Raw genomic sequence first — 137201 nt, 5'->3', positions numbered from 1 at the left:
CCACTCTTCCACCAAGGCACCTGCAAGATCCCAGACATTTCTAGGGGGGAATGGCCCTGTCCTCTCCATCCGATCCAACAGGTCCTAGACATGCTCAATGGGATTGAGATCCGGGCTCTTTGCTGGCCATGGCAAAACACTGACATTCCTGTCTTGTAGGAAATCAGCCATACTGCTCATTCTGTGCGTGGTGGCATTGTTATGCTGCAGGGTCATGTCAGGATGAGCCTGCAGGAAGGGTACCACATGAGGGAGAAGGATGTCTTCCTTGTAACGCACAGCATTGAGATTGCCTGCAATGACAACAAGCTCAGTCCAATGATGCTGTGACACACCGCCCCAGCCCATGACGGACCCTCCAACTCCAAATCGATCCCCCTGCAGAGTACAGGCCTCTGTAACGCTCATTCTTTCGACGATAAACGCAAATCCGACTATCACCCCTGGTGAGACAAAACCGCGATTCGTCAGTGAAGAACACTTTTTGCCAGTCATGTCTGGTCCAGCGACGGTGGGTTTGTGCCCATGGGTGACGTTGTTGCCGGTGATGTCTGGTGAGGACCTGCCTTACAACAGGCCTACAAGCCCCCCGTCCAGCCTCTCTCAGCCTATTATTCAGTCTATTCAGACTGAGCACTGATGGAGGGATTGTGCTTTCCTGGTGTAACTCGGGCAGTTGTTGTTGCCATCCTGTACCTGTCCCGCAGGTGTGATGTTCGCATGTACCGATGCGGGTGTTGTTACACATGGTCTGTGCAGGTGTTACATGTGGTCTGCCACTGTGAGGACCATCAGCTGTCCGTCATGTCTCCCTGTAGCGCTGTCTTCGGTGTCTCACACTACTACGAACATTGCAATTTATTGCCCTGGCCACATCTTCAGTCCTCATGCCTCCTTGCAGCATGCCTAAGGCATGTTCACGCAGATGAGCAGGGACCCTGGGCATCTTTCTTTTGGTGATTTTCAGAGTCAGTAGAAAGGCCTCTTTAGTGTCCTAAGTTTTCATAACTGTGACCTGAATTGCCTACCATCTGTAAGCTGTTAGTGTCTTAATGACCATTCTACAGGTGCATGTTCATTGTTTGGCGCCCCGGATAAACCTCTGGTAGTAGTTGTCAAACTCTAAAAATCACTGCACCTCCTTTACCGTGGTGGGAGTCGGCTAATTACGCACGGCTGCAACCCATACGGCATAACGAGGTACTCATAATGCCCTGAGGTGGTACTAAATGCCGTCTTACGCTCGTCACCCTTCCGAATACGCACCAGATTGTACGCACTCCTGAGATCCAGTTTATTGAAGAAGCGAGCCCTGTGCATTGACTCAATCGCCATAGCAATAAGAGGTAGCGGGTAAGTATACCTCACCGTGATTTTATTGAGACCTCCATAATCAATGCACGGGCACAAACCTCCATCCTTCTTCACAAAAAAGAAACTCGAGGAGACAGGTGAAATGGAGGGCTGAATGTACCCCTGACGCAGGGATTCTGAGATATATGTCTCCATAGCCACCATCTCCGCTTGCGACAGGGGATACACGTGACTCCTGGGAAGTGCAGCGTCTACCAGGAGATCTATCGCACAATCCCCCCGTCGATGGGGTGGTAATTGAGTCGCCTTCTTTTTACAGAAGGCGAGAGCCAAATCGGCATATTCTGGGGGAATGCGCACGGTGGAGACCTGGTCTGGACTTTCCACCGTAGTAGCACCAACGGAAACCCCTAAACACCTACCTGAGCACTCTCTTGACCACCCCGTGAGAGCCCTCTGTGGCCAAGAAACAGTGGGGTTATGACAAGCTAACCAGGGTAGGCCAAGCACGACGGAATACGCAGGAGAATATATAAGAAAAATACTATTTTCCCTGTGACCCTCCTGCGTTACCATACTCAAAGGAGCGGTTGCCTCCCTGATAAACCCTGACCCTAATGGTCGACTATCTAATGCATGAACGGGGAAAGGCATACGCACTAGCACCTTATGCTGGGAACGCAGGGAAAATTCAGAAAAAGTAACAGAGACAAACATATGTGCAACAGAGGGCTCTGGATGAGAATGGTGCCTACTCACCTGGGGTGACGCCAGATTGCCCTGCCTGCTACCTCGATTCCCAGAGGAACCAACCCGGCACCGACCAGCAGTGTGACCTCTGCGGCCACATATGGTGCACGAGAGGGAACCCCCTCCGGTCTCCCTGCACTCCGCACCTCCCAGCTCCATGGGTATCGGAGAGGGTGTGCGGGAGGATGGAAAAACCAGACCCCGATCTGGACGTCCGCGAGTAGCCAGCAGGTTGTCCAGCCGGATGGACAGGTCCACCAGCTGGTCGAAGGTGAGGGTGGTGTCTCTGCAGACCAGCTCCCGACGGAGGTCCTCACGTAGACTACAGCGGTAATGGTCGATCAGGGCCCTGTTGCTCCATCCAGCGCCGGCAGCCAGGGTCCTAAACTCCAGCGCAAACTTCTGTGCGCTCCTCATCTCCTGCCTCAGATGGTAGAGGCGCTCACCCGCCGCTCTGCCCTCGGGTGGGTGGTCGAATACTGTCCGGAAACAGCGGGTGAACTCCTCAAAATCATCCAACGCAGCATCTCCCCCTCCACACACAGCGCTGGCCCACTCCAGGGCTTTCCCGGTGAGGCACGAGACGGGGGCGAAACTCTTCTCACGGTCCGATGGAGCTGGGTGGACCGTGGCCAGGTACATGCTTAGTTTTAGGAGGAAACCCTGGCATCCGGCAGCATCTCCGTCGTATCCCTGTGGTATGGATAGATGGATCCTGCTAGGTTCAGGTGGGAAAGGGGTGTTCAGGGTAGACCCCGGTTGTCCTGGTAGAGGCGCTGGAAAAACTCCCTGTGTCTCCCAGCGGTCCATATTCTGGACAACGCGATCCATGGCTGCGCTCAGTTTGGAAATCATTGCCATATGTTCCATGACGCGCTCCTCCACCTCCACGGCTGGGGTACCTTCTCCTGCTGACTTCATTTTGGTCAGAGATTCTATCACAGTCATGTGTATAGGTGGCAGGGAAGTCAGGCACAGGATAATTAAAACTTGGTGGAATGGAGTAGTTTAATAACTTAAAACACATAACTCCAAAACCATGAAATATAATGAAACAAAGTGGGTACGAGGACCCGTCGGGCACCAAATACAAAACATGAATACTGAACATAAAACAATCTCTGACAAAGACATGAAGGAAAACAGACGGTTAAATACACAACAGGTAATGAATGGGATTGAAACCAGGTGTGTAGTAAGACAAGATAAAACCAATGGATCAATGATGGCTAGAAGACCGGTGACGTCGACCGTCGAGCACCACCCGAACAAGGAGAGGCTTCGACTTCCGCAGACGTTGTGACACCCACAGGGTGGGCTTTTTCATACATGCAGGATTTTCTTTCCCAATGTACCTCTAAATGTATTCTGCTCAACCAGTATCTCAGTCTCAGACAGATGACAACAAATCCCCAGCCGTGATGCTACTGAAGCAGTAGGGTATGTGTCAACACAAATATTGATAGTATCTCTCTGACTGGAATAAGGTTCTCATTGGCAAGGCTTTTCTTCGTCATCCATACAACGGTAAAAGAACACCCGGATCCCACTTTCTCTCACATTTGACACCGTTCAGAGGTAAATCAGGCACTCCTGAGATAAACAGTTCATAGGATGCCTGCCCTGTGCCTGAGCAGAAAGATGAAACTGACTCTGAAAGCCCCACCAGCTCTACCCAGTACTGCTTTATCTGCTCTGTCGGAATGCGGGAGACACTGTCAAAGGAGATGAGGATATCAAAACACAATGCTACACTCCAAAGTGCTGCCGTGGGGCTTTCCTGAGCTGAACAAACTAGCTGTAAAACCTCTGGCTTTCACTGGCTTCTAGATCAGAGCGCTTGCATCATTGCTATTTTACAAGAGAATGAGAAATCGACTGAAGGGAAACAGTCAACCATGTTTCTTGTTTGAGAAATTTGACTTCATCTTGCCTCATTCTTAAAAAGTTAGGGATGAAAATGATCTATTACAATAATAAAAAGCTACAACAAACGAACGCACAATTCTGTATTTCATCACTTTCTACCTCTGTCAGACACACACACACACACACACACACACACACACACACACACACACACACACACAGGGAACAAGAGCAAAAAAGTGTGGTGATTCATCTACTGTCCTTAACACCATGACAGCTCCTGTCCTCTGAGGTCTGCTCAAACTCCTCCTCCCCCAGGTTTAATGGGACCAGCCATTATGACCCTCAGAGGTTTCCTCTGTGCTGTGGTTTCTGGTTTTATGTCATGCCACAAAAATCCTTCATGCTTAGCTCTGCATTGACCCACAGTGAAATTCTCCAATCCCTCACACTCATAACTACAATGACCTGTTACTCTGTTCATGTCTGTGATGAGCCTGATCTCATAGACTAGACGTAACATAGTAAATGTAAATCCGGGACACTCAAATTAGTATAATATGTTATGTTTGGTATGGTTATATAAGACAAATGGTTATTTAAGGCAAAAACGAAAGTAGGGTGGTTGGTCAGGGTGGAGGGGTGGGCATACAGTATAATACGGATGTCTAACGATCCAAAGGTTATGATTTTGAATCTCATCACAGACAACTTTAGCTAATTAGCAAACTTTCAACTACTTACTACTGTTTAGCTACTTTGTAACTACTTAGCATGTTAGCTAACCCTTCCCCTAACCCTTATAGCTAACCCTTCCCCTAACTCTAACCTTAACCCTTTAACCTAACTCCTAAACTTAACTCTAACCTTAACCCTAACCCCTAGCCTAACTAACTTTAACCAGGTAATTTGTTTTTGATGGAAGAGGGAGGTGCAGACATGGGATAGATGGTAGAAGAGCAATGATAGACGCTGCCATCGGTTTTCTGAAAAAAAGTGCCTGATTTTTATTCTTATTTTATTTCACCTTTATTTAACCAGGTAGGCTAGTTGAGAACAAGTTCTCATTTACAACTGCGACCTGGCCAAGATAAAGCATAGCAGTGTGAACAGACAACAACACAGAGTTACACATGGAGTAAACAATAAACAAGTCAATAACACAGTAGGAAAAAAAAGAAAAAAGAGTCTATATACATTGTGTGCAAAAGGCATGAGGGGGTAGGCAAATAATTACAATTTAGCAGATTAACACTGGTGTGATAAATTATCAGATGGTCATGTGCAGGTAGAGATACTGGTGTGCAAAAGAGCAGAAAAGTAAATAAATAAAAAGAGTATGAGGATAAGGTAGGTAAATTGGGTGGGCTATATACCGATTGACTATGTACAGCTGCAGCGATCGGTTAGCTGCTCAGATAGCAGATGTTTAAAGTTGGTGAGGGAGATAAAAGTCTCCAACTTCATCGATTTTTGCAATTCGTTCCAGTCACAGGCAGCAGAGAACTGGAAGGAAAGGCGGCCAAATGAGGTGTTGGCTTTAGGGATGATCAGTGAGATACACCTGCTGGAATGCATGCTTCGGGTGGGTGTTGCCATCGTGACCAGTGAACTGAGATAAGGCGGAGCTTTACCTAGCATGGACTTGTAGATGACCTGGAGCCAGTGGGTCTGGCGACGAATATGTAGCGAGGGCCAGCCGACTAGAGCATACAGGTCGCAGTGGTGGGTGGTATAAGGTGCTTTAGTAACAAAACGGATGGCACTGTGATAAACTGCATCCAGTTTGATGAGTAGAGTATTGGAAGCTATTTTGTAGATGACATAGCCGAAGTCGAGGATCGGTAGGATAGTCAGTTTTACTAGGGTAAGTTTGGCGGCGTGAGTGAAGGAGGCTTTGTTGTGGACCAGAAAGCCGACTCTAGATTTGATTTTAGATTGGAGATGTTTGATATGAGTCTGGAAGGAGAGTTTACAGTCTAGCCAGACACCTAGGTACTCATAGATGTCCACATATTCTAGGTCGGAACCATCCAGGGTGGTGATGCTAGTCGGGCGTGCGGGTGCAGGCAGCGAACGGTTGAAAAGCATGCATTTGGTTTTACTAGCGTTTAAGAGCAGTTGGAGGCCACGGAAGGAGTATTGTATGGCATTGAAGCTCGTTTGGAGGTTAGATAGCACAGTGTCCAAGGAAGGGCCAGAAGTATACAGAATGGTGTCGTCTGCATAGAGGTGGATCAGGGAATCGCCCGCAGCAAGAGCAACATCATTGATATATACAGAGAAAAGAGTCGGCCCGAGAATTGAACGCTGTGGCACCCCCATAGAGACTGCCAGAGGACCGGACAACATGCCTTCCAATTTGACACACTGAACTATGTCTGCAAAGTAGTTGGTGAACCAGGCAAGGCAGTCATTAGAAAAACCGAGGCTACTGGGTCTGCCGATAAGAATATGGTGACTGAAGGAGTCGAAAGCCTTGGCCAGGTCGATGAAGAAGGCTGCACAGTACTGTCTTTTATCGATGGCGGTTATGATATCGTTTAGTACCTTGAGCGTGGCTGAGGTGCACCCGTGACCGGCTCGGAAACCAGATTGCACAGCGGAGAAGGTACGGTGGGATTTGAGATGGTCAGTGATCTGTTTGTTGACTTGGCTTTCAAAGACCTTAGATAAATCAAATCAAATCAAATTTTATTTGTCACATACACATGCTTAGCAGATGTTAATGCGAGTGTAGCGAAATGCTTGTGCTTCTAGTTCCGACAATGCAGTAATAACCAACAAGTAATCTAACTAACAATTCCAAAACTACTGTCTTATACACACAAGTGTAAGGGGATAAAGAATATGTACATAAAGATATATGAATGAGTGATGGTACAGAGCGGCATAGGCAAGATACAGTAGATGGTATCGAGTACAGTATATACATATGAGATGAGTATGTAAACAAAGTGGCATAGTTAAAGTGGCTAGTGATACATGTATTACATAAAGATGCAGTAGATGATATAGAGTACAGTATATACGTATACATATGAGATGAATAATGTAGGGTATGTAAACATTATATTAGGTAGCATTGTTTAAAGTGGCTAGTGATGTATTTTACATCATTTCCCATCAATTCCCGTCATTAAAGTGGCTGGAGTTGAGTCAGTGTGTTGGCAGCAGCCACTCAATGTTAGTGGTGCCTGTTTAACAGTCTGATGGCCTTGAGATAGAAGCTGTTTTTCAGTCTCTCGGTCCCAGCTTTGATGCACCTGTACTGACCTCGCCTTCTGGATGATAGCGGGGTGAACAGGCAGTGGCTCGGGTGGTTGTTGTCCTTGATGATCTTTATGGCCTTCCTGTAACATCGGGTGGTGTAGGTGTCCTGGAGGGCAGGTAGTTTGCCCCCGGTGATGCATTGTGCAGACCTCACTACCCTCTGGAGAGCCTTACGGTTGTGGGCGGAGCAGTTGCCGTACCAGGCGGTGATACAGCCCGCCAGGATGCTCTCGATTGTGCATCTGTAGAAGTTTGTGAGTGCTTTTGGTGACAAGACGAATTTCTTCATCCTCCTGAGGTTGAAGAGGCGCTGCTGCGCCTTCTTCACGATGCTGTCTGTGTGGGTGGACCAATTCAGTTTGGCAGGGCAGGATGGATATAGGTCTGTAACAGTTTGGGTCCAGGGTGTCTCCCCCTTTGAAGAGGGGGATGACAGCGGCAGCTTTCCAATCCTTGGGGATCTCAGACGATATGAAAGAGAGGTTGAACAGGCTGGTAATAGGGGTTGCGACAGTGGAGGCGGATAGTTTCAAAAATAGAGGGTCCAGATTGTCAAGACCAGCTGATTTGTACAGGTCCAGGTTTTGCAACTCTTTCAGAACATCTGCTATCTGGATTTGGGTGAGTAAAGGAGGAGCTGGGGAGGCTTGGGCGAGTAGCTGTGCGGGGGGGGGGGGGGGGGGGGGGGCTGTTGGCCGAGGTTGGATTAGCCAGGAGGAAGGCATGGACCGCCGTTGAGAAATGCTTGTTGAAGTTTTCGATTATCATGGATTTATCGGTGGTGACCGTGTTACCTAGCCTCAGTGCAGTGGGCAGCTGGGAGGAGGTGCTCTTGTTCTCCATGGACTTTACAGTGTCCCAGAACTTTTTGGAGTTAGAGCTACAGGATGCAAATTTCTGCTTGAAAAAGCTAGCCTTTGCTTTCCTGACTGACTGCGTGTATTGGTTCCTGACTTCCTTGAACAGTTGCATATCGCGGGGACTATTCAATGCTATTGCAGTCCGCCACAGGATGTTTTTGTGCAGGTCGAGGGCAGTCAGGTCTGGAGTGAACCAAGGGCTATATCTGTTCTTAGTTCTGCATTTTTTGAAAGGAGCATGCTTATCTAAGATGGTGAGGAAGTTACTTTTAAAGAATGACCAGGCATCCTCAACTGATGGGATGAGGTCAATATCCTTCCAGGATACCCGGGCCAGGTCGATTAGAAAGGCCTGCTCGCAGAAGTGTTTTAGGGAGCGTGTGACAGTGATGAGGGGTGGTCGTTTGACTGCGGACCCGTAGCGGATACAGGCAATGAGGCAGTGATCACTGGAGGGCCAGTTGGTCAGGATAACGTCTTTGAGGGTGCCCTTGTTTACAGACGTAGGGTTGTACCTGGTGGGTTCCTTGATGATTTGTGTGAGATTGAGGGCATCTAGCTTAGATTGTAGGACTGCCGGGGTGTTAAGCATATCCCAGTTTAGGTCACCTAACAGAACAAACTCTGAAGCTATATGGGGGGGGGGGGGGGGCGATCAATTCACAAATGGTGTCCAGGGCACAGCTGGGAGCTGAGTAGAGAGAATGATTTATTTCAGTTTTTATTTATTTAATCACATTCCCAGTGGGTTAGAAGTTTACCAAACTCAATTAGTATTTGGTAGCATTGCCTTTAAATGGATTGACTTGGGTCAAACGTTTCGGGTAGCCTTCCACAAGCATCCCACAATAAGTTGGGTGAATTTTGACCCATTCCTCCTGACAGAGCTGGTGTAACTGAGTCAGGTTTGTAGGCCTCCTTGCTCACACACACTTTTTCAGTTCTGCCCACAAATTTTCTATAGGATTGAGGTCAGGGCTTTGTGATGGCCACTCCAATACCTTGACTTGTTGTCCTTAATATATTTTGCCACAACTTTGGAAGAATGCTTGGAGTCATTGTCCATTTGGAAGACCCATTTGCGACCAAGCTTTAACTTCCTGACTGATGTCTTGAGATGTTGCTTCAATATAGCCACATAACTTTCCTTCCCCATGATACCATTTATTTTGTGAAATGCACCAGTCCCTCCTGCAGCAAAGCACCCCCACAACATGATGCTGCCACCCCCGTGCTTCACGGTTGGGATGGTGTTCTTCGGCTTGCAAGCCTCCCCCTTTTCCTCCAAACATAACGATGGTCATTATGGCCAAACAGTTCTATTATGGTTTCGTCAGACCAGAGGACATTCCTCCAAAAAGTACGATCTTTGTCCCCATGTGCAGTTGCAAACCGTAGTCTGGAGCAGTGGCTTCTTCCTTGCTGAGCGGCATTTCAGGATAGGTCGATATAGGACTCGTTTTACTGTGGATATAGATACTTTGAACCTGTTTCCTACAGCATCTTCACAAGGTCCTTTGCTGTTGTTCTGGGATTGATTTGCACTTTTCGCACCAAAGTACATTCATCTCTAGGAGACAGAACGCTTCTCCTTCCTGAGCGGTATGACGGCTGCGTGGTCCCATGGTGTTTATACTTGCGTACTATTGTTTGTACAGATGAACGTGGTATATTCAGGTGTTTGGAAATTGTTCACAAGGATGAGCCAGGCGTGTGGAGGTCTACAATTCTTTTTCTGAGGTCTTGGCTGATTTATTTTTATTTTCCCATGATGCCAAGCAAAGAGGCACTGAGTTTGAAGGTTGGCCTTGAAATACATCCACAGGTACACCTCCAATTGACTCAAATTATTTCAATTAGCCTATCAAAAGCTTCTAAAGCCATGACATAATTTTCTGGAATTTTCCGAGCTGTTTAAAGGTACATTCAACTTAGTGTATGTAAACTTATGACCCACTGGAATTGTGATACAGTGAATTATAAGTGAAATAATCCGTCTGTAAACAATTGTTGGAAAAATTAATGTTTCATGCACAAAGTAGATGTCCTAACTGACTTGCCAAAACTATAGTTTGTTAACAAGTTGAAAAACAAGTTTTAATGACTCCAACCTAAGTGTATGTAAACTTCCGACTTCAACTGTATATGTCTATTCTTCATGAAGCCAGATTGGGTCTCTTCTATAATTGAGTCCAATACTGCCTTCATTCTTCTTGCAAATATAGAGGCCAATATTTTGTAGTCATTATTGAGCAGACAGATTGGACGGCAATTATCGAGTAGAAGTAAGTCTTTCTTGGGCTTAGGTATTAATGTAATCAGACCTTGAGTCAAACTGGGAGGGAGAGCATTGTTTGTAATGCTTTCAGAAAATACCTCCAACAGGAATGGGGCTAACTGTTGAGAAAAAGTTTTGTAAAACTCAGCAGATCAGTACCAGGAGAGTTATTATTTTTAAGGTGTTCAATAGAATAAATTATCTCCAACTATAACAGGGTCATCACACTGTTCCCTCTCAGCCTCCCAATTGATTTCACACCTCCCAGGGAGTCAAAAAAAAAGAGTTGCGGAAATCACACAATACTTAGAACTATATAAATTCCTGTAGAAGTTGCAACTAACGTTAGAGATTAATTTGGGATCATCTGTGATGAGACCATTATTTAATTGTTGAATTGTATTGTTTTTAGAGTGGTATTTTTCTAACCTGAAAAAATAAGTTGAATTTTGTTCACCCACCTCTTCCTAGATCTGACCACAGCTCCCTCTGCTTTCAGTTTATACATATCATCCAACTTTTTTTGTAGCTCAAACAGAACAGATTTGTCCTCCTCTGAGATGCTTTTGAACAGCTTTTAAAAAGCTCCCAGTTATTACTGTATGAATTGTAATTTATAGCTTTGTTCCAAAAGTGTGTAATTAAAATGTTTATCTCCATCTTGACCAACTCATGTTTTAATATAGTGTCACGGCTGGCTGAAGGACTGGACCAAGGTGCAGCATGGTAAGCGTACATTTTCTCTTTATTAAAAATGATGCCGACAAAACAAAGAACAAAACCAAACCGTGAAGATTTGGGCTATGTGCCCTGAACAAAGTCAAAGTTAACTTCCCACAAAACAGGTGGGGGAAAAGGGTACCTAAGTATGGTTCTCAATCAGAGACAACGATAGACAGCTGCCTCTGATTGAGAACCACACCCGGCCAAACACATAGAAATAGAAAATCATAGAACATAGACTGCCCACCCAAATCACACTCTAACCAAACCAAAATAGAGACATAAAACGCTCTCTACGGTCAGGGCGTGACAGCACCTCCCCCAAAGGTGCGGACTCCGGCCGCAAAACCTGAACCTATAGGGGAGGGTCTGGGTGGGCATTTCTCCGCGGACCCTCGCCGCCGACCCCGGACTGGGGACCCTTGTAGCGGGCCCCGGACAAGAGGGAGACTCTGGCAGCTCCGGACAGGAGGGAGACTCTGGCAGCTCCGGACAGGAGGGAGACTCTGGCAGCTCCGGACAGGAGGGAGACTCTGGCAGCTCCGGACAGGAGGGAGACTCTGGCAGCTCCGGACAGGAGGGAGACTCTGGCAGCTCTGGACAGGAGGGAGGCACACAGGAGACCGGGCTGGGGAGACACACAGGAGACCTGGCTCTGGGAGCAGGCACAGGACTCATTGGGCTGAGAGGACATCCAGGAGGCCTCTTGGCCGAGGCACCTGATACACTGGGCAGTGTTTGTCATGTTTTAATAAACAAAATCACTGAACACGAAAATACAAAATAACAAATTGAAAGACAGAAACGAAAACCGAAACAGTTCCGTGTGGAACACACAGACACAGAAAACAATCACCCACGAAACACTGGTGGGAAAAGGCTACCTAAGTATGATTCTCAATCAGAGACAACTAACGACACCTTCCTCTGATTGAGAACCATACCAGGCCAAACGCAAAATACAACATAGAAAAACAAAGGCTGCCCACCCAAACTCACGCCCTGACCATACTAAAACAAAGACAAAACAAAGGAACTAAGGTCAGAACGTGACATATAGAGCTATTAAGCTTCCAGTAGGATGCTCTGCCAAGGCCATTATCAGAGATAAAACGTTTAATCTCAATATAAATAGCTCTATTATCAGTAAGGGGAGTGGCAAGGATGTTAACAGAAATACCCTGTTTATCAAAACACCAGCCAAAAATCTATGTGTGATTGTCTGGAGCGTGCCTTATTACTCCATGTGAAAGACTTGTCATAAGGAAACTTTACTCTCCAAATATCTATAATATCAAACCTTTCCATAAACTGCCTCAAACTATCCCGGAGGCCATCTATCAATTAAATTATTCAGAGAAATATTAAAATCCCCACCTACTATAAGTAAAGCATTAAGGAACTTGGTTAGCCAATGGAGAATACACTTTTCTAAAGATTCAAGTAAGTGATCATTTTCAAGTTTGGAATTGTACCCATAAATGTTGGTAATAATAATGATGTTGTTGCAGTTGATAACACAACAAAGAAAGTGACCAAAAGGGTCACAGTCGGAGTGCAAAATACTTCCTTGAAATTATTCTTTAGAGCGATAACTCCAGTAGAGCGTTCAGAACCATGAGAGAGCCATACATCATTACCCCACTGAGACCTCAAAGAAGTTGACGTCGGTAGCAACTGAATGAGACTCTTGAGAAAAACATAAATCTGTTTTATGCTGTTTGGCAAAGAAAAATAAGGCTTTGTGCTTTACATTATTTTTTAACCCCTAGCATTGATTGAAACTATAGACAACGACAAAGTGGAATATAGAACGAAGTACTACGAGCTAAACAACAATCGCAAATCGAATAAGAATGAAAGGAAACCAGCATTGCACACCATATAAATATAAATGATGGAGTGACAATAGTATAGCACAACAAAGCTAACTGCCAGAACAAGAAACAACAAAAGAGCTTACTCACTGCAGGTAAAAAATATCAGAAGTGAGAGAACAAATAAAATAGTAAATATCCATTACTCCAGTAGTCCTGTGCAGTTAGAACGAAGGTTAAATCACCTTAGAGCCAAGAGTGGGATCTGCTCACATCAGAGGTAGCTACAGTGGGGCAAAAAAAGTATTTAGTCAGCCACCAATTGTGCAAGTTCTCCCACTTAAAATATGAGAGAGGCCTGTAATTTTCATCATAGGTACACTTCAACTATGACAGACAATGTATTTATTTTTTTATCCAGAAAATCACATTGTAGGGTTTTTAATGAATTTATTTGCAAATTATGGTGGAAAATAAGTATTTGGTCACCTACAAACAAGCAAGATTTCTGGCTCGCACAGACCTGTAACTTCTTCTTTAAGAGGCTCCTCTGTCCTCCACTCGTTACCTGTATTAATGGCACCTGTTTGAACTTGTTATCAGTATAAAAGACACCTGTCCACAACCTCAAACAGTCACACTCCAAACTCCACTATGGCCAAGACCAAAGAGCTGTCAAAGGACACCAGAAACAAAATTGTAAACCTGCCCCAGGCTGGAAAGACTGAATCTGCAATAGGTAAGCAGCTTGGTTTGAAGAAATCAACTGTGGGAGCAATTATTAGGAAATGGAAGACAGACAAGACCACTGATAATCTCCCTCGATCTGGGGCTCCACGCAAGATCTCACCCGTGGGGTCAAAATAATCACAAGAACGGTGAGCAAAAATCCCAGAACCACACGGGGGGACCTAGTGAATGACCTGCAGAGAGCTGGGACCAAAGTAACAAAGCCTACCATCAGTAACACACTACGCCGCCAGGGACTCAAATCCTGCAGTGCCAGACGTGTCCCCCTGCTTAAGCCAGTACATGTCTAGGCCCGTCTGAAGTTTGCTAGAGAGCATTTGGATGATCCAGAAGAAGACTGTCATATGGTCAGATGAAACCAAAATATACTTTTTGGTAAAAACTCAACTCGTCATGTTTGAAGGACAAAGAATGCTGAGTTGCATCCAAAGAACACCATACCTACTGTGAAGCATGGGGGTGGAAACATCATGCTTTGGGGCTGTTTTTCTGCAAAGGGACCAGGACGACTGATCCGTGTAAAGGAAAGAATGAATGGGGCCATGTATCGTGAGATTTTGAGTGAAAACCTCCTTCCATCAGCAAGGGCATTGAAGATTAAACGTGGCTGGGTCTTTCAGCATGACAATGATCCCAAACACACCGCCCGGGCAACAAAGGAGTGGTTTCGTAAGAAGCATTTCAAGGTCCTGGAGTGGCAAGTCTCCAGATCTCAACCCCATAGAAAATCTTTGGAGGGAGTTGAAAGTCCGTGTTGCCCAGCAACGGCCCCAAAACATCACTGCTCTAGAGGAGATCTGCATGAAGGAATGGGCCAAAATACCAGCAACAGTGTGTGAAAACCTTGTGAAGACTTACAGAAAACGTTTGACCTCTGTCATTGCCAACAAAGGGTATATAACAAAGTATTGAGATAAACTTTTGTCATTGACCAAATACTTATTTTCCACCATAATTTGCAAATAAGTTCATTAAAAATCCTATTTGATTTTCTGGATTTTCTTTCTAATTTTGTCTGTCATAGTTGAAGTGTACCTATGATGAAAATTACAGGCCTCTCTCATCTTTTTAAGTGGGAGAACTTGCACAATTGGTGGCTGACTAAATATTTTTTTTGCCCCACTGTATCTAGGTAGCCTATGTTGACCACCAGGCACAGCCTATGACATTACTCAAGGAGGAGGGTTGATTCAGGATCCGATGAAGTAAGCCGCTTTCTCTTCTTTTCATGCTTTTTCCACAGCTGGCCACAGTTTCTCTCTCCTTTCTCTGTCTGCTTTCAAGAGGTCTTCAGCAAACCGCAGATTGTTATTACGTAGGAAAGTAGATTTCTTGGCTGCTTTCCAAATGGTATCCCTATAGATCCATGATGTGAACTGGAGAATGACATCTCTGGGCTTGGAGTCACCCTGCCTTCTCGTGCCGAGGTGATGTACAGTGTTGACAACATGCTGCTAGCTTAGCCTTCTCCACAGGTAGGATAGCTTGGCAGACTTTGATGGTCTCTTGCTGCACATTCTCCCAATCTGCCTCGGGAACTCCATACAGTCTCAGATTCCACCGTCTGGAGTATCTTTCAAGTTCTATGATTCTTCTTTGGCAAGTCCATCTTTCCCTCCTCCTTTTTTCACATGCTTTTCAATGTGGGCGACCTTCTTCTTAACATCCTTGATTTATATGCATGCAAGTCAACAGTTTTTTTTAAGCCCTCGATTTTCATTGTGTTGTCGCCAAACATTTTCTCTATGGCATCGGACCTTGCATTGATGAGCCTGGAAAGAGTGGCGACAACATCCTTATTGGCAGCGGCATCTGGGCCCAGTTCAAACATGCCTTTCTTGGAAGCTGGAGGTTAGCTTGGGGTTATAAGCAAAGAAGGAAAATCCTTGTCTGACACGGTTAGTGTCATGGAGTCTGTCAGACCAGTATAGTTGGGGCAGTTGTCAATCAAAGCATTTGCCTCCTGTGTAACGACATTGGATAATGCCTGAGCATTGCTAGCTGAGGAGGTAGCCATAAATCAAATCAAAATCAAATGTATTTATAAAGCCCTTTTTACATCAGCTGATATCTCAAAGTGCTGTGCAGAAACCCAGCCTAAAACCCCAAACAGCAAGCAATGCAGGTGTAGAAGCACGGTGGCTAGGAAATACTCCCTAGAAAGGTCAGAACCTAGGAAGAAACCTAGTGAGGAACCAGGCTATGAGGGGTGGCCAGTCCTCCTCTGGCTGTGCCGGGTGGAGATTATAACATAACATGGCCAAGATGTTCAAATGTTGACCAGCAGGGTCAAATAATAATAATCACAGTGGTTGTCGAGGGTGCAACAGGTCAGCACCTCAGGAGTAAATGTCAGTTGGCTTTTCATAGCCGATCATTCAGAGTATCTCTACCGCTCCTGCTGTCGCTAGAGAGTTGAAAACAGCAGGTCTGGGACAGGTAGCACGTCCGGTGAACAGGTCAGGGTTCCATAGCCGCAGGCAGTACAGTTGAAACTGGAGCAGCAGCACAGCCAGGTGGACTGGGGACAGCAAGGGGTCATCAGGCCAGGTAGTCCTGAGGCTCAGGTCCTCCGAGAGAGAGAAACGAAGAATAGAGAGAGCATACTTAAATTCACACAGGACACCTGATAAGGCAGGAGAAATACTCCAGATATAACAGAGTGACCCTAGCCCCACGACACATAAACTACTGCAGCATAAGATCTCTCTTTCTGTCAGCGAGCTGTGGCATTTTGGAAAATGTAATCTTAAATCATCAATAACCTGATGTTTTTAGCAAGCAAAGTATTAAAGAGGCGGCAGGTAGCCTAGTGGTTAGCGCGTTGGACTAGCAACCGAAAGGTTGCAAGATTGAATCCCTGAGCTGACAAGGTAAAAATCTGTTGTTCTGGCAGGTAACCAACTGTTGCTAATAAGAATTTGTTCTTAACTGACTTGCCTAGTTAAATAAAAGGTCAATTACATTTTAAAAAATGGACACGAGCCACATGGACCTGGAGGTGTTATTTTGGTAGTTCAAAATAATACACGTTTCAATATCTTTCAAAAGTTGGTGTATAGAGCTCGGTAGGAAACGTGTGCTCAAGCTGCCATCTTGGAGCCTCCTCCAGGTTGAGGTTTCCAGGGTTAGAGTAGAAGTTGTCATAATGCTGAGGCAGTGAAGAAAGTAGAGGAAGATGGGTCAAGTGGGAGGGATCCTGAGAGGAGTGGTGTGAGTAGTAGATCTGTACCAGTACAGAGGGATAGGCCAACAAGTGATATGTGTTTCAGTAAGATTGGATTTTTTGCATTTATAGCAATGGTTATGAACTGTACTGCAGGGATGGAACGTAAGCCGCAGAAAATGTAGGTTGTGGTGGCAGCTGCAGAGGTATTTTCATGTGAGAGACATAACATCAGAAGAGTTACAGGGTGTGTTAAGTGGTGGTGTCCCACCCTTTCAGGTCGTTGGCTTGAGGTAGGACTAAATATATTTAAATAGTGGAGTAGGGTGGTGTTATTTTGTATTTTTTTGTGAGTGTATTGTTAGATGGTAGGTTATATGTTGATTTTTTTCAAGCAAAGTATAAGGAAGTTGTACTCCAGTCTAGTAGGTGGCGGTAATGGAACATTTATTGGATGCCAACCGCCGTTAAACATCAAAGTAGTAGTATTTGGTCAAGTTGTAAAGTGCTCTGTATCGCTTTGGTTACTATGGAGGCAGTTGGTTAGCTAGCTACGGTAATGTTAGCCGTTAAATTCCCACACACAGGACCGAGGATCACAAACAGTCACAAAATGTGAGTTGGTAGTTAGGGACTATAGCTAAGGTTCTGTCTGTATTTTTGCCAACATTTAGTTGACAACCTTGTTCTGTTCAATGTTCTCTACCTAACGTTATATAGCTACAGTACCGTTCTAGCTAGGAACGTTAACTCGTTACTAAATAACGTTACCCCAATTCATGTTAAGTTCAAAATAATACTAACGTTAGCGTGGAACCCCGTATTATCGGCATATTTAACAGCGTTTAAGAAATGTATTACCTTCAACAGTGTTATCTTGTGATCAAGCCATCAATGTTTTGTGATTATTGGTGTCATAAAAATGTTAGCTAACGGGTCAGCAATTAGCATGTTTGACATTTCAGTGGAAATACTAACGTTATCAGCTTTTTGATAATCGGCTTAGCAAAAAAATACGTCCCGTATTATCCTCATACGGTGCCAAGTTATCGACCACCTTACTATTTTGTTCAAATACAAGATATGTTTCATTTTGTTAAAGAATTAGAAACCAACCCCGTATCCGAAGTGTTTACTAGATAGTTGGCTAGCCTTCTGGTAATTTTTTTCATTTTACTCGCATGTCAACTTTTCATTGCGTAGCCCGTTGCGCCCTCCCGTGGACTCTTAAAAAATGTTTCTTCACCAACATATTCAGTGTTGTAACCAAATAATGTGTCGTCATTTGTTTTACAGATTAATCTTATGTTTTGAGAAAGTAGATAACAACAGTTTAATACTAAGATATAAATTTGTTTAAATAAATACAACTAATTTCAGTCATGTGCATTGATAAACAATGTAAACACTGTTGGCGTTTGTTGCAAAGATGCACTTGGAAAGTAAAGGAAGAAATAAATGCACAAGATGGGTTGAATAAATATATATTATATTTTAGACATTTTTTTTTATTTTTTACAAATTAATAATTTCATATCAAAACAAACAATTAAATCTCAACCTCCACCCCTATATTGTCACAAAAATCCAGTTCCACCTCCAACTATAGATCTCACTCTACACACCTGCAGTGGAACGAATGCTAGCAGAAGTCACAGCACACCCATGGCACCTCGGACCTACACTCTTGCAGGGGAGCTTGCAGGTGGATCACGCTCTCCGCAGTGAGCACAGCAGGTGGTGTCTTCTTTTATTAGGAAAAAAACAAATAAAAAAACACATCAAATTGATTAACATGGTTTTACAAAATGTAGAGGTACTACAGCAACAATACTAATTGGTACAAATGAGAGAGAGAAAAATAAAAATTATGAAGTACCTGAGAGTTCTGCCATGGGTGGCATGACAGAGGTGGCCGGTGGAGCTTTTCTCTTTCTTTTCCGTGCTGCGGTTAGACAGACCATGTTTCATGAAAACCATTCTCAACTGGAGGAAGCTGCAGAAGTTTTGGAGGGGGTGGACATGCCTTGTGGGCTGGTGCCATGGACTGTAAATATGTAAAGAAAGAAACAAAAGTTTAAACATCGCAGTTTTATAAAACACACAAGTAATTGTTTTGTAATTTAACGTGTTTACCTGTGGAGGTGGCTGTATTCAAATTGCAGGGGGCAGGGACACCAGAGGAGGCTGCTGTGGTGGTGACAGACATGGGGGGTGGTGTGGTGGTGGTGGACGAAACCGCCAAAGATGGCTTGGAGGAGCTGGTGTTTGTAATGGTGGGGTTGAGGGGCCGATTATAATGTGGCCGGAAGAGTAGGCACATGGCCTTCTACTGTAGCTGGGGGCTCCGGTGGCTCCTACAGGTGTTGCACACTGGGAGGCACTGGCAGCTGTCAGGAGTGGTTCCAGCGGGAGGTCCAGCGGAGGCGATGGCTTCAATGGTCTCATCCATGGCAGCCCTCTCCTGTGTTCTGAGGGCTGCCCGACCCCTTTCTCCTCTGCCCTCTCCTTCTCACCCCTCACCTGCCTCTGGCGCGTGTATCCTTTCCCGGTGAGGCATGTGGCAACCACAGGTAGTCTTCTGTATTTGTCTACTTCAGGACAGTAATGATGTGCCCCAGGTCCTTTGCTATCTATTAGGGGGTGCTCTTCTAGGGCTGGAGCAGGGACTGGGACTGGAGCAGGGGCTGAGGGTCCTCCTGTGATTGCTGGGGAGGAGGTGCTGATAGACAGTACAGTGCTGGTTCCAGGAGAGGAGGTAGTGGGACCGATACGGCACTAAACGGGACACTTCAATGGCTGAAGGGTCAAAAGGGAAGAGGCCATACTTAAACCCTTCCACCACGTAGCACATGTCCTTGCAGCGCTTGTACGGGTAGCGGAATACTCTGGCAAATTCTGATTTTGTGGTCAAAATGGCTGAGGTCTCCAGCTACCTTGGAGTGTGTGGGAAGACAAACAGGAGGACCCTCAGCCCCCGCCACAACCCCTTCCCTTAGTGCTGCCGCGAGCACCTCCGGGTCCATGTGGCTCTTGTGTCCATTTAAAAAAAATATATTTTACCATTATTTAACTAGGCAAGTAAGTTAAGAACAAATTCTTACTTTCAATGACGGACTAGGAACAGTGGGTAACTGCCTTTTTCAGAGGCAGAGCAACAGATTTTTACCTTTTCAGCTCTGGGATTCGATCTTGCAACCTTTCGGTTACAAGTCGACCGCTCTAACCACTAGGCTACCTGCCGCCCATTAAAGAGTAGGCGCTCCTTCACTGCATGCTGAATGAAGTGCTGAAACCACTTCCTGAACAGGTCTCGGTCAATGTAGCCACTGTTTGACCGTCCATACAAGGCTTGGGGGGGTGCCTCCCAGTGTATAGTGGCAACTGATGATAAATGATACATGGGAGATGATGATAAATGGAGGGACATCCTCCCCAGCTGTGTTGAAGCAGGCCAGCACTGTGATGTGCTCCTTGGTCCCCGGAGCCTGCTGGTACAAGTGTTTTGCGCCCCGGGGAGCCAGCACCTGGTCGCTAAGGAACCCAGACTCATCGCAGTTATAGATTTGTTCTAGGTTTCTCCCTCAATCCACTCTCTCTTCCAAGTGCTTCTCATATGAAGTAAAGAAGGTGTCTATCGTCAGATGTGTGGCACACTCGGCTCTCCCCTATCTAGGTTGTCCGGCCTCCTCATGCTCAGGTTCTTGTGCCTCTTCCTGAACATTTCCCACCACCTTTCCCCAGCGGTGGGATTGTTTCCCCTGGGTGCCGAAACCTAGAATATAAAATTGTCCATCCAGGATGAAAATGTTTGTTTTGGCATCACCATACACATCCACATTTACATCACACACATTGAGAACAGTCAGTCCAGCATTCTACATACATAAACGCATAGAACACCAAATATCTGCGCAGTAGATACATCGCTGGCGCAGTAGATACTGTGCTGCACCAGATCATTTTCATCCTCTGGTTCAAGCGATGTGGGTGGTCCACTGCAACAACCATGGGTTACCCGGCCGGCCACTCTGCCGAGGTGCACCTTGGTAGATAAGAAAATAAAACTGTTACTAGCAGATAAAATTCACATACACGTGGTAATCTCCTAAAAACAAAAGATGCCTAACCTTGGCAGCCTGGCAGATAGCCATCCCTGCCCCGCATTCCTCCATGGCATGTAAAATGTCCACTTCACTCCACTGCTTTCTCTTGACTTTCTCCATGCTGTGGTGGTAAATACATGTCGCTAAATAACTTGGCGCACTATACACGTTTTAGAAAGATAACTTAATCTGAATATGTATAAACATTTACATTTCAGAGCTAAGACATTGAAAGGTGTTGATGAAAGTTATCACAATAACAAAGTGTACCCACGTTTTTTGTTTGATATCTGTAATGAAAATTAGTGTCCCAATTAGTTTAATATTGATGCATACATTGTAACATTTGACTAAATACTGCCTCTACAGTGGGGCAAAAAAGTATTTAGTCAGCCACCAATTGTGCAAGTTCTCCCACTTAAAAAGATGAGAGGCCTGTAATTTTCATCATAGGTACACTCATCATAGGTACACTTCAACTATGACAGACAAAATGAGGAAAAAACATCCAGAAAATCACATTGTAGGATTTTTTTTAATGAATTTATTTGCAAATTATGGTGGAAAATAAGTATTTGGTCACCTACAAACAAGCAAGATTTCTGGCTCTCACAGACCTGTAACTTCTTCTGTAAGAGGCTCCTCTGTCCTCCACTCGTTACCTGTATTAATGGCACCTGTTTGAACTTGTTATCAGTATAAAAGACACCTGTCCACAACCTCAAACAGTCACACTCCAAACTCCACTATGGCCAAGACCAAAGAGCTGTCAAAGGACACCAGAAACAAAATTGTAGACCTGCACCACGCTGGGAAGACTGAATCTGCAATAGGTAAGCAGCTTGGTTTGAAGAAATCAACTGTGGGAGCAATTATTAGGAAATGGAAGACCACTGATAATCTCTCTCGATCTGGGGCTCCACGCAAGATCTCACCCTGTGGGGTCAAAATTATCACAAGAACGGGGAGCAAAAATCCCAGAACTACACGGGGGGACCTAGTAAATGACCTGCAGAGAGCTGGGACCAAAGTAACAAAGCCTACCATCAGTAACACACTACGCCGCCAGGGACTTAAATCCTGCAGTGCCAGACGTGTTCCCCAGCTTAAGCCAGTACATGTCCAGGCTCGTCTGAAGTTTGCTAGAGAGCATTTGGATGATCCAGAAGAAGATTGGGAGAATGTCATATGGTCAGATGAAACCAAAATATAACTTTTTGGTAAAAACTCGTTGTATTTGGAGGACAAAGAATGCTGAGTTGCATCCAAAGAACACCATACCTATTGTGAAGCATGGGGGTGGAAACATCATGCTTTGGGGCTGTTTTTCTGCAAAAGGACCAGGACGACTGATCCGTGTAAAGGAAAGAATGAATGGGGCCATGTATCGTGAGATTTTGAGTGAAAACCTCCTTCCATCAGCAAGGGCATTGAAGATGAAACGTGGCTGGGTCTTTCAGCATGACAATGATCCCAAACACACCGCCCGGGCAACGAAGGAGTGGCTTCGTAAGAAGCATTTCAAGGTCCTGGAGTGGCCTAGCCAGTCTCCAGATCTCAACCCCATAGAAAATCTTTGGAGGGAGTTGAAAGTCCGTGTTGCCCAGCAATGTTTTGACATCACTGCTCTAGAGGAGATCTGCATGGAGGAATGGGCCAAAATACCAGCAACAGTGTGTCAAAACCTTGTGAAGACTTACAGTAAATGTTTGACTTCTGTCATTGCCAACAAAGGGTATATAACAAAGTATTGATTTAAACTTTTGTTATTGACCAAATATTTATTTTCCACCATAAATTGCAAATAAATTCATAAAAAATCCTACAATGTGATTTTCTGTATTCTTTTTTTCTCATTTTGTCTGTCATAGCTGAAGTGTACCTATGATGAAAATTACAGGCCTCTCTCATATTTTAAGTGGGAGAACTTGCACAATTCGTGGCTGACTAAATACTTTTTTGCCCCACTCTGTATGTACTGTAGCTGTTGTAAACACAGCCTACAGTGATAGGTGTCAAAAAGTTCATGGTTCAAATGTAACTTTTGCAGATTGTGCAAAACGCCCCCGTCAGAGGATACGGTAAAAGCTTGACTTTCAGTTGTTTTCATGATATATATTATCTAACGCTTACAATTTATTTCCTTTTTGCTTAATTGGCAGTTATATCAACATTTAGCAACCAAGCTAGCAACATTAGCAAATCCGTTAACTATATTTGAGGTAAAAAGTTGGATATTTAATGTTGTTTGGTCTGTCGCGCAGTCGAAGTTTATGTTATATCGTAAAATAACAAACTTTTTTTTGTACATCGCGCTGGTCCGTACAATTGACCTTATTTTAGCGCCCAAAAAACGTAATACTTCGAGATCAACTGTAATATCAATGCCATTGTAAAGCACAATTTCTCCCATTTCCAACTAAATCAATGATGAGCCCTTCATGATGCCCATCTCTGCATGATTCAAGAAGGCAATGAGCTCCGTCGGGTCTTTTTAAAAATGGGGGGGGGGGGCGAAACCTATTGCGTGATAGTGAGGAGAGATGTTGTGTGGGGAAACAGCTTTTTTCACTCACTGTCCAACTTATCACCTTATCACCTCTAAAATGTAATGTTTATGTTTATATAATGTGTCATTACATACATATTTGAAGGTCTGTGTCAAATTTAAATCGGGTTTTTAGGGAGGTGTTAAAGTGATCTTCAGAAGTAAACGGCGGCTTTTGAGAGTCATGATAGTTTGCAGTGATGACGCAAAAAATGACTAGGTATCTCCCTTACCCTGTCCATTTCTTGTTTTTAAACAGTGAGAGAAGTGCTACACTTGGTGGAGAGAGGCTGTAAGACAGAATTAGTTGCTTTATGCGTGCTGTACGTTACGCCATGACATGTCACGATGAAACGTACAGCGTCGGAGGGGTACATTTTTTAAAAACATTTTCTCCAATACTATAGACCCATTACCATGTCTGTCAATGCTTGAATAGAAACGTAGTTCACACCCCAGATTTATGTCAACACAGTCGCTACAGTCCCATTAGTTTTCTTTGCAGCCTCGTTTGAATGTCACAGTTGCACACATTTGTACGGAATGGGGTTAACGTACGTTACAACGTGTATGTATACAAATGTGTATACATGTTACTTTTTTGAAAACCCTCAACCTAACTTAACTTACATAAATTGCAATAAAAATCAATGGTCAGCTAGTTAGAAGGGTGTCTTTAGGTGGCTCAAGGTGGTTTAGTCCTCCAACCGCTAGAAAGTGTCCGAATTTAGGGGGTGGCTGATGTTGGGGAAAAATTAGCTAGCTAACATTAGATAAAAATTGCTGACACCATTCAAATCAATGAGGTTTTGGAACTTTAAAGCCAATTTATCTCAAAATCATATTTTTGATAGAGCCTTACTAGCTAACGTTATCGTCCCAAGTGCTTGATATTGTTAATGTTTGTTGCTAGCTTTAGTTGGTTTGACTTGTGTTGACTTGTGTTAATGCACTGCTACTGTGAATAAAACTAATTTGTAAAGTTAGGGTATGTTACGTTAATCAGCTAGCTAACTAACGACAAAGTTATTTATATCTTGGCTTCTACTAGCCAGATTCATTGGTTTTTGTTTGCTGGAAAGCCCTAATATGACTCAGCTATCTATGGTAGATCTTAAGACTAGCTTCATTCAACAGTCACTAGTTAACTTAGCTAGATATAATAGCTAGCTAATTAATTTTGCTAGCAGCTACCTAATGTTAGCTTCATAAATTGATCAAATCCCCCACTTCACAGCTTCACAATGAAAAAGGGGGTTACCCAGAGGATCTCACCAAGGAGAGGAGCCAAAGTAAGCTTAAGGATGCAGAGTCTGGGCTCACCACTGTTGGACCCTTACAGCCTTACTCCACATCCCACCCGTTTACCTCTCCACCGGACAACCCACTCCAAGATGGACAGTAATCACCAGTTAGACATTACTGATGCGAATGAAGATTGGCTACTCACAGAGACTGTGGCCATTGAAAGTAGAGAAGGACGAGTCTGGTCAAAACATTCAGGTACTAACTAGCTAGCTACAACAATTCCTTTAATGTGCTGCTTTCACCTTTGACCTGTTTGGATGAAACACTCTTTTTGGTCATTTCGGGTTAGATGAAGAGAGTATCCAGGGAATCAGATATATCACAGAGGACCTGATCTCGAGGCTGACCAAGCAGGACAATTTAGCCTTTGTACGGTCCCTAAACCTGGCCGTAACCAAGAGTGGAGACAAGAAATTCAAGGTAAGAATTATGTGATGAAACTGAAATATCCTTTACCATCAGTCGGATTTAACAATCACCAAATCAGCACCACGTAGATCAGTGGAGGCTGATGACTAGAAACATTTAGGAGGATGGGAGACCCACGGTAAAGGCACACAGAGACAACAAAGCTTGTTTTCAAAATCGTCAAAGATAAACTATTTGAACCCAAAACCTTTTAATAAAGACATTTATAGTAAAATATGGGGAAGGGAATGAGAGGGCTACTTTAGAGTTTGGAAGGGATTCTGAGCATAGAGTGATTAACTGAAGTGCAGGACAGGGGTTGAGGTGTTCAGAGTATCGGATTGTCGATCTTGTCATAATTGTATCTTTTTTATCACACTTGATACTCATAATTGGATTTACTCGTGATCGGAAAACCCAGAAGTGCGCTTTAAATGCCAGTAAGTAAAGCCTATTCCTCAAGTGTGCATTACTATACTATCACTTAGAGTGCATCTCACAGTGCATCATTATGTTCCTTCACACACATTGTTCAAAGGTAAATGACCCCGATAGATGAAAATGCACATGATTTACTTACTTAGTCCTATTCAAGCGAACACTTTCTCTCCCGACACTTATGCCACAACATTTGTACAATTAAAATAAACAATCGACATTTGTCATTTTATTTTCGAATGATCTGCCGCTTGATAAACCTACCTGGGCGAGAAAAATAATAGCAAGCAAGCATGGGCTTGGATCGTGATATAACACCGTCAGCAATGGAATAATTATACGGACAGACTAAGTAGACAGAAAAAAACAACCATATGGCTTCAGCAAAGTTGGCAGGATATTATTCGATTGAACAACAATGACTAGCTACGGACTCTGATTCAAACACAATGTTTGGAGAAGGGAGACTTGTGCCATGAGACGAGTGAAACAGAGCTTGTTCTAATCCAATCGTTGCAGCAGGCTCAACAGATACCCGCCCGTTTCTTTACAGACTGAAGAACTAGCCAATAGTTGTTTAGAGCACACAGCACTTCACACTGAGTGAAAGAGTGATGTGTGCTGGCAGCTGAAAGCACATTTTTTAGATCACAGATAATTACAAAAAATGTGTCATAATCGTATTTGGAAAATTCTCCATATGCGTTACGATACTAATTTTGTCTGAAGGTAAAGTGATGTGGAAAATACATTGGATTTGAAAAAAAGTCATCAACATCAATTGTTGTTTTTAGGGAAAAATGTAATCCACAGGTTTCAAATATGCGTGGAACCTTATTGTGAAATGCTTACTTACAAGTCCTTAACCAACAATGCAGTTAAGATTAATAAGAGTTAAGAAAATATTTACTAAATAAACTAAAGTAACAATAACGAGGCTATATATATGGGGGTACCAGTACCGAGTCAATACAGTGGGGCAAAAAAAAGTATTTAGTCAGCCACCAATTGTGCAAGTTCTCCCACTTAAAAATATGAGAGAGGCCTGTAGTTTTCATCAAAGGTACACTTCAACTATGACAGACAAAATGAGAGAGAAAAAAATCCAGAAAATCACATTGTAGGATTTTTAATGAATTTATTTGCAAATTATGATGGAAAATAAGTATTTGGTCAATAACAAAAGTTTAACTCAATACTTTGTCATTGCCAACAAAGGGTATATAAGAGGTCAAACGTTTTCAGTAAGTCTTCACAAGGTTTTCAAACACTGTTGCTGGTATTTTGGCCCATTCCTCCATGCAGATCTCCTCTAGAGCAGTGATGTTTTGGGGCTGTTGCTGGGCAACACGGACTTTCAACTCCCTCCAAAGATTTTCTATGGGGTTGAGATCTGGAGACTGGCTAGGCCACTCCAAGACCTTGAAATCCTTCTTACGAAGCCACTCCTTTGTTGCCCAGGCGGGGTGTTTGGGATCATTGTCATGCTGAAAGACCCAGCCACGTTTCATCTTCAATGCCCTTGCTGATGGAAGGAGGTTTTCACTCAAAATCTCACTATACATGGCCCCATTCATTCTTTCCTTTACACGGATCAGTCGCCCTGGTCCCTTTGCAGAAAAACAGCCCCAAAGCATGATGTTTCCACCCCCATGCTTCACAGTAGGTATGGTGTTCTTTGGATGCAACTCAGCATTCTTTGTCCTCCAAATACGACGAGTTTTTACCAAAAAGTTATATTTTGGTTTCATCTGACCATATGACATTCTCCCAATCTTCTTCTGGATCATCCAAATGCTCTCTAGCAAACTTCAGATGGGCCTGGACATGTACTGGCTTAAGCAGGGGGACACGTCTGGCACTGCAGGATTTGAGTCCCTGGCGGCGTAGTGTGTTACTGATGGTAGGCTTTGTTATTTTGGTCCCAGCTCTCTGCAGGTCATTCACTAGGTCCCCCCGTGTGGTTCTGGGATTTTTGCTCACCGTTCTTGTGATCATTTTGACCCCACGGAGTGAGATCTTGCGTGGAGCCCCAGATCGAGGGAGATTATCAGTGGTCTTGTATGTCTTCCATTTCCTAAATTGCTCCCACAGTTGATTTCTTCAAACCAAGCTGCTTACCTATTGCAGATTCAGTCTTCCCAGCGTGGTGCAGGTCTACAATTTTGTTTCTGGTGTCCTTTGACAGCTCTTTGGTCTTGGCCATAGTGGAGTTTGTAGTGTGACTGTTTGAGGTTGTGGACAGGTGTCTTTTATACCGATAACAAGTTCAAACAGGTGCCATTAATACAGATAACAAGTGGAGGACAGAGGAGCCAGTTAAGCATTAGGGGGCGCTGTTACATTTTTGGGATGAAAAACGTTCCCGTTTTAAACAAGATATTTTGTCACGAAAAGATGCTCGACTATGCATATAATTGACAGCTTTGGATAGAAAACACTCTGACGTTTCCAAAACTGCAAAGATATTGTCTGTGAGTGCCACAGAACTGATGTTACAGGCGAAACCCAGATAAAAATCCATCCAGGAAGTGCCGAAGTGAAGTCTTTTTACGCATTTCCATTGAAGAATAGCCGTAAGGGAGCATATTTAGCAAGTGGTCACATGGTGTCTCCTGCAGAAAATCTTGCGTAAAATACTGAGGTAGCCATTTTTCCAATCGCTTCTTATGAGAAACCAATTGCCTCACCGGATATATTATCGAATATATATGTTAAAAACACCTTGAGGATGGATCCTAAACAACGTTTGCCGTGTTTCTGTCGATATTATGGAGCTAATTTTGAAAAAAGTTTGGCATGGTAATGATGAACAAACGGGAGCTATTTCGCCTACAAAAATAATATTTTTGGAAAAAAGGAACATTTGCTATCTAACTGGGAGTCTCCTGAGTGAAAGCATCTGAAGTTCTTCAAAGGTAAATTATTTAATTTGGTTGCTTTTCTTATTTTCGTGAAAATGTTGCCTGCTGCCAGCAGAGCCTAGCATAGCATTATGCCATGATAAACTTACACAAATGCTTGTCTAGCGTTGGCTGTAACGCATATCGTTAAAAAGGGGAGGGGAGGGGAGGGGAAGGGGAGGGGAGGGGGGGGGGACAATGGAAATAGTCTGGATAGCCATTTGATTTGCTCTTCAGCAGTCTTAGGGCTTGGGGGAGGAAGCTGTTAAGGAATGTTTAGGACCTAGACTTGGTGATCCGGTACCACTTGCCGTGCGATAGCAGAGAGAATAGTCTAGGGTGGTTGGAGTTTTGGGCAATTTTTAGGGCCTTCCTCTGACACGGCCTGGTATAGAGGTCCTGGATGGCTGGTATAGAGGTCCTGGATGGCCACTAAAAACTAAATAGATTCACTGTTGCTATCAGTCCAAAGGGTAGGTTTACAGAGCAAATGAAATGTGACCATACTTTATCATTCATGTATCATCAAAAATGCTATTTAAGCCTATATAGCATTTGCAAAGTCATCAACAGCTATTGTTTCAATTCAACACAGAATTCAACTTACAAATAGACAATACAAAAGGTCTAGGGTTTCAAGCTCTGGTTGATTTTAAATTGTATGATATGTAGTGATATTGAAATGTGCTTGGTTGTCAATACAACCAAATACAGTATCAACATTTGAAGGAGATGTATTTTCTGTTTGGATAGTACCTTCTGTGCACGTCTCCAAAAAAATCAAAGTTAAACCTAAAAAATAAAAGTTAAAGAATAGGACTATAAACTAAACGATATTTAAATTTGATTGATTTAATCCTAACTTAGATTTTTGGTTGAGATGGAGATGTGAATCCAACACAGCAATTATTAATTTGTAGAAAAGCTGGAATTAAAACCAGACTAAGTCAGTGGCAGAAGATGAATCCCCTTTAAATTATATTTGGTTGCGTTGTCAACCAAACACAATTCAATATAACTTTAGGCTATTTACTGTATTACAAAAGTAATATAAAAACAAATGTAACATTCAATCTTAAAATTAGTAACATCCATGGCCACACTGAGGTTACTGTAACTATGCATTTTTTTCCTTCTCTAATCATATAGCGTGCATGTTCAAGATTGCATGCATACTGTATGTTGTTGCAGTTCTGTGGAGATCTTCACAATTGTTGTAATATTCTGCACAGAATCTTGAACAGTATTAGTCAATTGCACCATGTACAGTGCATTCGGAAAATATTCAGACCCCTTGACTTTACACATTTGTTACATATTCTAAAATTGGTGAAATTGTTTTTTTTCCCTCAATCTGCACACAATACCCCATAATGACAAGCAAAAACTGTTTTTGACATTTTTGCAAAGTTATAAAAAAAAGGATAAAACTGATCACATTTACATAAGTATTCAGACCCTCTACTGTACTTTGTTGACGCACCTTTGGCAGCAATTACAGCCTTGAGTCTTCTTGGGTATGATGCTACAAGCTTGGCACACCTGTATTTGGGAAGTTTCACATTCTTCTCTGCAGATCCTCTCTGCAAAGAAGCTCTGTCAGGTTGGATGGGAAGCGTCGCTGCACAACTATTTTCAGGTCTGCATAGATGTTCGATCGGGTTCAAGTCCGGGCTCTGGCTGTGCCACTCAAGGACATTCAAAGACTTGTCCCAAAGCCACTCCTGCGTTGTCTTGGTTGTGTACTTAGGGCTGTTGTCTTGTTGGAAGGTGAATCTTCTCCCCAGTCTGGGATCCTGAGCGCTCTGGAGCAGGTTTTCATCAAGGATCTCTCTGTACTTTGCTCTGTTCATCTTTCCCTCGATCCTGACTAGTCTCCCAGTCCCTGCCACTGAAAAATATCCCCACAGCATGATGCTGCCACCACCATACTTCACCGTAGGGATGGTGCCAGGTTTCCTCCAGATGTGATGCTTGGCATTCAGGCCAAAGAGTTCAATCGTGTTTTCATTAGACCAGAGAATCTTACTTCTCATGGTCTGAGAGTCTTTAGGTGCCTTTTGGCTCCAAGCAGGCTATCATGTGCCTTTCACTGAGGAGTGGCTTCCGCCTGGCCACTACCATAAAGGCCTGATTGGTGGAGTGCTGCAGAGATGGTTGTAATTCTAAAAGGTTCTCCCATCTCCACAGAGCAACTCTGGAGCTCTTTCAGAGTGACCATTAGCTTCTTGGTCACCTCCATGACCAAGGCCCTTCTCCCCCGATTGCTCAGTTTGGCCGGGCGGCCAGCCCTTGCAAGACTCTTGTTGGTTCCAAACTTCTTCCATTTAAGAATAATGGAGGCCACTGTGATCTTGGGGACCTTCAATGCTGCAGACATTTTTTGGTACCCTTCCCCAGATCTGTGCCTCAACGCAAATCATGTCTCTGAGCTCACTGACAATTCCTTTGACATCATGTCTTGATTTTTGCTTTGACATGCACTGTCAACTGTGGGACCTTATAAAGACAGGTGTGTGCCTTTCCAAATCATGTCCAATCAATTTAATTCACCACAGGTGGACTCCAGTCAAGTTGTAGAAATATCTCAAGGATGATCAATGGAAACGGGATGCACCTGAGCTCAATTTCGAGTCTCATAGCAAAGGGTCTGAATGCTTATGTAAATAAGCTAAAATATCTTCTTAGCAAAGAGACATTTCTCAAGCAAGAATTTTGCTGAGACTGACTGGGGGTGGTCTAATTGGGCAGATGAAAACTAGCTGTTATTGACAGAGGTTTGTAACTCTCCTTCTTATTGGTCTATTAACACATTTACTGACGTCACCAGGCAGGCCAAAACTCCACCACACCAAACAGGTGGACATTTTAGGACGGTCTTTTCAAACAGCTCTTACACAAAAAGGGCATTATCATAATTTTCTGAATTTCACAGCATTATTCCAATCTCATAGTGTGGGATTATGTATTAAACACAAGCAGGAAATTCATGATTTTGACTGCACAGGGCCCTTAACCAAAAATCATGGTTGTGCTTTTAGATGGTTGAAATTGTAGTGGTAACACATTGGAAATTAAACTACATTTTTGCTGTCTTTTTGAGTGGTTAAATATAGTTTAATCTCATTGATCAATGTCTCAACCAAATATTACCTGACTTCCACATTGAAATGACGTGGTGTGCCCAGTGGGATCAAATGTAGATCAAATTAAACTTTCCTGAATTAAAGCCCTGATCATCCACATACCTGACAATAACTAACAACTGCAAGCGACAGATGTCTGGTTTCATCCATTTGCCATGCGAAAAAATGTGCTGCGTCAACCTCTTTTTAATCACACTTTTAACTTTCTATCATCTGCCCTTGGTTCGTTGCAGGACGATCAACATGCCCCCTAAAAGCAACTCTTACATGCCCAAAAATGAAGTATCACTGTTTCTTCTCCTTACCTTCTTCTTGTGTTGCGCAATTTAAGCAGAACTTCCTCCATTACATGATTGATACAGCTTTTTCCCAGAAGCTGGAATCTGATGTAGGCAATGAATGGCTTCTTCAATAAAAAAAAAGGCACCATTTGTCGTTAGCGTTAGCTTGCCATTCTGGCGGCGAAAACTGCACTCTGGTAGCTAGCTACTTGCTACTAAATTTTGCAGGACAAATTGAAGAAAATGACACTACATCGACACACAAATAAAGATCTAAAACCAAGGAAAACAATATATAATCTACCTCCGCTGTCTCCTGTAGTTTGAAGAAACTAATTTGAATTAAATAATGTCCTAAAAACTATCTCAATCAACCCAACAATGTCACCAAGCTTCTAAATCACACATGCGTAGTACTAGGCTCTTTCTCTGATCCTTTGATTTTTATGGACATGTCAGTTCATACTGCAAAAGCTTTGATGGGTTGGAGGACGTCCTCCGGAAGTTGTTATAATTACCATGTAGGTCTATGGAAGGGGGTGAGGTGCACGAGCCTCCTAGTTTATTTTTGGATTGAAGTCAATGTAGCCAGAGAAGGTTGGAAAATAGCTGTCCTCTGGCTACACCGTGGTGCGTGATTGGTGACGTGAATATATTATAAAAAAAAAAAAATTCTGAGTAGAATGTTCCTCCTCTGAGGAGCCAACACTGACATAGATACAGATATAATACAGTGCCATATCTCCTGTGTTTCAGTTCATTGAGAATTTGGAGAAGTGTGAGCACCTGCAGATCCTCAACGTCAGCCATAATGTCATTGAAAAAATTGAGAAGCTTGAAAAGCTGCACAACTTGCGGGAACTACATCTCTCTAACAACATAATCCAGTAAGAGCACAGCACACTTAAACAACACCTTTTATTGATGTACTCTGCCATTGGGTTAACAGACTACGTGTATCAAACATTTATTATGATTGCTAATTGTAATATTGTTTTTTGTAATAAAACATTTTAAGAAACGTTGTTTCTTTCTGCAGTAAAATTGAGGGCCTAGAGCACATGGCAAGTCTTCAGCTTTTAAATCTTTCCAGCAATGACATTGAACATGTGCCTCTATGGCTGGCTAAGAAACTGAGATCACTCCAGACTTTAAACCTTCAACGTAACAAGATCTCTTCTGTGAGTATCTCTGTTTTTCTCCTTCATCTTGCACCACATATGCACTTCATTTAGCCTGTTTATATCTTTCCAATTGTAGCTAGTTTATGATTTATAATTTATTCATGTCAGGGGTGTCATTTCAGCTCAACTTAAAGAATGGCAAAGTGATGGAGTAAGAGGATAAAAAAACAATATTTGAAGATAATTTACTGCATTTCTACACAATTTAAAAACTCTAAATGCAATTTGGAGAACAGAAATGATCACTTTGTTGCTGTAGCTTCATTCACCTCAGTCAATAGGGAACGTAACATTCTACAAACACATGACATACAATAATTAGCTGCCTGCTATGCACTAGCTCAGAACCATGATTAAAACTCTAGTTTAGCCAAAGCCATGTACTACAGCCATCTTTACATCTGCAATGTGTTGAGAAAAAGTTACGCTGTTTCCAGTAGCTGCGTCAATGCACTCTCCATAAAGCCAGCCAGCCATACAAACAGCCTTCCCTCCCTCTCCCAGGTGTCCGCATGGTCCTAAAATCATCGGCTACGTTAAAAAAATCCCCATAAAATTTGTCAGTTTAAGCTAGAGATATCTTTTTTTGCATTGGATGCGTCTCAATCCACCGCATCTGCGGTGAGCGGTAACGGAGCTAGAGTGGTGTTTGTCAGGCAATGAGTCATCCCGAAAATCTGTCTTCTCACAAAATCGTCTGAACGGTTTGGCCTACAAACTATTATGACCCCTTTATGGAAAGTTGAGACTCACTCAGTCACTACAAATATACATGCATCCTTCCTAACTCCGTTGCCGGAGAGGAACTGTTGGAACAGTTGCCGGAGAGGAGCTCAGGGATTTCACCATTAAGCCAATGGCGACTTTAAATCAGTTAAGAGTTTAATGATTGTGATAGGAGAAAACAAAGGCATTGTGTTTGTGCGTACGTGCATACATACATACATACATACAGTTGAAGTCGGAAGTTTACATACACTTATGTTGGAGACACAAGTATTATTATTTTTGACTTATAATTCACTGTATCACAATTCCAGGGGGTCAGAAGTTTACATACACTAAGTTGACTGTGCCTTTAAACAGCTTGGAAGATTCCAGAAAATGATGTTATGGCTTTACAAGCTTTTGATAGGCTAATTGACATAATTTGAGTCAATTGGAGGTGTATCTGTGGATGTATTTCAAGACCTACCTTCAAACTCAGTGCCTCTTTGCTTGACATCATGGGAAAATCAAAAGAAATCAGCCAAGACCTCAGAAAAAGAATTGTGGACCTCCACAAGTCTGGTTCATCCTTGGGAGCAATTTCTAAACGCCTGAAGGTACCACGTTCATCTGTACAAACAATAGTACGCAAGTATAAACACCATTGGACCACGCAGCCGTCATACCGATCAGTAAGGAGACGCGTTTTGTCTCCTAGAGATGAATGTACTTTGGTGCGAAAAAGGCAAATCAATCCCAGAATAACAGCAAAGGACCTTGTGAAGATGCTGGAAGAAACAGGTACAAAATGATCTATATCCACAATAAAACAAGTCCTATATCGATATAACCTGAAATGGTGCTCAGCAAGGAAGAAGCCACTGCTCCAAAACCGCAATAAAAAAGCCAGACTACGGTTTGCAACTACACATGGGAACAAAGATTGTACTTTTTGGAGAAATGTCCTCTGGTCTGAAGAAACAAAAATAGAACTGTTTGGCCATAATGACCATTGTTATGTTTGGAGGAAAAAGGGGGATGCTTGCAAGCTGCGGAACACCCTCCCAACTGTGATGCACAGGGGTGGCAGCATCATGTTGTGGGGGTGCTTTGCTTTTGGAGGGACTGGTGCACTTCACAAAATAGATGGCTTCATCAGGAAAGAAAATGATAAGCATATATTAAAGCAACATCTCAAGACATCAGTCAGGAAGTTAAAGCTTGGTTGCAAATGGGTCTTCCAAATTAACAATGACCCCCCCAAGCATACTTCCAAAGTTGTGGCAAAATGGCTTGAGGACAACAAAGTCAATGTATTGGAGTGGCCATCACAAAGCCCTGACCTCAATCCCATAGAAAATGTGTGGGCAGAACTGAAAAGGCGTGTACGAGCAAGGAGGCCTACAAAGCCGTGCAATAGATTATGGTCATTGTTGTTAGATTAGCGCTGAAAACGTGATGTAGAACATTGGCCTGTTGGAAACTACAACTCCCTACTACATCGCACAGTCCGGGCATGATCTGATTTATCTGTACAGGAAGTGCAGCGCAATGTGCACATTGAGCTCACAGAAAAAAAAAACTACGAAATGGAATTCAGATAATTAAACCGACGTTGGTCAGTTAGTTGTTTAAAAACTGAGAAATAACCGCCATTTTGGGTAATCGCTCAGCCCTAGTTGTTTGTAAAGACCTGACATTTCATCCTGTTTTGGTGGGATGGAGTTTTGGTCCAAAATGTGTTAATAGACACATTTTAGGCCAAACAAGTGGTAAATTAGGCCAAATAGGTTGTACATTTAGTTAATAGACCAAATAGAAAGAGTTTCAAACAGGTCTACCAATAACAGTTAGTTTTTCCCTCCCTGCTCAGACCACTCCAAAACAGTTCTAGCAAATGTCTTGCTTGAGAAATTGCTATTTGCTATGAAGCTACTATTTTTGTTTCTTTTTGACAATTTTAATTGAAGACAATTGCAGTCAGGTACTTAATTGTTACATAGTAATAATTTGATATTGAGATGCATTGGACCTTTTTAAGATGGTACTTTACTAATCCTTAAAGGGGAAATTTGATTGCACCAGCCAATACATTCTTGAGATGGCGCCGACAGAGATGGTTGCCTCGCTTTGCGTTCTTAGGAAACTATGCAATATTTAGTTTTTTAATATATTGTTTCTTACATTGTTACTCCAGGAAATCTTAAGTCTTATTACATACAGCCGGGAATAATTATTTGATATAAGAGCAACGTCAACTTACCAACATTACAACCAGGAATACGACTTTCCCGAAGCAGATCCTCTCTTCGGAATACCACCCAGGACAATGGATCTAATACCAGCAGCTGACCGAAAACAACAACGACGCAGAAGGGGCAGAGCAGTCTTCTGGTCAGGCTTCGTAACCGGGCACATCGCTCACCGCTCCAGAGTATACTACTCACCAATGTCCAGTCTCTTGACAACAAGGTAGACGAAATTCAAATAAGGGTTGCCTTCCAGAGAGACATCAGAGATTGTAACATTCTGTTTCACAGAAACATGGCTCTCTCTGATATGTTTTCGGAATCGGTCCAGCCACCGTGCTTCTCCATGCAACGTGCCGACAGAGATGAACACCTCTCTGGGAAGAAGAATGGCGGGGGTGTATGCTTTATGATTAACAACTCATGGTGTGATCATAACAACAGACAGAAACTCCAGTCCTTCTGCTCACCTGACCTAGAATTCATCAAATGCAGGCCATTCCACCTACCAAGAGAATTCTAATCAGATATAGTAACTGTTGTGTACACCGTAAACACCAAGACGGCCCTCAAGGAACTTTACTGGACTCTATGTAAATTGGAAACTATATACCCGGAGGCTGCATTTATTGTAGCTGGGGATTTTAACAAAGCAAATTTGAGATCAATGTTACCTAAATTTTACAAGCATATTGATAGCACAACACGTAGGGCTAATACTCTCGACCACTGCTGCTCTAACTTCCGCGTTGCATACAAAGCCCTCCCCCGCCCTCCCTTCAGCAAATCTGACCACGACTCCATCTTGCTCATCCCGGCTTATAGGCAGAAACTCAAACAGGATGTACCAGTGACGAGAACCATTCATTGCTGGTCTGACCAGTCGGAAGCCACACTCCAAGATTATTTTGATCACGCGGACTGGAATATGTTCCGGTCAGCCTCTCAGAACGACATTGATCTATACGCTGACTCGGTGAGTGCGTTTATAAATAAGTGCATTGGAGATGTCGTACTCGCTGTGACTGTTGAAGTCAACCCTAACCAGAAACCGTGGCTGGATGGCGGCATTCGCGAAAAACTGAAACCTCGATCCACCGCATTTAACCATGGAAAGAGGTCTGGTAATATGGCTGAATATAAACAGTGTAGTTATTCCCTCCGCAAGCCATTCAAACAAGCAAAATGCCGGAATAGGGACAAGGTGGAGTCACAATTCAACGGCTCAGACACGAGACATATGTGGCAGGGTCTACAGGAAATCGGGGATTACAAAAACAGCCACGTTACGGATACAGACGTCGCGCTTCCAGACAAACTAAACACCTCCTTTGCCCACTTTGAGGATAATACAGTGCCACCGTCGCGGCTTGCTAACAAAGACTGCGCCCCACCCCTCTCCTTCTCAGTGGCTGACGTGAGTAAAACATTTAAACATGTTAACCCTCGCAAGGCTGCTGTCCCAGACGGCATCCCTAGCCGCGTCCTCAGAGCATGCGCAGACCAGCTGGCTGGTGTGTTTACAGACATATTTAACTTCTCTGAACCACCCATCACAGATCCGGTATAATTGTCATCAGCAACGCTGAATAGCATAGCGCCACAGTCAAATAATATTTCTAGAAATATTCATTCATGAAATCACAAGTGCAATATTGCAAAACACAGCTTAGCCTTTTGTTAATCCACCTGTCGTCTCAGATTTTGAAATGATGCTTTACAGCGAAAGCAATACAAGCGTTTGTGTAAGTTTATCGATCGCTCGACAAAACAATAAGTACACTTAGCATCAGGTAACTTGGTCACGAAATTCAGAAAAGCAATCAAATTAATCGTTTACCTTTGATCTTCGGATGTTTTCACTCACGAGACTCCCAGTTAGACAACAAATGTTCCTTTTGTTCCATAAAGATATTTTTTATATCCAAATACCTCTGTTAGTTTGGTGCGTTATGCCCAGGAATCCACCGGAAAGAGCGGTCACGACAATGCAGACAAAAATTCCAAATTATATCCATAATGTCCACAGAAAAATGTCAAACGTTTTTTATAATCAATCCTCAGGGTGTTTTTCAAATATCTATTCGATATTATATCAACCGGGACAGTTGGCTTTTCACTAGGACCGGGAGGAACAATGACCACCTTTCTCTGTTGCGCACAACTCACTCTGAGAGCCCCCACCTATCCACTTACGCAATGTGGTCGTTCACGCTCATTCTTCAAAATAAAAGCCTGAAACTATGTCTAAAGGCTGTTGACACCTTAGGGAAGCCATAGAAAAAGGAATCTGGTTGATATCCCTTTAAATGGGCAGTAGGGATGCATAACAACAGAGAGGTTTCAAAAACAGGGGCATTTTCTGATTGGATTTTCCTCAGGTTTTAGCCTGCAATATCAGTTCTGTTTAACTCACAGACAAAATGTTGACAGTTTTGGAAACTTTAGAGTGTTTTCTATCCTAATCTGTCAATTATATGCATATTCTAGCATCTGGTCCTGAGAAATAGGCCGTTTACATTGGGAACGTTATTTTTCCAAACATAAAAATAGTGCCCCCTAGCTTCAAGTGGTTTTAATCGCTCCCTATCCCAGTCTGTTGTCCCCGTATGCTTCAAGATGGCTACCATTGTTCCTGTTCCCAAGAAGGCAAAGATAACTGAATTGAATGACTACCGCCCCGTAGCACTCACTTCTGTCATCATGAAGTGCTTTGAGAGGCTAGTCAAGGATCATTTCACCGCCACCCTAGACCCACTTCAGTTTGCATACTGCCCCAACAGGTCCACAGATGACGCAATCACCATCGCACTGCACACTGCCCTATCCCATCTGGACAAAAGGAATACCTACGCTGTTCATTGACTACAGCTCAGCATTCAACACCATAGTACCCTCCAAGCCAGCTAACGGTCATCAGCTAACCCCTAGCTCGGAAAGCTCTCGCCAGTTTGTACAACGCGATTTAACCAGAGCATACCGGACCTATTTTTCTCTCCATATCCCCAGATTCCTATCGCAAGCTCTGAACCTTCTCACATTCGCAGCGAACGTCCCCTGAATGCTAGCTGTCTAGAGCACAACGGACTGTTGGCTCATCGAATCCATTCCGAAGCCACTAGCTAGCAGTCAGCTATCCTTTGCTAGCGGTCATCAGCTACCTTTATCCTGGCTAACTCTCGCCAGTCTGTACAGCGCCAGTCAAACCAGAGCTAGACGGACTTCTTCTCCATATCTCCGGATTCCTACCGCAAGCTCTGAACCTTTTTTATTTAAATGTTTTATTTATTTTTAAACATTTTTATTATGATGATTTTTTTTCCCCCACCTGCAATTATAGCAGCTAACAACCCCTGAACGCACAGCCGCTAATCCGCGGCCTGCTAGCTATCTAGCTATCTATTGGACTGCTGGCTTAAGAGGCCCTTTGGACATATTTCCTTGGCCACTATACATATTTTGCCAATTGGCCTGGTTTACCACACAGAGTCCTGCTGATCCGTCCGCTGATGTAACTGCACGAGGGGGCCACAACAGACTTTCCTCCATCGCGTCATCCCTCTAAGGCCTTTCTGTTAGCCTGCTAGCCCGCTAGCCCCGTGCCGCTAGCTGCCTGAAGCCACGCACTGGACTTGTATGAACACCCGGCTACGCATGCCTTTCCCTAACATCACCTTGCCGTGTCGATTGCTGTTCTGGTTTGTAACTATTGTTTTATTTCACTGTAGAGCCTCTAGCACTGCTCAACACGCCTCGGCTAACAATTTAGTTCCACCTCCCACACACGCAGTGACATCACCTGGTTTAAATGCTATTTCTAGAGACAGTATCTCTTTCATTATCACTATAGGCACAGGTTTACCCCCACTGTATTCACATCCTACTATACCTTTGTCTGTACATTATGCCTTGAATATATTCTACTGTACCCAGAAATCTGCTCCTTTTACTCTCTGTTCTGAACGCACTAGGTGTCCAGTTCTGTTAGCCTTTAGCCGTACCCTTATCCTACTCCTCCTCCGTTCCTCTGGTGATGTTTTCCGACAAGATAGAACTGCCAAAGGGGGCGGTGTTGCAATTTACTGCAGATAACCTGCAGAGTTCTTACTATCCAGGTCTGTACCCAAACAATTTGAGCTTCTACTTCTAAAAATGGACCTCTCCAGAAACAAGTCTCTCACTGTTGCCGCTTGCTATAGACCACCCTCTGCCCCCAGCTGTGCCCTCGACACCATATGTGATTTGATTGTCCCCCATCTATCTTCTGAGCTCGTGCTGCTAGGTGACCTAAACTGGGACATGATTAACACCCTGGCCATCCTACAATCTAAGCTTGATGCCCTCAATCTCACACAAACGATCAATGAACCTACCAGATATAACCCCAAATCCGTGAACACGGGCACCCTCATAGATATCATCCTAACTAACTCACCCTCCAAATACACCTCTGGTGTTTTCAACCAAGATCTCATCGATCACTGCCTCATTGCCTGCATCCGTAATGGGTCTGCGAGCAAACGACCACCCCTCATCACTGTCAAACGCTCCATAAAACACTTCTGCGAGCGGGCCTTTCTAATCAACCTGGCCGGGGTATCCTGGAATGACATTGACCTCATCCCGACAGTAGAAGATGCCTGGTTGTTCTTTAAAAGTGCCTTCCTCACCATCTTAAATAGGCATGCCCCATTAAAAAAAATGTAGTACCAGGAATAGATAAAGCCCTTGGTTCACTCCAGACCTGTCTGCCCTTGACCAGCACAAAAACATCCTGTGCCGTTCTGCATTAGCATCGAATAGCCCCCGTGATATGCAACTTTTCAGGGAAGTTAGGAACCAATATACACAGGCAGTTAGAAAAGCTAAGGCTAGCTTTTTTAAACAGAAATTTGCATCCTGCAGTACAAACTCAAAAAAGTTCTGGGACACTAAAGTCCATGGAGAATAAGAGCACCTCCTCCCAGCTGCCCACTGCTCTGAGGCTAGGAAACACTGTTACAACTGACAAATCCACTATAATTTAGTTTAGTTTAATTTCAATAAGCATTTTTCTACGGCTGGCCATGCTTTCCACCTAGCTACCCCTACCCCGGTCAACTCCCCGGCACCCTCCACAGCAACCCGCCCAAGCCCCCACCATTTCTCCATCACCTATATCCAGATAGATGATGTTCTGAAAGAGCTGCAAAATCTGTACCCCTACAAATCAGCCGGGCTAGACAATCTGGACCCTCTCTATCTAAAAAATGATCGGCCGAAATTGTTGCAACCCCTATTACTAGCCTGTTCAACCTCTCTTTCGTATCGTCTGAGATTCCCAAAGATTGGAAAGCTGCCGCGGTCATTCCCCTCTTCAAAGGGGGAGACACTCTAGACCCAAACTGCTACAGACCTATATCTATCCTACCCTGCATCTCTAAGGTCTTTGAAAGCCAAGTTAATGAACAGATTACTGACCATTTTGAATCACATCGTACCTTCTCCGCTATGCAATCTGGTTTCCGAGCTGGTCATGGGTGCACCTCAGCCACACTCAAGGTCCTAAACGATATCATAACCGCCATCGATAAGAGACATCATTGTGCAGCTGTATTCATCGACCTGGCCAAGGCTTTCGACTCTGTCAATCACCACATTCTAATTGGCAGACTCCACAGCCTTGGTTTCTCAAATGATTGCCCTGCCTGATTCACCATCTACTTCTCTGATAGAGCTCAGTGTGTCAAATCGGAGGGCCTGTTGTCCGGACCTCTGGCAGTCTCTATGGGGGTGCCACAGGGTTCAATTCTCGGGCCGACTCTCTTCTCTGTATACAGTGGGGCAAAAAAGTATTTAGTCAGCCACCAATTGTGCAAGTTCTCCCACTTAAAAAGATGAGAGGCCTGTAATTTTCATCATAGGTACACTTCAACTATGACAGACAAAATGAGAAGAAAATCCAGAAAATCACATTGTAGGATTTTTAATGAATTTATTTGCAAATTATGGTGGAAAATAAGTATTTGGTCACCTAAAAACAAGCAAGATTTCTGGCTCTCACAGACCTGTAACTTCTTCTTTAAGAGGCTCCTCTGTCCTCCACTCGTTACCTGTATTAATGGCACCTGTTTGAACTTGTTATCAGTATAAAGACCCACTGTACATCAATGATGTCTCTCTTGCTGCTGGTGATTCTCTGATCCACCTCTACGCAGACGACACCATTCTGTATACTTCTGGCCCTTCTTTGGACACTGTGTTAACTAACCTCCAGACGAGCTTAAATTCCATACAACTCTCCTTCCGTGGCCTCCAACTACTCTTAAACGCAAATAAAACTAAATGCATGCTATTCAGCCAATCATTGCCCGCACCTGCCCGCCCATCCAGCATCACCACTCTGGACGGATCTGACTTAGAATACGTGGATAACTACAAATACCTAGGTGTCTGGCTAGACTGTAAACTCTCCTTCCAGACTCGCATTAAGCATCTCCAATCAAAAATTAAATCTAGAATCGGCTTCCTATTTCGCAACAAAGCTTCCTTCACTCATGCTGCCAAACATACCCTCGTAAAACTGACCATCCTACCGATCCTTGACTTCGGCGATGTCATCTATAAAATAGCCTCCAACACTATACTCAGCAAACTGGATGTAGTCTATCACAGTGCCATCCGTTTTGCCACCAAAGCCCCATACACTACTCACCACTGCGACCTGTATGCTCTCGTTGGCTGGCCCTCGCTTCATACTCGTCGCCAAACCCACTGGCTACAGGTTATCTACAAGTCTCTGCTAGGTAAAGCCCTGCCTTATCTCAGCTTGCTGGTCACCATAGCAGCACCCACTCGTAGCATGCGCTCCAGCAGGTATATCTCACTGGTCACCCTCAAAGCCAATTCCTCCTTTGGTCGCCTTTCCTTCCAGTTCTCTGCTGCCACTGACTGGAACGAACTGCAAAAATCACTGAAGCTGGAGATTCCCATCTCCCTCACTTGCTTTAAGAACCAGCTGTCAGAGCAGCTCACAGATCACTGCACCTGTTCATAGCCCATCTTTATACAGCCCATCTATCTACCTCATCCCCATACTGTATGTATTTATTTTGCTCCTTTTGCACCACAGTATCTCTACTTGCACATCCATCTTTTGCACGTCTACCATTCCAGTGTTTAATTGCCATATTGTAATTACTTCGCCACCATGGCCTATTTATTGCCTTAACTCCCTTATTTGACCTAATTTGCACTAATTGTATATAGACATTGTTTTCTTTTTTTTCTACTGTATTATTGACTATGTTTTGTTCATTCCATGTGTAACTCTGTGTTGTTGTATGTGTCGAACTGCTATGCTTTATCTTGGCCAGGTCGCAGTTGTAAATGAGAACTTGTTCTCAACTTGCTTACCTGGTTAAATAAAGGTGAAATAAAATAAATAAAAAATATTTTTTTAAAAGCTCATCATCAAGCTGGAGGCCCTGGGTCTCAGTCCCTCCCTGTGCAACTGGGTCCTAGACTTTCTGATGGGCCAACCCCAGGTGGTGAATTTTGGAAACATCTCCAGTTTGCTGTCCCTCAATCTCCAGTTTGCTGACCCCACAAGGGTGTGTGCTCAGCCTTCTCCTGTACTCTCTGTTCACCCACTACTGCGTGGCCATGCACGCCTCCAACTCAATCATCAAGTTTGCAGATGACACAACAGTAGTGGGCTTGATCACCAACAAAGACAAGACAGCCTACAGGGAGGAGGTGAGGGCACTCGGAGTGTGGTGTCGGGAAAATAACCTCACTCAACGTCAACGAAAACAAAGGAGATGATCTTGGACTTCAGGAAACGGCAGAGGGAGCACCCCCCCATCCCCCCCATCCACACCTGAGGGTCAGCAGTTGAGAAGGTGGAAGTTCCTGGGCGTACACATAGCAGACAAATTGGAATGGTCCACCCACACAGACAGCGTGGTGAATCAAATCACATTTTATTTGTCACATACACATGGTTAGCAGATGTTAATGTGAGTGTAGCAAAATGCTTGTGTAGAGAAATGCTTGTAAAAGTGAAGAAGACGCAACAGAGCCTCCTCAACATCAGGAGGCTGAAGAAATTTGGCTTGTCACCCAAAACCCTGACAAACTTTTACCGATGCACAATGGAGAGCATCCTGTCGGGCTGTATCACAGCCTGGTAAGGCAACTGCCCCGCACACAACCGCAAGGCTCTCCAGAGTGTAGTGCGGTCTGCCCAATGCATCACCAGGGGCAAAGTACCTGCCCTCCATGACACCGACAGCACCCGATGTCACAGGAAGGCCAAAAAGCTCATCAAAGATAACAGCCACCCAAGCCCCTGCCTGTTCACACCTCTATCATCCAGAAGGTGAGGTCAGTACAGGTGCATCAACGCTGGGACCCGAGAGATAGAAGCTGTTTCTCAGTCTCAAGGCCATCAGACTGCTAAACCGCAATCACTAACTCAGAGGCTGCTGCCTTCATTGAGACCCAATCACTGGACACTTTAATAAATGGATCACTAGTCACTTTAAATAATGCCACTTTAATATTGTTTATATATCTTACATTACTCATATCACATGTATATACTGTATTTTATACCATCTACTGCACCTTGCCTATGCCGCTCGGCTAACGCTCTTCCATATACTTCAATGTACATATTCTCATTCACCACTTTAGATTTGTGTGTATTAGGTAGTTGTTGGGGGAATTGTTATATATTACTGCACTGTTGGAACTAGAATAACAAGCATTTCACTACTCGCATCTGCTAACCATGTGTATGTGACCAATAAAATTATATTTTTTGTCTTTCTCTTCATACCCGGGGCTGCTGCAGCTGCATGAGCTGTCCAGACTAAAGCCTCTGAAAAACCTAACAGAGTTGACCTTGGCAGAGAACCCTATAGCCAATCTCCCCCATTACCGTCTCTTCCTGGTTTTCCACCTGAGGTCACTTGAGACACTGGACGGGCAGCCTATAAGCCAGGAAGAGAGAGAGCAGGCCCCCCAGCGCTTTCAAATGGGTACATTGCAGTATTGCACAATCCCTGCTTAAAACCATGAAAGGGTCTCATTACTAGATGAGCCTTTGTATATTTTAGATACTTGGTGTGTATTCATTTAGTGCAAACCTTAAAGTCCCTCTTCATTTTGGCCTGTTTGCTTCTGTTAGTTTCCTAGTGAATATACAGTACCTCAGTACCACACTTAGGTTGTTTCCTAGTTGGTACTGTTAGTGGAAATGGCAACTCTTTTCATGCTGTGGTTGCAGAGGAGATTGAGCGTCTGGAGCAGGACCTAGAGTGTCGTGTGGCAGAGATCGGGAGGCTGCAGAGTGAGCAGGTGGCTGCAGTGGAGGAGCTTGAGCAGCAGGAGGAGCTCATTGACCAACTGCAGCTAAAGAGCCTGCAGCAACAGCACTGCCAGACCCAGCAGGAGCAGGAGCTGGACACTAAGACAGAGCTGGTGGGCATTTATCTCAACATGCATGCACTCACTCAAACACAGACAGAGAGAAAGAGACACACACACACACACCAGGGTTTCCGTTAGGAAAATGTGGTGCCGGACAACGTGACTGGTAAGATTTTAATTTACCGGCCATTTGAGAAATTTACCGAACCGATATGCGTTGGGTGTGTCTCAATAGGGCAGCCACCCACGGTGCTCAGAATGACGGATCGCATTTTGATTATGGCAATTCATCATAACATGCCAAGCAGCTACTGTAATGAGGCATCCGATAAAACATAATTTTCAAACATTTGCAAACAAATACAATTAGCGGGAAAACACCATTCTAAACAATGCACCTGGTGCGAGCAGTATATGACAGAGATGAACATTTTCGGTAGAAACTTGGTGAATCTAAAGATGCAACAACTAGGATGGGTTACTAATATACAGTGGTTCTTCCTGTAAAAGTTGTGTAATACTGCAGCACACCTTACGGGCTGCCGCAGAATTCTATGGCAGGTTATTTAATTGTCAGCCATTGTTACCATTAATGCTAGTTAGTGCTAGTTTGACAACCAAAGGGCATCCTTGAGAAGCATTTGATAGCTTTCAATATTGGCTGTACTAGAGAATTTAAAATATATTTTTTTAAGAACTTAGTATATGGGATTGATTTTAAGAAAATTTTAATTAATTAGATTAATATTGTAGTCTTAAGAAAAACAAAACCAACAGGGTTTCCGTTATGAAAATATGGCGCTGTACAACATGACGATCGGGAGTAGGCTACAGTACTAAGAGCATAACATTTCCACATTTCCAATTTGTTTCATTACAGCCTTATTCTAAAATGGTTTAAATCATTTTTTCCCCTCATCAATTTACATACAATATCCCATAATGACAAAGGGAAACAGGTTTTTAGAAATTTTTGCAAATGTATTAAAAATTAAAAACATACCTTATTTACACAAGTCCGCCTGTGGTAAATTCAATTGTTTGGGCATGATTTGGAAAGGCACACACCTGTCTTTATAAGGTCCCACAGTTGACAGTGCATGTCAGAGCAAAAACCAACACATGAGATCGAAGGAATTGTCCGTAGAGCTCCGAGGCAGGATTTTGTCGAGGCACAGATCTGGGGAAGGGTACCAAAAAAAAAAACTGCAGCATTGAAGATCCCCAAGAACACAGTGGCCATCATTCTTAAATGGAAGAAGTTTGGAACCGCCAAGACTCTTCCTAGAGCTGGCCACGTGGCCAAACTGAGCAATCGGGGGACAAGGGTCTTGGTCAGGGAGGTGACCAAGAACCTGATGGTCACTCTGACAGAGCTCCAGACTTCCTCTGTGGAGATGGGAGAACCTTCCAGAAGGACAACCATCTCTGCAGCACTCCACCAATCAAGCCTTTATGGTAGAGTGGCCAGACGGCAGCCACTTCTCAGTAGAAGGCACATGGCGGCTTACTTGAAGTTTGCCAAAAGGCACCTGACCATGAGAAACAAGATTCTCTGATGAAACCAAGATTGAAATCTTTGGCCTGAATGCCAAGCGTCATGTCAGGAATTAACCTGGCACCATCTCTACGGTGTAGCATGGTGGTGGCAGCATCATGCTGTGGGGATGTTTTTCAGTGGCAGGGACTGGGAGACTAGTCAGGATCGAGGTAAAGATGAACGGAGCAAAGTGCAGAGAGATCCTTGATGAAAATCTTCTCCGACTGGGGCAAAGGTTCACCTTCAAAAAGGACAATGACCCTAAACACACAGCCAAGAAAACACAGAAGTGGCCTCAGGACAGCCAGAGCCCGGACTTGTACCAAATCGAACATCTCTGGAAAGACTTGAAAATGTCTGTGCAGCGACACTCCCTATTCAACTTGACAGAGCTTAAGAGGATTTGCAGATAAGAATTGGAGAAACTCCCCAAATACAGGTGTGCCAAGCTTGTAGCGTCGTACCCAAGCAGACGTGAGGCTGTAATCGCCAAAGGTGCTTCAACAAAGTACTGAGTAAAGGGTTTGAATACTTATGTAAATGTGATATTTCAGTTTTTGTTATTTTTATACATTTTGAAAAATGTATTAACCTGTTTTTTGCATTGTCGTTATGGGGTATTGTGTGTAGATTGATGAGGGGGAAAAAAACGTTTTAAGCAATTTGAGAATTATCCTTTAACGTAGCAAAATGTGGAAAAATAATAATTTCCGAATGCACTATATAGCCGCCAATGATCACGGTGTATCAGTGTTCGTACGGCAGAGGCTGGTGCTCTCACATTAGTTATATTTTTTGTTTTATATTTTTTGCCTTTTAAATAAGATTTTTATGATTAACCACTTGACAAAAAAATAAAATAATTGCATCTGTGGTTGGATTTTCATACAAGGTAAGACATGCCTCATAATATGATGTAAATCATTCAGATTTCAAACAATTAACTAAGTGCGTACTGCCTCCAGCTCTCATTGTAGAGTGGTTGGTGACTTGCTGAAAGCTTGCCTACCTTTATTTTTTCTCCTGGTCAATTTGACCGGCAACAATTTTATTCATGGGCTTTTCATTTTATTAGACAAAACCCGTCAATTACCGGCTAACGGAAATCCTGACATACACACACACAAACACGCAAATTGTCATATAGGATGGAGCTCCTTGAACAACGATGCATTTACGTGTCCTCTAAACTCTTCGTGCCTTCCTCTTCATATTTCTCTCGTCTTTCTGTGCCCATAGCTATTTTCCCGGCCTCTAGTTGATCCTTTCCTGAAGGTAGTATTGCATGGTGTGGTATAGTGTTTGTGTGTATAGAAAGCGAATTCTTTAGTTTTTTTATTGCTCATCGTTCACATGATTTCTTAATGGCCTTTTATGACTTGGTTTCATAAGTCATGCACCCAGGTTGCATCAAACAAAAAAAAACACTAACCTTTTCAAATGCCAGGGCCTCATTCTCTAGTAACTCGTATTCATTATAATATAATAGGCAATACTAATCTTAGATCAGTACATCTACTCTTTATGAATACAGGCCATGATCATGTCTTCATCCATTTTTCTCATTTGCTCTTTGCATGAATTTTCTGTTTGTTTTCCCACTGCATCGTTCTCTTCAGCCTCCTTCATTGCCTGCTCCTCTACTGGATGCTATTTGTCAGGTACTCTGAAGACACACAAATTCATGTGAACCCAATGCCCACTGCTGACCCATGTCCTTGCTTAAATGTCGATGACTCTTCTGTCCATTCAGGTTCTCACTCGCAGAGCACTCTTATGTTTGCTAGCATTTTGTTGTTTTTGTTTGTTTACCTCATGTTTCAGATTAAATATAAAGATGATGATGATAGATGCTGCCTCCTTTTTCTTGGTTTGACTTTATATGGTCATAGCTAGTATAATATACAGGTAATTTTGCACGTTTGTATTTTATTGTGACAAAGTAAATTTAGGTAGATAGTAGCTGCATTTAGATAGGCTATTATACTGAGCAGTGATTTACATGGGATTGACCACCATAAAGATTAGCTATATTTTTCGGAGAGTCCAAAATATTGCCATACATTCCATTCTAACTTGCAGTGAGTGTATGATGCTTTTCTTCAATGTGTTTGTGATATCTCTGTATAATCTCTATACTGCATGGCCGTATTGACAGCTGAAACAGAAAACGGTGGAGCTGACACGAGCATGCCAGAAGCAGTATGAGCTGGAGCAGGAGTTAGCCTTTCAGAAGATCGACGCCAAGTTTGAACCATATCCCTATTACCCAGACCATGTGAGTGCATCCATCCAGACCCATCTCTCCATTCAGTTGTTGCCTTAGGGTCTGCCGACAATGGCACCCTATACCCTATACAGTGCAATACTTCTGGTCAGAAGTAGTGAACTATACACTGAGTGTACAAAACATTAAGGACACCTCTTTCCATGACCTAGACTGACCAGGTGAAAGCTGGATTAACTTTATTGATGTCACTTTTTAAATCCAATTTAATCAGTGTAGATGAAGGGTAGGAGACTGGTTTAAAAAAATATTTTTAAGCCTTGAGACATGGATGTGTGCCTTTCAGAGGGTGAATGGGCAAGACAATGGATTTAAGTGCCTTTGAACAGGGTATGGTAGTAGGTGCCAGGCGCACCGGTTTGTGTCAAGAACTGCAACACTTCTGGGTTTTTCACGCTCAGTAGTTCCCCGTCTGTATGAAGAATGTTCCATTACCCGATGGACATCAGCCAACTTGACACAACTGTGGGAAGCATTGGAGTCAACATGGGTCAGCATCCCTGTGGAACGCTTTTGAGTCCATGCCCAGACAAATTGAGGCCATGGGGGGTGCATTTCAAGATTAGGAAGGTGTACACTCAGGAAATAAAATGCCATTTTGGATGCACCCTTGGAATCTGCATGAATTTGTGATTAATTTCCCCTCTCTCTCACCAGGAGTTGGAGGCAGAAAGCTTGCTGGGGGAAAGCCCTTACATTGGAAAGGCACGGCACAAAAGGAACGCGGTGGCCTCAGATGGCATCCAGAGTCATCAGATGCCAACTGCAGGCCACATAGAGACAGACAACCCCAGGCAAGATGTGGCTAAGATCAGCTCCAGAGACTGCAGCCAAGAACAGACTAAAGGTACAGAAGAGGGAGTATGGTAAAGTTCGTCCTACTAGATGCTGATCTTGGGTCAGTTAAGGTTTTTTTCCTTCTAATGGCTAAGGTTCGAATTGGAGGAGTGGAAGCTGATATGGTAACACAATATTTTCCTATTGTCTGCATCACCCTGCCTATTGGATGTGAAGTGAACTACATGGTTGTTCCTCTGACTGTTGCTGACTGACGTGAGTGTTAGGTGAGGTGTAGTTAGGTGAGTTCTTGTTTGTGTGACTGTGTCCCCAGCCGAGGAGCGTCTGCAGCAGTTGCACAGGGAGATCGAGGAGGCAGAGCAGCAGGTCCTCAGGGCCGGTGGAGAGCTTCGCCAGCTACAGGAGACACTCTCCCAGAAACAGGTGAGACACCGGCGAAGCTCGGCTCTCCTATTGTCTGTGTCCCAAATGGCACCCTATTTCCTATATAGTGCAGTATTTTTGTCAAAATGAATGCACTTGGTCGTTCCATCAAATTTGTCCCTTTTTGGTAGTGTAACTTTGAATTTTATTAAAACATTTTGTACCAATTTTTTTTTTAACCTAATTTGAAGAGCACATGTTCAACTTAATAAAAAATAAAAAAATCATTTTCAAAAAATCACTATAGTAAGTGCCAAATAAAGTGACAGGGTTGATGATTACATCTCAAATCAGCCAAAAATCCCCTTGACAGAGGGTATGGAAGCTTGTTGTGTGCAACAGGAAGGGGAAATTGAATGAGTAGAACCAGCTCACATGTTGCGCTATGATTTGACAATTAGATGTTCAATGTTAATTTTTTTATATTAATGATGTAAAGGCCCCAGTTTAGAGGACCTGCATGATTCTGGTACTCTTCTGACCTTAATCTTCGCTTATAAATTGATCTGTGGTCACTGTAGATCGAAATGGCTTGCATTGCACACAGTAGTATAGTTTTTGTGCCTATGTGAATTACAGTATGATGGGAAATCTGAAATTAATTCGCTCTTCTGACTGTCCATAAACTGAACCTTATGTCACAGCCACTGACAAAGCACGTGCCTGTAATCCTTACATTGCAGCGCAACAGGAGATGATCTCTAAAATAATTCATAGATTTGAAACAAAAAACACCTTGGTTGTTATAGATTAATAGGGTATGAAAAACGAGTTCCTAACGAGTTCAGGAAGCCGAACGTGTGACGTTCACAGTGGTGGGGGCTGATGTTTTGATCAAGAGACCATTAGAAAATATGCACATTTTCTCTTAACACTAAACATACAAATATGTATTTTACAGTTATAAGGAAGGTGAAATCTTAGTTAGTGGTTAGAATTTGATTGTACTATATTGAGAAAGCATATAAGTCATTTCAAGCCTTCTTCATAGTTTTGTTGAATAGGAAATATGTCACAAAATATTTCATATTTTTATCATATTTGTACTGTTTGCTTGAGCTTGTGTCCTCAAAAGTGACTACACCTCAGCAATTTGTAACTATTTACCAGAAAGATGAGTTTGAACCTTTCTTGGAGTATGCAGCATTACTAGTTATTGTTTATAGTCCTCTTGTGATAAATAATTACTTTTGGGGATTACTTAGATTACGTTCAGTTTACGTAACAGGCTTGTCCTTAAAATTAGGGACAAGTGCCTCCCGAGTGCATTGCAGTGCTACTTACCACTAGAGATCCTGGTTCGAGTCCAGGCTCTGTCGCAGCCGGCCAGTGTCGTCCTGGTTAGGGTAGGGTTTGGCCGGCAGGGATATTCTTGTCCCATCGCGCACTAGCGACTCCTGTGGCGGGCAGGGCACAATGCACGCTGACACGGTCGCCAGGTGTACGGGGTTTCCTCCGACACACATTGGTGCAGCTGGCTTCCGGGTTAAGTGGCCATTGTGTCAAGAAGCAGTGCAGCTTGGTTGAGTTGTGTTTCGGTGGACACACTGCTCTCGACCTTCGCCTCTCCCAAGTTTTGCAGCGATGGGACAAGACTAACTACCAATTGGATACCACAAAATTGAGGAGAAAAGGGGGTTAAAAAAATTACTTTTATCTTTAAGCACAACTGAAGGAAATAAACAATTTATCTGATAGGAAACAGCCAGTGTGGCATCGATATTAGTCAGAAACATTTATTGTAGTGTCAAAATTGACTACAAATTATATGTAAATAAATTATATGTAAATCATTTTGGTCATAAAGTCAGTCTGGTCCAAAACTGAGTTTTGTAAGTGAGTTCGTCATGACTTACTTGAGGGTTGGGTTTTGATTTCGACAATGCTCACTTGCCTAGTAACACAGGATACTCAGCTGTGGTGGTTTGCACTCTATCCAATGCTACCGCAGAACACAGAGACAGTGAGACCTTCCCTGCAGCGGATCGGACTTTGTTTACTTAAGACAACAGGTCGCACATTTTTTTAATTTGAGAAATCCTGCAACGAACTCCTTGGCTTGATTTAAAAATTTGCGACTGAAACCTCCTCGGCAAAAATGTCAAGTCAAGAAATCTGTAATGACTTTTATCTTAGATTCATTCAAAATAGTTTAAGGAAGTGATACTAGCATTGTTCCTATGGTGTCTCATGGGGGACAAACATCACTACCTGCCACATCGAACCATACCACCAAGACTGAAATCAAATTTTTCTTCATGAGCAACATTGATTTCATGTAGATAAACTTTACCTAATAGCAGGAGTGTTTACTAATAATTATAGACTAAGTTAGCAAAACAATTACTTGTCTACATGTCCTCCTCTTTCCAACTGTCGTTTGATGCTCGAGCAGCTAATCCGCTAGACGCGTGGGGGTGTAGAAGCTCTAGCCTATAGGCTATGGCACTTCAGTAAAAAAAATCTTTGTGTGGACTTTCTTATACAGTTGTGGCAAAAAGTTTTGAGAATGACACAATATTAATTTCCACAAAGTTTGCTGCTTCAGTGTCTTTAGATATTTTTGTCAGATGTTACTATGGAATACTGAAGTATAATTACAAGCATTTCATAAGTGTTTGCAGTGTTGACCATTCTTTTTCAAAACCTCTGCAATCCGCCCTGGCATGCTGTCAATTAACTTCTGGGACACATCCTGACTGATGGCAGCCCATTCTTGCATAATCAATGCTTGGAGTTTGTCAGAATTTGTGGGTTTTTGTTTGTCCACCTGCCTCTTGAGGATTGACCACAAGTTCTCAATGGGATTAAGGTCTGGGGAGTTTCCTGGCCATGGACCCAAAATATCAATGTTTTGTTCCTCGAGCCACTTAGTTATTACTTTTGCCTTATGGCAAGGTGCTCCATCATGCTGGAAAAGGCATTGTTCGTCACCAAACTGTTCCTGGATGGTTGGGAGAAGTTGCTCTCGGAGGATGTGCTGATACCATTCTTTATTCATGGCTGTGTTCTTAGGCACAATTGTGAGTGAACCCACTCTCTTAGCTGAGAAGCAACCCCACACATGAATGGTCTCAGGATGCTTTACTGTTGGCATGACACAGGACTGATGGTAGCTCCCACCTTGTCTTCTCCGGACAAGCTTTTTTCCTGATGCCCCAAACAATCGGAAAGGGGATTCATCAGAGAAAATGACTTTACCCCAGTCCTCAGCAGTCCAATCCCTGTACCTTTTGCAGAATATCAGTCTGTCCCTGATGTTTTTCCTGGAGATAAGTGGCTTCTTTGCTGCCCTTCTTGACACCTGGCCATCCTACAAAAGTCTTTGCTTCACTGTGCGTGCAGATGCACTCACACCTGCCTGCTGCCCTTCCTGATCAAGCTCTATACTGGTGTTGCCACAATCCCGCAGCTGAATCAACTTTAGGAGATGGTCCTGGCACTTGCTGGACTTTCTTTGGTGCCCTGAAGCCTTCTTCACAACAATTGAACCCTTCTCCTTGAAGTTCTTGATGATCCGATAAATGGTTGATGTAGGTGCAATCTTAATGGCCTGTTGAGCCCTTATTATGCAAAACAATGATGACAGGCACATGTTTCCTTTTAGGTAACCATGGTTGACAGAGGAAGAACAATGATTCCAAGACCACCCTCCTTTTGAAGCTTCCAGTCTGTTATTCGAGCTCAATCAGCATGACAGCTTAATCTCCAGCCTTGTCCTTGTCAACACTCACACCTGTGTTAACGAGAGAATCACTGACATGATGTCAGCTGGTCCTTTTGTGGCAGGGCTGAAATGCAGTGGACATGTTTTTTGGGGATTCATTTCATTTGCATGGCAAAGAGGGACTTTGCAATTAATTGCAATTCATCTGATCACTCCTCATAACATTCTGGAGTATATGCAAATTGCCATCATACAAACTGAGGCAGCAGACTTTGTGAAAATTAATATTTGTCATTCTCAAAACTTTTGGCCACGACTGTAAATAAATAAATCGCTCTTCTTTTAAAACCGATTGGATGTGGCTGACTATTCATTAATTATTCAATAGCAGTCGACAAGTTTGTTCTGGTTGTGAGGTCTATAATAAGCTAATGTTGTGTCAAATGGACAATGCACCAATCCTATCCAACCTGTCATGCTATAATTAGATACAGAATCTTTTCTTAATTTATAGATTAATCAACGCTGATAAATAGACTATGGAAATGTTGCGTATATTTGTTTGTCAATTTCATTTTCATACTATAGCATAGCTGTCTCTCTCCCCTTCATGCTTTCCTTGTCAATTCATTATCTTATAGCTTACATTTGGTAAGCCTAAGGTTAGGCCTAGGTTTTTTAAATACATTTTAAGGAAAGCAATAACATTTGCTCTTGTGTCTGACAATATAGTATGCTGTTGGCTTTGATTGACAGGTCCTTTTATTTGTGTGTGCGAGTTTGCTGATTCTCTTCTCTATAGGCCTATATGTCTATTCAGAAAGTTTCCTAAAGTAGCCATTAATAGGAATCAAATGCTCCTGTCATGATTTAATCTTGTAAAAGGACTATTTTCAGTAAAGGCCCTTTCTCTTCAAGTCCGTTATTTTCATCCGAATAATTAGGAAGAAAAAAATGAATACGAACACATGTTTTGTTTATGACACCAGTCACGCCAATTGCGAAATATCAGCCTGCCACAATCGATCAATTATTTATGCCAAACGGGTTTAATATTTGCGTATTTTCGCATGGGAAAATAATGTTTACCAATAGAAATTCTTATCTGCACTGCCACTGACAGGTCTGTGGGTTTGCTGTGTGAATTAATTAATACATTTCTCTCTGCCTGTTTTTTTTTTACATTTGCAGTGCAGCAAAGTAGGAATTTAGCCATTGTGATCATATCACACCAGAACTAGGCTACATATCGCTCAGGCTATGGTCTCGATATCTTAAAACGTTCCTTGTCAATTTATATGATAGGCTACATTGATTTAGCATTATTCTATGATGTAGACTATTTTTTTGATATCCTACAGAAATAATTTGAACCTAAGGCAAGTTTTTGTTCATACGTTTTTGGGAAAGGACAAATGTGATTTGCTTATGTGTCAAAGTGAGATGCGCTGCAGGTGCCTTTGATTGATGTGTCCTTTTAGGTGGGTGCATGTATGAATTGACAAATGATCTATGTCCATTCAGAAAGTTTCCTCAAATAGGCCTAGCCTATCTGGACTTCATCTCTTTAATCACATCCAGGGTCAGCATGTGCGGAATGATGACAGGTGCCAGTTTTGTGTTACCTCTTTTATTAAATGGGATGCAACTCATTACAGAGTCCTCTCAAGACACTTTGGACAACATATTGCCACAGAGAATGACTCCGCAGCATTGGTGACGTTATGAGAATTATTCGGAAAAGTGGAGGGAAAAACGCATCAGACTAGGTGTGAATGGGTTAGTCCGTCAAAATCTGTATTTATTTTTAGGAATTCCTCTCCAATTTGACATTTCTTAATTTGTATACTAGTCTAATATTCATAGTAATAACTTTAATAATAAAATGCTACTGATAATAAGGAAGTGTAATGGTATCAGTGTAGTTTCAGGGAAAAGCCACGTGTTTCTTTTGAGTCTGATATGCGCTGATATCCCCCCCCCTACCGGTTATGTCGGTGACCGTGTAGATTGGCTTGGCACTATCCAAAACATTTTTTTCTAATAGTGTAATAACAGTATACAGTAGTCCCAGATCTGTTTGTCCTATTATGTCAACTCCTCATCACTCCTTGTCACTTATTGTCATGCCAAAGAGTTGACATGATTGCACAAACAGATCTGCGACCATGCTACAATAACAGCACTGTTCCACATCAACTAGCCTAATCCACCCCGGACACTTCTAAAAGCCTCTTCTCTCCATCCTTCATCTAGGTGTCCGAGGCAGAGAAAGAGCAACTAAGGCAGAAGCTCCACTGGAGGATCCAGCAAGTGAGGCAGCTGAGAGATGAGGCGGAGGCTCTGGAGGGCCAGCTGGAGATACAGAGCGGGGAAATGAACCGAACCCAGGGAGAGCTGGGCCACCTCCAGGACCTACTCCACACACTGGACCCCAGGGATCCCCAGCATGTTAGTACTTTAGATAGCTAGCTACTAGCTCTGGTCCAGGTCGTTAGTGTGCCTTCCTCCACTAACGGCCTGGACCCGAGCTAGCTATCAGCATCACTTTACACATCCCGCACCACTGACACACTGCAGAGCAACTTATTACATATTGAATACACCAAACTTGCAGGATACACCATTTTAGAACTTTCCTAATCTAGTCTCTTCAGTTGCATACATTGTCTTAGGAAAGTGCTAAGCTATTCCCTTCAGTTGGAATTGATGCAGCACTTCAATATACAGGGTCGATGTGCAGGGGTACGAGGTAGTTGAGGTAGATATGTACAGTAGGGAGAACAAGTATTTGATACACTGCTGATTTTGCAGCTTTTCCTACTTACAAAGCATATAGAGGTCAGTAATGACATAAGTATTTGATCACCTACCAACCAGTAAGAATTCCATCTCTCACAGACCTGTTTGTTTTCTTTAAGAATCCCTCCTGTTCTCCACTCATTACCTGTATTAACTGCACCTGTTTGAACTCATTACGTGTATAAAAGACACCTGTCCACACACTCAATCAAACAGACTCCAACCTCTCCACAATGACCAAGACCAGAGAGCTGTGTAAGGACATCAGGGATACAATGTAGACCTGCACAAGGCTGGGATGGGCTACAGGACAATAGGCAAGCATGGTGAGAAGTCAACAACTGTTGGAGCAATTATTAGAAAATGGAAGAAGTTCAAGATGACGTTCAATCACCCTCGGTCTGGGGCTCCATGCAAGATCTCACCTTGTGGGGCATCAATGATCATGAGGAAGGTAGGGATCAGCCCAGAACTACACGGCAGGACCTGGTCAATGACCTGAAGAGAGCTGGGACCACAGTCTCAAAGAAAACCATTAGTAACACACTACGCCGTCATGGATTAAAATCCTGCAGCGCACACAAGGTCCCCCTGCTCAAGCCACCGCATGTCCAGGCCAGTCTGAAGTTTGCCAATGACCATCTAGATGATCCAGAGGAGGAATGGGAGAAGGTCATATGGTCTGATGAGACAAAAATAGAGCTTTTTGGTCTAAACTCCACTCGCCGTGTTTGGAGGGAGAAGAAGGATGAGTACAACCCAAAGAACACCATCCCAACCGTGAAGCATGGAGGTGCAAACATCATTCTTTGGGGATGCTTTTCTGCAAAGGGGACAGGACGACTGCACCGTATTGAGGGGAGGATGGATGGGGCCATGTATCGCGAGACCTTGGCCAACAACCTCCTTCCCTCAGTAAGAGCATTGAAGATGGGTCGTGGTTGGGTCTTCCAGCATGACAACGACCTGAAACACACAGCCAGGGCAACTAAGGAGTGGCTCCGTAAGAAGCATCTCAAGGTCCTGGAGTGGCCTAGCCAGTCTCCAGACCTGAACCCAATAGAACATATTTGGAGGGAGCTGAAAGTCCGTATTGCCCATCGACAGCCTCGAAACCTGAAGGATCTGGAGAAGGTCTGTATGGAGGAGTGGGCCAAAATCCCTGCTGCAATGTGTGCAAACCTGGTCAAGAAGTACAGGAAACGTATGATCTCTGTAATTGCAAACAAAGGTTTCTGTACCAAATATTAAGTTCTGCTTTTCTGATGTATGAAATACTTATGTCATGCAATAAAATGCAAATTAATTACTTAAATCATACAATGTGATTTTCTGGATTTTTGTTTTAGATTCCGTCTCTCACAGTTGAAGTGTACCTATGATAAAAATTACAGACCTATACATGCTTTGTAAGTAGGAAAACATGCAAAATCTGCAGTGTATCAAATACTTGTTCTCCCCACTGTACATATAGGTATGGATGAAGTGACTGGGCAACGGGATAGATAATAAACAGTAACAGCAGCGTATGTGATGAGTCAAAAGAGATTACTGAAAAAAGGGTCAATGCAGATATTCCGGGTAGCTATTGGTTAACTAATTAGCAGTCTTATCGCTAACCAAACTTTGTGCATCGGTACTGCTTGCGGTAGCAGAGAGAACGGTCTATGACTTGGATGGGCCTTCCTCTGACACCGCCTGGGCCGAATGCACTACCCTCTGTAGCGCTTTGTGGTCAGATGGGGATGCAGCCAGTCAAGATGCTCTCACTGGTGTCAACCTGTTCCACAACATCCCTGTCGATGTGAATGGGGGCGTGTTCGGCCCTCTGTCTCCTGTAGTCATTGATCAGCTCCTTTGTCTTGCTGACATTGATTTAAAGTTTGTTGTTCTGGCACCACACTACCAGGTCTCTTACCTCCTCCCTGTAGGCTGAGCTTGGTGATCAGGCCTACCATTCTTTTGTCGCCCGGCCACGCAGTAGTGTGTTAACAGTGAGTACAGTAGGGGACTAAGCACGCACCCCTGGTGGGCCACCGTGTTGAGGGTCAACGTGGCGGATGTGTTGTTGCCTACTCTCACCAGCTGGGCGTGGCCTGTCAGGAAGTCCAGGATCCAGTTGCAGAGGAAGGTGTTTAATCTCAGGGTCCTTAGCTTAGTGATGAGCTTGGAGGGTACAATGGTGTTGAACGCTGAGCTGTTGTCAATGAACAGCATTATCACATAGGTGTTCCTTTTGGAAAGGGCAGTGTGTGTGCGTGCGTGTGCTTGTGTGTGTACATACAGTACCAGTCAAAAGTTTGGACACCTACTCATTCCAGGATTGTTCTTTATTTCTACTATTTTTTTACATTGTAGAATAAAAGGAAATAACACATGAACTAACCAAAAAAGTGTTAAACAAATCTAAATATATTTGAGATTCTTCAAAGTAGCCACCCTTTGCCTTGATGACAGCTTTGCACACTCTTGGCATTCTCTCAACCAGCCTCACCTGGAATGCTTTTCCAGCCGTCTTGAAGGAGTTCTGACATATGCTGGTCACTTTTTGGCTGCTTTTCCTTTACTCTGCAGTCCAACTCATCCCAAACCATCTCAATTGGTTTGAAGTCGGGTGATTGTGGAGGCCAGGTCATCTGATGCAGCACTCCATCACTCTCCTTCTTGGTCAAATAGCCCTTACACAGCCTGGAGGTGTGTTGAGTCATTGTCCTGTTGAAAAACAAATAATATTCCCACTAAGCGCAAAACAGATGGGATGGCGTATCGCTGCATAATGCTGTGGTAGCCATGCTGTTTAAGTGTGCCTAGAATTCTAGATAAATCAGTGACAGCAGCAAAGCACCCCCTTACCATCACACCACCTCCTCCATGCTTTACGGTGGGAACCACAAATGCGGAGATCATCCATTCACCTACTCTGCGTCTCACAAAAACACAGCGGTTGGAACCAAAAATCTGGAATTTGGAAAAAAACAAAGGACAGATTTCCACCGATTTCCGCTGGTTGAGAAAATGCCAAGAGTATGCAAAGCTGTCATCAAGGCAAAGGGTGGATACTTTGAAGAATCTAAAATATATTTCTATTTAACACTTTTTTTTGTTTACTACATGATTCAATATGTGTTATTTCATTGTTTTGATGTCTTCACTATTATTTTACAATGTAAAAAATAAAGAGAAACCCTTGAATGAGTAGGTGTGTCCAAACTTTTGACTGGGACTGTACAGTTGAAGTCTGAAGTTTACATACACTTAGGTTGGAGTCATTAACTCGTTTTTCAACCACAAATTCTTGTTAACAAACTATACTTTTGGCAAGTCGGTTAGGACTTTGCACGTGACAAGTAATTTTTCCAACAATTGTTTACAGACAGATTAATGATCATGTGGTTTATTCAGCTTCTGCCACATCCAACAAGCTTCAGAGCCGGTGTAGTAGGATTCGATCTTGGTCCTGTATTGACACTTTGCCTGTTTGATGGTTTGTCAGAGGGCGTAGCGGAATTTCTTTTAAGTGTCTGGATTAGAGTCCCGCTCATTGAAACCTGCAGCTCTAGCCTTTACCTCGGTGCGGATGTTGCCTGTAATCCGTGGCTTCTGGTTGGGATATGTATGTACGGTCACTGTAGGGGCAACGTTGTCGATGCACTTATTAATGAAGCTGGCAATTGATGTGGGTAACTCCTCAATGCCAGCAGATGAATCCCGGAACATATTCCAGTCTGTGCTAGCAAAACAGTCCTGTAGCTTAGCATCTGCTTCATCGGACCACTTCCGTATTGAGTACTTTCTGTTTATGTTTTTGCTTGTAAGCAGGAATCGGGAGGATAGATTTATGGTCAGATTTGGAGGGCGAGGGAGAGCTTTGTATGCGTCTCGGTGTGTGGAGTAAAGGTGATCTAGAGTTTTTTGCCTCTAGTTGCACAGGTGACATGCTGGTAGAAATGAGGTAAAACGTACTTCAGTTTTCCTGCATATAAGTCACCAGCCACTAGAAACGCTATTGAGCTTATGGCCCTATACAGCTCATTGAGTGCAGACCTAGTGCCAGCATTGGTTTGTGGTGGTACTATAGACCAGTGGTTCCCAAACTGTGGGGTGCGCGCCCAGGGGTCGGCAGGGTGGGCACAACAGTGGTCCTGCTTTAAACTTACTTTTGAAAGTTGTAATAGTACAAGGTGCAATTTCGAAATTGGGTTCCTCATGTTTTTCATTGCATACCTTAGATAGCTATTTTGAACTTGTCAGAAATGTCCAGAACAACTGTCTGCTAACAATTTTCTATTTAGATTTTTTAGCCCATAGATATTTTTGTAATATTTTTGTCACTCACATAGTACAACCTGGAGACTTTCTTAATATTAGAAATGGCGCGCCAGTTGTTAAGAGACACCCACCCTCTCCTCTGAGCTTCCTCAACGCAGCCGTTCTGTCCTGCCGATGTATAAAAAAAAAACATCTTGATTTATATTTACCATGTCGTTGTTCAGCCACGACTCTGAGAAACATAGGATATTACTGTTCTTCAGATCACGCTGATAGGATAGTCTCAAACAGAGTTTATCCAGTTTATTCTCCAGTGATTGCACTTTCGCCAATAGAATGGAGGTTAGAGGCAATCTATCCACTCTCACATAGTCTTCTCAGGTATCTATAGTGCCGTCTCCTCCTTCGAGTATCTGGGATTTGGGCCTGGTCCATGATAATCAATATGTCTTTTACCCCCGACTCATTGAAGTTGAAGTCCTCGTTCAAATTGAGGTTAGTGATAGCTGTTCTGATATCCAAAAGCTGTTTTCGGACATAGAAAACGATGGCGGATACATTATGTACACTTTTATTTTATTACAGCCAAATAATACACAAAATAGCACAATTGGTAAGGAGCCTGTAAACGGCCGCCATTCCCTCTAGCTCCATTATTCATTACTCTGATAATTCATACTCTAATATTTATTAGATTTACATCACATTTTTTATAAATATCCCTATAGTGTTATGCTATTTTAGCAGATGCTCTTAGCATACACACTTATTTCTTGCTTGCAATTGTTTCATTCTTACATGAAACAATTAGCCTTGTTTACACATTACATTGGAAATGCATGTTTTTTAAAAACTTTTAACCATAGACAGCATAACACTATAGGGATATTACATTGCAGAAAAACAACATGTGCAGAATGTTAAAAAGAGGTTTAGAAAACAGGCAGGAAAAGGCATTTTGGGGGGGGGGCAGGATGAACACAGGTTGCGCAGCCACTCTTTTTTTGTTTGTTTTATCTGCCCCTCCTGGTCGTGGACTTTAATCATACATTTCCAGAAGATATTCTCCATATGTGTTCTTATTTCTCTTGTCAAAACGTTTTGAACCGTTTTCAACATGCATGAAGATGCACATGTAATCTAAATCCATAAAAAGTAACCTATTTCATTTGTGCAACCTCGGCCACAATCAAAGAAGTGCACATTGCTATATTTCCATTGCACCTGCATGTGTCAAAGCTTAACTTGATGGACCTCTCAGAATTATTCATTATTTTTAACCTATCGGAATTATGTGGGAATTATTCCATGGAAGCAACAAGTGAAAAAAAGGGTAGCTGTGCCTTTAAAAGAAGTCGGAGAGTTCTCTGGGGAATCACCATAGAGGGCAGGGAAAGAGAACTTGCCTCACTTCCACCACATGCCAGGGGCATTGTCATAGCCTATCCATGCATGTTGATTGGTCAACAGGGTGGCTTCCTGTGTTGATTCGAAGAGAGAGAGTGGAGTAGATGAGGGAAGGGGGTTAGGAGGCGTGCTCAGGGTGTGGGGACTAAAGCTTGAAGTCCTAAAGAAGGGGAAACTTCAGCCCCTGAGCCTGTAGAGCTGGGGGGTTGGACCTAACCGTGAGGGAGGGAGTCAGGAAATGCAACGTCTTCTCCCGGGGGCCTCCTGTAGATTCAGGGGGAGCAGAAGCAGATGAGAGCTGGCTAACTGGATGCATTTGCCGTGATGCAAACCAAAGAGTAATATGACTGCACTGATTTCTAGTGAGTACCGCAACTTGGCCTTGGGAGGGACTCCCGATATTTTTCTTATTTTTCTCCCCCTCTCATATCTTCTTTCTCTACTGTGTTCTAAATTGAAGAGAATGTTTAAACAGAAACATATTTGTTATTGCAACCGTTACTAATATGTAACAGGACTCTGAGTGAAAGGTTATTCTGAAGGTTTTGCATAAATGTTGTTCTTCCCCTGTCTTGATTTCATATTTGCATCACTCTTCTGTAAACAGGAAAACACTGTTTTTCTTGCTATTACCTAAAATTACTGCACTGTACTGTTATCGTTTGACCTACTAAGCATTTTTACAACACTTTTTTGGGGGGCCAGTACACAGGTCAAATATGACCGACTAGTTATTATATTTAGTGAACAATGTGAAGTGAATTATAATTCGGTTTGTGGTGCAATTGTTCTTGTTCTGTGAGTGTAACAGAGCTGAAGTAGTGAATAAGTAAGTTGGCCAGGCCAGGAAGTGTTTTTGTAGGGAGCATAAAAGTCCTCTTCTGCGTTAGTGGGGGGTTAGGTCACTCACATTCCTCTTACTTTGGTCACCTCTGATATGCCAAAGCTAGTGTTTTCACTCTGAAATAGGGTTAACATGATACCCATAAAAATAACCTACACAGTTATGTAAATGTGATGAGTATTAGTATTTTTCTTGCTTTTAGTGGCATATGCTCATGTTTTGCATCAGTTAACTTACCATAGACTGCCTCTATTGAATGTGAACTAATGATAATATAGTATAACCAGTACTTCATTCGATTCGGCACCTCTGAGTTTTGGACTGTTTCATTCCGCAAACCATTTGCCAGGATCCAGTACCTCTCTTGGCATGAGACATTTTTTCACCGTTTGCAATGTACCTATTTGGGTAACACTTTACGATAAGGTTCCATTTGTAAAGGATTACAGAAACCTTTAATAAATGTTATAACAAATTGGTCAAGATAGTTTGATTTCCAGTTAGTGCTTACCAAATAGTAAGCCACTATTTACCTCCAACTATTGACCATTTATAAATGCACCTACAAATGCGTGTAATATTGAACCCGTATGTATCATCATGCAACCTTATTTTCAATAGTTGCACAGTTGGAGGAGGTATCCTTAATCTTACAAGTGTTTAAGTGCATTAATAAGTGGTTAATAACTGGAGGTAAATATTGGCTCACTATTTGGCAAATACTGACAAGTTATTGCACTATTTTGACCAATGCGATAACTGCAAATGATGAAATAATCATTAATGTAATTTTAACGCCTTTATAAACCTATTACAAATGGAATGTCATTGTGAAGTGTTAACAATATGGTAAATTCTAATAAAAGCAGAGTTAATTAAAGTTACCTCTGTAATTATCCTGCCCCCTAAAAAACGTAACGTGAACGTGGCTGATATTCTAAGAATTGCTGTGGTGTGAGAGAGAAGCATGCCTGTATCTCTCAGAACTAGAATGATATTCACTTTCTATGATCTCACTCTGCGCTGATAGACATGAGCCTTTAACTCTCATTACGCCAGCATTGCACTTCGTCATTTATTTCCACATAAAATCATAGGCACGGGAAGGGTGCTGGAGGTGCCACAGCACCCCGGATGATACATTTAAATATATTGGTTGAAGTTATTCCTGCTGTCTGTTAAGAAATAAATTAAAACATTTGGAAGACTACACCAGGAATATGCCTATAATTTAGCCACATAGGATCAATAGCTTTTTTATATATATATTTATATTTTAAATAGCCTAGCTGTGGACTGTGTGTTGCCCAATCTCAAATCAAATTTTATTCGTCACATACACGTGATTAGCAGATGTTATTGCGGTTGTAGGGAAATGCTTGTGTTTCTAGCTCCAACAGTGCAGTAATACCTAACAAATTACATAACATATACCCAATACACACAAATCCAAGTAGGAATGAATTAAGACTATATACATATGGACAAGCGATGTCAAAGCGGAATGGACTAAGATACCGTAGAATAGTATAGAATACAGTATATACATATGAGATGAGTAATGCCAGATATGTAAACATTATTAAAATGACTAGTGTTCCATTCCTTAAAGTGGCCAGTGATTTCTAGTATATGTCAATTGTCAGCAGCCTCTAATGTGCTAGTGATGGTTGTGTAACAGTCTGATAGCCTTGAGATAGAAGCTGTTTTTCAGTCTCTTGGTCCCAGCTTTGATGCACCTGTACTGACCTCGCCTTCTGGATGATAGCGGGGTAAACAGGCAGTGGTTTGGGTGGTTGATGTCCTTGATGATCTTTTTGGCCTTCCTCTGAAATCGGGTGCTGTACGTGTCCTGGAGGGTGGGTAGTTTGCCCCTGTTAATGCGTTGGGCAGATCGCACCACCCTCTGGAGAGCCTTGCGGTTGCGGGCGGTGCAGTTGCCGTACCAGGCGGTGATACAGCCCGACAGGATGCTTTCAATTGTGCATCTGTAAAAAGTTTGCGTTTTCTGTGTCAAGCCAAATTTCTTCAGCCTCCTGAGGTTGAGGATTCTCTGTTGCCCTTTCTTCACCACACTGTCTGTGTGGGTGGTCCATTTCAGTTTGTTTGTGATGTGTACGCCAAGGAACTTGATGCTTTCCACCTTCTCCACTGCGGTCCCGTCGATGTAGATAGGGGGGTGCACCCTCTGCTATTTCCTGAAGTCCACGTTCATCTCCTTTGTTTTGTTGACGTTGAGTGAAAGGTTGTTTTCCTGACACCACACTCCCAGAGCCCTCACCTCCTCCCAGTAGGCTGTGTCGTCATCGTTGGTAATCAAGCCTACTGCTGTTGTCGTCTGCAAACTTGATAATTTAGAGGTGTGCTTGGCCACGCGGTCATGGGTGAACAGGGAGTACAGGAGGGGGCTGAGCACGCACGCTTGTGGGTCCCCAGTGTTGAGGATCATGGAGTGGAGGTGATGTTTCCTACCTTCACCCATCAGGAAATCCAGGACCCAGTTGCGCACGGCGGGGTTCAGACCCAGAGCTTAATGATGAGCTTGGAGGGTACTATGGTGTTGAATGCTGAGGTATAGTCAATAAACAGCATTCTTACTCTTGTCCAGATGGCATTGGCACTTTTTGTAGTCTGTGATTGTCTGTAGTCCCTGCCACATACGTCTGAACTGTTGAATTGCGACTCCACTTTATCTCTATACAGACGTTTAGCTTGTTTGATTGCCTTGTGGAGTGAATAACTACACTGTTTATATTCTGCCATATTACCAGTCGCCTTGCAATGGTGAAATGCGGTGGTTCGCGATTTCACTTTCACGCGAATGCTACTCCTAATTTACTAATTTACAAAAATAAAAAAACATACACTGGTTCCTCCTTTTAAAATGCGAGCTTTCACCGCGGGACTTAGAGGTACCCAGCATCACTGCTTCATTGCTCCAGACCACTGCAAGGGGGGGGTTAGAGCACTCATTATGCATTTTGGTCCCAAGGTTTTTATATGACCAATCATATCGTGTGGTTCCAAAGATGAATTTTATGCGAGCTAGCTTGGTGACTTTCTTCAGCAAAGATGGCTGACAAAACATTATGGTGGCAGCAAATTTAAAGTAATTATAACGTCATAACGAGTCAAGCTAAAAATGTACAATTGAGACGAATATGTTAGTTAATGTAGAGACAAACGATTGTGCATATTTTTTTGTCATAAAATTAATTTACGAAAATTGCTATTTCGCAAGTTTTATCATATCCAATACCAGGTGTATCAAACTCCATTCTTTGAATGATGTATTACAATTATACACTTCAACATTGTTTTACACTCCTGCCCCTAGGACATACTAGGACTGTGCCCAAATGTTTTAATTGGGGTTGGGGCCGATTGCGAACACTATCAATTGTGATCTTTAACGTGGAAAGGGGGAAAAGTATTATTATTAGTTTTTCACTAGCAGGATGGGCTATTAGCTGAACAATAGACTTCAACCTTTTACTAAAGAATTGTCTAATAGTCGAGCTAGCTGTGAACCCCCCCCAACTTGCAACAAATCATTTGTATCCATCTTTCCACATCTACCTACAGTTGTGGCCAAAAGTTTTGAGAATGACACAATATTAATTTTCACAAAGTTTGCTGCATCAGTGTCTTTAGATCTTTCTGTCAGATGTTACTATGGAATACTGAATTATAATTACAAGCATTTCATAAGTGTCAAAGGCTTTTATTGACAATTACATGAAGTTGATGCAAAGAGTCAATATTTGCAGTGTTGACCCTTCTTATTCAAGACTTCTGCAATCCGCCCTGGCATGCTGTCAATTAACTTCTGGGCCACATCCTGACTGATGGCAGCCCATTCTTGCATAATCAATGCTTGGAGTTTGTCAGAATATGTGGGTTTTTGTTTGTCCACCCACCTCTTGAGGATTGACCACAAGTTCTTAATGGGATTATGGTCTGGGGAGTTTCCTGGCCATGGACCCAAAATATTGATGTTTTGTTCCCCGAGCCATTTAGTTATCACTTTTGCCTTAGGGCAAGGTGCTCCATCATGCTGGAAAAGGCATTGTTTGTCACCAAACTGTTCCTGGATGGTTGGGAGAAGTTGCTCTCGAATGATGTGTTGGTACCATTCTTTATTCATGGCTGTGTTCTTAGGCACAATTGTGAGTGAGCCCACTCCCTTGGCTGAGAAGCAACCCCACACATGAATGGTTTCAGGATGCTTTACTGTTGGCATGACACAGGACTGATGGTAGCGCTCACCTTGTCTTCTCCGGACAAGCTTTTTTCGGATGCCCCAAACAATAGGAAAGGGGATTCATCAGAGAAAATGACTTTACCCCAGTCCTCAGCAGTCCAATCCCTTAACCTTATGCAGAATATCAGTCTGTCCCTGATGTTTTTCCTGGAGAGAAGTGGCGTCTTTGCTGCCCTTCTTGACACCTGGCCATCCTCCAAAAGTCTTTGCTTCACTGTGCGTGCAGATTCACTCACACCTACCTGCTGCCATTCCTGAGCAAGCTCTGTACTGGTGGTGCCCCGATCCCACAGCTGAATCAACTTTAGGAGACGGTCCTGGCACCTGCTGGACTTTCCTGGTTGCCCTGAAGCTGCCTTCACAACAATTGAACCTCTCTCCTTGAATTTCTTGATGATCCAATAAATGGTTGATGTAGGTGCAATTTTACTGACAGCAATATCCTTGCCTGTTGAGCCCTTTTTGTGCAAAGCAATGATGACGCGTGAAAAACGGCACGTGAAAAACAATGATTCCATGCACCATCCTCCTTTTGAAGCTTCCAGTCTGTTATTCAAACTCAATCAGCATGAAAGAGTGATCTCCTAGCCTTGTCCTCGTCAACACTCACACCTGTGTTAACGACAGAATCCTAGCCTTGTCCTCGTCAACACTCACACCTGTGTTAACGACAGAATCACTGACATGTCAGCTGGTCCTTTTGTGGCAGGGCTGAAATGCAGTGGAAATGTTTTTGGGCGATTCAGTTCATTTTCAATGCAAAGAGGGACTTTACAATTCATCTGATCATTCTTCATAACATTCTGGAGTATATGCAAATTGGCATCATACAAACTGAGGCAGCAGACTTTGAAAATTAATATTTGTGTCATTCTCAACTTTTGGCCATGACTGCACATGTAATATTCTGAAAAATATATATATATATATATATATATATATATATATATATATATATATATATATATATATATATTGGTCATGGCTCCCGGGTGGTGCAGTGATCTAAGTCACTGCATCTCGGTGCAAGAGGCATTACTACAGTCTCTGGTTCGAATTCAGGTTGTATCACATCTGACCGTGATTGGGAGTGCCATAGGGCGGCGCACAATTAGCCCAGCGTCACCCAGGTTTGCCTGGGGTAGGCCATCATTGTAAATAAGAATTTGTTCTTACCTGACTTGCCTAGTTAAATAAAGGTTCAATTTAAAAAACAACCAGCGGCAACCGCAGCGCAATCAATAGGAGGTGAACAGTGGCTGGTGCTGAAAATATTGCTAACTTGTTATGCAAGTGTTGCACACCAACAGATGGAGAAAACCTACACCAGTCAAGCAATTCATTTCAACAATAATCTTAATTTTAATTTGACTTTACAAACAACAAGAGGGCTTAATTGGAGTCTATTTCTTCAGAGACCTATATAAATTAGCCTACCTCAGCCAGTTATGAAGCTTAACAGCCTAATAGAAGTAGGATTTATTTTACAAGGCCTACTTACAATTGCAACTGGTCACATGTAGCATCCTAGATAAAACAATACTTTAAAGAAAATAAGTCTGCACGTTCGAAATAAAACAATGTAACTAATAATGAAAGCACACATTTGTAAATCCCAAACTCTAAAAGTAATTAGAAAGGTAGATACAAATTATGTGTGACATTGTGGTTACAATAAAGAATGTAACCCATCATGCGAATGTTTCCTATTAGTAGGACAAGACAATACTTTTCATAGCCCGGCTACTGTTGTGAAAATCCCTCAACTTGCAATGTATTCGATGCTTAAGTACTCTAAAGTGTTACATTTCTAACTCAAAACAGCATTTCTTCATCAACATCTTTATGCTTTCGTTAATCTTCTTGATCTTCCTCCTTTTTTTCTGTAGCAATTTTGAGTAAATTACTCAAGGGCCACGGTTGATTAGTCTGTGAAGATGACGTTATTGAATGTCTAGCTTTGATCCATGCCTGGGCCTGCAGGACACAAAGTTCTTTGTTTGTCAGACAAATCATTGGTTCAAACTACAGAACAGTACAAAATAAGCGAACACACATGGTTAATGTTCTGAGAACATTAACCATGTGTGATGTGTAACCGAAGAGGATGTGTAACCGAAGAGATACCACGAGTGGGCACAGAATACATAGCCTTCCCGCTGTGGAAGTCTATTTCAGCACCTTTTCCGCGATGCTCTGAGACGAGCATGGAGAAACTTTTATATACAGTGGGGAGAACAAGTATTTGATACGCTGCCGATTTTGCAGGTTTTCCTACTTACAAAGCATGTAGAGGTCTGTAATTTTTATCATAGGTACACTTCAACTGTGAGAGATGGAATCTGGTCAAGAACTACAGGAAACGTATGATCTCTGTAATTGTAAACAAAGGTTTCTGTATCAAATATTACGTTATGCTTTTCTGATGTATCAAATACTTATGTCATGCAATAAAATGCAAATTAATTACTTAAAAATCATGTGATTTTCTGGATTTTGGTTTTAGATTCCGTCTCTCACAGTTGAAGGATACCTATAATAAAAATGACAGACCTCTACATGCTTTGTAAGTAGGAAACACTGCCAATTTTGCAGGTTATCAAATACTTGTTCTCCCCACTGTATATAAAATATTCCATGATATTCATAAGGTGTGTGTTGACTGAATATACGCAAGTGATGTCTGCTAAATAATCAAGTTAGATTTCTCCAGAAATAAATCATTCTAAATAACAAACTGGCTTTATTTACAAATTGGTGAGAATGTCTCACCCCATGTTCAAGAATTGCCTTTTTTTATTTTTATGAAAACGAAATCCTCTCCAAAATATTGTTAATTGATTTAGAATTAAATAAAAGCCCCTTAGGATCTGTGAGAATATCTAACGGAAAATGCCCTTTAGATATTAATTTGGAGTCCTCCAATCCTCTAAATCTAACTATTAGCGGAGAGTCACGTCATTGAAAAAATAAAAAATCAATATACTGTTGGCCTACAATAGGTGAAATGAGTCTCACTAGTGTTGAGTAATGTGTTTTTAAAAATGGTGTAGGTCTTATTTTTTTAAAGAGCATATTGAAGTTAGAAGAAAAAGCCTACAGCTATTTTAGCACCGTTTCTCTCTGCTCTGAGGCAAGCATGGGGACTGGTCTTGATAAATCAATGAGGTTTTTATTTTCCCTTTATCTCCATTTGGGTATTGGTTAGACAAGAATTAGAAAATTATGGTGCAGACATGTTATGCTCTTAGTATAACCTTTATTTAACTAGGCAAGTCAGCAAATATTTATTTACAAGGACAGCCTTCCTCTTGTTGTACAGCGTCATATTTTCCATTCCATTCTAACGGAAACCCTGAGGGTTTTGATTTTCGTTTTTCTCTGAATATAAACACCATAATTTTAATCAATTTTATTAAGCCAAATTTCTTAAAATCAATCCCATATACTGTGTTATTACAAAAAGGTTTTCAATTCTCTGTTAATGCTATTAAAAAATGTAGTTTGTCTCTCTGTGCTTCATAATGTTTTTTAAATTCGCAAGAGTCTGAATGTACCTCAACATCGAGAGCATCCGAGTGAGCGAAACAATGGCCCTATCTCTGTATGTAAAGCCCATCTATCTGATGCTGTATGGTCAAAATTAATATGATATTGTTGGAAGCATCCAAGCGAGCAAAATATATTTTTGACCAGACAGCCTCAGATAGATGGGCTTCACATACAGAGAGAGGGGAGCTGATACGCTCGCTCGGATGTTGTCAAAAATAATTATATTTTTGAACAGCATTGAAGTTCTGAATGCAATGGAAGCCAGCGAGCATTTGGCCTACCTTGATGATAATAAAACAATTTTAATAATAGCCAATCAGCTTTGAGCTAAACTGAGTGTGCTCAACTTTGAATGGTCCTAGAGCACCAAAAAAAGTGTCAAGGGAAGCCAGTTTGCATTTGGCTTCACACCAATCACATCACCCCAAAAGACAATCGTCATATACAGAAAAAACTTGAATGGTTGCATCTCTTTGTGTTGTCTTCCAGAGAATAGCTAGCTAGTTAAAATGGTCACTTTCCTAAATTAGCCTTGGAGGGAGATCGGGATTGTGGTTTTACTTAATTCTCCGTACTGGCCAATGATTATAACAGTGATTCTGATCCAACCATAAATTCACACGTTGTGCTCCTGGCTTGAAAGGATGTAAGTTCAACATATAGCTAGATGTAGTAGGTTAATGTTAAATAGCTGGCCTGGCATTTTAGCCAGGTAGGCTAGGACAAAAAAACTAAAAGCGTGTACTACATAGACTGTTTAGTCAACATGAACCGAAATATAAACGCAACATGTAACAATTTCAACAATTTTAATGAGTTTATTCATTTCGGTCATTTTGAAATAAATTAATTAGGCCCTAATCTATGGATTTCACAACTCGGCAGGGGCGCAGCCATGGGTCCAACCACAGGGTAGCCAGGCCCACCCACTGGAGAGCCAGGCCCAGTCAATCAGAATACGTTTTCCCCCACAAAAGAGCTTTATTACAGACATAAATACTTCTGTTTCATCACATGTGGTTACACGTGGTCTGCGGTTGAGGCTAGTTGGATGTACTGCCAAATTCTCTAAAACGACATTGCCGGCGTCTTGTGGTAGAGAAATTAACATTCAATTCTCTGGCAACAGAGACATTCCTGCAGTTGACATTCTTTCAGTCAGCATGCCAATTGCAAGTTTCCTCAAAACTTGATGTCTGTGGCGTTGTGTGACAAAACTACACAATTTAGAGTGGCCTTTTATTGTCTCCAGCAAAAGGTGTACCTGTGTCATGATCATGCTGTTTAATCAGCTTCTTGATATGCCACACCTGTCAGGTGGATGGATTATCTTGGCAAAGGAGAAATGCTCACTAACAGTGATGTAAGTAAATAAAGAAATAAACATTTCTGAGAAATAAGCTTTTTGTGCGTATGGAACATTTCTGGGATCTTTTATTTCAATCAAATGTATTTATAAAGCCCTTTTTACATCAGCCAATGTCACAAAGTGCTGTACAGAAACCCAGCTTAAAACCCCAAACAGCAAGCAATAAAGAAGCACGTGACTAGGAAAAACTCCCTAGAAAGTCAGAAACCTAGAGAGGAACCAGGCTCTGAGGGGTGGCCAGTCCTCTTCTGACTGTGCCGGGTTGACATTATAACAGTACATGTCCAAGATGTTCATAGATGACCAGGTCAAATAATAATAATCACAGTTGTTGTAGAGAGTGCAACAGGTCAACACCTTAGGAGTAAATGTCAGTTGGCTTTTCACACACAGACGTACAGATGGACGGACGGCCCAGGTGGACTGGGGACAGCAAGGAGTCATCAGGCATGGGCTCAGGTCCTCCAAAAGGGGATGGAGAGAGAATTAGAGAAATGGAATTGGAGAAATACTCCAGACATAACAGACTGACCCTAGCCCCCAACACAAACTATTGCAGCATGAATACTGGAGGCTGAGACAGGAGGGGTTGGGTACACTGTGGCACCGTCCGATGATACCCCCGGACAGGGCCAATCAGGCAGGATATAACCCCACCCGCTTTTCCAAAGCACAGCCTCCACACCACTAGAGGGATATCTTCAAACCACCAACTTACTACGCTGATGAAGATATCCCCCTCGGCACGAACTCTAGGGGGGAGCCAAACCCGGACAGGAAGGTCACTGTAGTGACTCAACCCACTCAAGTGACACATTCCTCCTAGGGACAGGATGGAAGACCGCCAGTGACTCAGCCCACGTAATAGGGTTAGAGGCAGAGAATCCCGGCGGAGAGAGGGGGACCGGCCAGGCAGAGAAAGCAAGGGCGGTTCATTGCTGCAGTGCCTTTCCGTTCACCTTCACACCCCTAGGCCAAACTACACTCAATCATAGGACCTACTGAAGAGATGAGTCTTCAATAAAGACTTAAAGGTTGAGACTGAGTCTGCGTCTCTCACATGGATAGTCAGATCATTCCATAAAAATGGATCTCTATAGGAGAAAGCCCTGCCTCCAGCAGCATACGTGTAGGTATGTATGACATAACCATATCGGAGAGATAGGTAGGAGCAAGCTATTGTAATGCTTTGTAGGTTAGCAGTGAAACCTTGAAATCAGCCCTAGCCTTTACAGGAAGCCAGCGCAGAGAGGCTAGCACTGGAGCAATATGATCAAATTTTGGGGTTCTAGTCAAGATTCCAGCTGCCGTGTGTAGCACTAACTTAAGTTAATTTAGTGCTTAATCCAGGTAGCTGGAAAGTAGAGCATTGCAGTAGTCTAATCTAGAAGTGACAAAGCATGGATGAACTTTTCTGCATTTTTCGACAAAGTTTCTGATTTTTGCAACGCTTTGAAGATGGAAAAAGGTGTCCTTGAAATAGTCTTGATATGTTTGTCAAAAGAGAAGATCAGGGTCCAGTGTAACGCCGAGCTCCTTCAGTTTTATTTGAGATGACTGTACAACCATCAAGATTAAGATGGCAATTTTGGGGCTTCACCATGTTTCATCGAAATGTACAGCTGTTTATCGTCCGCATAGCAGTGAAAGTTAACATTGTGTTTCCGAATGACAGGTAAAATATATAGTGAAAACAATAGTGGTCCTAAAACGGAACCTTGAGGAACACCGAAACTTTGTTGATTTGTCAGAGGACAAACCATCCACAGAGACTAACTGATATCTTTCCGACAGATAAGCTCTAAACCATGCCAGAACTTGTCCGTGTAGATCAATTTGGGTGTCCAATCTCTCCAAAAGGATGTCATGATCGATGGTGTCAAAAGCAGCACTAAGGTCTAGACGGGTGGACAATTCCAGTCCTCGAGGGCCTGATTGGTGTCACAGTTTTGCCCCAGCTAACACACACTGACTCCAATAATCACCTAATCATGATGTTTATTTTAGAATGCAATTTTATTAATCAGTTGTGTTTGCTAGGGATGGAAAAAGTGAGACACTAATCAGGCACTCGAGGACTGGAGTTGCCCACACCTTGGTATGATGCCGTTAAAGAGTAATTTACCACCTTCATGAGTGCAGTCTTAGTTCTATGGTGGGGTCTAAAACCAGCGTTAAGCATTTTGTATACATTGTCTTCAGTGAGTTGCTGCGCAAACAGCTTTCATTTTTTTTGAGAGGAATGGAAGATTCGATGTAGGCCAATAGTTTAAAAAATATATATTTTCTGGGTCAAGGTTTGGCTTTTTCAAGAGAGGCTTTATTACTACTACTTTTAGTGAGTTTGGTACACATCCGGTGGACTGGGAGCCATTTATTATGTTCAACATAGGTATGCCAAGAACAGGAAGCAGGCCTGTCAGTAGTTTAGTTGGAATAGGGTCCAGTATGCAGCTTGAAGGTTTAGAGGCCATTACTATTTTCATGAATGTGTCGAGATCTAGGATTAAAACACTTGAGGGTCTCCCTTGATCCTACATCCTGGCAGTGTTGTGCAGACTCAGTACAACTGAGCTTTGGAGAAATACGCAGATTTAAAGAGTCTGTAATTTGCTTTCTAATGATCATGATATTTTCTTCAAAGAAGTTCATGAATTTATCACTGCTGAAGTGATTTCAGCTCATGAAACATGACCAACACTTTACATGTTGCGTTTTATATTTTTGTTCAGCGTACTTGCGCACGAACACACACACACACACACACACACACACACACACACACACACACCAGTAGCATGGACAGCCACATACAGTTGAAGTCGGAAGTTTACATACACCTTAGCCAAATACATTTAAACTCAGTTTTTCACAATTCCTGACATTTAATCCGAGTAACAATTCCCTATCTAACAATTTCTGATCAATTAGGATCACCACTTTATTTTAAGAATGTGAAATGTCATAGTAATAGTAAGGGGAATGATTTATTTGAACTTTTATTTATTTCATCACATTCCCAGTGGGTCAGTTTACATACATACACTCAATTAGTATTTGATAGCATTGCCTTTAAATGGTTTAATAACTTGGGTCAAACATTTCGGGTAGCCTTCCACAAGCTTCCCACAATAAGTTGGGTGAATTTTGGCCCATTCCTCCTGACAGAGCTGGTGTAACTGAGTCAGGTTTGTAGGCCTCCTTGTCGCACATGCTTTTTCAGTTCTGCCCACAAATTTTCTTTGGGATTGAGGTCAGGGCTTTGTGGTGGCCACTCCAATATCTTGACTTTGTTGTCCTTTAGCCATTTTGCCACAACTTTGGAAGTATGCTTGGGGTCATTGTCCATTTGGAAGACCCATTTGCAACCAAGCTTTAATTTCCTGACTGATATCTTGAGATGTTGCTTCAGTATATGCACATAATTTTCCTCATGATGCCATCTATTTTGTGAAGTGCACCAGTCCCTCCTGCAGCAAAGCACCCCACAACATGATGCTGCCACCCCCGTGCTTCACGGTTGGGATGGTGTTCTTCGGCTTGCAAGCCTCCCCCTTTTTCCTCCAAACATAACGATACTATGAGACTTGAAATTGAGCTCCTGTTTCCATTGATCATCCTTTATGTTTCTACAACTTGATTGGAGTCCACCTGTGGTAAGTTCAATTGATTGGACATGATTTGGAAAGGCACACACCTGTCTATATAAGGTCCTACAGTTGACAGTGCATGTCAGAGCATAAACCAAGCCATGAGGTCGAAGAAATTGTCCATAGAGCTCCGAGACAGGAGTGTGTCAAGGTACAGATCTGGGGAAGGGTACCAAAACATTTCTGCAGCATTGAAGCCCCTCAAGAACACAGTGTCCTCCATCATTCTTAAATGGATTAAGTTTGAATCCACCAAGACTCTTACTAGAGCTGGCTGCCTGGCCAAATTGAGCGATTGTGGGAGAAGGGCCTTGGTCAAGGAGGTGACCAAGAACCTGATGGTCACTCTGACAGAGCTCTAGAGTTCCTCTGTGGAGATGGGAGAACCTTCCAGATGGACAACCATCTCTGCAGCACTCCACTAATCAGGGCTTTATGGTAGAGTGGCCACTCTTCAGTAAAAGGCACATGACAGCCCACTTGAAGTTTGCCAAAAGGCACCTAAAGACTCTCGGACCATGAGAAACAAGAGTCTCTGGTCTGATGAAACCAATAGTGAACTCTTTGGCTTGAATACCAAGCGTCACGTCTGGAGGAACCCTCCCGATCCAACCTGACAGAGCTTGAGAGGATCTGAGGAGAAGAATGGGAGAAACTCCACAAATACCAGTGTGCCTTGCTTGTAGCGTCATACTCAGGAATACTCAAGGCAGTAATCGCTGTCAAAGGTGCTTCAACAGAGTACTGAGTAATGGGTATGAATACTTATGTAAATGTGATATTTCAGTTTTTATTTTTATACATGTGAAAATTTTTCTAAAAAACTGTTTTTGTTCTGTCATTATGGAGTATTGTGTGTAGATTGAGGGGGGGAACAATTTAATCAATTTAAGAATAAGACTGTTACCTAATAAAATGTAGAAAAAAGTCAATGGGTCTGAGTACTTTCCGAAGGTACTGTATGAACTAACAGGTTATAGAGCAAACAATGCAATTATCACAACACGGGTTGTAATATGGATTTTTTTTCCCTTGCTTGGCATCCCTGTTGATTTTACCCATGCACCGCTACTGGTCTCCAGTCAGGAACCCGCAGCAAATATGTCAGTGAACGGCATGCAGCCAAAACAGGGCTTTAGCAATATTTCTAATACAATCGCGGCAAAAGAAATTGTAAAAGCAAATGACTCCTTCTGAAAATAGAAGACTATTCTGCCTGTAGGTTACCAAATATGTTATCAACTTCCAAGTAGGCCTATTGAGCGAACGGCACTGTTTTATAAAGTAAAATGAGAGAGACAAGGCTTTTGACACAAGGGCATCAGCCATCGCCGTTGATTGAGCTGCGCTTCATTGGGCGAGTCAGTGAGACTGGAAGGCTTTTTTTAGGACTAGAATATTATACAATATGCATCTCCACACACCTAGGCCTTAGGCTATTGATGGATTGACGACAAGGTTGTTTTTATTGATCGCATATTCTCAGTTTGTCATTGTCAAAATAGGTTGTTATTTCAACCATTTGTTAGGTATTAAAACAAATTCTGCTAAAGTTTCAAGTCATCTAAAATGATGTGGAATTGCATGAAATGCGTTTTATAAAAGGCAACAAAGAAAAAGCTACAAACTGTGTGCAACTTCTGCAAGCACTCTACTCTACTGTTCTGTGCCAGTACGCAAAAGCGAGGATAATGCATGCAATTGACACCCAGTTTACAAATTAAGCATTGAGTAACACATTATTAGAAACACACATGCATTCATATTTTCGTTACAAAATGTATTGATTAAATGTGGAGTTGTCATGCTGAAGTATGGCTATACCTACAGTAATAGGAGCTTAGGGGCAAATCCTAATTTCCTATTAAAGTAGAATTTTCATCTTCTATTGACATCATTGACAGTAATAGGAGTGTATATTGACCTACTGTCGCTGCCCCCTGTCCATCCTTCCCTCTCCAGGCCCATGTGAAGGCTCAGGTGTCCAGTAAGAGCCAGCTGCTGGGCATGATGAGCAGGAAGCACCGGGAGCTGGAAGGCCGGCTGGACGACATGCTCTCCCGTATTGCCAAGGAGACCGAGGAGATCAAGGACCTGGAGCAGCAGCTGACCGACGGTGAGAGGGACTAGAACTTGATGATTTGCCTGAGTCCTGTTCATTAGGCACAAAAAGGAAGAAAACCGACTGACACAGGGAGGGGCTTTAAAAATAAAAATAACTAGGCAAGTAAGTTAAGAACAAATTCTTATTTACAGTGATGGCCTACCCCGGGCGAAGCTGGGACAATTGTGCTCCTCCCTATGGGACTCCCAATCACGGCCGGATGTGATACAGCCTGGAATCAAACCAGGGACTGTAGGGACACCTCTTGCCTTAGACCCACTGCGCCACTCTACCTGAACGTGTTCAATTAGAAACGTTTTCCTTTGTAAAACATTTTCCTACAATGTGCCCTAATGAACACGACTCTGCTGTCTGTCTCCAAACAGATAATGAGAGAGAGCTGCTTCTGGTTGGGTTTAAAGTTTAGTTTAGTTTATTAGGATCCCCATTATCTATTGCATAGACATAGTCTTCCTGGGGTCCTCATAAAACGTACAAATACATGACAAAGTACAGAACAGTTAAAGTCAAGAACAAAAGTTATATATTGGAAAGACCTCGAGACAACAAAAATACTATTTACACACTATTCATAAATACAGTTGAAGTCGGAAGTTTACATACACTTAGGTTGGAGTCATTAAAACTTGTTTTTCAACCACTCCACAAATTTCTTGTTAACAAACTATAGTTTTGGCAAGTCAGTTAGGACATCTACTTTGTACATGACACAAGTCATTTTTCCAACAATTGTTTACAGACAGATTATTTCACTTATAATTCACCTTATCACAATTCCAGTGTGTCAGAAGTTTACATACACTAAGTTGACTGCCTTTAAACAGCTTGGAAAAATGCAGAAAATGATGTCATGGCTTTAGAAGCTTCTGATAAGCTAATTGACATAATTTGAGTAAATTGGAGGTGTACCTGTGGATGTATTTCAAGGCCTACCTTCAAACTCAGTGCCTCTTTGCTTGACATCATGGGACTATCCAAATAAATCAGCCAAGACCTCAGAAAAAGAATTGTAGACCTCCACAAGTCTGGTTCATCCTTGGGAGAAATTTCCAAACGCCTGAAGGTACCACGTTCATCTGCACAAACGCGTTCTGTCTCCTAGAGATGTATGTACTTTGGTGCGAAAAGTGCAAATCAATCCCAGAACAACAGCAAAGGACCTTGTGAAGATTCTAAAGGAAACAGGTACAAAAGTATCTATATCCACAGTAAAACAAGTCATAAAACCGGCATAAAAAAGCCAGACTACGGTTTGCAACTGCACATAGGGACAATTATCGTACTTTTTGGAGAAATGTCCTCTGGTCTGATGAAACAAAAATACAACTGTTTGGCCATAATGACCATTGTTATGTTTGGAGGAAAACAGGGGAGGCTTGCAAGCTGAAGAACACCATCCCAACCATGAATCACGGGGGTGGCAGCATCATGTGGTGGGGGTGCTTTGCTGCAGGAGGGACTGGTGCACTTCACAAAATAAATGACATCATGAGGAAAGAAAATTGTGTGCATATATATTGAAGAAACATCTCAAGATATCAGTCAGGAAGTTAAAGCTTGGTTGCAAATGGGTCTTCCAAATGGACAATGACCCCAAGCATACTTCCAAAGTTGTGGCAAAATGGCTAAAGGACAAGAAAGTCAAGGTGTTGGAGTGGCCATCACAAAGGCCTGACCTCAATCCCATAGAAAATTTGTGGGCAGAACTGAAAAAGCGTGTGCGAGCAAGGAGGCCTACAAACCTCACTCAGTGACACCAGCTCTGTCAGGAGGAATGGGCCAAAATTCACCCAACTTATTGTGGGAAGCTTGTGGAAGGCTACCTGAAACATTTGACCCATGTTAAACAATTTAAAGGCAATGCTCCCAAATACTAATTGAGTGTATGTAAACTTCTGATCCACTGGGAATGTGATGAAAGCTGAAATAAATCATTCTCTCTACATTCTCTCTGACATTTCACATTCTTAAAATAAAGTGGTGATCCTAACTGACCTAAGACAGGGAATTTTTACTAAATGTCAGGAATTATGAAAAACTGAGTTTAAATGTACTTGGCTAAGGTGTATGTAAAACTTCCGACTTCAACTGTACATATTCAGAGGCACTGTGATACAAAATGTTTTTAAAGCTAATTTAGCTTTTGCCTGAGTAACCTCTGGTGGCAGAGCATTTCATGATGACATGGCTCTTTATATAGCTGAGCGACGCAATAAATCTGTTTTTGGTTTGGGCACAGTGAATTTAACCCATAGTCTGTTGAGCTCAAAGTATTGGGACAGTGACCAATGTTTTCTTGTTTTGGCTCTGTACTCTTACTTAGATTTTGAAATGATACAGTGAAAAGTGCAGACTGTCAGCTTTAATTTGAGGGTATTACAGCAGTTTTTGTACATAGTCCCCCCCATTTTAGAGGACCGAAAGTATTGGGACAAATTCCTTTATGTGTATTAAAGGAGTCAAAAGTGTATTATTTGGTGACATTTTCCTAGCACGCAATGATTACTGTACATCAAGCTTGTGACTTGACAAACTCTTTTTTTTCTCTTTGTTTTATTGTAAAGGAGAATAGAATGTTTCTAAACACTTCTACATTTATGTGGATGCTACTATGATTATCGATAGTTCAGAATGAATCGTGAATAATGATGAGTGAGAAATATCATCCCCCCAAAAAAATGCTAACCTCCCCTGTTATTGTAATGGTAAGAGGTTAGCATGTCTTGTTCGTCTGTAACTTTCTCACTCATCATTATTCACGATTCATTCAGGACTATCTATAATCATGGTAGCATCCACATTAATGTATAAGTGCTTAGAAACATGTTCTATTCTTATTTACAATAAAAGTGACTCCAAAATTAAACATTACATTATTTTCATTTCTATTGGGCAAAAATAATCTGAAACACAACCAAAACGAACAGCAAATACCTCCAACAAATGTGTAGAGTCACAAGCTTGATGTAATCATTGCGTGGTAGGAATTGTGGACCAAATACAACATTTGACTACTTTAATTGGTCCCCTCAGTCATTGTATCGTTTCAAACCCAAAATGCAGCGGTACAGAGCCAAAACAACATAAATGTTTCATTCTCCCAATACTTTTGGAGCTCACTATGTATGTTTGAAGTGTACGCAAATAGATTATAAAGTGGTTAGACATTTTCAACACACAAATGTTTCTTAAAAAGACTAGAAGAGAAGTAGTCAATTTCTCCTTAACCATGAAACACTATCATGCATGTTGTTGATGTTAGTTCTGTGTGCGGTTAAGGGCAGGGTGAGTTACTTTGTTTTGAGCCAGCTGCAGCTTTGCTAGGTCTTTCTTTGCTGCACCTGACCCTATTAAGATGGGACAAGATCAGAGCCGGAACAACTAGAACAGTTGATCTTGGGGTCAAAAACTCAGAACATCTACTAAATTGGTCCTTAGTAGGGTATGTTCATAGCAGTTGTGCATACATTTTATCATTACGCCATTGACCCTATTTGTTTCTTCCCAGGAAAATGTGGCATCATGTGCGAAGCTGCAGCTTTAACATATCTGCATATATCCGAGACAGTCCCCCTCCAAAAGTTCCGCTAATAGAGATACCTTGAGTTAGACACAATAGCTTCCTTGTTTCAGAACGCTAACCCCCCATTATTATGCAGAACTCTTCCAAACTCACATTAAACCTACCAGGCCTTGCTGTGATCCTTCTAAATACCTGGAGAGCATAATTGCTATTTAGACTCACTGACACGGTCACGAGTCTCCCCACCATTGTCCTTAATTAACCACAATGTGTAACCAACCAATGGCACTGCCCCCCACCACAGGTCAGATAGCAGCCAACGAGGCTCTGAAGAGGGACCTGGAGGATATAATCTCTGGCCTGCAGGAGTACCTGAGCGGGGTGAAGGAGCAGGCCCGGCGAGCCCAGGCAGACTGCCACCACCTGCAGAGGGAGATGGAAGCCCTGCAGCGCTACCTGGATGAGAGCCAGGAGCAGCGCCGCCTGCTGGAGACAATCGCCACCACCACTGATACAGAGAAAGCACAGCAGCAGCAGGAGCTGGACGCGCTGAGGAGGGAGAACGCTGAGCTGCGGCGGACGCAGGGTCAGATCAGCGCCTACGAAGCGGAGCTAGAGAGCCAGCTGCAGGAGCGCCACACTAAGGCGGGCCAGCTAAAGGAGGAGCTGGGGCGAATGTGCAGGCTTAGCCAGATGGAGCACGCTGCCCTGCAGGCGGCGCTGGACAAGGAAAGGCAGTCCAAGGACAATGCCCAGGCCCGACTGCAGCTAGTTGCAGAGAGGGAGCAGCAGAGTGAGGAGCTCCTGGAACAGCTCACTGCTCTACAGGAGGACAAGGCCAGTCTGGAGGAGTGTGTGGGTGCTCTGCAGAGTTCTCTAGAGCAGGCCAGGGAAACATTGCTATGCCCACAGGAGGTGCAGAGTCATCTTGAGCAGATGATAAGGACCATCACCTCAGGGCAGCCTGGCCACATCAGGTGAGGGAGTCTCCCACTGTTCACCCCCAGTGAGATTGGGACCGTATAGTTGGGTAGAGGACTTGCCACAAAGCCTAAGTAAGGGAGATAGCCCTCAGTGGCGTCATGTTGTCAAATACGTTATAATGGTAAAGATAGGTTATGGGCCCTCATTCCACCTCTATGATTGGGACAAACACATGGTTTATGCATACTTGGTATTCACATCGCAATTTAAAAAAATGAATTTACCACAATTAATTTCAATAGAAATTTAGCAAAAATAGATAGGATTCTGCAACCATGGAGAGGTGAAAAATCACATTGATTAACATTTTGGTCCTATCACTTACTAATGGCACTGCCTACTCCAGATAACTCGTTTTTTAAATCATAAAAATGTAAATCTAAAAAATATTTCATTTTATTTGGAATACTAAGCCAGACCAAAATGAAACGTGCCTATTTATATAATGAATGAGTTTGGGAGGCTAAAATGATTATGAAAGTTTTAAACCTCTCACTAAAAGCTTCACTCATAGATAAATTATACTTAAACCCAAAATTGTTCTCCAGTAGATTATTAAGAAATGCTCATCCTTTGTTCAGAAATTGCCTTTATACAGATTTCTCATTTCCGACTCGTGGAAAATGAAATGTTGTTTGAAGTATCGCCCTTTCTTAAACAAGCCATACAAAGCTGGTTACAATTTCAGTTTTATCCTCCAGAAAATATAGAACAAATGTAATGGTTAAATTCAAATATACTGATTTAATCAAAATAAAAAATCTTTATGAAAAAAAAAAAGTTTTTCAAAAATGGTATTATATTTGTTAATGATATTATGAATAGAAATGGAGGAGTTATGTCACATATGCAGTTATCGAAAAATATATGGGAATATCTGCTAAATCCAAACTTTACAACCAACTGATTGCAGTACTTACACAAAAATGGAGGAGGCAAGTGGAAAATGGAGAAGGTAGGGAACTTGCATAAATAGCAAAATATAGCAGTTTCATCTGAGGAGAAAAATGTTGACAGCTGCGTCATACAGGTTGCAAAATAAATGGGAGGAGCTTTTCGATGTACCAATTCCATGGCACATGGTTTATGAACTGGTACAAAAAACTACACTTGATTCAAGACTTCTTTAAAAAAAATTATGATATACCGTTCTTGCCACTAACAGAATGAGATATATATATATATATATATATATATATATATATATATATATATATACATACATACATACATACATACATACATACATACATACATACATACATACATACATACATACATACATACATACATACATACATACATACATACATACATACACTGCTCAAAAAAATAAAGGGAACACTTAAACAACACAATGTAACTCCAAGTCAATCACACTTCTGTGAAATCAAACTGTCCACTTAGGAAGCAACACTGATTGACAATAAATGTTACATGCTGTTGTGCAAATGTAATAGACAACAGGTGGAAATTATAGGCAATTAGCAAGACACCCCCAATAAAGGAGTGGTTCTGCAGGTGATAACCACAGACCACTTCTCAGTTCCTATGCTTCCTGGCTGATGTTTTGGTCACTTTTGAATGCTGGTGGTGCTTTCACTCTAGTGGTAGCATGAGACGGAGTCTACAACCCACACAAGAGTCTCAGGTAGTGCAGCTCATCCGAGCCGGTCACGGGTGCACCTCAGCCACACTCAAGGTACTAAACGATATCATAACCGCCATCGATAAAAGACAGTACTGTGCAGCCGTCTTCATCGACCTTGCCAAGGCTTTCGACTCTGTCAATCACCATATTCTTATCGGCAGACTCAGTAGCCTCGGTTTTTCGGATGACTGCCTTGCCTGGTTCACCAATTACTTTGCAGACAGAGTTCAGTGTGTCAAATCGGAGGGCATGCTGTCCGGTCCTCTGGCAGTCTCTATGGGGGTGCCACAGGGTTCAATTCTCGGGCCGACTCTTTTCTCTGTATACATCAATGATGTTGCTCTTGCTGCGGGCGATTCCCTGATCCACCTCTACGCAGACGACACCATTCTATATACTTTCGGCCCGTCATTGGACACTGTGCTATCTAACCTCCAAACAAGCTTCAATGCCATACAACACTCCTTCCGTGGCCTCCAACTGCTGTTAAACGCTAGTAAAACCAAATGCATGCTTTTCAACCGATCGCTGCCTGCACCCGCATGCCCGACTAGCATCACCACCCTGGATGGTTCCGACCTAGAATATGTGGACATCTATAAGTACCTAGGTGTCTGGCTAGACTGCAAACTCTCCTTCCAGACTCATATCAAACATCTCCAATCGAAAATCAAATCAAGAGTCGGCTTTCTATTCCGCAACAAAGCCTCCTTCACTCACGCCGCCAAGCTTACCCTAGTAAAACTGACTATCCTACCGATCCTCGACTTCGGCGATGTCATCTACAAAATGGCTTCCAACACTCTACTCAGCAAACTGGATGCAGTCTATCACAGTGCCATCCGTTTTGTCACTAAAGCACCTTATACCACCCACCACTGCGACTTGTATGCTCTAGTCGGCTGGCCCTCGCTACAAATTCGTCGCCAGACCCACTGGCTCCAGGTCATCTACAAGTCCATGCTAGGTAAAGGTCCGCCTTATCTCAGCTCACTGGTCACGATGGCAACACCCATCCGTAGCACGCGCTCCAGCAGGTGTATCTCACTGATCATCCCTAAAGCCAACACCTCATTTGGCCGCCTTTCGTTCCAGTACTCTGCTGCCTGTGACTGGAACGAATTGCAAAAATCGCTGAAGTTGGAGACTTTTATCTCCCTCACCAACTTCAAACATCAGCTATCTGAGCAGCTAACCGATCGCTGCAGCTGTACATAGTCTATTGGTAAATAGCCCACCCATTTTCACCTACCTCATCCCCATACTGTTTTTATTTATTTACTTTTCTGCTCTTTTGCACACCAATATCTCTACCTGTACATGACCATCTGATCATTTATCACTCCAGTGTTAATCTGCAAAATTGTAATTATTCGCCTACCTCCTCATGCCTTTTGCACACATTGTATATAGACTCCCCCTTTTTTTTCTACTGTGTTATTGACTTGTTAATTGTTTACTCCATGTGTAACTCTGTGTTGTCTGCTCACACTGCTATGCTTTATCTTGGCCAGGTCGCAGTTGCAAATGAGAACTTGTTCTCAACTAGCCTACCTGGTTAAATAAAGGTGAAATAAAAAATAAAATAAAAAAATCCAGGATGGCACATCAATGCGAGCTGTGGCAAGAAGGTTTGCTGTGTCTGTCAGCGTAGTGTCCAGAGCATGGAGGCGCTACCAGGAGACAGGCCAGTACATCAGGAGACGTGGAGGAGGCCGTAGGAGGGCAACAACCCAGCAGCAGAACCGCTACCTCCGCCTTTGTGCAAGGAGGAGCAGGAGGAGCACTGCCAGAGCCCTGCAATATGACCTCCAGCAGGCCAAAAATGTGCATGTGTCTGCTCAAACGGTCAGAAACAGACTCCATGAGGGTGGTATGAGGGCCCGACGTCCACAGGTGGGGGTTTTGCTTACAGCAGGACGTTTGGCATTTGCCAGAGAACACCAAGATTGGCAAATTCGCCACTGGCGCCCTGTGCTCTTCACAGATGAAAGCAGGTTCACACTGAGTACATGTGACAGTCTGGAGACACCATGGAGAACGTTCTGCTGCCTGCAACATCCTCCAGCATGACCGGTTTTGCGGTGGGTCAGTCATGGTGTGGGGTGGCATTTCTTTGGGGGGCCGCACAGCACTCCATGTGCTCGCCAGAGGTAGCCTGACTGCCATTAGGTACCGAAATGAGATCCTCAGACCCCTTGTGAGACCATATGCTGGTGCGGTTGGCCCTGGGTTCCTCCTAATGCAAGACAATGCTAGACCTCATGTGGCTGGAGTGTGTCAGCAGTTCCTGCAAGAGGAAGGCATTGATGCTATGGACTGGCCCGCCCGTTCCCTAGACCTGAATATACTTGAGCACATCTGGGACATCATGTCTCGCTCCATCCACCAACGCCACGTTGCACCACAGACTGTCCAGGAGTTGGCGGATGCTTTAGTCCAGGTCTGGGAGGAGATCCCTCAGGAGACCATCCGCCACCTCATCAGGAGCATGCCCAGGCATTGTAGGGAGGTCATACAAGCACGTGGAGGCCACACACACTACTGAGCCTCATTTTGACTTGTTTTAAGGACATTACATCAAAGTTGGATCAGCCTGTAGTGTGGTTTTCCACTTTAATTTTGAGTGTGACTCCAAATCTAGACCTTTATGGGTTGATAAATTTGATTTCCATTAATAATTTTTGTGTGATTTTGTTGTCAGCACATTCAACATCAATCTCAGCTCTGTAGATTTTGCTGCAAAGAGACAGAATCAAAATAATTGATTAAATTATTGCCCCTATGTAGCTTGTTTCTGGTCACAGGTTCAGGAATGGTTAAAAAAATCACAACGTAATTAAAATCAACTTTACAAATAGCAGTGTTGGGCGATTTGGAAAGCCATAGTCAGTCAATAAATAATATAATAACTCATAGGAAAGGTTTAGCTCACAATCTGTGGATAATATACGATTAGAAAGGTTAAAACATTTTGGAAAACATCACAGCACATTTGAAAAATATAATGCACATGGGAACCAAACGAGGGTGCTTTTTGATAATAGGTGGGATGGACTGAGAGTGGCTGAGGGTTGGGATTAAAGAGCTTATGTTTGGTAATGTATTATCGTTATGTGACTGCTTTATAGAAAAGTAAGATGTATGTAATAGAGGTCGACCGATCATGATTTTTCAACGGCGATGCCGATTTGTGGAGGACCAGAAAAGGCCGCTGCCGATTAATCGGCCGATTTTGTTTTTTATGTATTTATTTGTCATAAGGACAATTACAACAATACTGAATGAACAATTATTTTAATATAATACATCAATCAAATCAATTTAGCCTCAAATAAATAATGAAACATGTTCAATTTGGTTTAAATAATGCAAAAACAAAGTGTTGGAGAAGTAAGTAAAAGTGCAATATGTGCCATGTAAGAAAGCTAACGTTTAAGTTCCTTGCTCAGAACATGAGAACATATGAAAGCTGGTGGTTCCTTTTAACATGAGTCTTCAATATTCCCAGGTAAGAAGTTTTAGGTTGAGGTTATTATAGGAATTATAGGACTATTTCTCTCTATACCATTTGTATTTCATATACCTTTGACTGTTGGATGTTATTATAGGCACTTTAGTATTGCCAGTGTAACAGTATAGCTTCCGTCCCTCTCCTCGCCCCTACCTGGGCTCGAACCAGGAACACATCGACAACAGCTACCCTCGAAGCATCGTTACCCATCGCTCCACAAAAGCCGCTGCCCTTGCAGTGCAAGGGGAACAACTACTCCAAGTCTCAGAGCGAGTGATGTTTGAAATGCTATTAGCGCGCACCCCACTAACTAGCTAGCCATTTCACATCGGTTATACCATCCTAATCTCGGGAGTTGATAGGCTTGAAGTCATAAACAGGCAATGCTTGAAGCAGAGCTTGCGAAGATCTGCTTGCCGATGCACGAAAGTGCTGTTTAAATGAATGCTTACGATTCTGCTGCTGCTCAAATATCAAATCATAGAAATAATTATAACATAATAACACAGAAATACAAGCCTTAGGTCATTAATATGGTCAAATCCGGAAACTATAATTTCAAAAATAAAATGTTTATTCTACCAGTGAAATACGGAACCGTTCCGTATTTTATCTAACGGATGGCATCCCTAAGTCTAAATATTGCTGTTACATTGTACAACGTTCAATGTTATGTCATAATTATGTACAATTCTGGAAAATTAATTACGGCCTTTGTTAGGAATAAATGGACTTCACACAGTTCGCAATGAGCCTGGCGGCCCAAACTGTTGCATATACCCTGACTGCTTGCACGGAATGCAAGAGAAGTGACAATTTCCCTAGTTATAAGAAATTAATGTTAACAGGCAATATTAACTACATATGCAGGTTTAAAAATATATACTTGTGTATTGATTTTAAAGAAAGGCATTGATGTTTATGGTTAGGTACATTGGTGCAATGACAGTGCTTTTTTTTGCAAATGCTCTTGTTAAATCATCACCCATTTGTTGAGGTAGGCTGTGATTCAATGAGAAATTATATGCAACGCCGCACACGCGAGATAAACTAGTAACATCATCAACCATGTGTAGTTAACTAGTGATTATGTTAAGATTGATTTTTATAAGATAAGTTTAATGCTAGCTAGCAACTTACCTTGACTTCTTGCTGCCCTCGTGTAACAGGTAGTCAGCCTGCCATGCAGGCTCCTCGTGGAGTGCGATGTAAGGCAGGTGGTTAGAGAGTTGGACTAGTAACCGGAAGGTTGCTAAAACGAATCCCCGAGCTGACAAGGTAAAAATCTGTCGTTCTGCCCCTGAACAAGGCAGTTAACCCACCATTCCTAGGCCGTCATTGAAAATAAGAATGTGTTCTTAACTGACTTGCCTAGTTAAATAAAGGTGTGTTAAAAATATTGTCAAATCGGTGTCCAAAAATACAGATTGTTATGAACACTTGAAATCGGCCCTAATTAATCGTCCATTCCGATTAATCGGTCGACCTCTAGTATGTAAAATGTATATGTGGCAAAAAAGCTATAAAAAAACTAAGATATTTGTCCTCCGAAGAGGGGTGGTGGAGGGGTTATTTAAAAATAAAAATAATTAGAAAAAAAACACATGGTTCAGAGAGTGGCCAAGTGTTGAACTCATCACCTGCAGTACTACTCTCTCTCATGTTAGCAGGGTGCGCAGTGAAGGGGGCATGGTGGGCCGCAACTTGGAGCGGCTGCAGCGTGAGGTGCTGGGAGTGGTGTCTGCTGCCCAAACAGACCGGGACCAAGCCCAGCAGGGCCAGGCTCGACTCAGTCAGGAGCTGGCCTCCCTCCGAGAGCAACACAAGGCAGCCTGCCAGGCTGCAGCACAGGCCACGGTGAGTCTCTTCTTTTCCCACCACCTCCATAGGGCACTGGTAGGGTGTATGGTGAGGTTGGGTCAGTTTCGCATTTTACCTTATTGCTTAAGTTTAGGATTGGGAAGAGGAAGCTGATATAAGATCTTTACCAAGGGAAAACTTCGCCCCCTGGGAGGAGGGAAGCTGTTTTACTTGTTCCCTGTTGTTCATGGCTTGTCCCACCCACAAGCAGGCAGCAAAGGAACTCGGTGAGGAGGAGATACTCCAGCTCCAGGAGGAACTGCAGGAGGCACGAGAACTCCAGAAACTGACGGGCCAGCGGCTCCAGGAGGCTGAGGACGAGCAAGAGCTTTTGCTCGCTGAGCTGGAGGAACAAGACAAACAGGTCATTACTTCCAATGCCTAAAGGGTCTACGAGTCTTCTGCCCACTAGTGCATAAGTATAACACACACAGAGAAAACAACATGTACCACTAGAGCTACTGTTTAGAAACCATTGTGGGAATGTATCACATCATAATTGTAAATGAGTTAAGTTGACAGGATTGCTGAATGAATGAATATAGATGGACAGATAGATGGACGGATAAATTGACTGACTCACTCACTGACTGACTGTAGGTTCTTGTCTCCCCCAGATGGAAGTGGGCGAGTGCCACACCCAGCAGCAGCTGCAGTCTCTGGACTTGGAGCTGCTGGAGCTAAGAAGCGCCTTCACAACGGCAGACAAGATGTCCGCCCAGCAGTTGAGAGCCGCCAAAGAGCAGCTCCGCTCCTTACACACCATCGTGGAGCAAATCAACCAGGAGAGGGATGAGGTGGGTGTCTCTTCATAAACATAAACACCTATAGGCTGTGTCCCAAATGGTACTCTGTTCCCTACATAGTGCACTACTTTTGACCAGAGCCCTATGGGACTAAATAAATCACCATAGATTAAATAACTATCTCTCTCCTTTTTGTCGTCCTATACTTTTGCGGTGCTGTCTGTGTGTAGAGAGACTGTGTTAGACTAAAGAGAATAGCTCTTTTTCAATGAATCTGTTCTCAATTTCTCCCTCTCTTCTTTCCTCCATCTCAAAATCCTCCTCTCGGACCTTATTCAATACGATTGAGAAGGAGGCCAGGAGTTAAGATGAGAGGAATCGAGGAAAGACTCATTAAGATCGAGTCAATCTATTTGTGATGTGTTGTGTTAATGCAGGATGCGGAGGAGCTGGAGGGGTCTAGGGTTCTAGCAGCCGAGATCACTCAGAACCTGACCAAAGCCGAGGCTGAGATCCAGCTGCTGCAAAAGCTACTGAAAAAGCTACTGAAGTACAGGGTATTAAAAAAAGCTAAGACTACAACTCCTACAGAAACAATCTGCATCCCAAATGGCACCATATTCCCTATATAGTACACTACCTTTGACCAGGGCACATAGCGCTCTAGTCAAAAGTAGGGTGCTATTTGGAACTCACACCGTGTTGTACATGAGTAGAGATGTACTCTTATTTTACAATATCTGTGCTCACCTGAGTAAGATTTGAAGTTTTCTTTCCATTAGATGCATTTGATGGACCAAAATAGCCTGGGGGGTATTTCAGACAACAGCATCCAACAGCAGGAGCTGGATCGACTGAAATGGGCCTTGACCAGACAAGAGGCCCAGACTAAGCAACTGCGGGAGCAGCTCGCTCTGTCTAGAGAGAGTTAGTCGGCTGAATAGTTTGTTTTAGCCCTAGTCTTAACACTGTAAAAACACCCCAATTCACCTATTAGGCCTAACCCTGTATGTCTTTCTAAAGATTAGATGCCTACATCAATATTTTTTTAAATATACTTTATTGCACTATAATCAACTTTGTTGTTTTGTTGATATCCCCAATGTGACTTTGACTCCACAGAGAACAGCGGGAACCTGGAGGAGCTTATGGGGGAGGTGTGTGCTCTCAGGGAAAACCTGGTCCAGCAGAAACAGGTCTTATCCAGCCTCAGAGACCCTCACAGGACCAGGGGCCACTGGTACTATGTCCCATCATCCACAAATGTAAGGAACCACCACCACCTACCAACCTCCCTGTGACTGTTTCAGTAGTTGATGGTTATGCTTTATGGGATTGTCAGAGTGTGGATAGGACTGCTACCTGGCTGCAAACTCAAAAGAACCCAGAACCAAATCAAGCGAACTTATTCGGTTTCCTTCTGGGGAAGGAAACCACCTCCACGAAATCCTGATTCGACAAAAGATATGCTATACCACCGAAACATCAAAATAACAAAAAAACAACGTTATGACACGATCATAACCATATCATAATGTCATAAAACTGTCATGACCCATATATTTACACCTGTTGTGACAGATATTGCGCTATTTTATGACAGGTTATGATACCTACATAAGAGTGCCAAGAAGTTTAGTTTCGTTTGAAAGTTTGTTTCTTATAAATCCTTTGTTGATGCTGTAATTAATTATGTACAGCCATGTTTGTTTTCCTCATATTTTAAGTAACTTGTAGAAAATACACAAGCATTAAGACCATCCTGTGTCACTTGGACTAAGAAAATACACGTTATGACCAATTAGGCCTAAATATGGCTTATATGATCCATCACCGACATGCCCTTATATCAGTCATTCAGTCAAAAAGAGTGTGTCTTGTCCTGCTCCTGAAATATGCTCTTGCATTCATCCCAGTTATCAGCAACAGAGCACTGGGGTAGATGTGTGTCTGACATCAATGTGAGTGCAATTACAATGACAATTTAATATGGTCTATTTCAAAAATATATATAACATAGCCTACGTGTCAACAGTATGTTTATAGTGTAATGAAATGCTCTGCCTTGTGTGGTAGGTTTTGTGGGTTTAGACACTCGTGTAGGTGTCATAACCAACCATAAAATAATGCAATATATGTCATAACAGGTTATGACAGGTGTTATGGCATGGTTATGACCGTAGGAGTTGACAGAGTATGAGGGCTAGATCTGGAATTTAGCAAGGATACCATGGTTAACACCCGTACTCTTACGATAAGTGCCATGGGATCTTTAGTGACGAGAGAGTCAGGACACACGTTTTAACGTCCCATCCGAAGGCTGCATCCTACACATGTTCCGAATCACTGCCCTGGGACATTGGGATATTCTTTTGGGGGGGGGGGAGGAAAGAGTGCCTCCTACTGGCCCTCCAACACCACTTCCAGCAGCATCTGGTCTCCCATCCAGGGACCGACCAGGACTAACCCTGCTTAGCTTCAGAGGCATGCCAGCAGTGGGATGCAGGGTGACACAGGATCTCAAGTAGAATGTTACCATTAAGATGAAAGCTGCAATGCTGGAGTTCAAGCTGTGGGCCCACTGTGCCACCATCAGGACTATTTGGACACATTGCCTTAGGATGAGTTACTTCTGTACTCCTTACCACACTAGGCAAGTAAAATAACTCAAAATCAACCAGATCATGCAATATGCCTTTGATATATTTTGGACATGATATTGACTACTTTAAACATCTTCACCTGAACTGAACTGGATACACATCTTTAACCCCCTAGAGTCAATTGACGCACCAGTGTGTCAATCTAAGTAACATAATAAAATAATCCCCATCAAAATCTGTCAGTTTAAGAGAGATGGATGTAGTGGATGGGTCTCAGTCCACCGAATCGGCCAATGTCGCACTTCCGCATCTGTGGTGAAAGGTTGCAGAGCTAGAGCAGTGTTTGTCAGACCATGAGACATCCCAAAAATCTGTCTTCTCGTGTAAACGTCTGTAGCATCCAAATTGTTTGGCCTACAAACTGTTATGAGAGGGGAGACGAACACGGTGATCACCTCCTTCCTCTACAAAGTGTCAGGGGACTTGTCTGAAGTCGGTACGGTCTATTTGCCAACTTCTGTTTGTAGTGTCTGAACCGTTTGGACTACAAACTGATGGTGTTCTCTGTTTTGCCCATTCGACCCCAACAAGTGTCACGGGACACGTCTGAAGGTAACCAGTAGCGGTTTTAAAAAAAATATTGGAAGTTTGAAGGTAGTTTTGTGACTACCCAAAAAAAGGGGTTAAGTACACAACATGACCAAAAGTATGTGGACTTGCTTACATTCAGCCACAAGAGCATTAGTGAGGTTGGGCACTGATGTTGGGCGATTAAGCCTGGCTCGCATTCAGGGTTCCAATTCATCCCAAAGGTGTTAAATGGAGTTGACGTCAGGGCTCTGTGCAGGCCAGTCAAGTTCTTCCACACCTATCTCGACAAACCATTTTTGTATGGACTTAGCATTGTACACGGCGGCGTCATGTCTTTGCTGTCATTAATGTGTTTGAATGTTATTTTATAAAATCAATGAACTACGTTTAATTATTATGCTGTTAAATTAACCATATAACAATTCATTAAGTAGTAATCTGGGGCACCACGGAAAAAGTTTATATAATGAGTTACTGTTTTCCGATTATCTCTTAAAGATAAAGATCTCTTACACCAGTCAATTCATTAATTCTTATTTACCTTCAGTCTCATTCTGAACATCAACTTCAAATCTGCATGAACCCTAGCATAAACCCTACCATAAATTATGAATCAGCGATATACAAATTGTATTTTTCTAACTAAATAATCACACAGAATTACATAAACACACAAACAGGATAGTTTACAGGTTGATTACTACACAAGGCTTTGAAAAGTCCCTAGTGGACTAACCCGATATGATGGCTTGTTACAAAAATTAGAAGGGAGGAGCATGCAAGAAAGAGCGGGAGAAGAGACAAAGGACTTCACTATCTTACATACAGCTGATAACTATGCTCATGGAAATGTGATTACGTTGCACATGAACGGCCTCTCATTCAAAAATAATTGCAATGTACATATTTACGTGTGTATGTCTTGTTGTGTCTCTGTTGAAATCGCCGGTCCGTCTGGGGAGTAATTGGACAAAGTCTCTGACTTGTCCACCAGAGATCAAAGTCTTTCGTAGTTGTAGATTGCTCAGCGGGCTCTGTTATAGTGGATATGTAAGACGTACCAATGGTCGTTTGATAGGGAAATGTGCTTTAGAATGGTTCTTTCAGAGTACCACCTGGTGGTTCTCGGTCGAGTTTACTAGACTAAGAGTACTTAAACAGCTGCATACTGAATGGCAGCAATCCTGCGTGTTTTGGTCTAATATGTTAATTCTTCAGCGAGTCCTTTTTAAACACTTGGGGATAAAGGGCGTTCCATTACGTTTGGCATAATGTTTGTGCTCATTTGGGCGTGGTTACTGACTGGATAAACTTCACATGAAAAACCATTTTATAATTTTGAAGGCCAAGATCACATTTCAGCATCTCACAAATAGTTTCATATTTAATTATATAAATTCCACAACAGTTGGATGTAAATCTGACCACTGGGAAATATATACATTCAGAGATAGTTATGTTATATCGTCCTTATTGAGATCCCAAAACAACAACTGATCTGACATAATTGTTCTTTAAGTACCCACGGATCCTTCCAACTGTTTGGATTACAGAAATACTGTTTCGTTATCCATTCTTGGATGTCACAACCTACAAAATCCCTCTCTGTTGTAACGAAGGGATGTTTAACTTACCTTTCATTGTATGGGAGTTAGAGTTCCTTCTGGTATTTACGAGCGTCATAAAACAGCCAACTTAGAGCGGACCCATTGTAACCTGATTTTTCAGATCTTCACAGGAGAGTCATGACCGGGGCATTGTCATGCTGAAACAGGCCAGACCTTCCCCAAACTGTTTCCACTAAGTTGGAAGCACAGAAGGCCTAGCCTGACCCATGAAAAACAGCTACAGACCATTATTCCTCCGCCACCAAACTTTACAGTTGCACTATGCATTTAGGCAGGTAGCGTTCTCCTTTCATCCGCCAAACCCACATTTGTCCGTCGGCCTGCCAGATCTGAAGCGTGATTCATCACTCCAGAGAACGCTTTTCCACTGCTCCAAAGTCCAATGGCGGCGAGCTTTACAACACTCCAGCCGACGCTTGGCATTGCACGTGATGATTTTAGGCTTGTGTGCGGCTGCTCGGCCATGGAAACCCATTTCATGAACCCATTTCATGAAGCTCCCGACAAACAGTTCTTGTTCTGACGTTGCTTCCAGATGTAGTTTGGAATTCGGTAGTGAGCTTTGCAACCGAGGACAGACCATTTTTACGCACTTCAGCTCTCGACGGCCCTGTTCTGTGAGCTTGTGGCCTACCACTTCGCTTCTGAGCCGTTGCTGCTCCTAGACGTTTCCCCTTCACAATAACAGCACTTACAGTTGACCAGGGCAGCTCTAGCAGGGCAGAAATTTGACCAACTGATTTCTTGGAAAGGTGGCATCCTATGACGGTGCCATGTTGAGAACTCATGTTGTCACCGAGTTCTTCAGTATGGCCATTTTACTGACAATGTTTGTCTATGGAGATTGCATGGCTGTGTGATCGATTTTATACACATGTCAGCAACGGGTGTGACTGAAATAGCCGAATAGCCGTTTTTCTTCCTGAGTGTTTTTCTTCTTATCTCCTAGATTTAGGACAGACACTTCAAAACCTTGTTTCTTATTATACATGTTTTTGACTGTCCTTTCACATTTATGAATGTGTTATTGAATGTGGGCTATTGGCTTGGCTATAGTAGTAAAGGCCAAAATCAATATTTTATCCCCCCCAAAAGTATATATTTTATACCTAAAGGGGTCCTAATATTCACAATCAAATAGTAAAATGATCCATACGACATATGACATTCTTTAAAAATTCCATGTCAGTTTAGCACCCCTCTCCCCCCAACATCTTAGACTCTAAAGAATTAAATGCAACATTTTCCAAGAGTCTCGATAAAAGAACATGGGCCAATGTGCTTGCATTAACGCTTTTTCCTGTCTAACAGTGCCACCATGCAGCCAAACTCAAGAGATAAAAACATGTGCCTGTTGCAGCGCCACCGTGTGGTCGATCTGAATGTGCTTGCATATGTTGAGTGTTGACAGTGTTTGAAATATGTACACCAAGTTTTGGTACAATTCAAATATCGGTGTCTGATCTCTATGAATTTATGTGCCAGACCATGCCCACATGGATGTTTATCGGTCAGTATGTTTGACATACTAGCCTAGAAATTGTTGCATTGGGAGATATTGGTCCATAGATGCCATGTATCAAGTTTCGTGCAGATCGGTCATTTGGTGCCAGAGGAGTTGTGTTTTAAGTGTTTAAGTGTTTTCTATGTAGTATGTGTAAAGCCTAAGTTATACTGTACATATGCAACGCAAGACCGCAAAATGGTGATCCTGCTTACTTGTGTCAAGTTTATAATTGCGGGGCTGTACACCTTTGCGTATTTTTCCTACACAATTACGCAGGATCGCCGTTTTTGCATGGCTATTTGTAGTTCTTATATTGCATTTGGTATGAATTAGGCTTAAGGCTGATATTGTTCAGGACTAATATACTATAGTTTTATTGTCTGTTTCTCCTTGTTCCGTCAGGCTCACAGTTTAGGTTCTCAGGGCACTCAGGATTCAGGTCTAGGGTCGCAGTATCCTACCTCGCCTGACAGGGGGCACCGCAGCAGCAGGCGCAGGGGGGTCAGCAGGGATAGAGGTCCCCAGCCTGGAGGGGGATACTGGGTCTACTCCCCTCCGGTGCACACATCCTCACACACTTACAAAGGAAGAGGTATGTATAGGCACATTGCAAGTTTCCTCTGAGACCTCTGTCGTTACACTACGATACAGCAAACCGTGAGAATCAACACAGCAACGCATTGGTGTGTGTGTGTATGTGTCTGTGCGTGCTTGACCCCTCAGGTGAGGCGAGGGACAGTGGTGGTGAGAGCGATGTGGTAGACTGCAGCTCCTCTGGGATGGGGACTGGGGATCAATTCAGCCATCCCCCTGGCTCGGCCATCTACACCATGCTGCCCGACGGTTCGCCCCTGCCCCCTGGCTCTGTGATCTATGCCCCCCCTGCGGCCAGCCTGGCAGTCAGTCCCGGGACGGTCATCTACGGGTCTCCACCACAGGGGGCCCACCTGGTCTATGGCCCCAGCAGCCTCTCTGGGCCCTTGCTCGGAGTCAGCTTCCCCACCGGGGTGCTCCACTGCAACATGCCGGGGCACAAGGAGATGGTGGGTGACATGGATGAGAGGATGATTCCTAATGGCTTGAATGGACTAATCCAGTGTTTCCCAATCCTGGTCGTGGGGACCCAAAGATTTCCGCTTTTAGCCCTAGCACTAACACACTTGATTCATCTAACCAGCTCATCATCAAGCCTTTGATGATTTTAATTACTCAAAATCTAACAGTTGCACCCTTTTTGGGTCCCCAGGACCAGGATTGGAAAACACCGGGCTAATCTACGATATGACCACTAGAGGGTGAATTAAGATGATATTGAAAATGCATTAACTAAAATGATGCCCTTGACTTACAGATGCCTTTTTTCTCTGGCTCCAACATGGGTGGCTTTCAGAAGGTTACAACATGCTGAACGTCCCAGAGACGCCATTCCTTACTCTAGCCACATGTCAGAATGAATTGTATCTGTATCTGAGTGCTCCACAACACTGTGCTCTACTGACCCCGGAGCTCTCTAACATGCTGACCACACCGCTCGTTTGCATGTTGATTTTGTCCACCCACACCAGACGTGATCAGGACACGCAGGTTGAAATATCAAAACAAACTCTGAACCAACTATATTAATTTGGGGACAGGTTGAAAAGCATTGATGGGTTCTGACTCCGAAACTTTAAATATTGTTAACCTGTTTGGGCTAGGGGGCAGCATTTTCACGTCTGGATGAAAAGCGTGCCCAGAGTAAACTGCCTGCTACTCAGTCCCAGTTGCTAATATATGCATATTATTAGTATATTTGGATAGAAAACACTCAGAAGTTTCTAAAACTGTTTGAATGATGTCTGTGAGTATAACAGAACTCATATGGCAGGCGAAAACCTGAGAGAAAATCCAACCAGGAAGTGGGAAATCTGAGGTTGGTCGTTTTTCAACTCATTCCCTATTGAATATACAGTGGGATATTGGTCATGTTGCACTTCCTAAGGCTTCCACTGGATGTCAACAGTCTTTAGAACCTTGTTTGATGCTTCTACTGTAAAGGAGGGGGGAATGAGAGGGGAATGAGTCAGGTCTGGCAGAGAGCCACGAGCTCGTGAGGCGCGTTCATGTGAAAGTTACCTCGCATTCCATTGTATTTCTACAGACAAAGATATTCTCCGGTTGGAACATTATTGAAGATTTATGATAAAAACATCAATGATTGATTCTATACATCGTTTAACATGTTTCTACGAACTGTAATATGACTTTCCGTCTGAACTTTTGCCTGGACCTGCCCGCGCGTCGTGAGTTTAGATTGTGTATTGAACGCGCAAACCAAAAGGAGTTATTTGGACATAAATGATGGACTTTATCGTACAAATCAAACATTTGTGGAACTGGGATTCCTGGGAGTGTATTCTGATGAAGACCATCAAAGGTAAGTGAATATTTATAATGCTATTTCTGACTTCTGTTGACTCCAACATGGCGTATATACTTTTGGGTTGTGCTGGGCTCTGAGCGCCGTACTCAGATTATTGCATGGTTTGCTTTTTCCGTAAAGTTTTTTTTAAATCTGACACAGCGGTTGCATTTAAGGAGAAGTATATCTTTATTTCTGTGAATAACACTTGTAACTTTTATCAATGTTTATTATGAGTATTTCTGTAAATGGATGTGGCTCTGTGCAAATTCACGGGATGTTTTGGAGGCAAAGCCAAATGTAAATAGAGGTTTTTGGATATAAATATGAACTTGATCAAACAAAACATACATTTATTGTGTAACATGTTGTCCCGGGAGTGTCATCTGATGAAGAATATCGAAGGTTAGTGATTCATTTGATCTCTATTTGTGCTTTTTGTGACTCCTCTCTGGTTGGAAAATCACAGACACTAGACAGAGGAACTCTGCCTAGAAGGTCAGCATCCCGGAGTCGCCTCTTCACTGTTGACGTTGAGACTGGTGTTTTGCGGGTACTATTTAATGAAGCTGCCAGTTGAACTTGTCTGTTTCTCAAACTAGACACTCTAATGTACTTGTCCTCTTGCTCAGTTGTGCACAGGGGCCTCCCACTCCTCTTTCTATTCTGGTTAGTGACCGTTTGCACTGTTCTGTGAAGGGAGTAGTACACAGCGTTGTACGAGATTCCAGTTTCTTGGCAATTTCTCACATGGAATAGCCTTCATTTCTCAGAACAAGAATAGACTGACGAGTTTCAGAAGAAAGTACTTTGTTTCTGGCCATTTTGAGCCTGTAATCGAACCCACAAATGCTGACGCTCAAGATACTCAACTAGTCTAAAGAAGGCCAGTTTTATTGCTTCTTTAACCAGGACAACAGTTTTCGGCTGTGCTAGCATAATTGCAAAAGGGTATCTATTATCAATTAGCCTTTTAAAATGATAAAATTGGATTAATTAACACAACCTGCCATTGGAACACAGGAGTGATGGTTGCTGATATTGGGCTATGTAGATATTCCATAAAAAATGTACAGTTTCCAGCTACAGTAGTCAACATTAACAAACCATGTCTTTGTCTTATGTAGCTGTATGACCCAATGGGTGAATAAACTTGGTTGAACTTTACTAATCGTCTGTGAGTTTTAAGTTAATTTAGAACCTAACAGTTGGCACTGCGAGCAGGGTTCACCACGATTTACAGTCGAACTAGAGAGTCTGAATCAGTGAACAGGAGCCGGCACCAGAAACAAGGTAGGCACAGTTCCTACACCTGTTATCACTCATTCTGACATCTTGGGGAGATGAGAGTCGTAGGCTGAACCAATTATAGGATACAGACCTAGAAAGCCTGAGCTTATTCAGTAGTCCCATTGTATTACGACCAGTTGTAGCTTGATGGTAAAGGGTAAGTCCCGAGCAGGAGAGTCCCTGTGGAGGGTAAGTCCCGAGCAGGAGTGTTCCTGTGGAGGGTAAATCTTGTAGAGAGGGTAAGTCCTGAACAGGGTGGTCCTATGGATGGTAAATCCCTAGTGTAGTGGTTGATCAGCCAGACCTGTAAGGAGGGTGAATGTCTCAGCTGCAGTGGCCGTGAGGCAGTATTTTATTTATTTATTTTATTTAACCAGGTAGGCAAGTTGAGAACAAGTTCTCATGTACAATTGCGACCTGGCCAAGATAAAGCAAAGCAGTTCAACACGAACAACAACACAGAGTTACAGATGGAATAAAACAAACATACAGTTAATAATACAGTAGAAAAATGTGTCTATATACAATGTGAGCAAATGAGGTGAGAAGGGAGGTAAAGGCAAAAAAAGGCCATGGTGGCGAAGTAAATACAATATAGCAAGTAAAAAAATAAATAATAATAAACACTGGAATGGTAGATTTGCAGTGGAAGAATGTGCAAAGTAGAGATAGAAATAATGGGGGTGCAAAGGAGCTAAATAAATAAATAAATACAGTAGGGGGAGAGGTAGTTGTTTGGGCTAAATTATAGATGGGCTATGTACAGGTGGTCAGTTTTACAAGGGTATGTTTGGCAGCATGAGTGAAGGAGGCTTTGTTGTGAAATAGGAAGCCAATTCTAGATTTAACTTTGGATTGGAGATGTTTCATGTGAGTCTGTAAGGAGAGTTTACAGTCTAACCAGACACCTAGGTATTTGTATTTGTCCACATATTCTAAGACAGAACCGTCCAGAGTAGTGATGTTGGACGGGCGGGCGGGCAGGTGCAGGCAGTGATCGGTTGAAGAGCATGCATTTAGTCTTACTTGCATTGAAGCTCATCTGGAGGGTTGTCAACACAGAGTCCAAAGAAGGGCCAGAAGTATACAGAATGGTGTCGTCTGCGTAGAGGTGGATCAGAGACTCACCAGCAGCAAGAGCGACATCATTGATTTATGCAGAGACGAGAGTCGGTCCAAAAATAGAACCCTGTGGCACCCCCATAGAGACTGCCAGAGGCCCGGACAACAGGCCCTCCGATTTGACACACTGAACTCTATCAGAGAAATAGTTGGTGAACCAGGCGAGGCAATCATTTGAGAAACCAAGGCTATCGAGTCTGCCGATGAGGATGTGGTGATTGACAGAGTCGAAAGCCTTGGCCAGGTCAATGAATACGGCTGCACAGTAATGTTTCTTATCGATGGCGGTTAAGATATCGTTTAGGACCTTGAGCGTGGCTGAGGTGCACCCATGACCAGCTCTGAAACCAGATTGCATAGTGGAGAAGGTATGGTGGGATTCGAAATGGTCGGTAATCTGTTTGTTGACTTGGCTTTCGAAGACCTTAGAAAGGCATGGTAGGATAGATATAGGTCTGTAGCAGTTTGGGTCAAGAGTGTCCCCCCCCTTGAAGAGGGGGATGACCGCAGCTGCTTTTCAATCTTTGGGAATCTCAGATGACACAAAAGAGAGGTTGAACAGGCTAGTAATAGGGGTTGCAACAATTTCAGCAGATAATTTTGGAAAGAAAGGGTCCAGATTGTTTATCCCGGCTGATTTGTAGGGGTCCAGATTTTGCAGCTCTTTCAGAACATCAGCTGACTGGATTTGGGAGAAGGAGAAATGGGGAAGGCTTGGGCGAGTTGCTTTGGGGGGTGCAGTGCTGTTGACCTGGGTAGGGGTAGCCAGGTGGAAAGCATGGCCAGTCGTAGAAAAATGCTTATTGAAATTCTCAATTATAGTGGATTTATCGGTAGTGACAGTGTTTCCTCTCCTCAGTGCAGTGGGCAGCTGGGAGGAGGTGTTCTTATTCTCCAAGGACTTTACAGTGTCCCAGAACTTTTTTGAGTTTGTGTTGCAGGAAGCACATTTCTGCTTGAAAAAGCTAGCCTTGGCTTTTCTAACTGCCTGTGTGTATTGGTTTCTAGCTTCCCTGAAAAGTTGCATATCACGGGGGCTGTTTGATGCTAATGCAGAACGCCATAGGATGTTAAGGGCAGTCAGGTAGTCAGGTCTGGAGAGAACCAGGGGCTATACCTGTTCCTGGTTCTAAATTTCTTGAATGGGGCATGCTTTTTTAAGATGGTGAGGAAGGCATTTAAAAAAAATAACCAGGCATCTACTGATGGGATGAGGTCAATGTCCTTCTAGGATACCCCGGCCAGGTCGATTAGAAAGTCCTGCTCGCTGAAGTGTTTCAGGGAGCGTTTGACAGTGATGAGTGGAGGTCGTTTGACCGCTGACCCATTACGGATGCAGGCAATGAGGCAGTGATTGCTGAGATCTTGGTTGAAAACAGCAGAGGTGTATTTAGAGGGCAAGTTGGTTAGGATGATATCTATGAGGGTGCCCGTGTTTACAGTTTTGGGGTGGTACCTGGTAAGTTCATTGATAATTTGTGTGAGATTGAGGGCATCAAGCTTAGATTGTAGGATGGCTGGGGTGTTAAGCATGTTCCAGTTTAGGTCGCCTAGGAGCACGAGCTCTGAAGATAGATGGGGGGCAATCAGTTCACATATGGTGTCCAGAGCACATCTGGGGGCAGAGGGTGGTCTATAGCAGGTGGCAGCAGTGAGAGACTTGTTTTTAGAGAGGTGGATTTTTAAAAAGTTCAAATTGTTTGGGTAGTAACACAGAACTCTGTGGGCTATCTCTGCAGTAGATTGCAACACCACCCCCTTTGGCCGTTCTATCTTGTCTGAAAATGTTGTAGGTCGGAATGGAGATTTCAGAATTTTTGGTGTCTTCCTAAGCCAGGATTCAGACATGGCTAGAACATCCGGGTTGGCAGAGTGTGCTAAAGCAGTGAATAAAACAAGCTTTGGGAGGAAGCTTCTAATGTTAACATGCATGAAACCAAGGCTATTACGCTTACAGAAGTCATCAAAAGAAAGCGCCTCGGGAATAGGAGTGAAGCTAGGCACTGCAGTGCCTGGATTCACCTCTATATCACCAGAGGAGGAGTAGGATAAGGGTACGGTTAAAAGCTATGAGAATTGGTCGTTTAGAACGTCCGGAACAGAGAGTAAAACGAGGTTTCTGGGGGCGATAAAATAGCTTCAAGGCATAATGTACAGACAAAGGTATGGTAGGATGTGAATACAGTGGAGGTAAACCTAGGTATTGAGTGATGATGAGAGAGATATTGTCTCTAGAAACATCATTGAAACCTGGTGATGTCATCGCATGTGGGTGGTGGAACTGAAAGGTTGGATAAGGTATAATGAGCAGGGCTAGAGGCTCTACAGTGAAATAAGCCAATAAACACTAACCAGAACAGCAATGGACAAGGCATATTGACATTAAGGAGAGGCATGCTTAGTCGAGTGATTATAAGGGTCCAGTTAGTAGTGAGGTTGGTTGGGGTAACGGCGATTCAGACAGCTAGCCGGGCCATCGGTAGCAAGCTAGCGTAGGACGGTGTTCTGTTTTTAGCCACTTCATGCATTTCCGTTAGTAGATTAGTGGGGTACCGTGTGGTAGAGGTGATCAATCCAATTGGCAAAATAGATATAGTTATAGTGACCCAAGAAAAATTGTCCGAGAGACCTATTCAGATAGCAGCCGATAAGACAGCTAACGATTAGCAGGCCGCAGTTGGCCGTTAAGGTAATGTTGCGACGGAGGAGCCAGTTGGATAACTCCCTCGTGCAGATAACGTCGGTAGTACAGTCGTGAAGGTCCGGTGGGGCTCTGCACCGGCAGTAAAACAGGTCCCGATAGATGATTGTAGCCCAGGAGTGGTTGATGGAACTCTTCAGCTGGCTAGCTCCGGAATAATTGAAGTTTGCTCCGGGACCGACGTAAGCCAATAGTCACACGGATAGCAGCTAGCTAGCTGCGAGATCCAGGTGTAAATGTTCAGAGCTTTCGGTTGAAATCCGGGGAAATAGAGAGAAAAATAGGTCCGGTGTATATACTGGTCCGAGTCGCGTTGTCCAAAACTGGTGATAGCTTTTCGAGCTAAAGGATAGCTGATGACCATCAACCGTGGTTAGCTAAATACTAACGTTAGCCAGTAAACTGGCTAGCTTCTGGCTAGTTCCTGGTTAGCTTCTGGCTAGCTTTTAGCTAGCTTTTGGCTAGCTTCTGGTTAGCTTCTGGTTAGCTTCAGGCTAGCTTCTATTGTGGATTTCAGATTTGAGGTAAATAATACTTTTTTTTTAAATTGGTGAGGCTAAATTGGTGGTTGCAAGAGAGTGTTTTGAAGAGTTTTTGGAAAAGAAAATATTTGAAAGATATGCGAAGAAAGATGTAAATATATATATACACGGGACACGACAAGACGAGGACAAAGGACGTCTGACTGCTATGCCATTTTATGAAGCTGTATAGTGCCAGTGGATGGATAAAGTGTCTGGATTAGAGCCTCATCCATGGTTAGAAAAGGAAAAATATATTGAAATGTTGTTTGAACATGATTTGAGTATATTAGCAGTAGCAATAAGGAGAGAGGTTGGTTTATGCCCTATTGGTGCGGGGAACCGTAACAGATTATGTGGAAATAGGAAGACAACTTTGAATAACTTTGGTGATGTGGCATAACACTGGAATAAGACGGGTCACCAGTATTCTCCAGTAATACATTTGCAGACGCTATAGTATTGGTTCTAATACAAGGTATTAGGTGACGTGACCAATTAATAGGAACAAATACCATAACTATTATCCTGTGAAGTGAGTAGCGCTACCTTGGAAAATGGTTAATAGAAGGTGTGTATTAGAGCCGGGAGTGAAGAAGCTCTAAACACGCTGGACATCGTCGGGAGAGTTTTCGGAATAATAATAACTATTGAAATGGCGACAGACGGCCCCGATTCTCCCTGCAAGCATGGCTAGAGGGAGAGAAGTTTAGTAAAGCTATAGAGGCGCTGAAAGAGGCGAACAAGCATTCCATCTATTCGCCTCAAATATGGGAAAAATTTGCAAACTGGATAAAATTGGTCAGCATTTCCCTGCTGACTGAAAATTCCAATCAAATAAAGAACTCAGAGATGCTGTTGTGGTCTGGCACAATGACATCAATGAGAAATACCAAGTTCAATATACAAATGTTTTGATGCCGTTTTATCAACAGAAGAGTATAACCGATAAAACCAAAATGAGTAGATGTACTCCGCTGCAAAAAGACTGGGTACGTGAGAACATTGATAGAATTTGTACATCAGCTTTGATGGCAGGTTTGAAACCTGTGATCAAAACGGCAATTGCGTTGGTAGTGGATGATATAGAGCAGGATGCTTTGAGAGTGGAATAGAACTCCGCTCACTTCGCAGTCATGCAAAGGGGTTAATACTGCCACAGTGAAAGTCACTAACAGTGGTTTTAATGGCCAGGGTAAGACAAATAAACAAGAAGGAAAAAATTGTAGGGGGATATATCCCTGTTTTAGATGTGGGGCCGTTGGAAGAATGAGTGTAGAGTGGTAATGGAGACGACTGCACCCGCTGCATTCGAGGGGATGCTGCGATGCAAGCATTTGCATCTTTGTCAAAACAGCAGCAGCAAACACTCCAGAAAGCAGTGGGACAGGAAACTTTCACATAGCGGTGTATGGCCTCGGTTATATCAATAGTGGTTCATAGAGATTACTTTTTTTTATGTGAAGGGAGACGTAGGAGACGACGTCTTACACAACTTTGTAATAGATTACAATAGCGTTTAAATATCACTGATTCCTTACGATGAGAAATTGGCTAAATTTGCGACAGGAAAAGTATCACAATTAGCGGGCACAATCTAAGGCGAAACAGCTATTACCTATGTCATTGGACATTGGGCCAGTAACCATACCAGGATAATTTGACATGGAAGGAAATGGAACCAATTTAGCTAGGTAGCTTGCTGTTGCTAGCTATTTTGTCCTGGGATATAAACATTGGGTTGTTATTTTACCTGAAATGCACAAGGTCCTCACCTCCGACAATTAATCCACAGATAAAAGGGTAAAATGAGTTTGTTTCTAGTAATCTCTCCACCTTCAGGATTCTTCTTCTTTGGACTTTATAAGGTGGTTGGCAACCAACTTTAAGGTGCATTCCCACCACCAACTGGACTGAAGTGTGGACCTCTGTTCATCTTTCAATCACTCATGTGGGTATATGCTCCTAAAAACCAATCAGGAGATGGGAGAGGTGGGACTTGCAGCGTGTCAAACGTCAAAATAGAACCAACGCCACGCCTTGCAACGCCATGCTCACGAGACGGGGGCGGTGTGGTCAGCATGTAAGCCATAAAAGTGTGTGTATCCGTTCGTCTGTCCGTCCGTCAGGAGAGGGAGCTGGCCAGGCTGGAGCAGCTGGTGGAGGAACAGCAACGTGGCAGCCAGGGCCCAGGGGAGGAGGAGAGGCAGGCCCATGTGGAGAGGGATGTGCTCAGGCACCAGGATCAGCGCACACAGCTCAGACTGGAGCTCAGAGAGCTCCGGAGAGCCTTAAGCCAACTTCGCCGCCGAAGGTACGGTAACCCTCAGCTCTCACAGTCCAGCAGGGTTAAGGTAAATTCGAATTGATGTCAGTCAATTCAGGAAGTGATTTGAATTAAAAATAAAAAAAAATGGAAAAACTTTTGACATAAATAACTTCTCCTTTTAAACTTCTTGAGAAGTAATTGAAAAGAAATACACTTTTTTCAATTATTGGATTATAATTTTAGTTTACTTCCTGCATTGACTGACTTCAATTTGAATTGACCCCAACCCTGCAGTCCAGTACATCATATTTTTTGGGAGACTAAAAGACCAACTTGGGGACATCTTGATCAGCTATGTGTGTGTCTCCTCAGGGAGATGTTGGAGGGCCGAGGGGGGTCAGAGGTTGTGGAGGAGTCCCTGCGGCACCACGGGGCTCTGCTGGAGGAGGTAGAATGTTTGGAGAAGACCTTGCTCCGCCGCAGGGCTGAACTCAGGGAGGCAGACCGACTGCTGTTGGAGGCACAGAGCAGCTTGAAGGACACAAGGACCAAGGTCACATATATTGACATATATTTTATATATAATGTTATTAGGAAGTGTATATTCGACCAGAAGAAGAAAACGTACACTTAGGCATAGGGGTCGAAATAAATAACTTAATGTTAGCATACCGCCGTCCACCACCATTCATTTTCTGCCAGTCGAATATACACTGCCATATTCTTATTACCTCTTGGGTGGCAGAATGGAGCGAGGGGCACATTTATGGGTGGACATAAATAGCCCCCTTCATTTAAGGGGGGGGGGGGGTGCAGTAGTCGGTTATCAGCAGCTTGATAGTCTGTCCTTTTGGTTTAAAATATTATAGTTGAATTACTGACCGTCTTACATTTGAAAACTTTGTTGCTGGTGAATGGTGATATTTGTCTGTAGTACCATCTCTTGTATCATTAGCCAGCAGTGTTGTAACAGACTGTTTCATGTGACCCTGTGTAGACTAAAGCGACTCTCCAGCAACACACTGAGGCCCGGAAGCGGCTCGCCGACACAGAGCGGGATCTGGAGGAGCTGGAACTCCGCACTCGGGACAGCGCCTCTTTGCTGGTGGAGGCCAAACAGCATCTCAGGGATCTGCAGGAGGATCTCCAGGAGCTGAGGAGACGCAAGGAAGAGCAGGGAGACACTCTGCAGAGGGTGGAGGAGGTGGTGGCTGCCCGCGACCTGGTGTTCCAAGAGGTCAACAAGAAGGTGAAACGAGCCAGTGAGCGACTGGAGGCCCTCCGGAGCCAGATTCTGGAGACCCAGAGCAAGGAGGCCACACTGCTGGAAACCTGCAAACAGTCTGAGAGCACCCTCGCCCAACGCAGGAGCGAGCTAGAGCAACTTAACATTCAGGTATTGCAATGACATTCTTAGTTTCTCTGTCACAATGTCAAGTCAAAGTTTATTTAAGGGGTCACACACTTAGCCTCAACGAGAATTGGGAAGCCTGGTGAAGTCTATGGCCAAAATGAGCTAAAATGGGGTGGATAACCGGTGTAAATAAGCGCAACACGTCAAACTAATCAAATGCCTTTCTTGGGTTCAGCTTAACATGATGCACTCCTTCAACTGTCATGTCAGGGAAGGTTATTGAAATGTAACATCCAATAAAAAATGGATCGTAATACTAGGGGCACATTCCGGTAACCACGTTAGCCTCATTTAAATGCACACCGATATTCATAGCCGGTTCGATAGTCACAGACAAATCACATTTATTTATATAGCCCTTCTTACATCAGCTGATATCTCAGTGCTGTATAGAAACCCAGCCTAAAAGCCCAAACAGCAAGCAATGCAGGTGTAGAAGCACGGTGGCTAGGAAGAACTCCCTAGAAAGGCCAACACCTAGGAAGAAACCTAGAGAGGAACCAGGCAATGAGGGGTGGCCAGTCCTCTTCTGGCTGTGCCGGGTGGAGATTATAACAGAACATGGCAAAGATGTTCAAATGTTCATAACATGGTCAAATAATAATAATCACAGTAATAATAATCACAGTAGTTGTCGAGGGTGCAGCAAGTCAGCACCTCAGGAGTAAATGTCAGTTGGCTTTTGATAGCCGATCATTAAGAGTATCTTTACCGCTTCTGCTGTCTCTAGAGAGTTGAAAACAGCAGGTCTGGGACAGGGAGCACGTCCGATGAACAGGTCAGTGTTCCATAGCCGCAGGCAGAACAGTTGAAACTGGAGCAGCAGCACGGCCAGGTGGACTGGGGACAGCAAGGAGTCATCATGCCAGGTCCTCCAAGAGAGAGAAAGAAAGAGAGAATTAGAGAGAAAATATTTAAATTGACACAGGACACCGGATAAGGCAGAAGAAGTACTCCAGATATAACAGACTGACCCTAGCCCCCCGACACAAACTACTGCAGCATAAATACTGGAGGCTGAGACAGGAGGGGTCAGGAGACACTGTGGCCCCATCCGATGATACCCCCGGACAGGGTCAAACAGGCAGGATATAACCCCACCAACTTTGCCAAAGCACAGCCCCGACACCACTAGAGGAATATCTTCAACCACCAACTTACCATCCTGAGACAAGGCCGAGTATAGCCCACAAAGATCTCCGCCACGGCACAACCCAAGGGGGGGGGGGGGTGCCAACCCAGGCAGGAAGATCACGTCAGTGACTCAACCCACTCAAGTGACGCAACCCTCCTAGGGGCGGCATGGAAGAGCACCAGTAATCCAGTGACTCACCCACTGTAATAGGGTTAAAGGCAGGGAATCCCAGTGGAGAGAGGGCAACCGGCCAGGCAGAGACTGCAAGGGCAGTTCCTTGCTCCAGAGCCTTTCTGTTCACCTTCACACTCCTGGGCCAGACTACACTCAATCATATGACCCACTGAAGAGATGAGTCTTCAGTAAAGACTTAAAGGTTGAGACAGAGTCTGCGTCTCTCACATGGGTAGGCAGACCATTCCATAAAAATGGAGCTCTATAGGAGAAAGCCCTGCCTCCAGCTGTTTGCTAGAAATTCTAGGGACAATTAGGAGGCCTGCGTCTTGTGACCGTAGCGTACGTGTAGGTATGTACGGCAGGACCAAATCGTAAAGATAGGTAGGAACAAGCCCATGTAATGCTTTGTAGGTAAGCAGTAAAACCTTGAAATCAGCCCTTGCCTTAACAGGAAGCCAGTGTAGGGAGGCTAGCACTGGAGTAATATGATCAAATTTGTTTGGTTCTAGTCAGGATTCTAGCAGCCGTATTTAGCACTAACTGAAGTTTATTTATTGCTTTATCCGGGTAGCCGGAAAGTAGAGCATTGCAGTAGTCTAACCTGGAAGTAACAAAAGCATGGATACATTTTTCTGCATCATTTTTGGACAGAAAGTTTCTGATTTTTGCAATGTTACGTAGATGGAAAAAAGCTGTCCTTGAAACAGTCTTGATATGTTCGTCAAAAGAGAGATCAGGGTCCAGAGTAATGCCAAGGTCCTTCACAGTTTTATTTGAGACGACTGTACAACCATCAAGATTAATTGTCAGATTCAACAGAAGATCTCTTTGTTTCTTGGGACCTAGAACAAGCATCTCTGTTTTAAAAAGTAGAAAGTCTGAGTTTAAAAGTAGAAAGTTTGCAGCCATCCACTTCCTTATGTCTGAAACACAGGCTTCTAGCGAGGGCAATTTTGGGGCTTCACCATGTTTCATTGAAATGTACAGCTGTGTGTCATCCGCATAAGTTAACATTATGTTTTCGAATTACATCCCCAAGAGGTAAAATATATAGTGAAAACAATAGTGGTCCTAAAACGGAACCTTGAGGAACACCGAAATTTACAGTTGATTTGTCAGAGGACAAACCATACACAGAGACAAACTGATATCTTTCCGACAGATAAAATCTAAACCAGGCCAGAACTTGTCCGTGTAGACCAATTTGGGTTTCCAAGCTCTCCAAAATAATGTGTTGATCGATGGTATCAAAAGCAGCACTAAGGTCTAGGAGCACAAGGACATATGCAGAGCCTCGGTCTGACGCCATTAAAAGGTAATTTACCACCTTCACAAGTGCAGTCTCAGTGCTATGATGGGGTCTAAAACCAGACTGAAGCATTTCGTATACATTGTTTGTCTTCAGGAAGGCAGTGAGTTGCTGCGCAACAGCTTTTTCTAACATTTTTGAGAGGAATGGAAGATTTGATATAGACCGATAGTTTTTTATATTTTCTGGGTCACTGTTTGGCTTTTTCAAGAGAGGCTTTATTACTGCCACTTTTAGTGATACAAACAGATCCAGTCAGCGTTATGAGTGACCTCTGACCTGCTGCAGGCTCTCCTGACTCCTCTCCAGTTGGTCCGGGCGCTGGTCGTGCTGCAGCTTCACATAGACCTGTTTGTATCAATAATGTGCCAATGATCAATTAGTAGTTACAAAGTCATTTTATGTAACTGTGTGTGTGTGTGTATATGTAGGTGCTGCGTGGGGATGTAGAGGCGCTCCATGTCCAGAAGGGTGAGCTGGAGGCACAGCTGACTGAGAGGAGGGCTAGTGTGGCTGCACTCAAACAGCAGGGAGGTCAGGAGGAGGAGATCCTACAAAATGTCCGCTTACAGATCAACAAGCACAAAGCAGGTAACCAACCCTAGCACGAGTTACACACAGCTAACTAGTTCTACAATGCTGTTAGATTGACACGGTCAGAGGGTTTTGCTCAAGGCCCAGACCCTAAATAGCCTGGTCCCAGATCTGTTTGTGCTCTTGCTAACACCATTGATAATTGTAAAGCGAAACATGTTTGGCATGGCAATAAGTGACAAGGAGTTGGCGTCAGGCTACGCCCAAAAGCCTAATGATAGCAAGGTACAGACATCCCAATAACTATATGAACAGTACAGAAGAGTACAACTATGTCCAAATTATTATTAGTGCAAGATCTGCCACTGAGTGTGGTTACAGCGGGAAAGCAAGTGCAGCCCAAGAATCAGAAAGTGTGGACATGGCATAAGACCATGAACCGTGAGGTTACTCTGCACTTCAATGCTTATGTATTACTACATAGTAGTAACCTTATAGAGTTGTGCAGTTTGATGACTGTGTGTGTCATTGTGTGTGTTTGTGCTTGCACACGTGTATGTGCCTGTGTGTGTGTGTGTGTGTGTGTGTGTGTGTGTATGTGCAGAGCTGAAGCACGTTCTGGAGATGTTGCAGTTGACGGGCCAGGAGCTGCAGGCGGTGAAGCTGCAGCACGACCAGCTGGAGAGGAGTCAGGAGAGCCTGCAGCAGGTCAGAGGTCACTCATAACACTGACTGGATCTCAAATGGCACCTTATTGAGGGCTGTGACCGTTTGAATAGTAAAAATGATTTGGTGCACATTTTCCTCCGCTCTTGACTGCATGTGCTGCCATAGAATGGGCATCCTCATTCAAGTCAATTATGCTATAATGGGTGGACTGGCGGCCATTGTGAGTGTACCCAAAGGAGCAAAGCAGGAAGTAAAAGCAGAAAGTGAACCCATCAATACAGTGTAATCGGAAAGTATTCAGACCCCTTCCCTTTTTCCACATTTTGGTACGTTACAGCTTTATTCTAAAATGGATAAATACTTTTTTCACTCATCGATCTACACATGATACCCCATAATGACCTTATGTACATAAGTATTTTACGATGAGACTTGAACCCTTTGCTATGAGATTCGAAATTTCCTGTTTCCATTGATCATCCTTGATGTCTCTACAACTTGTTTGGAGTCCACCTGCGGTAAATTTAATTGATCGGACATGATTTGGAAAGGCACATACCTGTCCCACAGTTGAGAGTGCACTTCAGAGTAAAAACCAAGCCAAGACAGGATTGTGTCGAGGCACAGATCTGGGGAAGGGTACCAAAAAATGTCTGCAGCATTGAAGGTCCCCATCATTCTTAAATGGAAGAAGTTTGGAACCACCAAGACCCTTTTAAGAGCTGGCCGCCCGGCCAAACTGAGCAATCGGGGGAGAAGGGCCTTGGTCAGGAAGGTGACCAAGAATCCGTTGGTCACTCTGACAGAGCTCCAGTATTCCTCTGTGGAGATGGGAGATATATAATGGCGTAGGAAGAGATGTTTGCCGTTTTATGGGCTCCTAACCAATTGTGCTATTTTGTGTTTTTTCGCATTGTTTAACTTATTTTGTACAGAATGTTTCGGCCACCGTCTCTTATGACTGAAAAGAGCTTCTGGCTATCAGAACAGCGATTACTCACCTCGAACTGGACAAAGATTTTTTTCTTTAACGAGTCGGACGCAAAGGATTTATTCGAGATACCAGACCAGGCCCAAATCCCCGTCATTCGCATAAAGAGAAGACGCCAATATAGGGGACTCAATGAGCTGTATAAAGCCATAAGCAAACAAGAAAATGCAAGAAACAAACAAGAAAATCATGGGCGGTGCTCCTAGTGACGGGGGACTTTAATGCATTTCTACCAGCATGTTACATGTGCAACCAGTGGAAGAAAAAAACTCTAGACCACCTTTACTCCACACACAGAGAGGCATACATAGCTCTCTCTCGCCCTCCATTTGGCAAATCTGACCATAATTCTTTCCTCCTGATTCCTGCTTCAAAGCAAAAACTAAAGCAGGAGGTACCAGTGACTCATTGAATACGGAAGTTGTCAGATGACGCAGATGCTAAGCTACAGGACTGTTTGCTTGCACAGGCTGGAATATGTTCTGGGATTCCTCCAATGACATTGAGGACAATACCACATCAGTCACCGGCTTCATCAATAAGTGCATCAATGATGTTGTCCCCACAGTGACCGTACGTACACGCCATGGTTCACAGACAACATCCAGAGTGAGCTGAAGGGTAGAGCTGCTGCTTTCAAGGAGCGGGACTGTAACTGTAAACATCATCATCCCAGAAACCCTAGACTCACTCCAATTTGCATACCAACCCAACATATCCACAGATGAAACTGCTCAGTCCCCACCTATACTCCCTGTTCACCCATGACTGCGTGGCCAAGCACGACTCCACTGTGGTAGGCCTGATCACCGACCACGATGAGACTATAAGGAGGAGGTTCGAGACCTGGCAGTGGGGTGCCAGGACAACAACCTCTCCGTCAACCTGATCAAGACAAATGAGATGATCGTGGACAACAGGAAAAGGAGGGCCGAGCCCGCCCTCATTGTCATCGACGGAGCTGTAGTGGAGCAGGTTGAGAGCTTCAAGTTCCTTGGTGTATACATCACCAACAATTTATCATTGTCCAAACACACCAAGAAGGTTGTGAAGAGGACACGACAACGCCTTTTCCCCCTCAGGAGACTGAAAAGATTTGGAGTGGGTCTTCAGATCCTAAAAACATTCTACAACTGCACCATCGAGAGCTTCGTGACTGGTTGCATCACCCCCCGGTATGGCAATAGCTCGGTCTCCGACCGCAAGGCGCTAGAGAGGGTAGTGCGTACGGCCCAGTACATCACTAGAGCCAAGCTTCCTGCCATCTAGGACCTCTTAATTCCATGCTGTGACAGAGGGAGGCCATAAAAACTGGCAAAGACTCCAGCCATCCTAGTCATAGTCTGTTCTCTCTGCTACCGCACGGAAAGCAGTACTGCAGCACTAAATGTACACTACTGTTCAAAAGTTTGGGATCACTTAGAAATGTCCTTATTTTCAATGAAAACATACATGAAATGAGTTACAAAAGAATAGGAAATATAGTCTAGATGTTGACAAGGTTATAAATAATGTTTTTTTTAATTGAAATAATAATTGTGTCCTTCAAACTTAGCTTTTGTCAAAGAATCCTCCATTTGCAGCAATTACAGCCTTGCAGACCTTTGGCATTCTAGTTGTCAATTTGTTGAGGTGATCTGAAGAGATTTCACCCCATGCTTCCCGAAGCATCTCCCACAAGTTGGATTGGCTTGATGGGCACTTCTCACGTACCTTACGGTCAACCTGCTCCCACAACAGCTCAATAGGGTTGAGATCCGGTGACTGTGCTGGCCACTCCATTATAGACAGAATACCAGCTCACTGCTTCTTCCCTAAATAATTATTGCATAGTTTGGAGCTGTGCTTTGGGTCATTGTCCTGTTGTAGGAGGAAATTGGCTCCATTTAAGCGGCATCCACAGGTAATGGCATGGCGTTGCAAAATGGAGCGATGGCCTTCTTTCTTCAAGATCCCTTTTACCCTGTACAAATCTCCCACTTTACCACCTCCAAAGCACCCCGAGACCATCACATTGCTTCCACCATGCTTGACAGATGGCGTCAAGCACTGCTCCAGCATCTTTTCATTTTTCTGCATCTCACAAATGTTCTTCTTTGTGATCCAAACACCTCAAACTTAAATTCCTCTGTCCATAACACTTTTTTCCAATCTTCCTCTGTCCAGTGTCTGTGTTCTTTTGCCCATCTTAATCTTTTATTTTTATTGGCCAGTCTGAGATATGGCTTTTTCTTTGCAACTCTGCCTAAAAGGCCAGCATCCTGGAGTCGCCTCTTCACTGTTGACGTTGAGACTGGTGTTTTGCGGGTACTATTTCATAAAGCTGCCAGTTGAGGACTTTTGAGGCGTCCGTTTCTCAAACTAGACACTTATGTACTTATGTCTTCTTGCTCAGTTGTGTACCGGGGACTCCCACTCCTCTTTCTATCCTGTTTAGAGACAGTTTGCGATGTTCCCTGTGAAGGGAGTAGTTGTAGGAGATCTTTAGTTTCTTGGCAATTTCTCACATGGAATAGCCTTCATTTCTCAGAACAAGCATAGACTGACGAGTTCCAGAAGAAAATTATTAGTTTCTGGCCATTTTCTATGTATATATTCCATTTAAGATTCCCCGTTTCAAATCAAATTTATATATAAAGCCCTTCTTACATCAGCTGATATCTCAAAGTGCTGTACAGAAACCCAGCCTAAAACCCCAAACAGCAAGCAATGCAGGTGTAGAAGCACGGTGGCTAGGAAAAACTCCCTAGAAAGGCCAGAACCTAGGAAGAAACCTAGAGAGGAACCAGGCTATGAGGGGTGGCCAGCTACAATAGTCATTTACAGCATTAACAATGTCTACACTGCATTTCTGATCAATTTGATGTTATTTTAATGGACAAAAAATGTGCTTTTCTGAGTGGCCGCAAACTGTTGAATGGTACTGTAGGTCAAAAAGGCATCTTAACAGCTTCTACCCCCAAGCCATAAGACTGTTGAACAGTTAATCAAATGGTTACCCGGACTATTTGCATTGACTATTTGCTATTATTTTTTACTTTTGTTTATTTAGTAAATAACAGGGCTTCCCTGTCCAGGAAACTCCCCAAATACAGGTGTGCCAAGCTTGTAGCGTCATACCCAAGAAGACTCAAGATTATAATCACTGCCAAAGGTGCTTCAGCAATGTACTGGGTGAAGGGTCTGAATACTTATGTAAATGTGATATTTCCGTTTTAAATTTTGTATGAATTTGCAAACATTTCTAAAAACCTGTTTTTGATTTTTCATTATGGGGTATTGATGAGGAGGAAAAAACTATTTGATACATTTTAGAATACGGCTGTAACAAAATGTGGAAAAAGTCAAAGGGTCTGAATACTTTCCGAATACACTCTATGTGCTGTGATTTGTTGATTCAAATGGACTGAGATTACCAAAATGTTATATTATTATCCGTATTTAGTGTGCTACGTTTGACCAGGGCTCATAGGCCTCTTTTCCGAAATAGTGTCATTTAATGTGTTCAGAGACAAGTGGGTGTTTACTCTTTGTTTTTTGTGTGTGTATTTTATGTCTCTCTGTGTGTTCCCCCAGGTGCGTGTGGAGCTGCAGGCACAGCAGCAGGAGGCTTTGCGCCAGAAGTCTGAGGGCGAGCGCCAGATGAGGCTGGCGGAGCAGGACCGGACAGAGCTGAGAGAGGAGGCGCAGGGAGTCCGGGAGCAGGTGGAGGAGGCCGCCAGGGAGAGGGACAGGCTGGAGGAGCAATGCCGGAACCTGGAGGCCAGACGGACACACGCCGACCGGTGTTTGGAGGCAGCGGAGGACGGGGCGCGGGTGGCTGAGGCTGAGCTGAACAGGCTGCATGCAGAGCTGGGCCTGCTGAGACAGGAGCAGAGACAGGCTCACACACACAGGTCTGAATCACTCAAACTGCACTTTTTCTATTATTGTATTTGTTGTCTTTCATTTTCTAGAAGATATGTCCTTTGTCTATGCTTGATGATATGTTTTAATGTGTGCACACGAGCCGGAAGCAAAATCTCTCTACAGGGATAATAAAGTATTTAAAAAAAAATCTTGTCTCATCTTATCCTTCAGGCAGAAGATGGAACGAGACACGGCAGTCACTCAGCAACAGCTATACCGGGAGTCTGAGATCTTCAGTGGTCAAAAGGAGCAGGTGGAAGAGAAAAAACGGCAATTAGAGATGCTGGAGGAGGAGGTGCGAGTGTTGGTCATGGTCCGGGACAGTGTGGCGCGGGAGGAGCAGGAGGCGAGGAAGCAGCTGGAGGAGGATGAACGAAGAGCTGAGCAGCTGGAGCACCGGCTGATGGAGCTGCACACGGACCTGGCTGAGAGGCAGACTCAACTACAAGTAACATGACAGGGCAAGATTTAGACACCATACACTGTTGCCAATAAGTCGTAGTCTGAAATAGCACCCTTTTCCCTGTATAGTGCATTACTTTGGTCAAAAACAGTGCACTTTTTTAGGCGCAGCCATAGTGAAATAGGTCTGTACAGTTGTGGCCAAAAGTTTTGAGAATGACACAAATATAAATTTTGTCTGTCTGTCTGCTGGCTCAGTTTGTATGATGGCAATTTGTATATACTCCAGAATGTTATGAAGAGTGATCAGATGAATTGCAATTAATTGCAAAGTCCCTCTTTGCCATGCAAATAAACTGAATCCCCAAAAAATATTTCCACTGCATTTCAGCCCTGCCACAAAAGGACCAGCTGACATCATGTCAGCGATTCTCTCGTTAACACAGGTGTGAGTGTTGACGAGGACAGGGCTGGAGATCACTCTGTCATGCTGATTGAGTTTGAATAACAGACTGGAAGCTTCAAAAGGAGGGTGGTGCTTGGAATCATTATCATTCCTCTGTCAACCATGGTTACCTGCAAGGAAACCCGTCATCATTGCTTTGCACAAAAAGGGCTCAACAGGCAAGGATATTACTGCCAGTAAGATTGCACCTAAATCAACCATTTATTGGATCATCAAGAACTTCAAGGAGAGCGGTTCAATTGTTGTGAAGAAGGCTTCAGGGCACCCAAGAAACTCCAGCAAGCGCCAGGACCGTCTCCTAAAGTTGATTCAGCTGCGGGATCCGGGCACCACCAGTACAGAGCTTGCTCAGGAATGGCAGCAGGCAGGTGTGAGTGCATCTGCACGCACAGTGAGGCGAAGACTTTGAGGATAGCCAGGTGTCAAGAAGGACAGCAAAGAAGCCACTTCTCTCCAGGAAAAACATCAGGGACAGACTGATATTCTGCAAACGGTACAGGGATTGGACTGCTGAGGACTGGGGGAAAGTCATTTTCTCTTATGAATCCCCTTTCCGATTGTTTGGGGCTTCTGGAAAAAAGCTTGTCCGGAAAAGACAAGGTGAGCGCTACCATCAGTCCTGTGTCATGCCAACAGTAAAGCATCCTGAGACCATTCATGTGTGGGGTTGCTTCTCAGCCAAAGGAGTGGGCTCACTCACAATTTTGCCTAAGAACACAGCCATGAATAAAGAATGGTACCAACACATCCTCCGAGTGCAACTTCTCCCAACCCTCCAGGAACAGTTTGGTGAAAAACAATGCCTTTTCCAGCATGATGGAGCACCTTGCCATAAGGCAAAAGTGATAACTAAGTGGCTCGAGGAACAAAACATTGATATTTTGGGTCCATGGTCAGGAAACTCCCCAGACCTTAATCCCATTGAGAACTTGTGGTCAATCCTCAAGAGGCAGGTGGACAAACAAAAACCCACAAATACTGACAAACTCTAAGCATTGATTATGCAAGAATGGGCCGAAAGTTAATTGAAAGCATGCCAGGGCGGATTGCAGAGGTCTTGAAAAAGACGGGTCAACAATGCAAATATTGACTCTTTGCATCAACTTCATGTAATTGTCAATAAAAGCCTTTGACACACTTGCTTGTAATTATACTTCAGTATTCCATAGTAACATCTGACAAAAAAATCTAAAGACACTGAAGCAGCAAACTGTGGAAATTAATATTTGTGTCATTCTCAAAACTTTTGGCCACAACTGTATACTCAATGGCTCCATAGCTGTATTGGTTCACAACATTTCAAACCTAAAACTCTGCTTAAGTGCAATGGAGGAAGCAGTTATTTCTGTGTGTGTGTAGTGTGCGCGGGGGCTGCAATGTGAGGCCAAAGAGCGTGAGGAGAGGCAGCGGCAGAGGCTCCAGGAACTGCAGGCCCAGAGCCAGGTTGAGGAGAGCTCTCTGGCCCAGCACACACTCAGACTGGAGCAGGTCAACACTGCAGTGGCCGACATGGAGGACAGGAGCCGGCGAGTAGTGACCAGGGACCACAAGCAGTGTGCCGTCCTGCAAGAGCACGTGCCTCTGCTTGGTAAGCAGAAAATAACTTATACTACTTACAGTTGAAGTCAGAAGTTTACATACACTTAGGTTGGAGTCATTAAAACTCATTTTTCAACCACTCCACAAGTTTCTTGTTAACAAATTATAGTTTTGGAAAGTCGGTTTACTTTGTGCATGACACAAGTCATTTTTCCAACAATTGTTTACAGACAGATTATTTCACTTATAATTCACTGTATCACAATTCCAGTGGGTCAGAAGTTTACATACACTAAGTTGACTGGGCCTTTAATCAGCTTGGAAAATTCCAGAAAATTATGTCATGGCTGTAGAAGCTTCTGATAGTCTAATTGACATCATTTGAGTCAATTGGAGGTGTACCTGTGGATTTATTTCAAGGCCTACCTTCACACTCAGTGCCTCTTTGCTTGACATCATGGGAAAAAAAGAAATCAGCCAAGTCTGGTTCATCCCTGGGAGCAATTTCCAAACGCCTGAAGGTACCACGTTCATCTGTACAAACAATAGTACGCAAGTATAAACACCATGGGACCACGCAGCCGTCATACCGCTCAGGAAGGAGACGCGTTCTGTCTCCTAGAGCTGACAACAACAGCAAAGGACCATGTGAAGATGCTGGAGGAAACCAGTACAAAAGTATCTATAACCACAGTAAAACAAGTCCTATATCGACATAACCTGAAAGGTCACTCCGCAAGGAAGAAGCCACTGCTCCAAAACCTCCATAAAAAAGCCAGACTACGGTTTGCAACTGCACATGGGGACAAAGATCGTACTTTTTGGAGAAATGTCCTCTGGTCTAATGAAACAAAAATACAACTGTTTGGCCATGTTTGGAGGAAATAGGGCGAGGCTTGCAAGCCGAAGAACACCTTCCCAACCGTGAAGCACGGGGATGGCAGCATCATGTTGTGGGGGGTGTGCTTTGCTGCAGGAGGGACTGGTGCACTTCACAAAATAGATAGCATCATGAGGAAAGAAAATGATGTGGACATATTGAAGCAACATCTCAAGACATCAGTCAGGAAGTTAAAGCTTGTGCGCAATTGGGTCTTCCAAATGGACAATGACCCCAAGCATACTTCCAAAGTTGTGGCAAAATGGCTTAAGGACACCAAAGTCAAGGCATTGGAGTGGCCATCACAAAGCCCTGACCTCAATCCTAAAGAAAATGTGTGGGCAGAACTGAAAAGGCGTGTGCGAGCAAGGAGGCCTACAAACCTGTCTGTTACACCAGCTCTGTCAAGAGGAATGGGCTAAAGTTCACCCAACTTATTGTGGGAATTTTGTGGCAGGCTACTTGAAACGTTTGACCCAAGTTAAACAATTTAAAGGCAATGCTACCAAATACTAATAGTGTATGTAAACTTCTGACCCACTGGGAATGTGATGAAATAAATAAAAGCTGAAATAAATACTTTTCTCTACTATTATTCTGACATTTCACATTCTTAAAATAAAGTGGTGATCCTACGACCGGGCATTTTTACTCTGATCAAATGTCAGGAATAGTGAAAAACTGAGTTTAAATGTATTTGTCTAAGGTGTATGTAAACTTCCTATTAGACTTAGACTCCTTATTTGCTCACTATCGCTGTACTCTCGCTCTCAACCAGGGTTAAAATAATATTTGTTTTCTTTCAAATACTTTAAAGGCGCTTGATTGAGCTTACCTGGCACCATGGAACCAATGTTATAGTCCCCAAAGTACAAAGCCTGCCCATCTGATGCTACACGCAGGCTCAATCAAATGCTCCAAAGTGTTTGAAATACATACAGTACCAGTCAAAAGTTTTAGAACACCTACACATTCCAGGGTTTTTCTATTTTTTAACTATTTTCTACGTTGTAGAAAAATAGTGAAGACATCAAAAGTATTAAATAACACATATGGAATCATGTAGTTAACAAAAAAGTGTTAAACAAATCAAAATATATATATATATATTTTAGATTATTTTAAGTAGCTACCCTTTGCTTTGATGACAGCTTTGCACACTCTTGGCATTCTCTCAACCATGCATTTAAATTAACAGGTGTGCCTTTTTAAAAGTTCATTTGTGGAATTTATTTTATTCTTAGTGCGTTTGAGCCAATCAATTGTGTTGTGACAAGGTGGTATACAGAAGATAGCCCTATTTGGTAAAATTCCATATTATGGCAAAAACAGCTCAAATAAGCAGAGAAACGACAGTCCATTATTACTTTAAGACATGAAGGTCAATGAGTAAAAGTGCAGTTGCAAAAACCATCAAGGGCTATGATGAAACTGGCTCTAATGAGGACTGCCACAGGAAAGGAAGAGGATAAGCTCATTAGAGTTAACTGCACCTCAGATTGCAGCTCAAATAAATGCTTCCCAGAGTTCAAGTAACAGGCACATCTCACCATCAACTGTTCAGAGGAGACTGTGTGAATCAGGCCTTCATGGTCGAATTGCTGCAAAGAAACCACTACTATAGGACACTAATAAGAAGAAGAGACTTGCTTGGGCCAAGAAACACGAGCAATGGACATTAGACCGGTGGAAATCTGTCCTTTGGAAATGAGTCCAAATTTGAGATTTTTGGTTGCAACCGTCGTGAGACGCAGAGCAGGTGAATGGATCATCTCCGCATGTGTAGTTCCCATAGTGAAGCATGGAGGAGGTGTGATGGTGTGGGGGTGCTTTGTAGGCGACTCTCAGTGATTTATTTAGAATTCATGGCACACTTAACCAGCATGGCTACCACGGGATTCTGCAGCGATACGCCATCCTATCTGGTTTGCTCTTCTTTATTTTTCAACAGGACAATGACCCAAACACACCTCCAGGCTGTGTAATGGCTATTTGATCGAGGAGAGTGATGGCGTGCTGCATCAGATGATCTGGCTTCAACAATTACCCGACCTCAACCCAATTGGGATAAGTTGGACCGCGGAGTGAAGGAAAAGCAGCCAACAAGTGCTCAGCATATGTTGGAACTCCTTCAAGACTGCTGGAAAAGCATTCCTCATGAAGCTGGTTGAGAGAATGTCAAGAGTGTGCAAAGGGTGGCTACTTTGAAGAATTTGTTTAACACTTTTTTTTGTTTATTACATAATTCCATATGTGTTATTTCATACTTTGGATGTCTTCACTATTATTCTATAATGTAGAAAATAGTAAAAATACAGAAAAACCCTTGAATGAGTAGGTGCGTCCAAACTTTTGACTGGTACTGTATTTGAAAGAAAGCAAATACCATTTGAACTCCGGTCTGATCTCAATACACTATCTTTCATCATTCGCTCCTATCATATCACCAATATTCACCTCAGTGTTTTCTGGTTTTTGTCTGCCTGGTTTGTCCATCCACACCTGAAGCAGGTTTGTTACATGACTGTGTTTATGTGTGAATGTGATCCCAGGGCAGGAGCTGTATGAGAGGGAGGCCCCGCTGCAGGAGCGGGCTGAGGAGCTGCAGGAGGAGCTGGGGGCGTGTCGGGCGGAGGTGCAGTGTATGCAGGAGGAGAGGAGGAGTGCCGAGAGCAGGCTGCAGGCCCAGAAGAGCTGCGAGCACGCCCACCAAGAGAAACCAAAGGAGACAGAGCTGGTGGGTCATAGGAATGGATGGATAGATGGTAGGGAGGGATATCTATGGATGGCTACTGGCTTTTCACCTAAACTTAGTGGATATCTACGTATTTTTCATTGCTGTACCATTTTAGCCGGGTGGTATCGTAGCGTCTGTCATCAGACTGTAGGTTGCGACGACTAAGGAGGAACTAATTTGGAACTCTGTTCGCAGTTGGCCCATGCGTTGGCTGCGAGTTTCCGTTCAGGGGGTTGGAGACTTCGCTAGTCTCGTTAGTATCTTTTCTCCTACATATTCCCCCGGAACCTAATCGAGCATCTGAAGCAATTTCAATTCTTCGTTTCCGAGATTAAGAAGAATGAAATGTGTCGCCCATAGTCTCTGTTGACATATTTAGGCAATCTTAGTTGCAAATTTGCAAGGATTAGGAGAAAGTGACTGGTAACAGGATAAATAATAATAATATTAAACAATATAGCAGCAGCATAAGTGGTATTGTGTGTGTGTGGGTAGAGACCTAGGTGGGGGTGGGCAGCTATTATCTAGTTGTTTAAAAGTCTCATTGCTTGGGGGTAGAAACAGTCTCGGAGCCTGTTGGTCCGAGACCTGATACTCTGGTACCGCCTGCCGGAAGGAAGCAGAGAGAACAGTCTATAGAAGGGGTGGCTGGAGTTTTGGGAAATTTTTCGGGCCTTCCTCAGACACCGCTTGATATGCATGTCCTGAATGGCTGGGAGCTGGCCATGGTAGAGCAGGCTGCACAGGACAACAACCAGAAGTCCAGAGGCCTGCAGAAGGAGCTCAACACGGTGTCCAAGGAGATGATGGGCCTCAGAGACAATGTTCTGTCCATCTCCACTACAAAGTTGGAGTTAGTTACAGAGTTAGACCTTCAAATGTAGACAGTGTACAAAACATTAGGAACACATTCTTGATACACACTGGAAACTGTTGAGCATGAAAACCCAACAACATTGCAGTTCTTGACACACTCAAACCGATGCACCTGTTACCATACCCCATTCAAAGACACTTAAATATTTTGTCTTGCCCATGCGCCCGGAGCACTTTCAGTACAGAGTATGAAGTTGCATTCTGTTATGTAATCTGTTGTGTCCCTCAGCTGCGCAGTCAAGAGGGGGGCGAGAGCCGCCTGAGGGAGATCAAGGAAGCCATGCGTTGGCTGAAGACTGACGTCAAGGCAGAACTGAACAGTGGGATGGTAGAGCTGCCCCTCGCGCCTGACCAAGATCCCTCCTCCTCAGACACTGACGACCACAAAGAGAACTACCCCCTCTACTCAACCCCAGCCGTGCCTAGGCCAGCCTGCAATCCTACTGTAATGCCTCAGCTTTGCTACCTTACACCTCTCCCTGTCATATCTAGTTTGTGCTGCACACACGAGTCTGTTAGCCTGGGTGCCAGTCTATTTCAAGCTCTTGCCAACACCTAATGGAATTGTTTAGCTTGACAATGACAAAGGCAAGAGCACAAACAGATCTGAGACCAGGCTTCAAGTCTGTATACAAAGCTTTTTTGAGCAATGCCCAAGATTTGTGTCTGTGGTTAACTTTTGGTATTTGAGTTTAACATACTTCCCTTTTCATCATACCTCATGCGAAATACCTTGTAACAAAGCTTACTACAGAACCGCTGTTCTTCCATCACTAGCAGGCAGAGGTCTTGCCTGTGTTCCTTAGATTGATGGGGTGTACAGTACAGTCTAGGAATTCCTCTGAAGCGATGACAGGTCTGTGTTTCTCTGCATGTCTGTCTGCAGTGGAGGGGAGAGGTGCTAAGAGAGAGACTTCGACAGCAGGAGGACCTCCTGAAGGTACTACTACCCCAACTTGTCTTCACATTCCAGTATGCTTCATCTCATGGACCAAAGTTCAGTCAGGGCCATATCAACCTTCTCAAGAGTAGCCATGCTGATTTAGGATTAGTTCAACCTTTTAGATCACAATGAACACGTTGACATACTGTACAAGGGGTAGGGGAGCTTATCCGAGATCAGTACTCCTAATCTGAGATGCTTGATAGCTACAGTGGGGCAAAAAAGTATTTAGTCAGCCACCAATTGTGCAAGTTCTCCCACTTAAAAAGATGAGAGAGGCCTGTAATTTTCATCATAGGTGCACTTCAACTATGACAGACAAAATGAGAAAAAAAATTCTGAAAATCACATTGTAGGATTTTTAATGAATTTATTTGCAAATTATGGTGATAACTAAGTATTTGGTCACCTACAAACAAGCAAGATTTCTGGCTCTCACAGACCTGTAACTTCTTCTTTAAGAGGCTCCTCTGTCCTCCACTCGTTACCTGTATTAAAGGCACCTGTTTGAACTTGTTATCAGTATAAAAGACACCTGTCCACAACCTCAAACAGTCACACTCCAAACTCCACTATGGCCAAGACCAAAGTTCCTTGGTGTCCACATCACCAAGAAAGTCGTGAATTTATTTAACTAGGCAAGTCGGTTAAGAACAAATTCTTATTTACAATGATGGCCTACCCCGGCCAAACCCGGACGACGCTGGGCCAATTGTGCCCCGCCCTATGGGACTCCCAATCACGGCCGGATGTGATACACCAAGGACTGTAGTGATGCCTCTTGCTCTGAGATGCAGTGCCTAAGACCACTGCGCCACTCGGGACCCACCACTTTAATTTGGTCCTATGTAGCAAAATTTGAAGTGGTGTTTTTTACATTAGATTAAAGTAGAGACTGAGCTAGAAAATGGTATATCATACACTGCAGTTGAGCAACAATGGGAAAGTAATTCAGCTTTGAAAGTTGATAAACTTGTAACCCCACTTTTGATAAAATGTCCCGTCCCCCATTCAGCACCGTTCACACCCTCTTAAGCCATAGCCTCACCCATCTCTTTAAGAATTTACATATGATGCCATGTGCTAAATAAAGTGATTAAGGTAGTGTAGTAAACAACCAATGATTAAGACTAAAAGTGGGGAAAGTAGTAGTAAAAATACACTTTCTCTAGTCCTTGGCCTAGATCCTAATCTGATTTTGGTGCAGGTCATGTTGTTTTTCACATTACCGTCTCTGGTAAACACACACTACATCAAATCAAATAAAATGTATTTTGTCACATGCACAGGATACAAAAGGTGTAAACCCTACAGTGAAATGGTTACTTGCATAGTGGAGTATTTTGTTTAGACCCATAATCCCAGCACTACCATGCACCATGCATTAATCTGCTGGAAGCTAAAGCTAACCAACTTGGTTAAATGTTAGCTAGCTAGCTAACATTAGGCTATAACTAGCAATGAAAATGTATTTCTGAGATGCGATTAATATTAATACACAGCTCATACACGTAACGTTAGCTAGCGAGCCAGCCAGTTAATGTTGCCTGCTAGCTAACAGTATGCTTAAACTTGCAATGAAAATGACTTTCTGACTAAATTTGAAATGTATAATATCTGAAAATGTAGCTAGACTCTTACCTGTATTCGTGGATGAACGTGTCTCCCTCTCTGTCATGGATGCCATTAGTTTGAACATGTAATCTGGAGACAGGGGTTTTATACAACAGCCTTCTGTGTTCTCTTTTCGACTCCCATCGCATTTGCAATCATACTCTGCTTCCACTGGGCAATTTCATGGATTTCAAAACTCGGTCAACTTCTTCCGCAACAACAATACTATTGAGCGCCGTTTCTTCCCCATCACTGTCATCAGAAGACTCTACAATGTCTCTTTCAATATACAAAAAAATCTAAATCAGAGATTTCCTCATCGTCTGATTCATTTTCAGAGTCAGAGCGAGTCAGTGTGCCGCCCGGATCCCTCTCCAGAAAGTAGTTCATCACAACTTTTTCCCACTGATCTTTGTTGATAGTGCCTGTTAAATTCAGGGCAGCATTGTTGAGAGCAGTAGCCACACCTTTGCAGTTATTCATGATATCTTTAAAAAGATCCACAGTAGAAAGGATTATCTACACATACTGAGCAGCTCATGTTATGGAGAGAAGCAGCAGAGGGCGCGGCCCCCTATTCACATCAATGGGACAGTAGTGGAGAAGGTGGAAAGTTATGTTCCTCGGTGTACACATCATGGACAAACTGAAATGGTTCACCCACACAGACAGCGTGGTGAAGAAGGCACAGCGGCGCCTCTTCAACCTCAGGAGGCTGAAGAAATTTGGCTTGTCACCAAAAACACAAACTTTTACAGATGCACAATCGAGAGCATCCTGTCGGGCTGTATCACCGCCTGGTATGGCAACTGCTCCACCCACAACCGTAAGGCTCTCCAGAGGGTAGTGTGGTCTGCACGACGCATCATCGGGGGCAAACTACCTGCCCTTCAGGACACCTACACCACACAGGAAGGCCAAAAAGATCATCAAGGACAACAACCACCCGAGCCACTGCCTGTTCACTCCAGAATGCGAGGCCAGTACAGATGCATCAAAGCAGGGACCGAGAGAAGCTGTTTTTCAGTCTATCTCAAGGCCATCAGACTGTTAAACAACCATCACTAACATTGAGTGGCTGCTGCCAACATACTGACTCATCTCTAGCCACTTTAATATTGAAAAAATGTATGTAATAAATGTATCACTAGTCACTTTAAACAATGCCACTTTATATAATGTTTACATACCCTACATTACTCATCTCATATGTATATACTGTACTCTATACCATCTACTGCATCTTGCCTATGCCATTCGGCCATCGCTCATTCATATATTTTTATGTACATATTCTTATTCATTCCTTTACACTTGTGTGTATAAGGTAGTTGTTGTGAAATTGTTGGGTTAGATTTCTTATTAGATATTACTGCATGGTCGGAACTAGAAGCACAAGCATTTCGCTACATTCACATTAACATCTGCTAACGATGTGTATGTGACAAAACTTGATTTGAGCGTGCTACATGGCAGACCAATCCGAACTCATCTCTCGCCATGTCCAGCCCATCCATTATCTAGGGTTAGGCCAATCATGGCTAGCGGGGTTCCTGTTTTTGTTTTTTTTCATGGCTAAACCAACAAAGCTCATAATTTAACAATTTATTTTACAGATGTCATACAAGTTTGTAGTTAAGGCACATAAAAGTTCACATGTTCCAGAAGGCGTTTCAGACAAAATACGCATTTTGATAAAAAATAAAAATGTCTTCGTGCAAATGCCTCTCCTGTGATGTAGTGACGTGTGACATACGCCTAGGTTTCTGGGTCACAGATGGGCAGGGAAGGCCTATCTATGCCATTCTTCATTTGTTTCTGACTGTTCTGTTGTCCTCGCCAGGCTCAGCTGGGCAGACGCATGTGGTCTCAGGAAGAGTTTCTGAGCCAGCGCAGGCAGCAGACCGAGGGGAGTCTATTGGGGCTGAGCAGACGAGTGGACAAGCTGGGCCAACTGCTCGGCAACTGCACCTCGGACTCCCTCTCTCTGAGCTCCTCTGAGCCCCCACTTAAACAAGGCTGTGTAAGTGTGAGCAAAAAGGGAAGGAACCCTTGTCTAATAGCACTTATAGCAGCTACATTCATCCATCAGTAAAGGAATTAGTGATATGCCATGGTACTGTTTACATTTATTTTAGAACCACCCTAATAGTTCATGTAGATTCCATTGTATAAGCTACAAGTGGAAATCAGTTAACAATACAGTCTCGGTCTTGATCTGTTTAGCCAGATGCTCCAGAGAAATGGCGTCTCCAGGAGAGTGCGCAGGCGGAGGTGTCCCACAAACCTGTGAGACTGGATCCTACACTACTTGAGAAGTAGCCAGGCCCCAGGCTGTGTCCAGGCCTCTGACAGCCTCCCAGCCTCAGTGTAGGGTGAAGTTGCCCCTAGATGCTGATATTGGGTCATCTTTGCATTTCCCCACAAATGGTTAGGATTGGGGGAGGGAAGCTGATCCTAGATCACTGCCTAGGGGAAACTTCACCTTAGAGCGTGTGGCATGCCTAAACATGATCCACCATCACAGCAATATTTACCCAAGGTGAAGAGGAACAGTCTCTCATCCATCCAAAGTGGACTTGGCCTGTTAGCAGGATCATCAAGCAAGATAAAAAAAAATGAATATATATATATGAAACTATGCATTTGTGTGGCTTAAGTATTGTATCCTTAACATAGTTTCCACTATCTCAACTAGTTTGAGAAGTTTTTTGGGCAAATTCAATTACTTTTTTGCCTATGAATATGCTTGTTTTTGTATGACATATTGGTATATTTTTTTACTTTTTAATATCAATGTCTCATTTATTTACAAGCTTTCCAGTCACGGTAGCATTTAATTCCTAGCATCCGGCTAATGCATGAAAATTCTGTTTGTTACCATCAATATGTTTTGTGGACTTATGTTGCTCTCCGGTTTTGTGATTAAACAAAGGTGTGGTTGAATTTATTGTCTCGGCCTTGGGCCTATATATCAGGGTGTCAAGGCAATTATCGCAACACATAGATTGTCATGGATTTTTTCCCTGGCTTGATTCCTCTGTGATTTTACCCCTGCACCACTACTACAACACAATCAAATTGTGCAACATCTGCTGGGACTGTTGTGTTACTTCGCCCAATATCATTATTAAGGTGATAGGGCCACAAGTGGTTTGAAGTGCGTGCACCCAGGTGGAATTGACATCCAAAATAAAGTGAAAAAGTGATATCATTACTGTAGTTAGCTAAATTGAATATGTCAATTCCTTTAGACATATATTTTAAGATACCTTATTGGAATTATGAAAAATCACCCTGAAAATGTACCTGTCCTTCAAATGAGGGGGAACTATTTTACCAGACGCCATTCTGCTGCCCAGTTGTGATAGCTAATGGTTGAAGTATCACTGCGCAGGTCCGCGTGGACAGCGTAAGTCCCTACAACGCGCAATGCTGTCGGGGGTACGCCAAATAAAAATGTGATTCACAAAAAAAATACATTCCTTCACATTTTCAAACAGCCCATTTACATTTTTTAACGGGGCTATACATTTGGGTGAGTTTTTTTTCTCACCTGAGTAGCCTCGTTTCAATGCCAAAAACAAAATTAAACTATATAGTGTTAAACAACGTAAAATACAGGTAGACTAATCAAATAATGAACATCCAATCACATTAACCGTTACTCTCTCGCGGGAATTCCATTAACGGTCCATATGTAGCCAAACGTAGCTGCAGCGCATTCCGTTTGCTCTAAAATGGATGAATGGTTTTAAAAAAGTAAGGCAGACGTCCATAGAAACACTTACCAGCTCTACTGGTAGTACTGCTACTACCAGCAGGACTGCACCTGTCAACGACACAAGTTGTTCTGCTTCCACGAGCACATTCAATGCTAGCATCAGGAGTTCAACATTTGTTGTTAGCCCAGCTAGCATGGACACTGACAGTAACTGTTGTGCATCTGATGCAGCCGAAGAGCTACTGCCCCCTTACCCGGGAAAGCACTGAACAACAGACAGGGACATTGAACCATCGAAGAGACGCAAATATGATGAGAACTACATTGATTTGAGGTTCACTTATATTGGGACTAGTGCCTTTCCTCAGCCACAGTGCAAAAGTACTATCTCACAATTCGACTTGCGCAGACATTTAGAAACAAAACATGCCATATTGAAAAATAAGCCACGGGAGATTTTTTGAGCGAAAATGTATGACTTTCGAGTAGTAAGACATATAAAAGCAACATAAACCATTAGTAAGAAGGGGGTAGAAGCGTCTTATATGGTGAGCTACCGAGTGGCTAGGACAGACAAGCCCCATACTGTTGTGGAGGACTTAATTATTCCTGCTGCTGCGGATATGGCTGGGGGGAAAAGGCCCAACAAAACTATACAGACAATGCCTCCATCAAACAACACTGTTTCACGACGCATCAGTGACATGGCAGATGTTTTGAAACAATTACTGTTTTGCATACAAGTCAGTAAATTCTATGTGTTACAGCTGGATGAGTCAGCGTGCCTGGCACAGCTCCTGGTATATTTCCGTTACATTTATGAGGGGTCAATTAAGGAGGACATCCTCTTCTGCAAACCACTGGAAGCCAGGACAACAGGATATTATATTTTTTAAGTACTGGGCAGCTTTGTGACATCAAATGGACTTTGGTGGTCAAGATGTGTTGGTATCTGTACTGATGGCGCAAAAGCCATGACAGGGAGACATAGTGGAGTGGTAACGCGCGTGCAAGAAATTGCCCCCTATGCCACTTGGGTACACTGCAGCATCCACCGATATGCTCTTGCTGCCAAGGGAATGCCTGACGGCTTGAAAGATGTTTTGGACACTACAGTGAAAATGGTTAACTTTGTTAAAGCAAGTCCCCTGAATGTATTTTCTGCACTATGCAATGATATGGGCAGTGACCATGTAACACTTTTACAACATACAGAAGTGCGCTGGTTATCAAGAGGCAAAGTATTGACACTTTTAATTGAGAGATGAGTTTAAAGTTTTCTTTACTGACCATAAATTTAAATTGTCTGACCACTTGTACTAGTTTCTCACACGACTGTCCTATCTGGGTGATGTTTTTTTCTCACCTGAGTGATCTGAATCTAGGATTACAGGGACATTCCACAACTATATTCAATGTGCAGGACAAAATTGAGGCTATGATTAAGAAGTTGGAGCTCTTCTCTGTCTGCATTAACAAGGACACCACACAGGTCTTTCCATCATTGTATGATTTGTTTGTGTGCAGATGAACTCAAGCTTATGGACAATGTCAAATGTGATATAGCGAAGCACCTGAGTGAGTTGGGTGGGCAATTACGCAGGTACTTTCCCGAAACGGATGACACAAACAACTGGATTCATTATCCCTTTAATGCCCTGCCTCCAGTCCACTTACCGATATCTGAACAAGAGAGCATCAATTATATTTAATCAGAAGTTACTGCCAGATTTCTTGATTGGGCATTGCTCCAGAGAATGCTGCCTTGGCAAATCGCACTGTTAAGACACTGATGCCCTTTGCAACCATGTACCTATGTGAGAGTGGATTCTCAACCCTCACTAGCATGAAAACTAAATACAGGCACAGACTGTGTGAAAAATGATTTAAGACAGACTCTCTCCAATACAACCCAACATTGCAGTTATGTGCATCCTTTCAAGCACACCCTTTTCATTAACCTGTGGTGAGTTATTCACAATTTTTGATTAACAAATAAGGTTTATGTAAGATGGTTGAAGAAAATATTGATCATTATTTGTGCCCTGGTCCTATAAGAGCTCTTTGTCACTTCCCACGAGCCGGGTTGTGACAACTCACACTCATTGTGTTTAATAAATGTATTGTATAGTGTGTGTGGCAGGCTTACAATGATGTCAAAAAACATTTGAGAGTGTGCTGACCCAGATGCTAGAGGGGGTATGCAGCTGGAGGTTGAATGTTTGAAGGGGTACGGGACTATAAAAAGTTTGGGAACCACTGATATAAGGAAATCAGTCAATTGAAATTAATTCATTAGGCCCTAATCTTTGGATTTTACATGACCGGGCAGGGGCTCAGCCATGGGTGGGTCTGGGAGGGCATAAACCCACCCACTGGGCAGCCAGACCCAGCCAATCAGAATTAGTTTTCCCCCACAAAAGGGCTTTATTACATACAGAAATACTCCTCAGTTTCATCAGCTGTCCGGCTGGCTGGTCTCAGAAGAAGAAGCTGGATGTGGAGGTCCTGGGCTGGCATGGTTACACGTGGTCTGAGGTTGTAAGGCCGGTTGGATGTTCTGCCAAATTCTCTAAAATGACATTGGAGGCGGTTTATAGTGGATAAATTAGTTTCAATTCTCTGACAACAGCTCTGGTGGACATTCTTGCAGTCAGCATGTCTGCACACTTCCTCAAAACATGAGACATCTGTGGTATCGTAGAGTGGCCTTTTATTGTCCCTAGGACAAGGTGCACGTAATGATCATGCTGTTTTATCAGCTTCTTAATATGCCACACCTGTCACGTGGCTGCGTTGTCATTGCAAAGGAGAAAAGCTCACTAACGGGGATGTAAACAAATTTGTGCACACAATTTGAGAGAAATAAACATATTTGGTGTATGGAATATTACTGGGATCTTTTATTTCAGCACATGAAACATGGGACCAACATTTTTTTGGTTGCATTTATTTTTTTGTTCAGTATAGATACGTACCGAGTCATCTTTAAAGGGAAAGATGCACATCCCTAGTTGCCACACACAAGATTGCCCTTAATCCAGAACAAAATCTAATTACAGAAAGCTCAACTGAGATTAAGAGTTGTTTATCCATAAATATTTTACCATGGTTAAAGAGGTGGTCCTTCGAAGCCAGTATTATTACACAGAAACTTTTTATAATCTGGTCTTGTCAAGAGCATCTGTGCTTAGATTCACAAGAGTATAAAGAATGTACAATAATGGTTATCTAAATAAAGTAATTCAATAATGAAAGTACATTATGCAAACACAATTGTACATTTGCTCAAGACAAAAATGTTACATTAATCAAAGAAAATCATTACAAACAGAAATGGCTAGCCATCAGTGAACCAATTCCAACAAGTAAGATTTTTGACCAGGGACCATATGTATCAAGCCTATCAGAGTAAGAGTGTGGATCCAGGATTAGTTTAGTCTTTTAGATCATAATGAATAAGACTACATGGACAGGGTGGGACCTGATCCTAGATTCTCTCCCACTCAGCTGCTTTGTGAATATGAGACTAGGCTTACGTGATGGAGCTACATTTAATGAGACCAATTTAAATCCTTCTCAACACTTCCAAGGAGACCGCATGGGGAAAAGCACCACAACTAATATTAGCCAGTCTCTTCATGCCACCAAAAAACTTGAGTGAAAGGCGGACTGGACCAGTCTTTTTACAGTGCATCGAGCTTTGAGAAATTGCATTACAGTTGTATGTTCTAAGCCCATTTTCAAGATAACACCACTGCTGCGTTGCGATACTGGGCCCTGAAATACAGATTGAACATAACACACTAACACCTCTGCTGGGGGAAAAAAAAAGCCTTCAGAATCATAGCTCGACATCTCTCCAACTAAGAAATCAAGTACATCAGTGATGTCAAGGTAAATGGAAAAGTAAATATGGAATGACTTCAACGAAAGATTAGTAAGAAAAATATATTTCACAAAACATGAGAAACATAAGCTCTCTACAGAATGCACCACGTGTCGTCATCCCAATGTGGAGATTCTTGTTGTGAAATGGTTGAGGAATGAGCTTCCCTATCCTCTGGGGTGTATTCATTAGTGCAAAACGATTTGCATTAGAAAACATTTTGCAACAAAAACAAGGGTTTGTTATTGGACAAATTCAGGTAGGTCCTTACCCATTTGCTTTCATTTGGTTCATAGTGTATACACCAGAGGAATCTGGTGGAGGAAGAGTTAATTGTAAAGTCTGAAATGGAATCGTCACATCAATCAACTTGTTTGACTCCGTTCCATTTCTACCATTAAAATGAGCCCGTCCTCCTATAGGGCCTGCCACCAGCCTCCTCTGGAATAGACCCCTGCTAAGACATGAAGAAAAGGGGCAGGAACCGCTTTAGGTGAGTAGCTAAGATATCTGCGTGGCTCAGACAGCACTCCTCGATGCTCCATTACAAGAAGGGAATGAATCTGGTGTTATTAGAATTGGAACAAACCAGACCAAAAAAATACAAAATATTTTTGTGCCTTTGAATGGGGTATGGTAGTAGGTGTCAAGAACTGCAACGTTGCTGGGTTTTTCATGCTCAACAGTTTCCCTTGTGTATCAACAATGGTCCACCAACCAAAGGACATCCAGCCAACTTGACAAAACTGTGGGAAGCATCGAGTCAACATGGGCTAGCATCCTTGTGGAAAGCTTGACACATTGTAGAGTCCATGCCCCAACAAAGTGAAGCTGTTCTGGGGGCAAAAGCGGGTGCAACTCAATATTAATGTGTCCCTAATGTTTTGTACAATCTGTGCATATGATCTGAAGAGAGGCAGTAAAATATATCAAAATAGGAGTTATGAATCTAATATAGTAGCCTATTGAATTTACAGAACGGCGTTCTACATTAGTCTGCGTAACAAGTTAACACTAAATTAGGCAAAAACAATCACAGAGAGAATGATATGGGGGGTGTGATCAAGGGTCGCATCCCAAATGCCGCATTATTACCTATGCAGTGCACAACTTCTGACCAGAGTCCTATGGGTACAATTTGGGATGCAAGCAGTGAGATGAAGTCCCTGAGATTACATCAATCAAAGGGAGAGGTGCATTGCTGAACCACCTCACAACCTCAGTTCACCAGCTAAGTCCTACTAAAGTGCCCCAGGGGACATAGGAGAGATATCCCTCTAATACAAAGCCACGGGCTGAGCAGGATGACCAATTGTCACAGCCACCATAGTTCCACATACAATACTCCCATTTGAGTCACAGCTGGAGTGGGCATCCGAGATGCCTCACTGATCAGAATCTCTACTGATGGGGTGTATTCATTGGACAATTAGGTTAGTCCCTCCCTGTTTGCTTCCGTATAGTTTCTAGTGAAAACCCCCCTGCTGGAGCTCCATCTCCACCGAAACGGCCTCCAGACCACATCACAAAAAGTGCAAAGATTTCTCTTGGACTCCAACGCCCAGTGTTCTGTCTAACTTTCCAATAGTACATGCTACAGGTCACACCTCTCTCATTGAGGCACCTAAGAAATTTGACAATTTGGTCTTTCACACACTCATATTCTACATGATACTGTACCCATCATTTCCCACTAATGTTCATTAAAATAAATGGGTACAATAATAACAAATATTTTATATTAATTGTATCGAACAAAAAGTCAATCCAACGTATTCCAAGACCGATAAAACCTCCGGAAACGTTTGAAAAGAATGAACAATTTGGTAAATGGTTATACATGTTGAGTGAATCATGCATCCATTATCTTTGGTATCTGTGCCTGTTTGCTGAGTATTTTGCAGCCACTCTTAATAATTTAATTTTTATTAAAACAGTACTACATTCAAAACACCTCAAGAGTGATGAATCATTCCATTTATAGTTATGCACATCATGGTTTCTTCTGTGGATAGAAAAAGGCATTTTCTTCAGTAGAGCAGCCAGCCAGCCACAACGGCCTATTTCTCTGTTGCTGTGTTCTAATCACAATGTGTGACCCATGAAGCTTGCTCATCTCATCATAGGCGCTGGGTGCACTGGGTTATGTAGGCTATGGGGACATACAGCATAGCCGTGTGAGATAGATACGGGGAGACAGAGAGAGAAAGAGAGAGATGAGAGGGAGATGGCTGGGAATGGTATAATGCCCATCCATGGCTCAGAGCCTACTGGGGCCCAGACTGTCATGTCAGTGCCTTGGTGGAGGCATGTGGGCTCCTGGGTGGTAGAGGGAGGCTGTGGCACAGGGGGCAAAGGTCAGCTGGAGGGTCAGTGGTTGGGGTCATTAGCAGCTGCAGCTTTCCTTCTGAGGCTGCGGTTCACTGGTCAGCCGTCCACCCTGCGGGGCGGAGGGCTTGTGCTGGACACCAGACTCGGCGGCGTTCAGGTCCAGGCTTCCGTCCTGAATGTTCTGGTAGATCTTCTTGGCTGCCTCCAGGAACGCGTCCTCCACATTCTCACCCCTGGGTTACAGGAAAACAACAGACT

The 137201-nt window shown here is 43.1% G+C and overlaps 2 protein-coding genes and 1 pseudogene across 28 annotated transcripts in view; 1 reads left to right on the top strand and 2 right to left on the bottom strand.

The window, feature by feature from the left end:
- The first annotated feature begins 16864 nt into the window (after window positions 1–16864).
- On the top strand, window positions 16865–129945 carry cntrl (centriolin). Of its 26 annotated transcripts, none has more exons than XM_090238106.1 (34): window positions 16865–17415; window positions 24692–24957; window positions 25052–25182; window positions 32695–32825; window positions 32978–33119; window positions 44919–45105; window positions 45354–45547; window positions 49195–49314; window positions 49984–50170; window positions 50435–50544; window positions 56468–56662; window positions 78331–78484; window positions 82321–82993; window positions 89833–90022; window positions 90234–90389; window positions 90643–90822; window positions 91209–91328; window positions 91554–91698; window positions 91894–92036; window positions 97503–97692; window positions 97824–98143; window positions 107265–107449; window positions 107777–107957; window positions 108402–108800; window positions 111871–112030; window positions 112578–112681; window positions 117210–117529; window positions 117714–117990; window positions 119770–119998; window positions 123382–123566; window positions 124672–124887; window positions 125329–125382; window positions 128843–129022; window positions 129226–129945. In XM_090238106.1, the coding sequence occupies exons 1-34, from the start codon at window positions 17360–17362 to the stop codon at window positions 129319–129321; spliced, it is 6576 nt and encodes a 2191-aa protein (XP_090094232.1). In that variant the 5' UTR covers window positions 16865–17359; the 3' UTR covers window positions 129322–129945. The 26 variants fall into 26 exon arrangements, with proteins under 26 accessions (XP_090094232.1, XP_090094233.1, XP_090094231.1 ...); XM_090238107.1 differs by having other exon boundaries at window positions 49981–50170; window positions 89836–90022; window positions 90237–90389; XM_090238105.1 differs by having other exon boundaries at window positions 49981–50170; window positions 89836–90022.
- On the bottom strand, window positions 18783–21026 carry LOC149982896 (uncharacterized; annotated as a pseudogene).
- Window positions 129946–133604: 3659 nt separating the features above from the next.
- rab14 (RAB14, member RAS oncogene family) overlaps window positions 133605–137201 on the bottom strand; it is a 9877-nt gene continuing 6280 nt past the window's right edge. For both annotated transcript variants that reach the window (XM_021606685.3, XM_090238131.1), the window contains exon 8: window positions 133605–137176. In XM_021606685.3, coding sequence (XP_021462360.1) covers window positions 136999–137176 — 178 coding nt within the window. In that variant the 3' untranslated portion in view covers window positions 133605–136998. The remainder of the gene's footprint in view (window positions 137177–137201) is intronic.

This window comes from Oncorhynchus mykiss, chromosome 6 (assembly GCF_057628025.1).
Source record: "Oncorhynchus mykiss isolate SJ-2025 chromosome 6, ASM5762802v1, whole genome shotgun sequence".
Taxonomy (NCBI): Eukaryota; Metazoa; Chordata; class Actinopteri; order Salmoniformes; family Salmonidae; genus Oncorhynchus; species Oncorhynchus mykiss.
This window is presented reverse-complemented; position numbering and strand designations above follow the sequence as displayed.

Coding starts and splice junctions, on each gene's coding strand:
- cntrl (XM_090238103.1), top strand. CDS start 17,360: ATGTTAGCCGTTAAATTCCCACACACAGGACCGAGGATCACAAACAGT. Junction 45,106..45,353: donor CCCCCAGCGCTTTCAAATGG/GTACATTGCAGT, acceptor CTGTGGTTGCAG/AGGAGATTGAGCGTCTGGAG. Junction 119,999..123,381: donor AGAGCACGTGCCTCTGCTTG/GTAAGCAGAAAA, acceptor ATGTGATCCCAG/GGCAGGAGCTGTATGAGAGG.